A 141,546-nucleotide genomic window follows, 5' to 3' on the forward strand; every position below is an offset into this window, starting at 1 on the left:
CCCCTAACGTGAAACACATACAAACAATCCCGCACAAAGACTAGCATGCAGCAGGGTGTAAATAAACCCACCGAAATCAACTAAATGAACACAGGTGTGAAAAAACAGACAGACACAAACTAAAAGGAAAAATGGATCGGTGGCAGCTAGTAGGCCGGCGATGAGGACCGCCGAGCACCGCCTGAACAGGGAGAGGAGCCACCTTCGGTGGAAGTCGTGACAGTACCCCCACTGACGTGCGGCTCCCACAGCACGCCGACGCCGGCCTCGAGGACGACCTGGAAGACGAGGCGCAGGGCAATCCAGATGGAGGCGGTGAAACTCACTCAGCAGAGATGGGTCCAAGATGTCCTCCACCGGCACCCAGCATCTCTCCTCCGGACCGTACCACTCCCAATCCACGAGGTACTGCAGGCCCCTCACCCGACGCCTGGAATCCAGTATGGATCGCACTGTGTACGCCGGGGCCCCCTCGATGTCCAGGAGGGGCGGAGGGACCTCCTGCACCTCAGCTTCTTGAAGCGGACCAGCTACCACCGGCCTGAGGAGAGACACATGAAACGAGGGGTTAATACGGTAATAACGGGGGAGCTGTAACCTATAACACACCTTTATTCTCCCCAGGATTTTAAATGGCCCCACAAACTGCGGACCCAGCTTCCGGCAGGGCAGACGGAGGGGCAGGTTTCGGGTCGAGAGCCAGACCCGATCCCTGGCGTGAACACTGGGGCCTCACTGCGGTGGCGGTCAGCGCTCGTTTTCTGCCGGCCTTCGGCCCGTTTTAGGTGCCCCTGGACGGCCTCCCAGGTCTCCCTCGAGCGCTGCACCCAATCCTCCACCACAGGAGCCTCGGTCTGGCTCGGATGCCATGGTACCAGGACCGGCTGATACCCCAACACGCACTGAAAGGGCGAAATGTTCGTTGAGGAGTGGCGGAGCGAGTTCTGGGCCATCTCTGCCCATGGAACGTACCTCACCCACTCCCCTGGCCGGTCCTGGCAATACGACCGCAGAAACCTACCCACATCCTGGTTTACTCCCTCCACCTGCCCATTACCCTCGGGGTGAAAACCAGAGGTCAAGCTGACCGAGACCCCCAGACGCTCCATGAACGCCTTCCAAATTCAGGACGTGAACTGGGGACCCTGATCAGAAACTATGTCCTCAGGCACCCCGTAGTGCCGGAAGACGTGTGTAAACAGGGCCTCCGCAGTCTGTAGGGCCGTAGGGAGACCGGGCAAAGGGAGGAGACGACAGAACTTAGAAAACCGATCCACAATGACCAGGATTGTGGTGTTCCCCTGGGATGGAGGAAGATTGGTCAGGAAGTCTACCGATAGGTGTGACCAAGGCCGCTGTGGAACGGGGAGGGGTCGTAACTTCCCTCTGGGCAGGTGTCTAGGAGCCTTGCACTGAGCGCACACCGAACAGGAGGAGACATAAACCCTCACGTCCTTGGCTAAAGTGGGCCACCAGTACTTCCCCCTAAGGCTTCGCACCGTCCTATCGATACCCGGATGACCAGAGGAGGGTAACGTGTGCGCCCACCGAATCAATCTATCGCGGACACCAAGCGGGATGTACTTCCGTCCAGCAGGACACTGAGGCGGAGTAGGCTCCGATCGAAATGCCCGCTCGATGTCCGCGTCCGCCTCCCACACCACCGGCGCCACCAGACAAGAGGCCGGAAGTATTGGGGTGGGATCGATGGACCGCTCCTCTGTATCATACAGACGGGACAGTGTGTCTGCCTTAGCATTCTGGGAACCTGGTCTGTACGATATCGTAAATCTGAATCTGGTGAAAAACATGGCCCACCTTGCCTGGCGAGGGTTCAGTCTCCTCGCCGCCCGGATGTACTCCAGATTACGGTGGTCAGTCCAGATGAGGAAAGGGTGTTGAGCCCCCTCAAGCCAATGTCTCCACACATTCAGAGCCTTTACGACAGCCAGCAACTCCCGGTCCCCCACGTCATAGTTTCGCTCCGCCGGGCTGAGCTTCCTCGAAAAGAAAGCGCAGGGGCGGAGCTTCTGTGGCGTGCCCGAGCACTATGAGAGCACGGCTCCAATCCCAGCCTCGGACGTGTCCACCTCCACCATGAATGCCAAAAAGGGATCCGGGTGAGCCAACACGGGAGCCTCGGTAAACAGAGTCTTCAAGCGACCAAAAGCTCTGTCCGCCTCAGCCGACCACCGTAGACGCACCGGCCCCCCCTTCAGCAGTGAGGTAATGGGAGCCGCCACCTGCCCAAAACCCCGGATAAACATCCGGTAGTAATCTGCAAACCCTAAAAACCGCTGCACCTCGTTTACCGTGGTGGGAGTCGGCCAATTACGTACGGCTGCAATGCGGTCACACTCCATTACCACCCCTGATGTGGAAATGCGATACCCCAGGAAGGAGACGGACTGTTTGAAGAACACGCATTTCTCAGCCTTGACGTATAAGTCATGCTCCAACAGTCACCCAAGTACTCTGCACACCAGAGACACATGCGCGGTGCATGTATCAGAATATATCAGAATGTCATCGATATAAGCCACCATACCCTGCCCGTGCAGGTCCCTGAGAATCTCGTCTACAAAGGATTGGAAGAAGGCTGGAGCATTCTTCAACCCATACGGCATGACGAGGTACTCATAATGGCCGGATGTGGTAGTAAATGCTGTCTTCCACTCATCTCCCTCCCGGATACGCACCAAGTTATACGCGCTCCTGAGATCCAGTTTTGTGAAGAAGCGTGCTCCGTGAAATGACTCAGTCGCCGTAGCGATGAGGTAGCGGGTAACTGTACCCCACCGTAATCGAATTTAGACCTCTACAGTCAATGCACGGACGCAAACCTCCCTCCTTCTTCTTCACAAAAAAGAAACTCGAGGAGGCGGGTGACGTGGAGGGCCGGATGTACCCCTGCCTCAGAGATTCAGAGACATATGTTTCCATAGCCACTGTCTATTCCTGTGACAGGGGATACACGTGACTCCTGGGAAGTGCGGCGTTTACCTAGAGGTTTATCGCACAATCCCCTTGTCGATGAGGTGGTAATTGGATCGCCCTCTTTTTACAGAAGGCGATAGCCAAATCGTCATATTCGGGGGGAATGCGCATGGTGGAGATTTGGTCTGGACTCTCCACCGTCGTTGCACCGATGGAAACTCGAACACACCTACCTGAGCGCTCCTCTGACCACCCCTTTAGAGCCCTCTGTTGCCACGAAATAGTGGGGTTGTGAAAGGCCAACCAGGGAATCCCCAGCACCACCGGAAACGCAGGAAAATCAATGAGGAAGAAACTAATTCTCTCCTTATGACCCCCCTGTGTAACCATGTCCAGTGGAGCCGTGGCCTCCCTGACCCTAATGGTCGACTATCTAGGGAGTGCACCTGAAAGGGTTTGTCCATCTGAACCTGGGGAATCCCTAACCTATGCGCGAAACCGCGGTCCATAAAATTCTACTAGCGCCTTATGCTGAGAATGGGGGAAAACTCAGGGAAAGAAATTAACACATACATGTGGCCAACAGGGGGCTCTGGGTGAGCCTGGTGCTGACTCACCTGGGGTGTCCGAACAGTGCTCGGCCTGCCGTCTCGACTCCCAGACGAGCTCCTCCAGCACCGGTCGGCAGTGTGCCCTCTCCGACCACATCCAGTGCAGGAGGAGGCTCCTCCTCCGATCTCCCTCGCTGCAGCACCTCCTAACTCCATGGGGGTTGGAGCGGAGGTGCTGGGGGGTGGAGACTAGGGGTTGATGGGAGAGGTGGAGAAGAGAGATATAGCTTTTTTTCTCTGCATGCTAGCTCCCTGCGGACGTCCTCACGTAAACTGCACCTATAGTGGTCAATCAGGGCCCCGTCATTCCACCCCGAGCCGGCGGCCAAGGTCCTGAACCCCAGCGCGAAGTCTTGGGCGCTCCTCGTCTCTTGCCATAGATGGAACAGACGCTCAGATGGAACAGACGGTGAACTCTGGGTAGTTGTCCCTCGCCGAGTCTGGTCCATCCCAGACCGCGTTGGCCCACTCCAGAGCTTTGCCTGACAGGCAGGAGACGAGGGCGTTCACGCTCTCACCTCCTGAAGGAGCCGGGTGAACGGTTACCAGGTACTGGTGCGGGATTCTGTTACAATGCCTCCTAGTAGGAGGGGGGTGCAGGAATCAAGAGCAGGAGAGCAAGGAAGTTCCAGTGGCACAAAACGTTTAATATGGTAGTCCCAAACTCAAATACAACATGAGGGAAAAACACGCACCCCTAACGTGAAACAGATACAAACAATCCCGCACAAAGACTAGCATGCAGCGGGTGTAAATAAACCCACCGAAATCAACTAAATGAACACAGGTGTGAAAAAACAGACAGACACAAACGAAAAATGGATTGGTGGCAGCTAGTAGGCCGGCGACGACGACCGCCGAGCACCACCCGAACAGGGAGAGGAGCCACCTTCGGTGGAAGTCGTGACAGATGTCACAAACCTTGGGACTCAAGGGCAAAGTTGGGCATTTTGTCAGCCAGTGGACGACTGCAGTCTTTCACCACCTGTTTCACATCCTGTCTCTCATCCTGACACACACACACACACAAAGAAACATACATTTACACACAATTATATCACAATTCATGTTAATTTTGGGGCAAATAATACAAAATATCAAAAAAATTAAACAACTACAGTGCCTTGCAAAAGTATTCATCCCCCTTAGTGTTTTTCCTATTTTGTTGCATTACAACCTGTAATTTAAATTGATTTTTACTTGGATTTCATCTAATGGACATACACAAAATAGTCCAAATTGGTGAAGTGAAATGAACAAAAATTACTTCTTTCAAAAAAATCTACAAATGTTAAACGGAAAGGTGGTGCGTGCATATGTATTCACCCCCTTTGCTATGAAGCCCCTAAGTAAGATCTGGTGCAACCAATTACCTTCAGAAGTCACATAATTAGTTAAATAAAGTCCACCTGTGTGCAATCTAAGTGTCACATGATCTCAGTATATATACACCCCTGTTCCAAAAGGCCCCAGAGCCTGCAACACCACTAAGCAAGGGGCACACCAAGCAAGCAGCACCATGAAGACCAAGGAGCTCTCCAAACAGGTCAGGGACAAAGTTGTGGAGAAGTACATATCAGGGTTGGGTTATAAAAAAATATCTGAAACTTTGAACATCCCCGGAGCACCGTTGAATCCATTATTAAAAAATGGAAAGAATATGGCACCACAACAAACCTGCCAAGAGAGGGCCGCCCACCAAAACTCATGGACCAGGCTAGGAGGGCATTAATCAGAGAGGCAACAAAGAGATGAAAGATAACCCTAAAGGAGCTGCAAAGCTCCACAGCGGAGACTGGAGTATCTGTCCATTGCACCACTTTAAGCCGCACACTCCACAGAGCTGGGCTTTATGGAAGAGTGGCCAGAAAAAAAGCCATTGCTTAAAGAAAAAAATAAGCAAACACGTTTGGTGTTCGCCAAAAGGCATGTGGGAGACTCCCCAAACATATGGAAGAAGAAGAAGGTCAGATTAGACAAAAATGTAGCATTTTGGCCATCAAGGAAAACGCTATGTCTGGTGCAAACCCAACACCTCTTCACCCCGAGAACACCATCCCCACAGTGAAGCATGGCGGTGGCAGTATCATGCTATGGGTATTGTTTTCATTGGCAGCGACTGGGAAACTGGTCAGAATTGAAGGAATGATGGATGGCGCTAAATACAGGGAAATTCATGAGAGAAACCAGTTTCAGTCTTCCAGAGATTTGAGACTGGGATGGAGATTCACCTTCCAGCAGGACGATTAACCTAATTATACTGCTAAAGCAACGCCCGAGTGGTTTAAGGGGAAACATTTAAACATCTTGGAATGGCCTAGTCAAAGCCCAGACCTCAATCCAATTGAGAATCTGTGGAATGACTTAAAGATAGCTGTACATCAGCGTAACCCATCCAACTTGAAGGAGCTGTAGCAGTTTTGCCTTGAAGAATGGGCAAAAATCCCAGTGGCTAGATGTGTAAGCTTATAGAGACATACCCCGAGAGACTTGCAGCTGGAATTGCTGGGGGGGGTTGAACAGTTATGCATGCTCAAGTTTGCAGTTTTTTGTGTAATTTCTTGTCTGTTTCACAATAAAAACTATTTTGCAGCTTCAAAGTGGTAGGCATGTTGTGTAAATCAAATGATTCAAACCCCCCAAAAATCTATTTTAATTCCAGGTTGGAAGGCAACAAAATAGGAAACATGCCAAGGGGGGTGAATACTTTCGCAAGCCACTGTACCTGGGCCAATCTGTCTCTGAGCCATTTGCCCATGGCCTCTTTGAACTCAGGGGTCAGGTGTGTGTTGGTTGGTGTTAGAGCGGAAGGAGGCTGGTTCTTTATAGAGGTCACCTGATGCTGCAGCTACCAAAACAGAGAGATCACATACATTATGAAATAAAGTGTGTGTGTGTGTGTGTGTGTGTGTGTGTGTGTGTGTGTGTGTGTGTGTGTGTGTGTGTGTGTGTGTGTGTGTGTGTGTGTGTGTGTGAGACCGTGTCACTGACATTCTCCAGGGCCCTAACTCTTCCTCTAGTAAAGAGTAGGTGTTCTTGTAGATCAGCCACCTGCTTGCTGAACTCTGTAGCTTCCTGATCCAGGCGACGATCAAAGCTCACACTCTCAAAGTCCACACTGGAGACAATACAATACAAACCAATACAATACAATACAACTTTATTTTCCATTTTGGGAGAGGTTTGTCTTGTAGAATAGAATACAACATACCTTTAAGGAGTAGGATCTAGGGGCTAGGGGTTAGGGGCTAGGAGCTAGAGGCAAGGCACTGAGCTAGTTTCAGGACTGGCTCACACTCACCTGTCCACCCTCACTCTCATGTCGTCAATCTCGGTCTTCACACACCTCAGGTCCTTAGTCATTCTTAGTAACATCTATAGGGGAAGACAAACTCAATTCAATTGTCTTCATTCCTTCCTGAGAGGCAATTATTGACACCTAAATTAAAGAATATTGGACGAAACACAACGTTGGGCAGTGTTTTTAAACTTTGAAGGTATGTCAATTTAAAGGGTCTCACCTTGGAAATGTCCCGTTGCTGGTTTTCTTTCTGTTTCATAATTTCAATCTCTCTCTGCAAGACACACACATGCAACAAGTCAGATAACCAAATGAATATGTCAATCAGGGTTGAGGTCAATTCCATTTCTATTCTAGGTGGGTGTCAGTTGTTGATGTGTGCAAGGGTCCCTGGTTCGAGCCCGGGTTGGGGCGAAGAGAGGGACGGAACCTACACTGTTACATCTGCATTACCAATGTCATCAGCATTGATGTTTTGCTCATTGGTGAAGTTGGTGGCACTGACAGTGCTGCTGGCCTGATTGGATCGGGAAGAATCCTTATGTCCCCCAGTTCTCTTCTTATTGAAAACCCTGAGAGGGACACACACAGTTTTAACATTGTTCTAACACTACCGTTCAATACAAAAAAGATCACATGCAAGATGAACTCATATACATAATCACCTGACGGAGCTCTCCAGGTAGGAGATTCTGGAGATTCTCGTCATCGGAGGACTGGTTATAGTACCCTCCGGTTACTAGCCTGGCTGGGGGGGGGGCAAGAGAGATTTATTGATTGATTTCAAATTAGCCTACTTTTAAACAAATAGGCTGCGTTTTATTATTTTGTACAAAGCGTACAAAACAAGACACTTACCATAACCCTTTTAAATGTCAACTTCAATGGGCTATGTTCCAAGGATCCTGGATAGGGCTGACCCTTGATTGACAGCGGTCCTCCCGCTCATTCGTCTCCAAATGTCCATTGATTGTTCGAATAAGTAACCCCATGAGTTCATTTTATTTATTTATTACGTTTATTTAAAAGGGACCATGTACAATTAATACAAATCTCACAAGAAATTTGATGCATTGTAATTTGAACTATATTTAGCCTAGCTAAACAGCACATTAAGGCTTCATCTCACTGGGCCGGGCAGCCTTAATCTTTCCGGTTTATTGGAGTCTCATTATACACATTGTAAGCCTATAAACTACTGTAAGAGGGAACATGTGCCAGCCAGAGTGAAATAAATAAGCACAAAAGACACTGTATTTTTTTGTAGTCAATTATTATTTTTTTTTTTTTGTAATAATACTTTTGGGGAGGAGTAGGCCTAGGCTACAGGCAGAGCCTTCTATTGCAATAAACGGCTTTGGCTACGGACTGGGCTGAAATTAATAGATTTCTTCTCGACATCTCACTAAATCATGACAACCGTTAAAGAGCCAAAACCCAGTGTTTGTCACTACTGCCGCCGCGCTCCACTCTCAATCCCAGTCACCGCCCGCACTAGAAAAAGTTTTTTATGAAGTTTCATTCTTGAGAGAACCGGACCGCACCGGACTAGTCACCCCAGAGCGATGCACCGCGCAATTCACTGTTGTTTTTCTTGAAACCCGTTTGAGCAGCATACAGACAAGAAAACGTTTTTGTGAAAGAAAAAGCTGTCTGACAAACGTGCTGTGGTTACAGGTAAGTTATATTATTTTTGCATTGTGTTATTTAACAACGCTGGAGAATAATTAACGCATCTGATTTAATAACTGATAAACTTTAAATGCAAATCTTAGCCTAAATATTGGCTACTGAAATACTGCATTCCAATGTCACACTCACATAAATGTGTAACACAATGCGAATGACACTTCCAATATTCTGGAGTGAACTTTTCCTCTAGCGTACCCTACCTGTCATAACCAGGGCACATTGGTATACTGACTAGACTACTGCCTAATATATGGCAGTGTGTGTCAGGGGGATGAAGAAGACAACCAGGAGCCAGAAACGTCCTTCAGTTAAATCAACAGTCAACGACATGTCACATATTACCCTATTACCTTAAACTATATCACACAAGTAGTTTTGAATCATATTATCTTTCAGCAGGGTAGGGTAACCACTTTTAACTTTGTTTAACAAAGGTCTCTGTAGCAGTTCTAAACCACAAGACTTGTTGGTTGGGGGGGAAACTGTACTGGATTGAACTGGAGGCCAGTCTTATAAATTAGTCTGTCTCCTATAAAGTGCTCTTTTTCCTCTCACTTCCTTTTCTGATTATTTTGTCTCTTTCCCAACAGTCAAATCCCCTACACCAGTGTTTTTTAAATGTTGGGTCTGGTCCCACTGGAGGGCTACAACTGATTCCATTCAGGTCTGGATCCTGGCACAATAAGCATTGGAGTTGGTGACAGCAGAATCACTATTCCACCATTTTGTTAGTCAGTCCTTCACCCAGCATAAGCCATGTTCAGCCTGTCAGAGCTGGCCTCTCTGAGTGAGCGTCAGGGCAGCTCCAAGCTGCTGAAGCCCTGGTGGGAGGTCTTCATGGAGTACCTGGTGGTGCTGATGCTCATGGTATCTGTGTTGTCAGGCACCCTGTTGCTATCTCGAGACAGGGTGGTGTGTCTCCCCCTGGACCTCACTACCACCCCCACTAACCAGAACACCTCCTTCAGCAGTGGTGCCGTACCTCAACCCCACCCCCCTAACAGGCCCCCCACCAAAGCATCCCCCCTACCAGCCAACCCTTGGACCCCTGCTAGGGGCAGACGCACCCACCTGGACTACCAGCAGTATGTCTACATTAGCCAGGTGTGCTACCACGAGGCCCTGCCCTGGTACTCCCGCTTCTTCCCCTATGTGGCTCTACTCCAGTCCCTGGTGCTATTGGCCAGCAGTTGCTTCTGGTTCCACTTCCCCCTCACCTCCGCCCGCATAGAGCACTTCCTGACCATCCTGGCCAAGTGCTGTGAGTCTCCCTGGACCTCCCGCGTCCTGTCCCATGCCGCCCGCGAGGAGGAGGGAGGGGAGGAGACAGGCCCCCAGGATCTCCAAATGCCTCCTCCTACTCACCGGTCTTCACTCTCCGTATCCCGCAACCGCCAGATCAGCCTGGATTCGGGCACAGACAGCCCCCTGCTTGTGAGATCGGATAGCGCGTCCACTGCCGCCCCTCCCTCGCCCTGCCCCTCCACTCTCTCCCGGACCTCCTCCCTGTCCTCCATGTCTCTGTCCCGGGCCCATGTCCCAACTTCCAAATCCCCTGTGGTGCTGGATGGTTCACGGCGGGTTGCCAATTTGGACCGGAGTGACGGGGAGCAGGCCAGGGCACTGTTCGAGAGGGTGCGCCGCTTCCGCTCCCACTGTGAGAACTCTGAAGTCATCTACAAGGTCAGGGGTCATTTACTGAACGTGTCTGAACAATTTTTTGATGTATCTGTTTACCATACCACACCTTCACATTCACTATCCCTGTTTTCTGCTCTCTCCTGCTGTAGGTGTACTTGGCCCAAACGGTGTTCAAGCTGCTGCTGGTGGTGCTGATAGTGGCCTACACCACCCCTCTGATAAGCTCCATCTCGTTCACCCACACCTGCCTGCCCCAGGCCCATGCCCTGACTGGCTACAGTGCCTTTGAGTGTACCCATGCCCTGGCCTCTGTCCTCCACAAGTTGCTGCTGGCCTACGTCAGCCTGTTGGGGCTCTTTGGCCTGCTGAGCATCTACACCCTCAGCTGGATCCTCCACAGGTCTGGATAGCAGATTAGTGCCAACATTTTTACGAGTGTTATGACTAATTTGCATTTTATTTTCCCATCTATTTTAATTGGCTTTGCTCTGCAGCCAGTGGTATAAAGTACTTAATTAAAAATACTTTAAAGTACTACTTAAGTTGTTTACTTTACTTTACTATTTATATTGTTTACTAACTTTTACTTTTACTTCACCACATTCTTAAGGAAAATAATGTACTTTTTACTCCTGACACCCAAAAGTACTTGTTACATTTCGAATGCTTTGCATGACAGGAAAACAGTCCAATTCACGCAATTCTCAAAAGAACATCCCCGGTCATCCCTACTGCATCTGGTCTAGCGGACTCACTAAACACTAAATGCTTCAGTAGTAAATGAAGTCTGAGTGTTGGAGTGTGCCCCTGGCTATCCGTAAATAAAAAAAACTAGAAAATCATGTTGTCTGGTTTGGTTAATATAAAGACTGTGAAATTATTTATACTTTTACTTTTGATACTTAAGTATATTTTAAACCAAATACTTTTAGACTTTTACTCAAGTAGTATTTTGCTGGGTCTTTCACTTTTACTTGATTCATTTTCTAGTAAGTTATCTTTACTTTTACTCAAGTATGACAATTTGGTACTTTTTTCACCACTGTCTACAGCATATTACACTCTTAGTACCTTTGTTGTTAACTATACAGTGCTCTGTTTGTGGTTGTGCACCCCTCAGCTCCCTGCGTCAATACTCCTTTAACAAACTGAGGGAGCTGGGCTCCATGAGGGATGTCCCTGACTTATGTAATGACATGGCCTTCCTGTTACACATGGCTGACCAGTACGACCCCCTGCTGGCCCAGCGCCTTTCCGTCTTCCTGTCACCCGTCAGCGAGACACGCCTGCTGGAGGAGAGCCTGGAGAGGCGCTGGGGTGCGGAGAGGCTGCGCTCCATGACCACGGTCGACCCAGAGGGACGGCCCCTGCTGCAGCTGGTGGCCCTGCCGCGCCTGCCCCCCGCCCTCTTCACCCTCAGCCAGCTGGTGGTGCTCAAGCTGGAGCTCATCACAGATGCCAAGCTCCCCGCACAGGTGGCCAACATGACCTCACTCAGGTGAGCCATATAGCCAACAATGAAGCCACCAAATATTGAAATAATCTACATACAATATACACTTTATAGAAGTGTTTGGTTTGGTGTGTTCTAGACAAGGGGCTTCAACTGTTTTATATGTCACAACAGGGAGCTTCATTTGTACCACTGTACTGCAGCCATGCAGCCTGGTGCCCTGGTGGTTCTGCAGGAGCGTCTGGAGACCCTGCACCTCACCTTCACCCAGGCTGCAGAGATCCCTGGCTGGGTCTACTCTCTCCGCGGCCTGCAGGAGCTGCACCTTTCTGGACGGCTGGGCTGCGAGGGCGGGGTGGGCCGTGGCTGGGCCCTGGGAAGCCTCCGGCAGCTCCGTCACCTCCGGGTGCTGGTCCTGAGGGGCATGCTGCAGCGTGTGCCCGTGGAGCTGGGGGAGGTGGCAGGGAGCCTGGTGAGGCTGGAGATCCACAATGAGGGCTCCAGGCTGCTGGTGCTGACGGGCCTGCGGCGTGTGGCCGGCCTGACCGAGCTGCAGCTGCAGGACTGCCACCTGGAGCGCCTGCCCTCTGCCCTGCTGGCCCTCACCAGCCTGCGGACCCTGGACCTGCAGCACAACAGCCTGCGCACCCTGGAGGAGCTCCTAGGGCTGGTGCACCTCCGCCGCCTCTCCTGCCTCAGGCTGGCCCATAACCGTGTTCTGGCCCTACCGGCTAGTGTTAGTGTACTGCGTGCTCTGGAGCTCCTGGACCTGGGGTACAACCAGCTCCAGAGCCTTCCCCCGGCCCTCTTCAACCTCCACCACCTACGTCGCCTCCTACTGGCTGGAAACCTGCTGGACGAGCTGCCAGCAGAGGTAGGAGCGCTGACAGTTCTCACCGAGCTGGACCTGAGTGGGAACAGGCTGGAGAGCCTGCCTCCAGAGCTCTTCAGTCGCTGTTTGGAGCTGCGGAGCCTGAATGTATCCCACAACTCCCTGGGTTCCCTGCCTCCAGGGCTGAGCAACCTGAGCCAGCTGTCCCGCCTGGACCTGCGCAGCAACAGTCTGGAAGAGCTGCCCATGGAGCTGGGCTGCTGTTCAGGACTGCATGGAGAAGGTCTGCTGGTGGAGGACTGGCTGCTCCATGCACTGCCACGACATGTGAAGGAGTTCCTAACCCAGCCTGGCTCTCATACCTGCAAATCCTTAGAATCACACTCCCGTCCAGACTCAGATAGCTTCCCCTACTTCTCGGCTGCCCAGTGGAGTTTCTCCTGCGCTCTGGAATCACAGATATAGAACTGGAGATTAATATCGTCTAACCATTCATAGAATACATTCAACATCTTGTAGTGTTTGCATTGTTTCGGACAATTCATATATTTTTTACTGCTTATTTTATTTCTGACTACATTTTATTTTTTTAACACCTCTTTTTCTTCTTGACCACTCTTTTCTATGTTTATCACTTGTTGAGTTTGTGGGGTACATCACTGCAGCGCTGACACATTCACAATCTTCCTAGACAAAAAGTGATTTTACATGAAAGTTCATAGACTTTGCTGCAGTGAAATGTTTGATGCCTTATGTCCCTGTACAGTTTATATAACATCCATATACGTAACCCTGTGGAAAAACTGAGAAGTCTTTGCTTCCACTTTGAGAGTCCTCTATTCATTTCATTTCAAGGTAAAAACAGTATTTTGAAGGAGGCTGCGCTGGAAGAATGCATGTCCTGCTACACTGGATTAGACATTGACATGGAACGATCGTTATTATCCCCATGGCGGAGCTTAGAGTTCCCTCCACAGGCTTACTGAAACTCTGTGCTTTCTGGGACTTGTTTGTCTGAGGAGGACAATACCCTGAGCTCCAATGAGCTTATGAAGTTCAAAAGCCTAAACTGTACATGTGGAAAGACTGAAATTGGACAGACTGAAAGGACTTAAACAACCAATAAGATTAACATGAACATTTCTTCCTACTTGTTTTGCACGTATTTAATCTTCAAAAAACTCAAATTAATCATACTAGCATTGGGTGCAACCTTTTTTGAAACTAATACTGACGTGAAACTAATACAATAGTGTGCTTGTTCAGAACATTAGCACTTTATTGTGACTATAGAAATTATTAAAACTTGTTAAACTTTTTTGTATGGCTAATAATATTAATTACAGTACATGCCCTTATTGGTGGCTTTTGTGACTATGTTATTGTAACATCTACAACGTAATACAAAACACATTCCAATGAATCGTTGCAAAAACGTTTCCCCCTTCGGGATAATGACATTCTATTGAATAAATGAAGTGTTTGTGTTCTACTGTACACAAGACCATGGTCAATCTTAGTGACTGAAATAATTTAATCAACTATGAAAGTCCCGCCTACTTCCTGGATCATGTTCCATAATGTTTTTGAATGAGATTCAACATTATATCATACAATTCATAAAAACGCGATCATTTGTGATATATGTAAAATTATATTTGTTTTCGTGGCTAAATTTACTTCTGCCCAATACGTTGTTATATTACTAAATAGAAAACGCAATCTAAAATGTTGATGAAAGACAACAGGCGGACTAGGATTTGTAGACTTTGCCCTTTGTCAAAGTTTTATAAAATCGCGTTGTTTAGGAGTGCAAAGGCGAATCGAGCTATTGCACACGCGCACTTCACAGAGTAGGCGTTCCCTAACGGAAATATACAGATGCATGCTAGAACAGGCTAATAGGATCTCGCTAGCTCGTGCTTGGCTCTTGCCCACGATTTCCCATTGGAAACGACAGTCTGTGGTCTATCTTGGTTAGTTCTAACAAAAATCTTTGGCAGCAGTGCTTATCGTCACTAATGATTGACAGCTTGACTTGGCCAATCGTGATACGATTAGGAGTCGTTTCGTCAAATTGACACGTAAATCAACCAATGATATTGCTGTATTTAGTAGAGGCGGAAGTTCCGGCTTGTCGCATAAACTGAGGCCTCCTCTCCATGTGGTTTTGAGGAGCATTTTTGGAGGTTCAATTGTAACGTCACTGTAAGGTAAGACAATAGCTAATATTGCTTATTTGTGTCCTTTTGGGAATATTCTGGTTCTCGTAGTTGTATTAGAAATTACCAAATGCTTTTGATGGTTTTCGGATAAGCAAGATATTGGCAAATGCATTGTAAGCAGTGTTAGTTCTGAGCAAGGCATCTGGGAATAACGAAGGCTATTTTGCTAGCTAGGCTAGGACTAATGTTAGCTAACCAAAACCGGTCCAATTCGTGCAAAAACATTGGAGTTCGCCACGTGTGAATCTACATGTTGTGTAATTTGGACAGTAGTTGGTTTAGTTCGATAGCTCGCTACATTGATAGTTTTATTAGTTGACGTTAGCTACCAGAACTGCTTGTAATTTAGCTAACTAGGTTGGCCTGAGCTATGTGCGGCAAAGGCAGAGTCGATTCATGACATTGTTTGCGTTACTATACGGATGTAACGTTTGCATTACTATACGGATGTTACGTTACCAGAGATATCTCTGATTTTACTCGTAAACAAGCTACGGAACTAGCCAATCCCAACCGTTGTTGACGAAACCTCTTGTAGTTGCTTATCATTTATTATAAATTGCTAGCTAGCAACCATGGCCCCTGGTTTTGTTTGTAATACATAATTGAGTTGTTTATTTTGCTGTTGAACGTGGATAGTTTGCAACTAGTTAGCTACGTTTCCTGCAACTGTCAACGTCATGATTTAAACGTTATGATGGTTTGGTGTTACTGAATGTTAACTTAATAGAGGGCTCTGATGTAGACTAACGTTACCATAGATAGTGGCGATGTTGGTCTTTTAACTACCTAATCTCCTGATTGAATACATCTTTTTATAAAAAATATATTGTCCCTGAGACCATCTTTAGTCAAAAGCAAATGGTGACAGCTAGTGTGAATGACCAGCCATTATTTCCCCTCACCCCCCTGTAGACAGAATGGCTGAGAATGACGTTGACAATGAGCTGCTGGACTATGAAGAGGACGAGGAGCCTCAGGGAGCCCCAGAGACTGCTGCCCCAGCAGGCAAGAAGGAGGTGAAGGGCTCCTATGTCTCCATCCACAGCTCTGGCTTCAGAGACTTCCTGCTCAAACCAGAGCTGCTCCGCGCTATTGTCGACTGTGGCTTTGAGCATCCGTCTGAAGGTGAGTGCAATGGGTGGATGAGTGCTGGGAGTGGCATAAATGGAGGTCATGGATAGCTGAGTGGCATGTCTGTGGATACAATGGAGTGCATGTATAGGAGGACAGTGTATAGATGGCTGAGTGTCCATCGTCATTGGGTGTTGATGGACCACTTGTCAAAACAGTGCATGTGTTGTCCAAGGTGTGTTATGGTAAACAATGGCTTTTTTGTTCGGATAAAGACGGTGAACTGCATTCAGGTGTACTGACCAAATCTCTCATTGTTTTCCAGTTCAACATGAGTGCATCCCTCAGGCCATCTTGGGCATGGACATCCTGTGCCAGGCCAAGTCTGGTATGGGCAAAACGGCAGTGTTTGTTCTTGCCACACTACAGCAGATCGAGCCTGTGGATGGACAGGTCAGTATCTGCATTCTGCAAATGTCTCTGGAATGTCAAGTTTCAAATATTTGTTTTGCATAATCCACAGGTGATCTATTCGCATCAAATACAACTCTTTCCTCTAGGTGTCAGTTCTAGTAATGTGTCACACACGAGAGCTGGCCTTCCAGATCAGCAAAGAGTACGAGCGCTTCTCCAAGTACATGCCCACAGTCAAGGCAGCCGTGTTCTTCGGGGGCCTGTCTATCAAGAAGGATGAGGATGTGCTGAAGAAGAACTGCCCTCACATTGTGGTGGGAACCCCTGGCCGAATCCTGGCCCTCATCCGCAACAAGACCCTCAACCTAAAGAACGTCAAGCACTTTGTCCTGGATGAGTGTGACAAGATGCTGGAGCAGTTGGGTGAGTCCTGCTTATTATTCCTGTCCTTTTTGGAAATGCTCCTTTTTCATTCGACTTTTAATCCAACCCATTTTTGTTATTTACCCCCCTGAAATATGATTTCTATCAATTGCAATCTTGAATGTAATGTGTGAACAAGGGTTTCCCCCATGGAAATCTGCTATCACATATAGACTGAGTAAAGTGGATGTCTTGGCTGTTCTGGGGGGTAGTTTGAGACTTGGCTGTTTTATCCATGGTCCCATTTCTCTCATGTTTCAGACATGAGGCGTGACGTACAGGACATCTTCAGGCTAACACCACATGAGAAGCAGTGCATGATGTTCAGCGCCACCCTCAGCAAGGAGATTCGACCGGTCTGCCGCAAGTTCATGCAGGATGTGAGTACAGGGCCAGGAGGGGTAGCACTGCCACTTCATTCGGTTATGGACTCAAGTTGTTTGTAAAACAGCACATCTTTGCATTGACTTCATAGAAAGATTTTTGTGGTTCTGAAGTGACATGCTCTGTCTCCTGTAGCCCATGGAGGTGTTTGTAGATGATGAGACCAAGCTGACGCTGCACGGTCTGCAGCAGTACTACTGCAAGCTGAAGGACAGCGAGAAGAACCGCAAGCTCTTTGACCTGCTTGATGTGCTGGAGTTCAACCAGGTAAACCCACACACTAATGGTATAACTTTTATCCCTGTAAAAAGTAGTTGCATTTGTCTGTTTCCTTGTAAATCTGTTTGCTATATTTCTGTAATGTCTCTTGTGTACCTCTAGGTGGTGATCTTTGTCAAGTCAGTGCAGCGCTGTGTGGCGCTCTCTCAGCTACTGGTGGAACAAAACTTCCCTGCCATTGCCATCCACAGGGGCATGGCTCAGGAGGAGAGGTCAGTCTCTGTTGCTTACATGCACGCTTTTCTCTCACATCTCCAATGAAATGGAGCCCCAAATGCTGACTTTTTATGTAGCTGAAAGCCTCTTCAATTAACTCAACACATAGTTTCCTTCAAAGGACAGTCTCTACATCTAGCAGCTGTGTTATCCTCTCTGGCTGTCTATCCCCAGGCTGTCCCGGTACCAGCAGTTCAAGGACTTCCAAAGGCGGATCTTGGTGGCCACCAACCTGTTTGGCCGAGGGATGGATATCGAGCGGGTCAATATTGTCTTCAATTACGACATGCCTGAGGACTCGGACACCTACTTACACAGGGTGAGTCACATAACTGATGGAGCGTCAAACACCTGTCTTCTGGTTGTGAATGGTATTTCCAAATACCCATTTCAATGATTGCATCTGACTATTTCATCAACTTGTCATTGGCCTCTGTAGATCTCCCTCTAAAGGCTCATATTCTTTGAGTTGTCACTCCCATCTGACCCTCTTGCCCCTCAGGTGGCCCGTGCTGGGAGGTTTGGAACCAAGGGTCTGGCTGTGACCTTTGTGTCAGACGAGACCGATGCCAAGACTTTGAATGATGTGCAGGACCGCTTTGAGGTCAATGTGGCCGAGCTGCCAGAAGAGATCGACATCTCCACTTACAGTAAGTCTTTCTCCATCCTTATACATGCAGCCTCCCATGTAGGTTTCTCCATTCAAACTGACATAACTATTACTCAACTTGTAAGAATAAAAAGTTATCTTTGTCACTGTCTGCTGATAATTGTTCAATGTTAAAAGGGAATGAATGTAGTGAAGCGGGTCAAAAATTTACTTGGCGATCATAACAAACGTCAATGTGCCTGGGGTATGCCACATCTGTTAATCATTAGTACTCTAATGCTGGGCCTGAAAGGTCAGGGGGATATTGTCAGCTCATTGAAACCCCCAAGATAATTGCCTGGTATAATAACTCCCTGAGTAATGGTGGTGACTAAAGAGAATCAGACTGCCACGTAGGGCTGTCCTCCACACAAAATATCTTTGCCACCCGAAAGTCATCGACATTTTAAAGTGTTATTTAGATTTTTTCCATAGTGATTGTCTGATGCTTTAAGCCAGGGGTGTAAAACTCATTCCATGGAGGGTCTAGTGTCTGCTGGGTTTTGGTTTCTCCTTTCAATTAAGACCTACACAACCAGGTGTGGAGTTCCTTACTAAACAGTGACCTTGATTGATGAATTAAGTCCAAGGGAGGAGCAAAATCCCTTCGACACTCTTCCCTCTAGAATGAGTTTGACACGTGCTTTAAGTACATATTTTGATGAAATAAACAAATGACTCTGGAGCCAGAGAACCTGTACCTGACCATCCTTCTGGCCTTCACAGATTCTGCCGTTATGATCCTGAAGTTGCCAGTAATGCGTTACACCAGGGGTCGGCAACCTTTTTTCATGTGGAATGCCAATTTAGTCCATTTCTACCCATTTGTGTGCCAGTTAAGGGTTTCATATGCACTTTTTCATGGAACAGTGGTAATAAATTCTATCCAAATATAAGTCACTTCTATTGCCAACTATGTAAAAGATGCCAACAAATAGAAACATTGTAGGCTGCAGATTAATATTGCGATTAAAAAAAATAATATATATATACATATCACATACAGTTGAAATCGGAAGTTTACATACTTAGGTTGGAGTCAGTAACTTTTTTTTTCAACCACTCCACACTTTTCTTGTTAACTATAGTTTTGGCAAGTCGGTTAGGACATCTACTTTGTGCATGACACCAAGACATTTTTTCCAACAATTGTTTAGACAGATTATTTCACTTATAATTCACTGTATCAAAATTCCAGTGGGTCAGAAGTTTACATACACTAAGTTGACTGTGCCTTTTAAACCGCTTGGAAAATTCCAGAAAATGGTGTAAAGGCTTTAGAAGCTTCTGTTTTTTTTTTTGTAAACTTTTTTTAACTAGGCAAGTCAGTTAAGAACAAATTCTTATTTTCAATTACGGCCTAGGAACTGCCTTGTTCAGGGGCAGAATGACAGATTTTTACCTTGTCAGCTCGGGGATACGATCTTGCAACCTTTCGCTTACTAAGCCTAGTGGTTTGAGCATTGGACATCTGCTGCCCATCATTTTGGTCAAAACGGGGTGTACCTGTGGATGTATTTCAAGGCCTCCCCTCAAACTCAGTGCCTCTTTGCTTGACATCGTGGGAAAACCAAAAGAAATCGGCCGACCTCAGAAAGAAAGAAAAAAATAATAATAATAATAATTGTAGACCTCCAAGTCTGGTTCATCCTTGGGAGAAATTTACAAACGCCTGAAGGTACCATGTTCATCTGTACAAACAATAGTACGCAAGTATAAACACCACGGGACCACGTAGCCGTTATACTGCTCAGGAAGGAGACTCGTTCTGCCTCCTAGAGATGCATGTACTTTGGTGCGAAAAGTGCAAATCAATCCCAGAACAACAGCAAAGGACCTTGTGAAGATGCTGGAGGAAACGGGTACAAAAGTATCTATATCCACAGTAAAATGAGTCCTATATCGACATAACCTTAAAGGCCACTCGGCAAGGAAGAAGCCACTGCTCCAAAACCGCCATAAAAAAGCCAGACTGCCGTTTGCAACTGCACATGGGGACAAAGATCGTACTTTTTGGAGAAATGTCCTCTGGTCTGATGGAACAAAATAGAAATGTTTGCCCATAATGACCATCGTTATGTATGGAGGAAAAAGGGGGATGCTTGCAAGCCGAAGAACACCATCCCAACCGTGAAGCATAGGGGTGGCAGCATCATGTTGTGGGGGTGCTTTGCTGCAGGAGGGACTGGTGCACTTCACAAAATAGATGGCATCATGAGGGGAAATGATGTGGATATATTGAAGCAACATCTCAAGTCATCAGTCAGGAAGTTAAAGCTTGGTCGCGAATGGGTCTTCCAAATGGACAATGACCCCAAGCATACTTCCATAGTTGTGGCAAAATGGCTTAAGGACAACAAAGTCAAGCTATTGGAGTGGCCATCACAAAGCCCTGACCTCAATCCTATAGAAAATTTGTGGGCAGAACGGAAAAAGCTTTTGTGAGCAAGGAGGCCTACGAACCTGACTCAGTTACACCAGCTCTGTCAGGAATGGGCCAAAATTCACCCAACTTTATTGTGGGAAGCTTGTGGAAGGCTACCCTAAACATTTGACCTAAGTTATACAATTTAAAGGCAATGCTACCAAATACTAATTGAGTGCATGTGAACTTTTGACCCACTGAGAATGTGATGAAAGAAATAACTGCTGAAATAAATCATTCTCTCTACTATTATTCTGACATTTCAAATTCTTAAAATAAAGTGGTGATCCTAACTGACCTAGGACATGGAATGTTTACTAGGATTTAAATGTATTTGTCTAAGGTGTATGTATACTTCCGACTTCAATTGTAAATATCCTATAAATCACATTGGCTACGCATGGCCTGTCTACAACAAACTCAAAACATGATCAATTGGGTCCAGTCCGACCCGTGCGCTAGCGAACTTGCAATATTATATAAAATACCCTGTTTTGCTGCACCAGTGAGCTCTGAACAGAAACCACTGTAGGCTATTTGAGCAAGGGATAAGAAGAAATCAGGAAGGCCTATTTTTGACATTTACACTGGATCAGAGCATGACATTTTTCCCTTTCACTCAGTGGTTATCAAAAGAGACAGGCCAGGAAAGATTTTTTGAATACATTAACTATTGTCACTCAATGTATGTTAAGACTTTGTTTATTTGCTGTTTTTGAGGTGACAAGTTACTTTAAAGCTCCAACTCATTAATGGTGGTGCGTTAAGCCAATCAGAAATGCAGTCACATCCCCAAATGGGCACTTTTTAATAAAAAATAAAAAGTCTACATTTGCAAGCAGACCATGTAGCCTTAAGCCTAAATCTATACGTAGTCAGTTGAGCATCCTTACTCAACATTGACAGGAGCACTTTAAACAAAAGACAATTAGTAAATTGAATTAAATGCATCTAAAGTTTCTCAAGTGTAGCATAGGTTGTGCGCTCTGACAATGAACAATAAGACTAATAAATGCATTAACAGAAATTATGGTGAACACATTGTAGATTAGAAATTGTGAATCAATGGTAAAATGTACTACTGGTGACATAATGGGGAATTGATAGACACTAACAAAGGGCAATCGATTCTCACAATGAATTGGCGGGAGCACGTTCTGGAGAGGTGTTTTGTGCATCTTCGCTGCCATCCCTGTGGCATCCAGTGGATTAGTCCACTGATACATGCGCGACTCACAGGTTTGTTTCGTGCCATAAAGACACAAATGTGGGGTCAGCCATAAACTGGGTAGGTCTTAGTGAATGGAGACTCTGTACATGTTTAAACGTACGGTGAAAAGCTGGAATGCCCAGCTTATGGAGATGGTCTTCAGAACAGTGTCTCTTCTCGCCTTTCTCACCCACCACTTTTTCTTTCTAGTTGAGCAGTCCAGATGAGTCCTCCATCCCCGAAGAAATGTCCCCTAATCCTGAATCTGTCCTTGTTTGGATGAAAAACCTTCATCGCTGTTTTATTTTAAAGCTCTGTTCCTTGACTGTTCACCAAATGTTTTTTTATTTTAATGTGTCATTGGGGGTTGTCTGGTTTTAAATGTTTTTGTGGTTTGCTTTTGGTCAATGAAATTAAAACTTTTTATAAAATTCCAGTTTCTGGTCTAATTTTTGACAGGTTACTTACGTGCGTATTATGAAAGTCTTCAAGTGACTTATTTTTTTCCTAGTTAAGTGGAACCATCAATTCCCCATTCAGATTGCTTTATTCATTTCATGCAAGCTTACTAACGTTGGCCCAAATCTAAAACACAACATCAGGAAAGTGTATAAAGGACTTCTTTGAAATTACTCTACTGTGAGTCCCAAGCATGTGGTGGTTGCATGCTGGCTCACTGTCAAAGCTGGGAAATCTAGGCACAAATTCATTTGTACGGGCTTGTAAAAGGAGGGACCATCACAGCTTATTTGGAAGAACCATAGTGTCTGCTAGTGCATGACTGACCTCAGTGATCATGGCTCTATTAATGGGAGCGGGGCATCTGCGGCATCCTTCCATTGGGTAACCGCATATCTGCCTAATGATACAATTACTTATACAGGAATCAAACAGTTATAAGCGTTTGCTATCAAATAAAACCTATTAGTGCTAATTGGCCACATCTGTAGTTTGAACCATATGTTCCCAGATATCTTTAGTGAAACAGGGTTGTGACTAAAGGGAGTATAGCCGTCGATCATGCCTCGGGTTTCCATTACAGAAGTCATTGGACGAAGGCGTCTTCTGTAAGGGAGTTTTGGTTAGTGGCTTGACTGAACATTAACACGCATTGCTTGCGGTATGGTTTTGGAAAGGTCCTTGTGCTTCATATCAGTGATTTTATTTTCTAGAACACAGGTTTAATGTATACACCTTTTTTAATAGGGTTAGTGTTCCCACAAGACCATATCTTCATGTTAGTGTTTGTTTACGGGCAACTGACGGAGGTTAGCAACTGTGCGGATTATCTATCTAGCTTGCCCCGAACATGTGGAAGAGTAGCTTGTCAGAGACACCTGTCTAGATCTGTGAAAATGGTATAGAATCTTATTTGAATAATTTCTCGCTGATGAAAGATGAGGGCCTTATTTTTTTGAAAGCTGTATCACAAACAGACGTTTCTTAACGGTGAAACTCCACGTCGGGTTTGTAATTCACATGACCCAGTCGTGGGCGACGCTGAGAACTGTAGGGAGAAGGCCGACAGAGTTTGGGAGCTAGGAGTGCAGGCGTGACTTGTAGCGGTTTAAGATTTTTTTTTTTTAATAGCTAGCCCTTAACCTAAATCTCCTAACCTGCTACGAAATTCACTTCCGGTTGTCGCTGTACTATAGGCAGAACTGAAAGGGTGCACTTGTTCATTAGGTAATACATCAACATCCAGGGTGTTCGTGAAACACACTTTATTCCAAATGCAGCATGAACTCAATTAGCCTGTAAATCAAAGTTAGGACAAAACAACCAGATATGCTTTTATACAAATTTTCAATAAAGCAGTGTGTGCTGTGCCCACATCACAGAACCCAGACTTGCTCAGTGCTAGCTATACATGGACTGGTTAATTGGTTTTAAGTTATAACTCAAATGGATTGGTCTGTACACAGCAAACAAGGATGCATCTGTACATGGTTGCTCTATAGTGTCCAGTTATAAAACCAAAGACTTCTCAAATCACAATCTACATAGGTAAGAGTGATGGCAGTGTCAAACTAATCAGAACATCCATTTTTATTTTACAAAGTCAATCATGAAAGCCTGTCCCAACCTAGAAGTTGTACAAAAAGTTGAATCATAGAAAAATACAACACTCATGGACTACAATATTTGAATCCTCTAATACTTTTCATGGAGTCAGAGGGAAAAGCATGTGAATTACATCTTTTAGTCTGAGATATACCACTCAGATTCAATTCATGCACCTTAGCCTTGTTCATGACTATCAACCATTCCTAATGGGGAAGAATTTGGCATTTTAGTAATTCTAAAGAGGTCCATGTCTCACCAATACAGAATCTTAACCTCCAACTTCAGACAATTTATGCTAATCTCTTCGAGGTGCTATAACAGACTACTGACATGTCTATGCAAAGGAGGCCATTTGTAACCGCTGTAGTGATGACCCCTTTGTAGTGTCATGTCCGCTTCAGTCTCTAATGAGCATGATATCGTCGACATGTCAACCTTCAATGGCAGAGAGCGGATTTAGACGCCTCAAACATAAAGCAACATGAGTAAGAGTTTTGTGGAGTATTGTGGATCAGTTGCTAGATTACAGGCCAGATTGAGTCTAAAACGGTCCCGCCCGCTAGTTACAAATTACATGTTTACTTCATATGCAGGCATTTTTATTTTTAAACAAACCAGAGGGTGGCTGAGGTTCATTCTACCCCTCAGTCAGGATTGTAATTTGCTTCAGATCAGCAACACGACTTCTCAATGCCAGAATCCGAGGCTTGTTCCGCTGGCGCTAGGTTAAATGTTTCACTGTTTCAGGGCTGAGGAATAGAGGAGTAAGAAAATGGAGACAGGTCATTAGACGTTGGACCAATCACACACACAAAGCCTCAGCCAACAGGTTCTGCGCCAGTCTGTCTCTAACCATAATATCTCTCCTTGGGGAGTTGTCTTCGTCCACTATTGCTTAGGTAATGTGGCTGTTTGATTACAGTGAACATTTGTGTGACCAGGGGTCAAGTCCCAGACCTCATGGAACTCCCCTCTCTCTGCTGACAGATCTCAGCTGTTTTGTCTCAGGGCCCTCCGGTCATGCCGCTCCAAACGTAGCAGCATCGCTTCTCTCATTGGCAACCACTGTGTCATAGTCTCTGTCGTAACAATAAATATCATTACAAATACAAAATGTCCCTTCCAGAGCATTCTGTGGAGTTTCCATATTCTGTCCCGCAAATAGCAGGTATTGGAAATCTACTGGAGAAGTCACTGTTTCCATGCGAGTCTGATTCTCCTTCCACTCAAACCAGACCTGCTTGCCATTGACAGGCCTAATCTATGCTGGCAGTCATCATGAAATGTAACACCTTACTATCCCACGTCCACAAGTCAACTCGGTGTGTGTGCAGCAGCTGGGTTGGAGTCTGCATTGGGTGTGTCACACCGTTATTGTCCCCACAGTGCGGGTTCAGTCCCAGAGTACAGGAGTGCATGGGGAGTGACAAAATGGTGGCCGGACAAATCCATATTTGTCTATTTACACACTTTGGTGATTCCGGTTGATGAACCACAATGGACCGGGTGTCTACTCTAAGGCCAGCACTAGTCACTCATCTCTGTCCAGAATGCAGATCAATCTAATTCCTTCACCCTGGTCTCCCAAAACATTCTCCAGGAGGGTGGTGGGGGAACTTTGCATCTGGCTAGTGTCTACTCAAAGATACTCTTAGGACTACTACTCTATCAGGGGCTTGGCGGGGGGGGGGTAAAGTGATGGGGAGCGAGTGAGGGATTTGAGGGGGATGCTAGTCTGTGAACTTGTGTGTGTCTCCGTAGAGCCACTGCTGGGGCGGGAGGGCAACCTCGTTCAGATGACTACACTTATCACTGCACTTGCAGGACTGCACGAACATGACGGAGTGGTCGAAGCGCTCTCCCTCAGGGCAGGTAAAGGTCACGGAGGCGGTGCGTGTGCGGCGGGGCGAGCAGCAGCGGCCGTCCACACACACGCCGCAGTAGTTGGGCCGGTAGAGACGCGTGCTGCGGCAGCCAGCATAGGACAGACGCAGGGGCTCTGGGGCCTTGTGGGTACGGGAGCACTTCCTCCCTTTCTGTGGAGAAGAGAAAGAGTCTGGGTTAGTCACTGTACAATCCCAGTGAACCACAACTGCAGTTATGCTGGCACAGGGAGAGAAAATCTGAGGAAAGGTCAAAAACAACAAGACCAGGGCTAGAGAGGGGCATGGTATGGGTGGGTGGGCATCCAACACCAACATGAGGTGGCATAGTGTCACATTAACGCCCCAACAACTCTCAAAACACAGGGAGAACATATTAAGACAGGTGCCTGACAACCAGACTCATCAGTGAATCACTGCTCTGGTGAGATGTGGAGAGCGTTTTCAATGGTGTTACATGAAATGAGAGAAAGCGAGGGAATGGGAGAATAGAGAGCGCTTTGCATCATACACAAGGGCCTATTAACACAACACACAGAGACCTGGGCAGAGTAGGAGAGGCTGGTAGCATGGTGGATGTGGCTACATGTTAGCCCCCACAGAACTCAAGGATAAGAGTCTCCACATTCCACTGTCACAACTATTTGGTGCATTGTACTGGAGGTCTTTAGGTCTACTAATGATGCTTTTTCCATTCACAGTTCAGTTGAACTTGTTCCACAGCAACAGTACTGTGAATAGAGTGGGCTCAGACCCACACTGGGAGAGCTTGCCAGAAGGAGGGGCACTTAATACCATGATATTAATATGGATGTGGGCACACCCCTGTCCACACAGTCTCTTATGGTTTAGACTGGGATGCAGGCATTGACCTAAATACATGTACCTACAATGTATGAAGACAGGGGGACTATTAAATGGTTGCCACACCAAAATGGTGACCGCTACAATCCCTTCCTTAAAGGCGGGCTGAACTTCCTGAATTAGCCTCAGTTTCAATTCTTCTCATTAGGAAATGCGACTGAGAATGAGATGTGTCATGGAGGAGTGCTTTGATGTGGGTGTCTCGTGTGTGTGTGTGTGTGTGTAAGAATGTGGGAAGCGTTTGTACTTTCACTCTGCCAAAAACAGTACACAGTCACACACTCTTCTAGATCAAGGGTTCCCAACCTTTTTCCTCCAGGGCCCCTTTTTCACATAAAAAATAAAATAAAAAGTCAGGCCCCCCTTTATTTTTGACTTGATTGTTTATTGATTTAGCCTATATTAAATACACGACCAGCTTGATTTGGTTTAACATGAAGAACTTAGGAAAATGTTATTTCAAGCTAATTTCCTGCAATTCTCCATAGTTTAACAAGACTCGACATCTTTTTGATGATACCGGTAATCAGAAATAAATTCTAGACCCGTTTTCCCCTGTTATTCCGCTACCAAATGTGTTTTATGATATTTATGAACTCAATTGAATTATACATATTCTCTTTTAAACAAAGCGAATTGATCAATTGATAGCGACAGTCACACATTGTATAAGATTACTTCTCAAGCACAGTCAAATTTCTTTGAGTCCTCGACTTTAGAAGGTCGTAGCTCCGCTTCTGATTGTCATAGAGCCAAACCAAATATATTCCCATGTGCATCAGTCGAGTGTTCCTCTGGCATTTTACCACTTGTTTCTAGCCTAAAGTGTCACCGATGTATGCGTCATCTCAAATCAAGGAATAGGTTGGGAACCCCTGTTCTAGATAACGTGAAACAGTTTAACCAGGTCTTGTCTGGAAGTAGTCTAGACTAGCTAGCAAGCTAGCCAACTTCTTTCGCTGATTAGCTTCAGCTGGCCAGTGAACAACCGTGGCAAAGTTGGTTTGATAGCATATCTGTGTGGCTAGTTGGGGACTGTCAATAAATTACACAATGTAAATGGGACAATATTTTCATGTTGCACATCTTTCAGTTGTCTAATTAAATGCTTTCAATATATGTATATTAATTTATACAGCTTCTAATTAAATCGAATTTGGAGCTGTTGACATTTTAAAATATTGTCCCATGTACATTGTGTGATTTACTGGTCCTTAGCTAGCCCCGTAGTGGTATTGAATGTCAAACCAAATTTACCTTGGGGCATTACGATCAGGATGTATGCAGCTGGTTTCTGAATTGATGATTACTGTGGGCAGGATTGAAATAAACCCAACCAAAAAAACCTGTTGTGGTACCCTTCATTCTGTGACATACCATTTTTTCCTAATTATCTCACAAATCTCAGTTTGGGACGAGACTGACTTTATGATCCAAATTATCCTATTTACACTTTGTATTCAATTTTGACACTAGAGTAAATGTTTATGACTAATGTAGATGCCACATAGGCCGTTTACTACAAGATAAGTTGTTTATTGCCTCTTTATGGTTTCTAGACCCTCCTCACACACACACACACACACTACCTTGACGGGGATGGACATGGAGCTGCAGGGCCGGATGTTGCACAGACGCGTCTCCTTCACTAGCTTACACTGGGCGTTGTCATTGGTGACACGAGAGGACAGGGCCATCCCACAGCTGCGTGAGCATTGGGACCAGCTCGTGGTCTGGACCACACACTGCCCTCCAAACTGCCTCCATGCTGGACGGAAGGAGAGAGTGGGGGAGAGAGGACCAGAGGGAGAGGCAGAGAGAGATGTAAGCACACTAGCCTCATTCACAGAACAGGCAACACTGACGCATAGAGGAGGGTGATCACAGAGAAGGAAAAGCTGGACGACAGAGGTATATGCTGTGAGAGAGTGGTGTGTGTGCGCCTCTGGTGCACAAGTAGTCAGTGGAAAACATGGCACACTCAAACACTGACACACACACACATGCAGGGAGATGCAGGGGAAAGGCTAGGAGTGCACAGTGGGTCTGTTTGTGAGTCGGGGGATAAAACACAAACATGGCGTTTTACTGCGGGGAGGAAACAGACGGCGCTCTAGGGCGACATCACGGCGCCCTCTCTTACCCGCCAGGTGCTTGTGCCTGCGCAGCTTGTCCCACGTCTTCTCTACCTCCACCAGCTCGTTTCCCATGGTATCCTTGGGTTTGTAGTGGTACGGCTTGGGGTATGGTTTGTAGGGGTAGGCAGGGTAGGGCATGAAGGGGAAAGGCGGGTAGGCTGGAGGCAGTGGGTGCCCGTGTACTGGGGGTACAACGGATGAGCCCTTGTGGCAGTCGATACTGAGGCAGCACTGCCCAGGCACCTTGACCATGCGCGGGGCAGGGCAGGAGGGTGATGCCAGGGGCACGTGGCTGGGGCACAGGGGCACGCAGCCCACCGCCCCGTCAATGCACGTACACTGGTGCTTGCAGCCAGCCCGGAAATTCTCCCCGTTCTGGTAGATCCGTCCGTTGTATTCGCAGGAGCGACCCTCAAGCTTCGCTGTTAGGGGAGACAGATAAAAAAAGGAAAGACAATGATGTCTGTATGTAGAAGGCTCTGAGGTATCACTAGCCTATGGCCATGCCTTTGGTTGTATTGCTTAAAACACAATGAGTTCAAGTTGGGTGAGGTAATGAACAAAGTGGAGGAGAGGGACAACAGAGACAAAGGAATAGAGAGAGAGAATGGGCACATCAACAAGAAAGGTCCAGAACTAATTGTGTATTAGAAGTAGGAAGTGAAATGACAGTAGAGGAGGTAGACACTCTATCCCCAATTTAATGAAGGAGCCTCTATTCTTAGTCCAGAGAGGAATTTTGACTTGTTTACGATGTCGTTCCGCTTCAGTCCCTCTGCGGGACTTCCATACAACACCCCCAAATACCCTCCTTTATATAGAAACCACCCCCCCCCCTCACATATAAATACCCCTGTGTGTGTGTGTGTGTGTGTGTGCGCGTGCATGCGGCAACACACGGAGCTAGATAAATACATTCTGCCCCCTGCTCTCAGCAGTGTGGCTCAGGAAGGTGCTCGCTCTTCTAAACATGGCACCAGTTTCAAACCCCAGATCCATATCAAAGACAACCAACATTCCCTTTTCATTGAACCCATACAACCCCAGACTAAACCCAACCCTCATGAACCCTGATTGTATTGTGTACATACCCCTGCAGATGCCATGAGTGCGGCCCACGTCATTGCCATAGTTACACTCCAGCCCCTTGTGGTGGTCACAGGGGTGTGAGTCATGGCAGTCCTGGTTGAGCTGAGCAGCACACACCTTACAGCAGCCACAGCCGTCAGGTACAGAGCTGACCCCCGGGGGACAGGAGGGGGGGCCACCCGGGCACTCACACATCACAGGGCAGCCAGCACTCACCTACAGGTGGCAGGATGGAGGGAACGGTGCAATACAGAGACTTGAAAAAAGGATTTCAATGAGGGCAGTTCATAGCCTAAACAATAATAGAACGAGAAACTGTTTGTTTCAAGTGGAGTCAGGCTACAGAGCACAGAAGATCTTCAAAGTGTGTTTGGCTTAAATATTCACTAAATACCCAGTAGCACCAACCCCCTGGGACACTTTCCCACCCTCTGTTGCTGTCGCCTTTCTCTTGGCAGGGATGAAAGAGAAATTCAATGTGACCCCCTCCCTGAGTCCCAACACCACAGCCCCCCATAACCCTGATAAAAAGGCTTTGGGTCTGCCTGTCTACAGTTGGATAAGACTATCCAAAGTATTCCTCTCCTGCCATGCCATCCTGGGCCAGGGGGATTGAGCGGTGGGGTCTAAATTGTTTCCACACAGCGGGTTCCATCTATTTCCAGACCTGAATGTGTCACTTTTCATCTCAGTTTGGGAGCCCTAATTGGGTCCTTGTGTGCCACTGGGGTTTAAAGGGCAGTAGTGGTCCAATATTCCAATGATATTCAGGAACCCAGGTAAAACATGAGCACTTGAGTCAGGTAATCATCATCTGTCATGTCATGCATTAGAGTCTGATAACCACACCGTTCCTTTCTGTCTCTATCTTAGTGTATAGAAGACACTGTGGTCAACATCATTTTCATTACAGAGTACAGAACCCTACTTTTGTTTTATGGAAACAGATTTTAGTAGTGGGGTGGCACCATCTGGCCATAAATGTTCACTGTCAAGGTAAAACGACAGCATTTACTCAACTGTAACATCAAATTCACAGTGCCTTCACATTAACGCAATATTCAGAGACCCGAAGGTATTTCTTATAACGCTGAAGACAGAGGACCAGTACGATTGTAGGTGGTGCAGTCTGTTGACTACCCGCCACTGTGCTGACAGGAGACCGACCCGACACGTGAACTTCTATTTACAATGTTTACACAAGCTTGGCTGAAGCCAAAATAGTACAAAAACATTGCACACTTACCAAGGCAATAGTCGTCATTTGAAACAGAACAAGCAATATTAACGTCCTCATGTTGTCAAATGACAATTTAATGAAAAAAATAAAGAAAATAAAGAAATAACTTCTGCCACAGGAAGATAATTGTTGTTTTAGTCCACGAACAAAACTTCACAACGGGAACTGTCAAACAAGTCGCAGTAATTCCAAAGTTAATGTGTAGTGTTCTTCCTAGAATATCAACACCTGCACATTTTAATCGATTCATTTTTGCAGCTCGGTTATATATTGTCCCCGTACTTTTTGTTGCAGCTCCGCCTACCACAGTCGGTCTAGCCAATTAAGAGGCGGGCATGAGGCCAGAATATTCCAAAGGGGAGGAGGGGTTTGAGGCGTGGCCAACTATGAATGCGTTCATTCATAAAAAATCTGAATTACTACATTCCAAAGAGGACCTGGCTTTTGGTGTTTATTTATTTATGTTTGAATTAAAATAATATTATTGATGCTTTTAAGTTGTTTTCACACACATACCTCTGTCCAGCTGCTGTTTTGTGAAAGGCAAGATAAATATACTCAGCTGGCTAGTGTGTGCTACATTAATACTGGAACAGCCATAGAAAACAGTTAGGAATTTGGTCCCCTTCTTTATAAAAACACTTGACGAGGAGAGCGAGATGGATAAAGTATACATATAGATGGGCGTGTAGACGTTTCAATGGAATTATCTCTGATATACCAAAATATTGCACAAGTCTACGAAGGTGATGGTGGAAATGATAGCGATAATTCCCCTTTCAATCCATCACTCTCTCCTCCTTCCATATCCTGTCTGTCGTCAACATCCATCTTACCTTCCTCATAGATTCCCATGGTGCCCCTCTACGTGGCCTTCATTCGTCACTCTCTCTTTCTCTCACAGACATTTATTTAAGGAGGGAGTGTGCTAAAGGTCCAGTGGTGGTGAGTGCAGACCAAAGCAGAGTGGAACGGGGGTGAGAACAGTCGGGCTAATCCAGGGCTCGCTCCCATGGACACGAACACAGGAAGCTCTTGGTTTACCTGAGCTGGTACACACTTTGACCACATAGTGTGCCCTGTTACACACTGATACTGTGTTAGAGGTAGACACACATACCACAATCCACTGACACACTGTTAAACTGTACAGCATATCATGCAAACATACAGTACCAGTCAAAAGTTTGGACACACCTACTCATTCAAGGATTTTTCTTTATTTTTACTATTTTCTACATTGTAGAATAATAGTGAAGACATGAAAATTATTAAATAACACATATGGAATCATGTAGTAACCAAAAAAGTGTTACATTTTATATTTGAGATTCTTCAAAGTATCCACCCTTTGCCTTGATGACAGCTTTGCACACTATTGGTATTCTCTCAACCAGCTTCATGAGATGGTCACCTGGAATGCATTTCAATTAACAGGTGTGCCTTGTTAAAAGTTAATTCGTGGAATTTCTTTCCTTAATGCGTTTGAGCCAATCAGTTGTGTTGTGACAAGGTAGGGATGGTATACAGACCACGTCCATATTATGGCAAGAACAGCTCAAATAAGCAAAGAGAAACAACAGTCCATCATTACTTTAAGACATGAAGGTCAGTCAATCTGGAAAATGTCAAGAACTTTGAAAGTTTCTCCAAGGGCATTCACAAAAACCATCAAGAGCTATGATGAAACTGGCTCTCATGAGGACCGCTACAGGAAAGGAAGACCCAGAGTTGCCTCTGTTGTAACGGATAAGTTCATTAGAGTTAACTGCACCTCAAATTGCAGCCCAAATAAATGGTTCACAGAGTATAAGTAACAGACACATCTCAACATCAACTGTTCAGAGGAGACTGCGTGAATCAGGCCTTCATGATCAAATTGCTGCAAAGAAACCACTACTAAAGGACACCAATAATAAGAAGAGACTTGCTTGGGCCAAGAAACACAAGCAATGGACATTAGACCGGTGGAAATCTGTCCTTTGGTCTGATAAGTCCAAATTTGAGATTTTTGGTTCCAACCGCCGTGTGAGACGCAGATTAGGTGAACGGATGATCTCCGCATGTGTGGTTCCCACCGTGAAGCATGGAGGAGGACGTGTGATGGTTTGGGAGTGCTTTGCTGGTGACACTGTCAGTGATTTATTTAGAATTCAAGGCACACTTAACCAGCATGACTTCTACAGCATTCTGTAATGATATGCCATCCCATCTGGTTTGTGCTTAGTGGGACTATCATTTGTTTATCAACAGGACAATGACCCAAACACACCTCCAGGCTGTGTAAGGGCTATTTAACCAAGAAGGAGAGTGATGGAGTGCTGCACCAGATGACCTGGCCTCCACAATCACCCAACCTCAGCCTAATTGAGATGGTTTGGGAGCAGTTCTACCGCAGAGTGAAGGAAAAGCAGGCAACAAGTGCTCAGCATATGTGGGAACTCCTTCAAGACTGTTGGAAAAGCATTCCTCATAAAGCTGATTGAGAGAATGCCAAGAGTGTGCAAAGCTGTCATCAAGGCAAAGGGTGGCTACTTTGAAGAATATAAATATATTTTGATTTGTTTAACACTTTTTTGGTTACTACATGATTCCATATGTTATTTCATAGTTTTATGTCTTCACTATTATTCTACAATGGAGAAAATAGTAAAAATAAAGAAAAATCCATTAATGAGTAGGTGTGTACAAATTGTAACTGGTACTGTACACTGACACGAACTGTGACGACAAAGTGTGCCGCATTACACGCTGTTTTACTGAGTAAGACACGCAGACTGTACACACACATACACACACTCCTTTATCCTCTTCCCACTCAATCCATCTCTGTCTCTTCCTGACTGTGTAATGAGATGATGTAATTGGTCAAGGTAAGAAGATCTCTCCCAGCGAGCGAAAATGGAGGGGTAAGTAATAGATGGACACACTCACAGCCATGTTGTTGTTTTCATATTTCCTCAAAGCTTAGGCTACCATGACTCATCAAAGGACGTGTCCTTTCCACTGTAGTCTGAACTGGTCCCACCCAACGCATATATACACATATATAACACCAACCGAAAACACACACGCACAAACACTCAAAATTCTCTCACACACACACACACACACACACACACACACACTTCTATCTCTCTCTCTCTCACTCTAATGAGATGGATATTCACGCAGACATCGCAAGTATTCAATGACCTTTCTGCTGACCTTTGCATTCTATGTTGACAGCAAACGTCAACTGGTAATAGCTAAAGTGACACTGGTTTGTTTTCAGATCTTTGACTACTTCAGTGGAAATCCCTCCCTGTTTATGATCAAATGGAATTCACGGCAGTAAGCGGGAAGGTAAAGGGGGAGTGGAAGGAGCGGGAAAAAGGTGGGCGGTGGCAGCTGAGGAAGAGATCAAACATTATACTTTCATAAACAAGTCTGTGGAAATCAGTGGAGGCTGCTGAGGGAAGGACGGCTTATAATAATGTCTGGAACGGAGCGAATGGAATGGAAAGGGAAAGGGGGATACCTAGTCAGTTGTCCAACTGAATGTATTCAACTGAAATGTGTCTTCCGCATTTAACCCAACCCCTCTGAATCAGAGAGGTGACGGCATCAAACTACGTGTTTAAAGTATTTGATACCATTCAACTCATCCTCCCCAATTAAGGTGCCACAGACCTTCTGTGGTGGAAATAGAAAAAGAGAGGGAGAGACATGGAGAGACTGAGAACAGAGAGAGAGTGAAGAAGGGGGGATAGTTCTGTGAGATCACTGAAAAGAAAGACGAGGTCTGCCATTTCATGACTGGCAGTTCAGACCTAATTCCTCCATTACCAACTTTTATTCCAAAACAACAGAACAAGTTGGTTCCATGAGAAAGGTAAAAAAGAGATGGTCAGCTGGAGGGAATGCATGGGGTATGTAAGAGGGATAGATAGTGTGTTTAAACTACAAGAGGTTGATGGTACCTTAATTGACCATATTGTTGTCATGTGCTGCTACCATGCTGTGTTGTCATGTGTCGCTGCCTTGCTATGTTGTTGTCTTAGGTCTCTCTTTATGTAGTGTTGTCTATCTTGTTGTGATGTGTGTTTTGTCCTATATTTAAATTTTATATTTGCATTTTTAATCCCAGCCCCCACCCCGTAGGAGGCCTTTTGCCTTTTGGTAGGCCTTCATTGTAAATAAGATTTTTTTCTTAACTGACTTGCCTACCGTAATTTCCGGACTATTGAGCGCACCTGAATATAAGCCGCACCCACTGAATTACATTTTTATTTTGAACATAAATAAGCCGCACATGTCTATAAGCCGCAGGTGCCTACCGGTACATTGAAACAAATTAACTTTACACAGGCTTTAACGAAACATGGCTTGTAACAAAAATAAATAGGCTTTAACAAAAATAAATAGGCTTTAACGAAACACGGCTTGTAACAAAAAATAAAAATTTGCAGTAAGCTTTAGTTGTCTTTTTGCACTGAGTGAATTCATCGACTCATTAACCCGTTCGGCAATTTCATTGGTCTAATGAAAGCTTCATGCCGCCAAAAAACTGAGCACGTCACAGAATGTGTTTTTTGTCGAAAAAAATTTAGAAAGCGGGAAAAATCCATATATTAGCCACGTCATTGTTTAAGCCGCGAGGTTCAAAGCGTGGGAAAAAAGTTGCGGCTTATAGTCCGGAAATTACGGTAGTTAAATAAAGGTTAAATATATACAAAAAATAAAAACAATTGGGGAGGACCGGCTTGTGGTAATTGTTGGAGAGGAATTTGTGGAATGGTATCAAACACATAACCATATGCCATTCCATTTGCTCCATTCCAGCCATTATTATGAGCCGTCCTCCCCTCAGCAGCCTCCACTGGTTTACACATGCGAGGCGAAGGGGGGGAGGGATTAGAAGAGAAGGGGGACAGGTGTGGAGTGTTTGTTAAAGTCAGGAGGGAGCTCTTGCTTGGCACACCTGTTGAGGTGCATTCTGTTACACAAACACACACAGACATTTTTGTGCACTACAACTGTATGTATATGGCCTGTGATTGCTCAAATCACATCAGCATTGGGTGTGTGTCTCAATGCTGGCACATGGGAAGGGGCAGGGTGACTGGGAGCGAGAGAAAGAACACAGCCTGTTCCAAAACAAGTGAAGAGAGAGAGGTTATGGGAGAGGGAGGGAGAAAAGAGGAAAGAGAGAGAGAGAGGAATTTAAGTCCCACAGTTATTTTTAAACCTAGAACAGGAACTCTTCTGTTGACTTCCACACTGGTAGAAGAGTAGAGCAGCACGGAGGAGACGGAGAGGGCAGAAACACACACACACACACACACACGTGTGTAGGTCCACAAGGGACGTGTGCACGCCTCTACTGCTACACACTATCAGGTTTAGCTCCCTCCATGCATTTACATCCTTATGCAGGGACACTTTACTACACTACAGTATGTGTGCATGCACATATTCACACTCACTCTTAAACACATGCGCACATTAGCATTATACTGTACCTGTAAATACAGTTGTGGCCAAAAGTTTTGAGAATGACACAAATATTAATTTTCACAAAGTCTGCTGCCTCAGTTGGTATGATGGCAATTCGCATATACTCCAGAATGTTATGAAGAGTGATCAGATGAATTGCAATTAATTGCAAAGTCCCTCTTTGCCTTGCAAATGAACTGAATCCCCCCCCCCCCAACAAAAAAAATCCACTGCATTTCAGCCCTGCCACAAAAGGACCAGCTGACATGTCAGTGATTCTCTCGTTAACACAGGTGTGAGATCACCTGTGGAGGACAAGGCTGGAGATCACTCTGTCATGCTGATTGAGTTCGAATAACAGACTGGAAACTTCAAAAGGAGGGTGGTGCTTGGAATCATTGTTCTTCCTCTGTCAATCACGGTTACCTGCAAGGAAACACGTGCCGTCATCATTGCTTTCCCCAAAAAGGGCTTCATAGGCAAGGATATTGCTGCCAGTAAGATTGCACCTAAATCAACCATTTATCTTATCATCAAGAACTTCAAGGAGAGTGGTTCAATTGTTGTGAGGAAGGCTTCAGGGCGCCCAAGAAAGTCCAGCAAGCGCCAGGACCGTCTCCTAAAGTAGATTCAGCTGCAGGATCGGGGAACCACAAGTACAGAGCTTGCTCAGGAACGGCAGCATGCAGGTGTGAGTGCATCTGCACGCACAGTGAGGCGAAGACTTTTGGAGGATGGTCTGGTGTCAAGAAGGGCAGCAAAGAAGCCACTTCTCTCCAGGAAAAACATAAGGGACAGACTGATATTCTGCAAAAGGTACAGGGATTGGACTGCTGAGGACTGGGGTAAAGTCATTTTCTCTGATGAATCCCCTTTCCGATTGTTTGAGGCATCCGGAAAAAAGCTTGTCCGGAGAAGACAAGGTGAGCGCTACCATCAGTCCTGTGTCATGCCAACAGTAAAGCATCCTGAGACCATTCATGTGTGGGGTTGCTTCTCAGCCAAGGGAGTGGGCTCACTCACAATTTTGCCTAAAAACACAGCCATGAATAAAGAATGGTACCAACATATCCTCCGAGAGCAACTTCTCCCAACCATCCAGGGACAGTTTGGTGACGAACAACGCCTTTGATGGAGCACCTTGCCATAAGGCAAAAGTGATAACTAAGTGGCTCGGGGAACAAAACATCGATATTTTGGGATCATGGCCAGGAAACTCCCCAGACCTTAATCCCATTGAGAACTTGTGGTCAATCCTCAAGAGGCGGGTGGACAAACAAAACCCCACAAATTCTGACAAAGTCCAAGCATTGATTATGCAAGAATGGGCTGCCATCAGTCAGGATGTGGCCCAGAAGTTAATTGACAGCATGCCAGGGCGGATTGCAGTCTTGCAGTCTTGAAAAAGAACGGTCAACACTGCAAATATTGACTCTTTGCATCAACTTCATGTAATTGTCAATACAAGCCTTTGACACTTATGAAATGCTTGTAATTATACTTCAGTATTCCATAGTAACATCTGACAAAAATATCTAAAGACATTGAAGCAGCAAACTTTGGAAATTAATATTTGTGTCATTCTCAAAACTTTTGGCCACGACTGTATGCTTTCCTATATATCAACAGTCTGTGTACACTTTCACTCTTCACACGAAACATAGACCAAGTAGTCATTCATTTCAATCAAACAAAGCTCTTTTCAAATAGCTATGCATTTGAAATCAAACAATCTCCTAATTGACAATAATGTAAGATGTATAGAGGGAAAATAAAGAGCAGACAGAGGTCTAAATTAGAGAGCTTGCGTCTGGACACAGCGAGAAAGGCTCGGAGTCTGTATACAGCACAGATGACAGAGCAGAAACAGTGAAAATGAAGACTGAGAAAAAGCGGACTTGGACTTTGGTTTCTGTTTCACTTTAATTAAAATAAGTACAAGGCCATTTACTGTACTTGCCCTGTTGGGAACAATTTAATCTAACAACAGCCATTTTCCTGTGCCATGTACTATATGTGTCACCAGGCCATTATGAGTAAGGACTTTGGGGTTTGACGAGGACGAGGCTTGGACAAAACCCAGATAGCACCCTGTGAACAAAAGTATACACTTTCTCATTCATTATTCCTTTGTTTGGGGTGACATAAAATCTCAGCCTCATCAATGGTTGTACTGGGCCCACTGTCCTGTCTGTCCTGTGGAGTGAATGGCCAAGGAGGGAGAAGGAATGAGAGGAAACAAGCTAGACCAGTTAGCAGTCCAAAAAATAGGTTGCTGCTACATGTGACACGGGGCCTTATAACAGCTACGTCAATGGTTAGCATTAGCCTAGCGCTCGGGTCAGCTTGGTGATGAGTAAGGTCAGGGGTGGCACGCACTGTGGGCTCAAGGAACGTAACAAGGTCAAAGGGCATCGGTAACTGGGTCACCTGTGCCTGTTGATCAGTCGTAATGAAGCTTACTGACTCTGCCCAACCCCCTGCCACCCAGCCTTGGTCACACCCTCTCTTTTGGCCCACTACCCCCCCCACCTCACCTCACCTCTAAGATGTCACAGAAAGCACCCTTGTTCTCGACCTCGCCCCCTGTCTTCTGGGACCCCTCAAAAATCCCAGATATCCCTGCAATTTCCGGTGCAATGTTTGTTGGCGGCTAATGGGAGGGGCGGGTGGACAAAAAAAAAAAAAAAAAGAGCCTGACTCACAAACATTTTGTGCTGCGTTTGAGGGTAAACACATAAACGGCAGGCTGTGCGAGGCGGGCAGTGAGGAGGACTGAGACGCCGGTGTTCTGGCCCTGACACGCAGCTCCCACCACAGGCTGCACACAGAGCACAGCACTGTTCAGGCCCCAACCGACACCTCAAAAACAACATGGGCCTCCTCTCTGATTAGGGGAGGGGGCCCTCTGCGGGGGATATCTGGACACTGTCTATAGACGGACAAGGCAGGGCACACCATTACTGAAACGCTGAGGTTGGTTCACTTGTTGATGGTAATCCTGAGAAACAACAATGCCCTGGATCTTTCAAACTAAACATGCTAAATGTAATGCAATTGAAATGTGACAGGGCAGCATATCCTTAGAAACTATTCATGTGATTATTTGTAAAGGACGTACAGTATAATAGGCAAGAGCAACATACATTATACCTGGATAAGACTTGTTAAGGATGTGTAGGCGTAATGAGCCAAATGCAAATACATTATATAACCTTACATAAGCTAAGTGTCAGTCAGAATATGCCGAAGTAACAAGACAGAAAACCGCATACAGCATAAACACAAATGTGCCTCTTGAGTTGAGAGACCCCTTTCCTTTGCTGGACAATATCACTTCCTCCTGAAGGGCAGAGAGTGGAGGAGGGGTACAGGCAAGGGATGGAAGGGGGCGTGTGGGGAGGTGCATGGCGAGGGTGGCGGGGAGTTTTCGGGAAGCAGCAGGGGTACATGGAGGAGGGAGCAAGACTGATGGATAGGCGAGAGGAAGTGGGGGCATCTGTCTCTCCTGTGGTTAGCTGCTGGATGTGAATACCCCTCTCTGTGTCCAGCCATCCTCTCTCTGAACCCACTCTGCTGCTGTTTACTTCTGTTGGGGGAAATGGCCTCCTCTCTATCTCCAATCCCCAGACTTTGTAACCACTGGCACAGTCCACCATCTCCCTCTGTCTCTGGGGTGAAGGACGGGACATATCTGTCATTGGCTTGGTCCTCTCCTTTACAGTCCAGCCTCCTTCTTCTCCTCTTCCTCCTCTTCACCTTCTGCTTCTCTTTCACTCCTCCCTCTCCAGTCACAAGATTATCTCGCATTTTAAGAGGAGACACTGCTCTGCCCCATCTTGCCCTGCCTTTGATATGGGTCCTTAGGGGTGGGGAAAGCTGAGAAAAAGGCTGTCCGCCCTGCTGTCTGCTTTCAGCACTGACTATGAATGAGAGTGTATCTATGAGAGGTCCAGTTGGTGGTTCTAATACAGTGAGCCCATGTGCACTCATGAGTCTCTTGGGCTGTGTTTGTGTCTCTGAGTCTGTGTTTATGTGAACGTCCTTCTCTGACACTACGTCATTGTGAGTCAGTTGATGTGGGAGTGTGTTGATGTGGGTGCCTGACAGTAAATCTTGGAGGGTGTGTGTTCCTGAAACCTCACCGGCGTGTGTATTCGCAGGCAGCACCGCTCTGGATCTGCGGAATATGGAGCGGAGAAGTCGGTGGGGTGGTAGGCTGGCCGACAGCCCCGACGGTCCGATGCTGCGGAACAAAGGTGGGGGGCAAAGGGTGATAGAGGGTCTCATCTCTTCACCCGTCTTCTGGAGCATTACATCTGCTCCTCTCTCCTCCTCCCCCTCTTTGAGGTGCCTGCAGAAGTCATCAGATCTGTCCCCATGTTCAAACTGCCAGTGTCGGGAAGGCTGGGACATTCTACCTTGTTACAGGTGGAGGTAGATGGGAGACTGTGTTTAATGGTATTGGATGGGGTAAAACATTTCACTTGGTAAGATGATCACCTCTGGTTGATATGGTCTGGGAAGACCTCTTGTTAGACTTTTCCTAAATGTACTTAGTTTTTAAAAAATCCTGAAGTCACTTCACCAATGTCCGGATAGGTCATAAACATCTCGTTCATCAAGGTACCCTATAAGTAGACAGTGGATACAAATGTACAGAATTAACACAGAGCACAGGAGGTTGGTGGCACCTTAATTGGGGAGGACGGGCTTATGGTAATGGTTGGAGGGGAATCAGTGGAATGGTATCAAATACATCAAACACATGGTTTCCATTTGCTCCGTTCCAGCCATTATTATGAGCCGTCCTCCCCTCAGCAGCCTCCACTGACACAGAGTTATTCAGAGTTAAGTCATCAAAGCTATGGTATTGCACTACATCCAGAGAAAACAGTCCATGTCCAAGAAGTCACTGTGACATAATACAGCAGTGGTGAAACAGAGGAGGCTGGTGGGAGGAGCTATAGGAGGACAGGCTTGTTGTAATGGCTGGAATGGAATAAATGGGACGTATCAAACACATCAAACATATGGAAACCACAGGTATGACTCCGTTCCATTAATTCCATTCCATCCATTACAATGAGTCTGTCCTCCGATAGCTCCTCCCACCAGCCTCCACTGCTGTGAAAAGACAGAATAATAAACACAGAGAGGAAAGGACAGTCAAAGAGAAAACATTGAGTGCAATGCAATGAGTACAAAAGCTAATTCATGGTAAGAAGTACTACAGGTCTACAAAGAATACGTGAAAGCCACTCACAGGGTCAGGTGTATTCTCTCTGCCTTCTCAGTTCTCAACTTCAGGAATGAGCTGTCTTTGATTGAATATCCATTCATTGTTAATGCAGCAGTCTGGTCCTCCTGTGCATCTGTCCACATCATCATCATCATCAGCAGCAGCAATGCCTTGCCCCCATTTCTGAATCCATTGTCTGTCTGTCTGCTGTCTACTCTACTCTCTCCACTATCCTTATCAAGTCGCAGTCTCCTCTGCACCTCACACACCCACATCTCTCTACCTTTCATCCGGTGGCCATCTGACATGAAAGGTGGTCGAGACAGCCTCACTTCTCCCCATCAATTATGAATGAATAGCTCTCTGAAGAGAAAGGGCCAGCATGATACCCATATTGATAATTTCGCTTAGGTGAATTTATAGGTGCCTGAGCTCAATGCAGTGAACTTTGTAGGCAGATAGCCTATAGCGGTTTAGAGCGTTGGGGCAGTAACCGAAAGGTCGCTGGTTTGAATCCCCAAGCCGGCAAGGTGAAAAAAAAATCTACTGTTCTGTCCTTGAGAAAGACAGTTAACCCCCAACAACTGCTCTCAGGCACCGATGACGTAGACGTCGATTAAGGCAGCCGCCAGTACCTCTGTGATTCAGACGCTTTAAATGCGGAAGACACATTTCGTTTGAGTGCATTCACTTGTGCAAGTAACTAGGTATCCCCATTCCATCTGTTAAATCTTAAAGATTGAAAGCAGCTCCTTAGGGTAATTTTGTATGGGTATCCGCAATATTTTGTGATGTATGATTAATTGACAAAGGTAGACAATAATATTTCCTTCTGTGTCAGATTCCGTGTGGTGGGGTCTCCACGATTTGCAAATCCACCTCACCTCAATCTCGAGGTCTTCCCATTGTTTTTGCCAGATAACCTTTCATAGCCCTTCAAGTGCACTGGCGCCACTGTAGTTCTGAATTGTAACTCATGGCGGCGCTACTCGCCCAAATTTAAACATGAGACCCACAAATAATCTGCGCGTTCTCTTTTATCTGAACTGTAAACGGAAGTACTTCATACAGGACGATAGTGTACAGAACGGTAAGTGTTTTGTGTTATTTGTATGTGTCACAACAATGATATTCTGGGTGACATTGGCACGTAATGGCAGTAGTTTTGCTCCGGTTTGTGGATGTGGGCGTTTTATAATGGGAGGACACAGGCGCGTGGAAAGAGAGAAGGAAGACGCAGGCAAAGTCACACGGAGGTTATTCTAATAAAAAACTAAGCCCATTTCGTAAATACTCACACAGTGGTTGCGAAACACGACGCCGTTCTATTGGATGGTCAAGCCACTAGAAAAATAACTATCTAAAAACTCTTTGTGGTGGTTTATTGCCCCACCCCCCATCAGCAGTTGTCAGTGAAGTTAGCTAACGTTAGCTAGCTAGGAATCTGTATGAATCTAGTTCCCTGCTGTTCATGTTATGTATAGCCACTAAGCCAGCCATCTCTCACACACCTACATGTTACTGTATGGTGGTAAACATGAATGTCTTGTATAGGTGTCCTCCCCCTGATGTCACTGTCCAACCATAGTAGCGCTGCCTGAGTAGTGGCCCCGTTTTGTATTATGGTGCCATGAAATTACATTTTTTGATCAGTCTTCTGTTCTCTTCCCCCTATATGTCTCCTTTCAGATGGCTCACCGGCTGCTAGTCCGTAGAATTTGGACCCTCTCAGTAAAAGACCTTCGCTGTCTCCCGGCCTCCACCTCCTCCTTCTCTACCTCCCTGCGTTCCTCCACTACCCCTCTATCCCTCCTTTCCCCCAAACGCACTCTGCCCCGCTCCCTGCAACACACTTCCCGCAGAGAGGTCTCCTTCAATGTGCAGGACCATGAGGACTTCACAGAGAGAGTCATCAACAGTGAGCTGCCTGTACTTATTGACTTCCATGCCCAGTGAGTAGCTAATAGATTAATTAATTAATTAAAATGCTTCATGGACCCCCAGAGGGGATATTAGGCGCCACTTACAGCATTTACAAACTACCCTCTAATGAGAAGGCAAAGCCCCTAAGAGACAATACATGGAGAAGTATCTATGTCTGCCTGTTGGAATTAGACTACTGAGATGACAGCAGGAAACAATTTTTATAGCAGGAAGCAAATGATGGTTTACAACCATGCTTGTAAACCTGACCATAGCTTTTTCAATAATGCACCCAACAGGTGAATGTATTTATCAGTTATATTGAGTTGGCATAACATGCTCAACAGCTTTCCTATTGTAAGACTAAAGCATAACAGTGAAAGTTGTGACTGAGTGCATATCATGTGTGATAACAACACCTTACCCATACTGTATGTGTCTGGCTGCATGGCTTGACATCTGATGGTGTTTCCATTGGAGGTAGATCATTTGAGGTTACACAACAATGCCAGGACAGCCACATTGGGTTCATGCTCTTCTAAAACATGTCAAACTCATTCCACGTAGGGCAGAGTGCCTGTGGGTTTTTGCTCCTCCCTTGGGCTTGATGAGTGAAGGTCACTGTTTAGTAAGGAAACCAAACCCCAGCAGACACTAGGCCCTCCATGGAATGAGTTTGACACCCCTGCTCTAGAAAATTACACACACAGCCTGAATGAATATACATACATGCATGCATACACAGTGGCTTGCGAAAATATTCACCCCCTTGGCATTTTTCCTATTTTGTTGCCTTACAACCTGCAATTAATTTTTTTTGTGGGGGGGGTTGTTGTATCATTTGATTTACACATGCATATCACTTTGAAGATGCAAAACAAGCAAGAAATAATACAAAAAAACAGCGTGCATAACTATTCACCCCCCCAATGTCAATACTTTGTAGAGCCACCTTTTGCGGCAATTCCAGCTGCAAGTCTCTTGGGGTATGTCTCTATAAGCTTGGCACATCTAGCCACTGGGATTTTTGCACATTCTTCAAGGCAAAACTGCTCCGGCTCCTTCAAGTTGGATGGGTTCCGCTGGTGTACAGCTATCTTTAAGTCATACCACAGATTCTCAATTGTATTGAGGTCTGTCTGGGCTTTGACTAGGCCATTCCAAGACATTTAAATGTTTCCCCTTAAACCACTCGAGTGATGCTTTAGCAGTATGCTTAGGGTCATTGTCCTGCTGGAAGGTGAACCTCTGTCCCAGTCTCAAATCTCTGGAAGACTGAAACAGGTTTCCATCAAGAATTTCCCTGTATTTAGCGCCATCCATCGTTCCTTCAATTCTGACCAGTTTCCCAGTTCCTGCCGATGGAAAAACATCCCCACAGCATGGTGCTGCCAGCACGCTTCACTGTGAGGATGGTGTGATGAGGTGTTGGATTTGCACCAGACATAGCATTTTCCTTGATGGCCAAAAAGCTCAATTTTAGTCTCATCAAACCAGATTACCTTCTTCCATATGTTTGGGGAGTTTCCCACGTGCCTTTTGGCGAATACCAAACGTGTTTACTTATTTTTTTCTTAAGCAATGTATTTTTTCTGGCCACTCTTCCGTAAAGCCCAGCTCTGTGGAGTGTATGGCTTAAAGTGGTCATATGGACAGATACTCCAATCTCCACTGTGGTGCTTTGCAGCTCCTTCAGGGTTATCTTTAGTCTCTTTGTTGCCTCTCTTATGGCCTCCTTGCCTGGTCCGTGAGTTTTGGTGGGCGGCCCTCTCTTGGCAGGTTTGTTGTGGTGCCATATTCTTTCAATTTTTTTATAATGTATTTAATGGTACTTTCTGGGATGTTCAAAGTTTCAGATTTTTTTTTTTATAACCCAACCCTGATATGTACTTCTCCACAACTTTGTCTCTGACCTGTTTGGAGAGCTCCTTGGTCTTCATTGTGCCCCTTGCTTAGTGGTGTTGCATACTCTGGGGCCTTTCAGAACAGGTGAGATCATGTGACACTTAGATTGCACACAGGTGGACTTTATTTAACTAATTATGTGACTTCTGAAGGTAATTGGTTGCATCAGATCTTATTTAGTTCCTTCATAGCAAAGGGGGTGAATACATATGCACGCACCACTTTTCCGTTTTTCTTTTTTAGATTTTTTTTTAAACAAGTAATTTTGTGTATGTCCATTACATGAAATCCAAATAAAAATCCATTTAAATTACAGGTTGTAATGGAACAAAATAGGAAAAATGCCAAGGGGGGTGAATACTTTTGCAAGGCACTGTATATACAGTAAACATGATACACATGACCTTGATATGCGTAGTGGTCAGTGTTGCCCTGGTTTATGTTTTTGCCAACTTGTTGACATTGTCTTGCTAGCCAACAATTTAATGTTATTATCAGGTTCTATTCTGTACTCACAGATATATATATATATATATATTTATTTATTTTGTGGAGACTTTTGATTGAAATTTCACGAATACATTCAGTATTATTAGTTTTAACCATAAATCCCATGTTTGTTCTATGAAGGTGGTGTGGTCCCTGCAAGATACTGGGGCCAAGATTAGAGAAAGCTGTCGCCAAACAGAAAGGCAAAGTTGCCATGGCAAAGGTCGACATAGACGATCACACAGACTTGGCCATTGAATATGGGGTAAGTGGAAGCTGTTGACATTATTGATTGATATTGCAAATGTTAGTTAGAAAATGTGACCTTCTTTCCTCCCTTCCTTGAAGTAACTCCTGATCTAAAATGGTGGGATTTGTGAAAGCAGGGATTCCACTGCATAGCTTACAGCAACCCAGTCATATCAGATCAGGGATTACTAGAAGGAAGGAAGGATGAATTTTGATCTGGAACAGTGCCTTTGACTGATGTCATTGTGGTTACTGACCTCTACTTCTCTCTACAGGTATCGGCGGTCCCCACGGTAATCGCCATGCGAGGAGGCGACGTCATTGACCAGTTTGTGGGAATCAAAGATGATGAGGCTCTGGACTCGTTTGTCAGCAAGCTTGTTGGACAATGAACATGTCAATCCCATCCCTGTGATCCAACCCCTTATGACCCCATTGTTGTCTGAGCCTGGCCTGGTCCTCAGCGCTTCATGGCCATGTTGAACCTGTTTAAAACAACTAACAACCCACCCACCACCTGACCACAACCCCACTTGACCACAACCCCACCTGACAAACAGGCAGATGCTCACACCCATCCCTAACCTCTCTGCTTTGTATTATTCTGTCTGTCTATTGTCTAGTGATGGGTGTGTGCTTGTGTGAACTTCAATTCCCCTCTTTACTCATATAATGTTCCCATCTTGCAGAGATTTCCTCCCTCCATCAACCTGTAATATAATGGCCCCACCCTGTGGAAACTGGTAGAGCAGCCTGAGCCAGTGTGTACCAGTTTACTACAATAGATTGTTTTGGGTGGGCAACTACACTGCTGTACTTTACTGCATTGTACGGTTACAAGTCGTTTAGTATTAAGTGGGGAAGGACGTTAACAGGAAATGTTATATTGGTGAATGAGCTGTGATGTCGCTCTCCTTGCAGTTCCTGCTTAGTCCACTCGAGTGCGGCCTTCCCCAAGTATTGTAGACTGCACTGTCATTTTACACCATTATGCCTAATGTGAGTGGAATGTGTCTGTATGGCTGTATCTGTGTATGAGTTTCTCAGTCTGTACCGGTCTGTCTCTTGGTTTTGACTGAGGAATTTGAGATAATCGCAAAACACAAATGTGGTTATATGGGTTCGATTTAGATTTTATTTCAATAAACTATGTAATATGACCAAGAGAATAAATAAAATATATTAAAGGTTTTCTATATTTGGAGTGTGAATTGGTTTGTGGTCTACTATTACATGCGGTAAAGGACTAAGAATCATGAGGAAGTGGTTTCATAGTAATGTTGGAGGACTTTAGACCTATATATGACTTTAGCTGTAAAATAATATTCTTTATAACTTTATTTTATTTCGGGGGTATGCCAACTCTGAAGTTTACATCTAATCAGTTGTAATATTTCAGCCATGTGATTCCCATGTTAACTATGTGGGCAGTCTAGTTAGGGGAGTGGTGATGGAATGTTGACTAAGGATGATGGTGTGATGTTTGTTTGCCTGGGAGGCAGGGATGTTTTCTGTCACAGATTAATTGACATGTTTCTTTCTAGTAGAATGGGTGTGATGATCTCACCATTACTGACAAACTTCTGTATGGCCCTAATGAACTGGAATTGTCTTCTGTCTATTAAGCTACCTTGCCACATTATTTTACTTGTCATTTAATTATTTATTTTTATTTAACTAGGCAAGTCAGTTAAGAACAAATTCTTATTTACAATGACGGCCTATTTATCCCCCATTCAGTTTCTCCTCTTTTCTATTTCATGTCTCTCCATCCTCCTGTATTTTCAGTTTTATCCTTTACTTCAGTTTCGATTTAATCAGTCTGTCTCTGTTTCGCTCTGTTTCTCTCTCTCTTTACTTGTTTCACCCCCCTCTCATCAGTGTAACGGTGTGGAAGGCTGAAGCATGCCCCACACCAGCCTCCACTTAACTCCTCTAAATTATCCCTCTCTTTACCTTCCACCACCAAACTGTCTAGGTAGACACCTGGGCTCTGACTCCCCGTCTCCAGTTGTCATTCCGTCTCACATGACAACACACAGGGTCATTCCCACACTGCGTGCCTCACAATCATAGCGTGTTATTACAGAATCACCGTTGACATCGTCATGGCACAGGCTTCCAAGCTACTTATTTGCTACCCTTAAACAGAGTACATTTTACAGGTTCCGTCTGTAGTTTTAATAACCTTGGATTAGATCATTGTTACACAAATAACGGCCCCCAAGAAATTGACTGAGTGTTGAGCTGTTCAGTAGCCAGTTATAAAGAATATAAACATCCAGGGATTTTCTAAGAGGAATTCCATAGGTATTACATAAACAGGTGTGAGTAAGCAGGTACGGTTGGAGTAGCTAATGGTCTCGATCTATAATCCAGACTGCTGTTGTACTCAATGAAAGACATTTCTGTTTGGACTCTATCACATAGTTGAAATGGCTGGAATAGTAGTTCAGCAGTCCCTTTGTTAATGATCTATTTTGAACAAGTCCTCCCTCTCCCTTCATGTTTTCTCTTTTCCCCCTCCCTTTCTTTCTCTGTTCAGTGTCTTGACCACAGTGCTGATGATAGGTATAGACTTATGAAGGCGTACTTGTTGATTCCCCTTCTTTAAAGGACCAGTGCAGTCAAAATTATTTCCTGATAGTGGCTGGTTGAAAATACAATCTACATAGGTCCTTCTAATCAGCAGGTTTGCAATAGGTGGGAGTTTTTGACATGGTCATGCAGTAAATTAGTTAATAGACTAATAACAAAGAGTTACAAAGAGAGTTCTAATGAAAATCTATTACAGTAAGGTACTTAATTGTTACCCTGAAATTATTTGCTATTGATATAAAACCTCTGCATTGGGCCTTAAACTACTCTTTGTCTGACTTATGCTGTGTTTGTAACCAAGTGGGAATTGAGAATTTACCACATATGTCTGGGAAAAATCCACTTTAACGCCCCTTCAACTGGTAATCACTAGTGGGAAACTCGTCTATCATCCTGAGCTCCCACTTCTCCCACATGCTGACCTCTGACATCAACTACTAAAGAAATTACCTCGTTAACAGCATTTTCGGCAGATAAATGCAATAACAAAACATTATTTATAAGAAGCAATCTATTAATAGGGTTTTTGAACACAATTTCTTTACAAGCATTATAGCTGTACTTTTAATTTTTGGTTTATGCAGCTTGTTGGTCATTAGCCAATCAGCGTTTCTCAACAAGTTCAAAGCACATGAATGCATCCAACTTCTATTTACGACTTCACAACTGGTACATTCCCACCTCCCACTTGTTTATGAATGTGACATTAGTCATAGGAATGAGGTGAAGAGATGACGGAATGCTGGAAAGGTTCATGAGTAGTGTAACCCTACACCTCTTCCGCCAAAAACAATAGACCACACCTCCATCCTCGCTCCCGCTGTCTCTCTCTCTCTCTCAACCACTCTGTTACCATATAAGGCAAAAAAGACTGGGGAAGCCAGTGACTGTTGAACAAATGGGCTAAGAAGGGAGAGTTGCAGAATTCCTCTGCCATCTCTCTCTGCTTTTCTCATACTCTAAAACTTGTAATGTTTGTTGTGTGATAATTTGGCTGGCCCTGTCTGTGCCACATAGTCAAAATGCCTTTGGAATGTGTGTGATGCTGTAACAACAGCCATACCTGGCACAGACCAAGACTATTCTGTGATTATAGTAAATACTTAGCTCTATTTATATTTCAAACACATATCACCCTCCAGCTTGTTGAATGTCCATTCTGTTCCAGACAAATGTAAATTTACGATACACAAAGCAGACACCATTTCTCTTTATCGCTCCCATTTTTTCCTCATCATGTGCATTTATTTTACATTTAACCTTTATTTAACTAGGCAAGTCAGTTAAGAACAAATTCTTATTTACAATAATGGCCTAGGAACAGTGGGTTAACTGCCTTATTCAGGGGCAGAATGACAGATTTTTACCTTGTCAGCTCGGGGATTCGATCTAGCAACTTTTCGGTTACTGGCCCAATGCTCTAACCACTAGGCTACCTGCTGCCTCAATGAGCAATGTATACTTTTTATACATACAGTATACATGATCTGAATTTATATTTTGGCTATGAGAGTTGATTACTGCTGAGTGGGAAAGAGAATATGAAAGAAAAGGAGCCCCCCCCCCTTTTCCCTTTTCTCTACATTCCAGAGTTTTGTGAGTCAACATGGGTCTGTCTTATCACCCCTTCCTGTGTACTGATTACTGGGGGAGGGAAGAAGCGAGGGATGCTGAAAAGGACAAAAGAAGGAATAAATTGCCATGTGTTCTACTACTATAATTTCATGACAGCATATTTGGCATGCTGGAGCTGTTTTTAATTACTTTGCGGTTGTGTTTGGACATTGGCCCTCAGGGATGCTCTATGCCATTTAAGGACACACAAAAATACTTTCACACAGCCATACTCTGTCATGTCAAGACAAGCTGGCTAAATTTAAGTGAGTTGCGTAAATAGTCTTGACAGGGGGTTTGACATGATTGGTGAATGGTGTAAAACAACAGCAAGGTGCTGGATGCTGACAATCAAAACAATGTGTTTCTACAGATAGCCGTTAGGCTCATATTCAAATGTGTTGTATGCTTAATATGTGTCACACCATGTTTAGATATGGTTTTTATCTGGAATGAACAGGATACAGCACTCCAATCACTTACAAATCTGACACACATGCAAGCTGGCCCATACACATTACTCTCACATATGAATACACACACATGAATTCACAGAAGCTATTGGTGTGTAAAAGAGCTCAATGAACTCATACCAGCCTATTCACATAGTGCGAGTCAATAGATCCCTTTCTTTCAGAGCAGATGATGTGACTTTACACACCCAGAATTACAGACCCACCCGGTTGCTATTACAACTGCAGGTGAAAGAGAGAGAGACTGTCATAGCAAGGGAGAAGGGATGGAGTGAGGTCAGGAGTGTGTCTCCATATTTGGTTATCTACTCGCTATAGGCTGCTTTTCTTCTGTTTTAATCCCTCGTTGCTGCCGTCTGGGCCCAAATCAGTTTGTTGTGTCCTGTCACTCCTGTTGTGACTATGATTGAGCAGAGTATGATGTAGAACTAAGGTTAGGTCTGGATGGGCGGCTGCACATATATTTCCCAAATCCCTTCCTTTCTGCTCCCTCAGCATCTGGTACTGCTCAGAGGGGACCCTTGACCCCCGGGCTAAATTTCTTGTATTTCCCAACCAGCCCTGACTGAGCGATGTATTGATTTTTCCAACAACATGGCATGTTCGTCAGGGTCGTCATGTGCTATATGTGATGCACAGTTGCAAAATATGCAGGAACAAACACAGACACATTCCACACAGAACAGTATTTTTTATTTTTATTTATTTTATTTCACCTTTATTTAACCAGGTAGGCAAGTTAAGAACAAGTTCTCATTTACAATTGCGACCTGACCAAGATAAAGCAAAGCAGTTCGACAACATACAACAACACAGAGTTACACATGGAGTAAAACAAACATACAGTCAATAATACAGTAGAAAAATAAGTCTATACACAATGTGAGCAAATGAGGTGAGATAAGGGAGGTAAAGGCAAAAAAGGCCATGGTGGCAAAGTACATACAATATAGCAAGTAAAACACTGGAATGGTAGATTTGTAGTAGAAGAAAGTGCAAAGTAGAAATAAATAATGGGGTGCAAAGGAGCAAAATAAATAAATACAGTAGGGGAAGAGGTAGTTGTTTGGGCTAAATTATAGATGGGCTATGTACAGGTGCAGTGATCTGTGATATAACGTGTTATAACGTGTATAACGTGGAACAAGTCAAACAAGAATCATGTTTTTGTGCTTTAAAAAAATGTCATTAGGGGGTAGATCAGCTTTAATATTGCAGATAGATTTTGGCTTCTATCAATGTAATTGTCTGCATCATTTCCAATCCCCTATATAAAGAAACGTCCTCTCACTGTCAACTGTGTTTATTTTCAGCAAATTTAACATGTGTAAATATTTGAATGAACATAACAAGATTCAACAACTGAGACATAAACTGAACAAGTTCCACATACATGTGACTAACAGAAATTGAATAATGTGTCCCTGAACAAAGGGGGGGTCAAAATTAACAAAATGAACAAAGTAACAGTCAGTATCTGGTGTGGCCACCAACTGTATTAAGTACTGCAGTGCATCTCCTCCTCATGGACTGCACCATATTTGTCAGTTCTTGCTGTGAAATGTTACCCCACTCTTCCACCAAGGCACCTGCAAGTTCCCGGACATTTCTGGGGGAATGGCCCTAGCCCTCACCCTCCGATCCAACAGGTCCCAAACGTGCTCAATGGGATTGAGATCCAGGCTCTTTGTTGGCCATGGCAGAGCACTGACATTCCTTGCAGGAAATCACGCACAGAACGAGCAGTATGGCTGGTGACATTGTCATGCTGGAGGGTCATGTCAGGATGAGCCTGCAGGAAGGATACCACGAGGGAGGATGATGTCTTCCCTGTAATGCACAGCGTTGAGATTGCCTGCAATGACAACAAGCTCAGTCCGATGATGCTGTGACACACCGGCCCGACCATGACGGACCCTCCATCTCCAAATTGATCCCGCTCCAGAGTACAGGCCTCGGTGTAACACTCATTCCTTCGACAAAATACGCGAATCCGACCATCACCCCTGCTCAGACAAAACCGCGACTCATCAGTGAAGAGCACTTTTTGCCAGTCCTGTCTGGTCCAGCGACGGTGGGTTTGTGCCCATAGGCGACGTTGTTGCCGGTAATGTCTGGTGAGGACCTGCCTTACAACAGGCCTACAAGCCCTCAGTCCAGCCTCTCTCAGCCTATTGCGGACAGTCTGAGCACTGATGGAGCACTGATGTCCATCCTGTCTCCCTGTCGCGCTGTCTTAGGCGTCTCGCAGTACGGACATTGCAATTTATTGCCCTGGCCATGTCTGCAGTCCTCATGCCGCCTTGCAGCATGCCTAAGGCACGTTCACGGAGATGAGCAGGGACTCTGGGCATCTTTCTTTTGGTGTTTTTCAGAGTCAGTAGGCCTCTTTAGTGTCCTAAGTTTTCATAACTGTGACCTTAATTGCCTAACGTCTGTAAACTGTTAGTGTCTTAACGACCGTTCCACAGGTGCATGTTCATTAATTGTTTATGGTTCATTGAACAAGCATGGGAAACAGTGTTTACAACCCTTTACAATGAAGATCTGTGAAGTTATTTGGATTTTTCCGAATTATCTTTGAAAGACAGGGTCCTGAAAAAGGGACGTTTCTTTTCTTGCTGAGTTTATATTATTTTAAATATATATATTTTCAAATATATTTTCCTTCTTTATTATTTTCCCCTGAACACAGACATATTCCACACCTGCTGACACATTGAACAGTATAATGTTGAACATATTTCTCTGCTTGTTAACAGACATTTTACCTTTATTGGCTCATACTTTTAGTTAGTTATAGGCTATATCTAGGGTCCTGAGTTTTTGCTGATCATATCGTGTGGTCTGGAAAAACTCCTTTCCCTAATAATCATTATGTCATCCTATGGTTATGATAAAGCTGTTTACCCTGACTGCCTCTGTTAAGTGCACATGAGATATAGGTTGTGTATGTCAATATGTTGATGTCACCTGTGTCGTGGATGTTTTTGCCAATGTTGGTTGTGTTAACCCTTGTTTATCCAATGAGGTCACAACATCATCTGTTTCACATTCAGGTCCTTTGGAACGCATACAGAGCCGGCGTCACCCCTTGGAGAGAGTGAAGATGAGAACGAGTGAGGTCAGGAGTGCAAAGTATTAAATTACCTCATTCTTCCTCTTTCATCTTTATTCTATCCCTTTTCTCCTTGTTCCACCAAACTAATTTTCACCTGGGCATTTCTTCAATGTACTTCCTTTGCCACATTTCCTTTTTCCTTTGCAAAGGGTATTGTCTCCCTGCTGTTAGTGGCCTGTATACTGGTCCATTGCCTTTGTTCCGTCAGACTGTCTCACCTTCTCCAGATCTCAGGGGAACACAATGGAATGAGCAGGTAGACGTGGTACTGAACCACTCGCTATGTACTTACGCTCTCTACCCTCTTAGCATCCATCAGCTCATATCATCCCTTCTTTCTTTTTCATCCTTTCATAGTCTCATTCTTCACTTCTGCTTCTGCTACTCTACCCCCAATTCCATCCCTTCCCCCATCACTTAACCATGAAGTTGAAATTGTTGTCTTATGTTTTCCAGTATTGTTATTTTAAGGTTCCTTTCCAGGCAAACTTGTCCAGAGGTCTTGATGTGCCTAGGCTGTGCAGCCTTGGTACACACACACACACCCACACACACATACATACACACACACCCACACACACATATACATACACACACACAGCAGTGCTCTACTTGGGAGTGAATCTGGTTCTCTCCACTTTTTCAACCTGCTGTCCATAGTACATCTCTTGGCTTCCAGTGGGGGCTAAGCTTGCCCTTCTCACTACAGCCATAGTTTTAGCAATCTCAACTACTGTATCTAGACTACTCTCAGTAAGCAAAATTACTATGAAATAAGTATTTCCCAGACGTTGACATCACATGAATTTCAGGTGCTGAATGGAAGGTTAGAAGACATATATTCCAGATGTAAAAAATAAGCATTTTCCGGACGTTGAAATCAGGTGCATCTTAGGTGTTGAATGAAAGTAAAAAATGTGACATTTCCAGTACATGTTTTCCAAAATTTTAAAATACTTATTTTTCGATCATTGATTCCATGGCCAGATTTCAACTGCTATAGATTCTCAATTAAGTAAGAAATAAAACACATTCATTTTTCACACCTCTAAATGAGAAAGAGGAGCAAAGTGAAGATTGCAACTAAATATTTGTTTTATTGCTCCCATCTATCACATGCACTTATGTTAGCATTTTCAAAAGCTTTAAAACTGACACCATGACATGCTGACTACACCGCTCACGTCACGTGCGCAAGCGTTGCAAAAATAAATGTACACATACATGTTATTCAATCATTGCACCCACACTGCTCACGGAGCGTCTGTGTAGCCAGGTGCTAAAATAGAAATTGGTTCTATTTGTGAAGCTCAATGCGCTGCAATTCCGGCCTCTCCCATCTCCACATTCGTTTTTAGGAGCATATACCCACGTGGGTGATTGAAAGATTGGACAGCGGACCTCAGTTAATCAGTTGTAGTAATGCACTGGAAATTTGTTTGCCAACTGTAATATAAAGTCCAAAGAAGAACAAATAAGCCTGAAGGAAGGAGGAGAGATCATGAGAAACTTATTTGGTTTACCGTTTTATCTGTGGATGAATTGTCGGAGTAGTGGATCTTGTGCATTTCAGGTAAAATAACAACCCAACGTTTATATCCCAGGACAAATTAGGTAACAACAGCAAGCTAGCTAAATTGCCATAAATGTGTAGCAAAATGCTTATGCTTCTAGATCCGACAGCGCAGCAGTATCTAACAGGTCATATCTAACAATTCCACAACAAAACGTAATGCTTTTTGACCTGTCCCCAAATTAATATAATTGGCTCAGAGTTTGTTTTGATATTTAAACCTGCAAATCCTGATCACTTCAGGTATTAGTGAACAAAATCAACATGCACGCAGTTTATTTAAAGCTGCCATACAGAGTAAATCAACAGACCAATTCAACTACAATAATATTCGGTGTAATGGTTACATAATTTTTTTCTAGCTATGACTGTGATATGTTGTTGTTTATCTACCTTAGCTGAATGCACTGACTTTAAGTCACTCTGGATAAGAGCGTCTGCTAAATGACTAAAATGTAAACGTAACAACACACGTGCAAAGCATGCTGGGTAGTATTGTAATGAGCTCCGCCCCCAAACAAGTACAAACATGGTCGTGTGGACCAGATCCAAATCTGAACGAATCACAGACGTCTAGGTTATGTTTCACAGGTTTGAACATCACAGTACTGTATGGAAGTTTAGTACAGTAGAACACAGAAGAATACAGTACAGTACAATACAGTACTGTATGGTACAGGAGAGTAGAGTTTTATTCAGTAGAGTACAGTAGAGTTGAATTCATTAGAGTAGAGTACAGTACAGTATAGTTTAATTCAGTAGAGTACAGTACAGTACAGTAGAGTTTAATTTAGTACAGTATAGTACAGTAGCATTAACTACAGTACAGTATAGTTTAATTCAGTAGAGTACAATACTATACAGTAGAGTTTAATTCAGTAGAGTAGAGTACAGTGCAGTAGAGTACAGTATAGTTTAATTCAGCAGAGTACAGTACAGTTTCGTTCAGTAGAGTAGAGTACATTAGAGTAAAGAAGGGTAAAATACAGTAGACTATACTTTACTTGTCTTTACTGTATTGTGTACTGTAATATACCTTACACTGCTGTGATTTACTGTGATGTAATGTGCTGATCAAACTTGTGAAACATAGATGCCGATGATTGGTTCAGATTCGGTCTGGTATGGGACGGACCAAATCTGAACCAATTATAGACGTCTATGTTTAGGCTAAATCAATGCTGGACCGGACAAAATCTGAACATCTATGTTTGGCCCAAATCATGGCCTGTTCGGACCAGACCAAATCTTAACCAATTATACACTTCTATGTTTGGTCCAAGTATAGGCCGGTCCGGACCATGAACCAAATATACACTGAGTGTATATGACACAGACTGATCAGGTGAATCCAGGTGAAAGCTATGATCCCTTATTGATGTCACTTGTTAAATCCACTTCAATCAGTGTAGATGAAGGGGAGGAGACAGGTTAAAGAATACTTTTTAAGCCTTGAGACAATTCAGACATGGATTGTGTATGTGTGCCATTCAGAGGGTGAATGGGTAAGACAAAATATTTAAGTGCCTTTGAACGGTGTATGGTAGTAGGTGCCAGGTGCACCGGTTTGTGTCAAGTACTGCAATGCTGCTGTTTTTTTTTTTACACTCAACAGTTTCCTGTATTTATCAAGAATGGTCCACCACCCAAAGGATGTCCAGCCAACTTGATACAACTGTGGGAAGCATTGGAGTCAACATGGGCCAGCATCCCTGTGGAACCATTTTGACACCTTGTAGAGTCCATGCCCCAATGAATTGAGGCTGTTCTGAGGGCAAAAGGGGGTGCAACTAAATATTCGGAAGGTGTTCCTAATGTTTTATAAACTTGGTGTAGACGTCTATGATTGGTTCAGATAGACTTGATACACAGGGAAGTGTCTATTGTCAAAAATCAACGTCCGCATACGTTGAAATCAAGGCCATTCTGGACCGCACCAAAAAAATACCTAAAAAAGACCGTAGGTCCGGACAGGACCGAAAAAGACGTCCAGAAGACGGCCCCTGACAGTAAATTCTTAGTGGGCTTTTGCACCTCAACAGGAAAGCACCTGTGTTTGTTGAATCTACCTTCCTTCTTTCAGTTGTTATTGTTTTTGTCAGTTTTTCTGGAAGATATTTGATCATTCAGCAACACACTATTGACAGCTTTCTATGATATCAGCATTGTACATTGTTTTTGTTTGACAATAGACACTTCCCTGTGGACCAGGTCTACCTGTCAATAAACTGAAACATATCAAATCACACAATAAGTGCTTTGCACAGGTCAAGTTTCTGTCACGTGGAATGCTATTGACCAATTTAATGCAATTTACCTTCTTTTTTCTTAGGGTGGAAAAATAATCTGAATTGTTGTTTATCTATTTGGTGTGTATTTTCATATGCACATACACCTACATTTATTATGCCTCGGTGTGGTTTTAGTTTCAGTATGTTTCTCCAGACAATAGTGTTTCTGTGTCCCTAAATATCACTATTATTAGTGTGGTGATGGTAATACTATCACTAACTGAAAATGTGTTCTCAGTTAACTTACCTGTCAAAATAAAGGTAAATCGATAAAGAGTAAAACAGTTGGCTACAGTTGTAGCCCAGTTTGTGTAGTAGTAGATTCCTTGACATGAACCTTGGTCGGTTCTCTCTAAACAGTGTCTGTGAGCTTCAAAGCAGACAGTCTAGCCCCAGTCAAATGACACAAGGGGATAACTTGGATGATGTAGCCCATGCTGAATGGACTGGTACTTATATGGTCATACAAATCCTTACAGTGCACATACCTCCTTCATTAAACACCACCTTATCTGTGCCCCCCTTCTCATCCCCTCAACTATTTCATGTTCATGATTTTTTTGCCCAGTGGGACTAGTTTCTCCACAGTGAAACGCCCCTTCAATAACATTATTCGCCCAGACGGTAAGGATTATTATAACATTGGCTGGGAGAAGCTGGAAGGGCGGAGACATAACATGTAGGCCCCTCCTCCTCTGGACCGCACCCCGACTGACTACGCAAAGAGCGAATTTAACTAGCTAGTGGAAGAGAGAAGGAACAAGAAAGAGAAAAAAAGAAAGAGTGAGGGAGAGCAAGAGAGGGAAGAAGAGAACACTATAGTTTGATCAGAGTTCTTCGCGAGGCTGCTGTCGACTGAAAAGGAGTTTGTTTCGCGGCGACACGGAGACAGACTCAGCCACCGGTTGTAGCTAGCCAACCCCAAAAGCCTCTGCATCTCAACAGCAGGTAATAGTCCAGCTAGCTAGATTTCTCTTCTACCTACATTCTCATTTCCTTCAGCCTTGGCTCTTCACATGCTTGTGTCTAGCGGTGAGCAAGTGTACCTAACCAGGAAGGACGAGAACTGCAACTTCATCACCTCACAGTGTGGGACCTCATAACCCAGATGTATTGTTAACTTTTGAACATCCAACTGTATCAACTTTTGTCTACATAGTTGATACAATTTAAGGTGGAAAGTAGTTTCATTTTACCAGGCACGGTGTCAAAGCAAGATTATATAAGCGACTAAAGAAGCAATTGCAAGAAAATGTTGAAAGTAATGTAAGCTAACTTGCTAACTACAGGAAGTGATTCGCATGAATGAGATGTAGAAAGGGAGGGAATGAAAAGTAACGCCAAATAATGGAACACATGAACTATAAACACGGTCCTGTTAGAACCCTTTTGAAGTGTCTATTTCATCGTGGATTAACATGTTGTATAGTTTAGGTCTCGCTGTGTGATCAGCCGCGGGGCAAGCAAACAAGTTTGTAGGCTAACGTACCCCGGGAGTGTTGTTGCGCACCATTACGTCACTCTTTAATTGATTCGCTGTGTACGTCCACGCTTCCTGTTCGATTGATGCTTTAGGTCTACGTCATTGAATTTGTTTGCATTTCTCATGCATTTCATCCTACACTCCAATGAACTCATTATGCGTGAAATGGCAACGTAGCCAGTCGTGTGAAGTTAATGTATTACCTAATTTTCTGAGAGTTAGGATAATTTCTTTCTTGGCTAATGTCATTGAACTAGATTCACATTACTCGGTAGGACTAGTGACCCCTCTTACACGACCAGACATTATATATGCAATGACCCCAGTCTATTTAAGTGCTTTGTCAGTAATTTGGGTTTGGTTAGAGTCAGTGTTTTGTGTTGAGAAATTATAGATTGCTGCAGTACTTTGATTCCGATTATTTCGACCTCAGGGACTTTGCCTGGCTACCCAAACTCGTTGCTCCTGCCAAACGCTACGCCACGCCCATTGACATTAGTTTCTTCTCCACAGTGAGTCTGTATCGGAGTACCTCCCCAACGCAGAGGCTAGCATTCTAGAAATCAGAGTCCCCAACAAGGGGGTTTTCACTTTTGTACGTTAACAATGTGACTCCATCTTAACTTTTACATTTTTACATTTAAGTAATTTAGCAGGCGCTCTTATCCAGAGCGACTTACAGTAGTGAATGCATACATTTCATAAACTTTTTCCGTACTGGTCCCCCGTGGGAATCGAACCCACAATCCTGGAGTTGCAAACACCATGCTCTACCAACTGAGCCACACGGGACTGTGGCTCCTCCACATTTATCGGATTGGTTGAACATTACAGGAGAGAACCTCCCCCTAAGTTTTTTTTCTTCTCATCAAGACCAGTATGTAGGGGATCTAGTTTCAGGAGTTTCTTTTACACCTACTAGTTAGGTTACTAGAACACAAACCCATTCTAACCATTCTGATTGGTTCCAGAAACCAATGGTTTGGACCAGAACCAGAACACATGTTGGTAAAGCAGCATTTTGGAAGTGTCATTGGCTTTCATACTGATTTGTTTGAGATGATCCAATCACTGGAAAAGCAAGTTGGTTTTTCCACCACAAACGACTTCAATGTTGGCAGTCTCAAGCTGAAGTGTAGCAAATATAGAGTACAGGAAGATTTGAGTCGTCAGGCAATCTGGGACTCACAAATTACGCATGGTCCTCCAGTCAGCTTGGGCAATTCTCCTGATATAGGAACATGGCTCAGTCTACGCCTGTGCAAATGTCTGTTCCCACTGCACTGAGTGAATGTCTGCCCTATAGATATAGCCACATTTGAATATCATGCCCATTAATTCAAACATGTTATTTCAAGTGAAACACAGGCTTATGTCTTTGAACAGGGTTTCTGTCTTTTGAAGGCCACAATATGCAAAGTCAAGTTCATGACTTTCTGGCATACAGCCTTGGTCTCTCTCTGTTGGTGTCTTTCTATTTCAATAGCGCAGGGTGTTGGTTCCTGTCAGAATAACATAATTTCCTGTTTTTGCTTTCACTGCACTGAACTGTGAATCAAACCCCTGGCAACATCTGAAACTAATCCTCTGGATTTCAACATTGCTCATTGGAAAGGCACTCACCATTATTATTAGATTGAGTTATAATGACCTGGTAGATATAAACTGATTAATCTAACTGTCGTGATCCTCTTACATTTTACTGACTGTTTCAATGATGTCCCTACTAGAATGTGTCCAGTTCATGAACAGTGGGTTGATCAATATGTAGTCTAGCCTAAAAGTGTGCTTAAAATCATACAGGACAAATGAAAATGCCTGTTCCTGTATTGAAGGCCAGCTATGATGCAGACATCCTGGCTAAGGTAGATTACTGTTAGGCACCAACTTGCGTTTGTTTCAATTTGAAACATTTGGGTCAAGGTTACCGTGGCACAAAAGTTTCCCACAGTTATCCAAGGTTCAGTGGTAGCTGTGATTCTTGAGTTGACGCTATCAGTCAGTCCCAAGATGTTTCTGTCAGGTGATGTTCTCTAAACTAACTGTAGATTTACAGGACTATAGTTGCCCTTTCAGTGATGAGGGGCAGTAACATGGGCAAATGCTTGCTGATAATCCAGACAATGGAATAAAAAAAAGAGCCCTACATTTTTGACCAGACCATACCATCACAATTAGGTCATTTCCCCAAGTAAGCAATCCTCATTTTAGGCCCTATAATCCAGCTAGCTACAGCAGATCAGATGTATTTGATCAGATGAAAGGTCATCTGGACAGGACTGCAGTTTATGCTTAATTGATATTTATGATCCTTGTCATATAATGTACAGTACATCTCCAGTCAGAGGCAAGTAGAAGGCAAAGATCAATCTCCACATGAGAGTCGATATCATTTGAGTAATGCCACAGATCCGCATATAAACATGGGTCACATTCTCTTCTTAAAGCTGGAATCCTTAATGGTGACACTGTCATATCAGTTTGGGATATTACAACAAAGTTACTGTAAACAAGTGTTTCTTCATCAGACGTTATTGAACGTGTGATACAACAGAATAGGTACTGCAAATATTTTTTTTAACACTGCTCGACGCACCTCACCTCTGTTACATTCACAAAACGATAACGATGGTGCTGGGGCGGACAGTGTCGCTGTTTCCCCTGATACGGATTCCATCTTTAAACTAGGGCTGGGAATTGCCAGGGACCTCACAATATTTTCATGATACTTGGGTGCCAATATGATATACAATTGTGAGAAACACAATACATATGTATTAAGATTTGGTCTGTGATTTAATTTGTATTTATTTATTGGGTTTTGACGTTCCAAACATATTGCTCACCATACGTGTGCTGCCGAGATACAAGCGAGCGCATGAGAAATACATCATGGAAGAGTCCTATAAACAAATTGGCTCCCTATTTAATAAGATGGAGAACAAGCTATGAAGGGAAAATACTGGAGTTGTCAAGTTCATTTTTCCCATCACTGCTTTTTAATAACAAGTTTGATATCATGGATTCTTAGTAATGCAGACATCAAACACAGGATATTACGTGCGTGCATACATCTGTGCTCTGATTCATGTTTGAGTCATGTTTTACTGTGGCTGGCTTGCCAGTCAATCTCTTTCAAACTTATTTTATTGCCATTATTCTCGCTATCAACGTCTATCTATTTATATGTAATAAACTCATTCCTTAGTTCAGTCTGGCTTGAACAATATGATTTGAATTGGGTCAATCGGATTGGTCGACTTGGCAGGGACACCCAATGTATCAGCTAAAAAGGCCTAGTGCAAATCCCACTACTAGGTGTATTCTACTGTTTGCTTGCTTGTTTCTTTCCTTCCTGCTACTCCATTCTGTCAATTTCTCCCTACTCTCCATACCTCCTATTTTTCCCATCTTCCCCCTCACAGTGCACACCTGCAGCGTTCCACTGAATGCAACAATAGCAGGAAATTACTAATCTATGGCTGGGGTTCCAAACAAACAAGGCTTGTTCTCACTTCTCTGGACTTAACTGTGGAAACACTGATTGCTGCTTGGTTTATGATGCATGCTAGGCCTATGCTGGGTGGGGGGTAGTTGTCCTTTTTAATTTATAGTGAACAAAAATAAAGCAACATGGAACAATTTCCAAGATTTTACTGAGTTACAGTTCATAAGGAAATCAGTCAACTGAAATAAATAAATTAGGCCCTAATCTATGGATTTCATATGACTGGGAAGACTGATATGCATCGGTTGGTCACAGATGCCTTAAAAAAAAAAAGGTAGGGGGGTGGATCAGAGAACCAGTCAATATCTGGTGTGACCACAATTTGCCTCATGCAGCGTGACATCTCCTTCGCATAGGATTGATCAGGCTGTTGATTGTGGAATGTCGTCCCGCTCCTCTTCAATGGCTGTGTGACGTTGTTGGCTATTGGTGGAACTGGAACACGCTGTCGTACACATCGATCCAGAGCATCCCAAACATGCTCAATGGGTGCCATGTCTGAGTATGCAGGCCATGGAAAAACTGGGCCTTCAGCTTCCGGAAATTGTGTACAGATCCTTGCGACATGGGGCCGTGCATTATCATGCTGAAACGTTAGATGACGGCGGCAGATGAGTGTCACAACAATGGGCCTCAGGATCTCGTCACGGTGTGTCTGTGCATTCAGATTTAATCAATAAGATGCAATTGTGTTCGTTGTCCATAGCTTATGCCTGCCTGCTTATACCATAACCCCACCACCACCATGGGGTGCTCTGTTCAGTGTTGACATCAGCAAGCCGCTCACCCACACTACGCCATACATGGTCTGCGGTTGGGATGCCAGTTGGACGTACTGCAAAAAATCTCTAAAACGGCGTTGGAGGCAGTTTATGGTAGAGAAATGAACATTCAATTTTCTGGCAACATTTCTGGTGGACATTCCTGCAGTCAGCATGCCAATTGCACACTCCCTCAACTTGAGACATCTGTGGCATTGTGTCGTGTGACAATTGAACTTTATAGTGTCTTTTTGTTGTCCCCAACACAAGTTGCTCCTGTGTAATGATCACGCTGTTTAACTAGCTTCTTGATATGCCACACGTCAGGTGGATTATCTTGCCCGAAGGAGAAATGCTCACGAGTGATGAAGCTTTTTGTGCGTATGGAACATTTCTGCAAACTTTTATTTCAGCTGAAACAGAAGACCAAAACTAATATATTGTGGTTATATTTTTATTCTATGTAACTAATGGAGAGAAGCAGATTACTAGATGGGTAGAGGTATTTTACACCATGTGGGTGGTGAAAAGCTACCTTGCATGTCAGAAAATAGACCTTGTTCCGTGTTGGGTGTGATCTGCACACCTGATGTGTTTGGTTTTGTAGGTGTGTATACATGCATGTATCAGACTGGCTATTGCCCAACGCAGTCAACTTGAGCACTCGAACACAGTTTCACACTGAACTTTGAAACGCTCTCTGCACAGGGACATCCCTCTGACTGCCACTCCATATTTTATTTCTCCGTCAACCCAAATGCAGGTCAGGTTCCATATACCCCGCTAGTTTGAATACAGCACATGTTCAACTGGCCGTGAGTGCTTTGTGTTTGACTGGTGAATAGCCTCCATAAACGTTGGACACTATTTGTTGTCTTCATGTAGCCTAGACTATAGTGATTGAAAGGGAGTGCTCTTATACTGTAGATAAGACTTCTAGTCAGAGATAAGGAGAGATGAGAGTTAGACTACACCATCCCCTCCCTTTTGTCTGTTAAGGGGGAAAATTGAGATGAGAAGACCTGTTCACGGTCAGGTGAAAGATGTCTTTCTAAACCCTACTCAGGACATAAAACATGTTTTATTTAAGTGACCGAGGAAGCAGGCATGTATGACTCCCTCCAGCATTCTTTCACAACAGTTAAAAGACTTATGTAACCATTATCTAATATCCAATGCGCTTTCGCTTGTTCAGCAAGCGGGTGCAAATTTAAATAGCCAGCCGTGTCCAATATGGTTGTCAAAATGACAACAGAAATATAAGCCATTTCATCAGCCCTTTGACCCCAAATCATTATGTTTTTAGGTGTTTGTCAGACTGACACCTACTGGCTGTCAACCAGTACAGTTAATAGAATAATTCTAAAGGAAATGTCTGTTATTAGATCTAAACTGGACAGTTCAAATCAGTTATTCACTTTATGGTGCTGCTAGACTAACAGGTTGCTTAGAGTTCCAGTTTTTATGTGCATCTCTAGTGAGGAATGTGGAAAAATAGTGGATAAGGGTTTGTCATGCAGTGTGGTTAGTTTCCAGGACTTAATTTACTGCACAGTCTGCAAAGGGCCGAGAACTTCTCGTTTCAACGGTGTCCCCTGGCGCACTCTGCAAGAATTCACACAACAAAGTTCCACAAATGGCAAAATATTTTTCCCTCTTTGTCATTTCCTTTTCCCTCTCTCTCCTCGGCTCCCCCTCCCTCCCCTCTTTTAGGCAGAGAGACGATGTCTGAGTCCATAATGAACTTAGACACTCCACCTCTCCTGCCTTCTGGCCTCGTCTGGCGGTCACACTCTCTCCCTCAGGGCGTCAGACAGTGGAGAGGACTAGGAAAGCCAGAGGTAAGGTCAGAGGGCAAGGGATGGAGGGATAGGCCGTTGAAGCTTAACATGCACACAAGACTGACCAAGCTAGACTTGACCCAACAAGAGACCATCTGATGAACTAGAGTAGGGACAGACAGGACAGGGTAGGAGGTATTAACAGTTCTATTAATATTCCAGTCAATGGAGCCATACACCATGGCCAGTTGGCCACGGCTGTTTAACCGCTTTGTGGCTGGTGGGATACAAGGCTTATTGTACATGGTCAGGCTTTAAATGTTGCCTTTGGTCGCCGACTGACAAGATGGAGGGTCAAGACCTTGGCTTTTCCAGCTACTCAGCATAACTCTGGGTGAGGAGGAGCAAGGGAAGGCACTGAGCTGGAATGGAATGAGAGTAGAGCAGGGAAGGAGGGGAGGGATGGCTCTGAAGAGCAAGCAGCCCTTGGTGTCCCTTTTTTAACGAGATGGCCAGGTGTTGACAAGGACACTCGTTACTTCTTCCCTTTGTGCCTACATTCTTGTCTCTGTGACGTCGGTTCTAAAACCACCCTCTTGTTATTCGGCCCGGGGTGGGGGGGGTCCGCTTCTATAGTAGACCACTTCACTGACTAAGCACCACTCTTCCTAGATGTCAGCGGTCGTTGTCTTAGCCTTCAAGGACATGTTGGCTAGTCATTGATCGTCATAGGTCTGATAACATTTAGGGACTGTTGGAGGGATTAGTTTCCTTGTATTCCACGTGTCGCCTTCATTAATGTGTAACTCTGCATGAGTAACTACCAGAACGGCTAATCTCAATGTAGCCAACCTTCAATAGATGAGTCTGTTTGTACAGCTGAACAGTATTTAACGTGACGAGACATGGGGAGGCCTTGCAGCTGCGCAGTACTGGGCTTCAGGCTTAGTGGCGTCCCAGGTTGAGTGAAGACGTGGCCAGACAAAGCTGTGGACTTTGGTGGCCAGACAAAGCTGTGGACTTTGGTGGCCAGACAGAAAGCTGGTGACTTTGGTGGCCAGACAGAAAGCTGGTGACTTTGGTGGCCAGACAGAAAGCTGTGGACTTTGGTGGCCAGACAGAAAGCTGTGGACTTTGGTGGCCAGACAGAAAGCTGTGGACTTTGGTGGCCAGACAGAAAGCTGTGGACTTTGGTGGCCAGACAGAAAGCTGTGGACTTTGGTGGCCAGACAGAAAGCTGTGGACTTTGGTGGCCAGACAGAAAGCTGTGGACTTTGGTGGCCAGACAGAAAGCTGTGGACTTTGGTGGGGACTCTGAGTCATAATAAAAGACGTGGGTCTACCCAGTGTTCTCTTAATGCCATGTACAGGCTAGGCAGTGTCTATCAATGGCAACGGCTACACCATCACACTTTAGGTTCGCCTTCACCTTTCAATGTAGAGCACCTTCCATAGAATTGCTATGAAAAGAATAGATGTGGTTATAAATGTAGCCCTGTGCTGCTCTCAGGAGATGGATGGAGGAGATGCGTCACTGACTAATCTGTGTCAAGACGACGTGTATAGGACACAGCACAGGCCTCTCTGCTCCCTCCCTCCCTCCCCAGGGCCGTCCAAAACGGCTGCATGCTCTCCTTTTTCAAGTCTCATTTTATCATTGTTCTCGGTTCACTATCAGTGGGTCATATTCCTATCCTGCTGGCTTATCCATGTCTTGCTGGAAGACCATGCAAGCTAAACTCTCTGGCTCCCATCCTGCATCCACTCAACAGATTGCCTGTGTATGTTTGAGCTGCTTGTTTGAGTTTGTTTTCATGTAGGCTACACGTTTTCTTTTTCATGCTGCACGCCCACACGTTAGCCTAGCTGACACTGCTTGTTTTTGCCAAGCAGGAAAACAATACAGTTAACTATTGCAGTCAGGCATTAGCCGTGTTAGGCCTGCAAGGAACTGACTAGACTGCCCCTTGGTGTGGTTGCTGGTTGTTTGCCTAACGTTGCAGATGGTCAGGCCCTGCCACAGTCAAGGGACTGTCTGAAGGCCACTGGCTTCACCACTGCACACAGTCTAACTGTTCTACTGTACAGCCTGAGGGTGCATTACCAGGGATAGGTGATGTATTTTGAGTGTTTAAGGGCTCGAACACACCAATAGCGTTTGCCTGCTGAGAGTACTTTGCCAAAAAAGATCTTGCATGTAGAATCGCGTGAATGTAATCAGTCAGACATCAACAGCATGCTGAACGATCGGTAGACAAACGGGAGATCCATCTTCGTTGCGACGTGTGCGACCCATAAACCCCCCTCCCGGGCTCGACTGATGCGGTGATGGGGAATAGAGGCAGAAGGACTGGAAGGAAAGACCAGGAGAGACTGATGGTGGTAAGAGGAAAGAAATGTGCAGCATTCCTTTGCTCTCTCTGATAAAGGGTCAGTATGGGAGGAATGTGACCCTGGAAGACTGGATAAACAGAGGGGGAGAGGGAGACTGGAGCTGACCGAGAGGGGTCCGGGGGGACTAATTTGTGGGGTACCTCACTCTAAAGCAGGAAACTGGGAAGTAAGGGTTGAGGAACAGAGTTGGGAAAGGGGAGGGTGTAGTGATGGAAGTCAGCTGTAGAGCTCTGAGGAGGGAGAGGAATGGTGCGACATTCCTGGTTGCCTGACTTAGATCAGGGTTAATGTGCCATTTAGTGTTTCTCATAACCCTTTCTGTCAGCAATGCCCATATCCAATGCAGTACAGGCTTTCTCGATACATTCTCAAACATCTACTTGCCCTAGCCTTTGTGTGCAGTAGACTGCATTGCCCCCGGTGTAGGTTAACATGCCTATAAAATAACTTTTTCCCGTTCTACAGCAGGTAAACCTCACATTCAATGATGTGCTATTTCGTAAGAATAGCTTTATGATTGCAGGCACTCTAGAACTTCCCACCTGTAACCCCCCTCCCCCAAAAGTATCACAAATTGCAAACAGAAACTCTGCCAACAAACAAAGCTCTTAAGTATGGTTAAGTGGAAAAATATCCTGAACTTGGAACCTTTGAGCGTTTGCTGTTTCGCAACATTGACTATGTAAACATAACGGAGCCAGTTGTTGTAAAATGTCGACCTTTATTTCTACCCTAGGGAGTAAAGGAACGTTTTAGGCTAACGGCCCTGGCGGTGGTGGGAAAGCGCAACGCTCCCGTTGTTGGAATGTTCAGATAATGGCCTTCCCTCTTCTCCGTACCTCTGTGTTTAGCTAAACGTTATGAAACACCCTCCTCTCACCCCACTGGATTCTGCTAATACTTGTCTAGTCTCTTCATGCGGGTTATACCATGGAACTGACTTTAATGACTTAGATAATGTTCATGAGCTGTGAGCCGGTCCTGTTTGGGCCTGCAAGCGATATCTCTCACCTCTGGCATTGTGGTTGTTTTACACAAGCTTTGTAAACAAGATTCAAGACTGAACATTGTGTTTAGGCCTTTAACCCCATTTTGTTTTGGGGGGGGGGGGTAATATTTAGACTTACAGTCCCTTGAATGCTCCAACTTTTTGTTTTTGAATATGGGCGGTTCCTCAGGCCTCATGATGTACAACAGTCTATTAACCTCCCACTCTGACGTGCTCCTCGTCCCTAGAAACCCAACGTTGCGAATCGCAAATTGTTTTGAAGATTTTCCTCCAAGCATGTAATCAACGAAGTCTTTCCCAAAACCACGTATTCAGATGAGATGGTCAGCACATGTTGCACATTACCACAAATAAGTTTCACAGCACTAAGTTACATTTTGTTAGAGGCCTTCTTGGCTGGAGAGGGAGTGCGCCCCGTAATTTGATTAGCATCCATAGTGGTTGCCAGAAACGTGGGGCCTCGTTGAGATTAGTTTGTTTCATGTTGGCACAGTTGGTAGAGCATGGTGTTTGCAATGCCAGGGTTGTGGGTTCGATTCCCACGGGGGACCAGTACGGAGAAAAAAAATGTATAAAATGTATGCATTCACTACTGTAAATCGCTCTGGATAAGAGCGTCTGCTAAATGACTAAAATGTAAAATGTAAATGTAATGTTGACCTGACCTAACCTCAGCACCTTGGCATTTCTCAGACATTAAATCAAGAAAAACGGCCAGGGACCAGACCTTTCTGACAGACATCAACTCACAACCCAACAAACTTTCTGGGCAGTGGCTATCTTTAGCTCAGAACAGTCACATGGGTATTGCGGATAGAGATTAACGCGATGATGAAATGACAGTTCATGCCCACATTGTTTTAGGGATAGATGATGCAAGATAATGCTTTGTAGTTTCAGGGAAGTCTTTGTTTACTTGGCTCAGAATATGTCAGGACTGTTGCTCATTTACATCAGGTTTGTTTGTTGGTTGAGGTCTAACTAAATTGAATTGGTACTACAACTAAATGCTCGATTTCCTAGCCCTAACCAACTTCCGGGTCCCTCTTTCCACAGCAACCATGGCGACGGACGCAGACAAGTTCCTGTACGTGGACCGCAACATGGTCAACAACCCTCTGGCCCAGGCAGACTGGGCCACCAAGAAGCTGGTGTGGGTGCCGTCGGAGCGGCTGGGCTTCGAGGCGGGATCTGTGAAGGAGGAGCGAGGTGAAGAGTGCCTGGTGGAGCTGGCAGACTCTGGCAAGAAGGTGAAAGTCAACAAGGACGACATCCAGAAGATGAACCCGCCCAAGTTCAGCAAGGTGGAAGACATGGCTGAGCTCACCTGCCTGAACGAGGCCTCGGTGCTGCACAACCTCAAGGAGAGATATTACTCTGGCCTCATCTACGTGAGTATTATACACCAGGCACACTGAACTGAAGGACACATTCCCAGCCTGTAGAACCTGAAGGAGAAAGTCTGATACTACAGCACACTGAAGGACCTCACCTCATTGTATGATACAAGTGTCAATTATTACTCTGTGTTCATGTGAACACTTCTGACTCACCCATGCCCCCTCATACAAGCGCTGATAATATTTGACTTAAAAAAAAATATTTTTTTTAGATGTTATCCAAGGTCTTGCTTAATGCTGGTTATGAAAACACTGTTTGGTCATATCACAACTTGGCCTGGTTCCAAACCAGGTGGTCCTCCTTCCTAGCCTCATTATCCCCATTAAGCCCATTGTGTCAGATGACCATTGTGTGCAGGTTGCCACCCCAAACCAAACATACGAGTATGTTCTGTCCTCCCTTTCTGGCTCCCCTCTCTTACTCTCTCCTTGTGTGTTTGGAGTACTGCTGTAAACAGGAATCTGCAGGGAACAATACTCTCCTGGGGGGTGGAAGAGGGACACAATGAGGGGGCGGAAAGTAAAGCTGTTCAGAGTTGAGTTCCAGGCGGAGCTGGAAATGAAATGGATATGGAATGTAAATCGTGCTCTAATTATTGTTCCCCCATAATGCCATTTATCCCTCTGTCCACGACTGGGAGTGATTTGCGGTCTGCGACATTGGGCTTTGACCCGGTCAAGTCAACACACCCTGGCCCTCTTGGGGTTTGGGTATTGCCGTGTTGCGCGCCACTGGACCGGCTACCCTTCTGAAACCCCCCTCTTGGGACAGGCAGAGACAACTACCAGACCAGAAGCAAGGGCACGGAGCAATGGGGAGGGGAGGACAGGAATGTAGCTGAGAGGGAAGGAAACAGAAATATGGAGGGTGGATTAACATAAATGAAGTGGGGAGGAGAGATGCTCCAGATGCCCATACCAAGATGAAGGTTTAGAGGGGTATATGGAAAGGGACAGAGGGGCTGGGGTGAAATCACCTCGGATGATGTCACTGTTTTGTAGAAGCTCTTGGTCATTGTGAAACATGACTGATCTAGCCCAGCCTCTGGCTGTAGTCAGGGAGGGAGATTGGGAAATGAAGTATGGAGCTGGTGTTGATGAGAGACTTGGAGAGGGTTAGATTCAGAAGATAGTGTTCACTATGATTTCCCCATTCACATCTGTCCAGTCTTGTTTTCGGCTGTAGACCATCAGTGATATAATATGCAGTCAGTTTAAACTTATTACATTGGCAGGTCAGAGTGATTCTACTGCAATCTCTCACTAAGATCGACAGTGGAATTGTAATTGAAATGACACCTCTAGACTAGCCAAAATCCAATGTAAGAAGACCAGTTAAGTCCGACTGTATAATCCCTAGTGTTCTTGGTTCAGGCTGTGGATAGAAGAGAGCATGTATGTTCAGTAGCTATTATTAATAAGTGTTTCTCTTTGTATCACAGACATACTCCGGGCTCTTCTGTGTGGTCATAAACCCCTATAAGAATCTGCCCATCTACTCAGAAGAGATTGTGGATATGTACAAGGGCAAGAAGAGGCATGAAATGCCCCCCCATATATACGCCATCACTGACACGGCCTACAGGAGCATGATGCAGGGTAAGCGAAGGTCCTTGTTTTACCACATCGTAGTAAGTAACCTAGCAGATTTACTCATTAGTCTCATCTGAAATACAAGGGTTATTGGTAGTATTTTAACATCCATGTTTAAGATAATTTGTCTAAGATATGAATCGGTTTAGACTCCTCCAGGCATACTTGACTCTGAAAGTCTGCATTTAAGTAGTGAAGCATTAGCTTTGATTTCTGAGGGCTCCTGCCTTCCATAACCAAGGAAAGGCCATTAGTCAGTCTGTAAGGGGATGTAGGCTACATACAGTACATTCTCAGTACTCTTTCCCAGACGCATTATCTTGATGTACTGTTTGGCATTGTCAGACTGTCCATTCACTCCCTCTTGTCTTGTTAGTCCATTGTTGGCCCCCATTGAGGTAAAGGGAATCATTGAACTAGAAGAGAGGGAGTTACCGTGCAGTATTTGCATGGGGATGGTTAATTGGCTTGTTGGTTAAAAGGCATCATGCCTTTCCGTTCACAGGAAGCTGGATATTGATTTCCTGTGTGACCAATGCACTTCCTGTTTCAGAGACAAAAATGTGGTGCATGTGCTCCTGAGATAACAAATACACACTGAAGAATTCACATTTTATATAAAGCCAGCTGGCAACAACATACTTCAGTTGTTCTGACAATGGAACTGAAGTTCCTCTGCACAACAAGCACCCATGATGGGCTACAAATAGTAGCAGAAACTATTGTCACTATTGAATTCAACTGTCCCCTCATGTTATTCAATCCAAACTTAAACCATGTAATATGTACCTTTAAAAAAAAATCTTGTCCCCACCTCTTTTCACAGACCGTGAAGACCAGTCCATTCTTTGCACGTGAGTCTTGAGCACAAAACCCTATGAACAGCAAATCTTGGTCTCTCAACATGACCTTGAAATATCAGTGTTGTGTGATATTGCTGACAACTGATTGACTACCTTACTTTTTTGCTTTTGTCCTCCTCTCCTCTTCCTCCTTTTCTCTTCCACAGAGGAGAGTCTGGTGCTGGGAAGACAGAGAACACCAAGAAGGTCATTCAGTATCTGGCCCATGTGGCCTCTTCCCACAAGACCAAGAAAGACCAGGTCAGTCATCTACTCTACTATTCTCTGTCATAATTCCCTTTGATCTTCACCCTCTCCTCTCTGCTTCTCCCTCTACTCTCTTTCTTATTCCTTTTTTTCTTTCTCTTCACCATGCTCTCGAACTCTCCCTCTCTCTGAAGTGGGCCTGGTTTCCTATGGTCCTTTATCAGCTCGGAACCAGGCTTTTCCGAGTCCTCAATGCTCAACTACTTGTACTGTGATTGTATGTGCGTTTGAGAAATAGTGGTGCCAGTGGTACTTAACTTTACATCACTGTCAAGCCATCACCATATTGTTCCAGGTCTTGGATAGGTGCTGCTTCTACATCTGTCACACTGCTCTATGGTGCCATAGAGGACCTCTAAATAAGGGTTGGCCAGTCTTGGTTCTTTAAGACTGACTGTAGCACAGCACTGCAGGATGTAGATTAAACTCTCTTGTTAGCTGGTTCATAGTGTGATATCTAAACCACAGTAGACTGACTATATTCCTTTTGTTGACATTTCTCCTCCAGCGGCTGAGCTGAATCAGTGACTCTATAAAGCCATGAGAGAATAGTAACCCTGCAGTGCTGTAGTTGGCCAGCCCTGTGATAGATGTAGCTGTGACTACAGGGTTCAAGAGGCCCAGTCCTTTCTGAAAGCAGACCAGTATCTGTATCTATCATTCCTTTGAGGTTGTGTGTTTCTCTTTTCCCATCAACAGACCAGCTCGTTCCTGTCACATGTGAGTTACCCCCCCCACCCCCTTCCTTCCTCTCCCATCACACATCTCTGGATCTCCTCCTCCACACCCTTCCTCCCTCTCCCTGGCTCTTGCGCTCTCTCCCTCCTCCCCCGTGCTGCTGGAGCGTGCTCTGTGGTGGGCTAGTGGGTCACTTGGAAGTGTAGGTCACATGACCAGTGTCAGTCCAGAGGAAGGAATGTTCTTTATTAAAGGGGAAATTGCCATTTGAATTCAGCCAGACAAAACTGAGAGCACATCCCTTTTTGTATTGTTGATTTGATCTTCTTTAAATACTATGTTTAAAGATATTTCATGAGTAAACAGCTCTGCAGTTTGACAAGTCTGGCTGAATTTTGCATAACGCTGTTGATCCTTTGTTTTCCCCCTGGTGGTTGCAGAAGTGTGCTTGATGTGTTTACGACTCCATGTCTGCTTGCTGTGTGTGTGTGTGTTCCAGTGTGTCTGTCCAGAGTTCTGGTCAAAGTTCTCTCACAGTTCCCCCTCCATTTCTCACTCTTTGTCCACACCATTTTAAAGATCTCTGGACAACCTCACTGAGTTGCTGTGTGCGTTGTGATGCCAGTGGACTAATTGTATACGTGTGTGTTCGTTCACTGGGGATGCTTCATACCAGTCATCATATCCATTATTCCCTACTCCTTACTACCGTTTAAAGCCTCATAGTGGTGTAATGTATAGGATTAGTTAGGGATTGGTTTTAAACTAACATTGTCCTTGAAGATTAAGGAAAAAGGTTCAGTGAGCTCAGATTGATAACATTGACAAAGCCACTATAGCAGCTACATTTTTAACATTTGAGTCATTTTAGCAGACATTCTTATACAGGAAGAGTTACAGGAGCAATTAGTGTTAGTGCCTTGCTCAAGGGCACATTGACAGATGTTACACCTAGTCGGCTCGGGGATTCGAACCAGCAACCTTTCGGTTACTGGCCAACCTCTTAACTGCTAGGCTATGTAAGAATATTAGTGTGGGTCTGTATTTTTATTGGGTGGATTGAAGTGATTTCCACCTAATATGCGCCAAGCTCCTCACATGTTGACACAACCTTCAAGAGTCTGCTACAGCTGAGGCTATCAGTAGGCTTTCCTGTCCATGTATAGATCCTTTTTCAAATTGAACTTCACTGTAGTATTACTAGTGGCATTTTAGCTGGTGTCATGTGCATGGATTTACCTGTACAACAGTCTGAAGTAGAGCTCAGTGTGAACTATGTGCAGATTTCTGGCTGTAGGGGGTTGTGTATACTTAATGTCAGTTGTGAACCTTGACAGTCAGTTCTCTGCATGGGGTCTGGGGGTTACTCTGGGTGAAGGGTTACTGATGAGGGCCACGGTCGTCCATTGGGTGTCAAGGTGTGGGCACTGACACTGCGCTGTGTGTGGGGTATTGTGTACTTGTGTATGTGTTCCCGTGTGTGGTGATATTCAATGGTCTGCATGCAGTTTTCTTTATTTTCTCCATAAGTAAGGTAATGCAGTTGTGTGAATTCTTACGACTTATGATTAAATGATGGGCGTGAAAAGGGAACATCCAAACACAAATCAAATGTTTAAACAATTGAAATCCTCACAATGAAGTGAAACTAGAGTAAATTAAAAGCAGATGACTGTAGTTCTCACAATGCATGACTATGAATCATCCATTGGAATCACCAAAGGTATTCAGTTTGATCCCACTGCTGAGAAATGGCATGTCCTGTTAGTGTCACTATAGAATTTGCACTAATCTAGATGCGTCCTTATAAGGAGGTGGTGGTTTAAAGAATCCAATGGGATAAAGTCATTGGTTGATGGAGAGGTTCTGTTTGTCCTCTAGGGTGAGCTGGAGAAGCAGCTGCTGCAAGCTAACCCCATCCTGGAGGCCTTTGGAAACGGCAAGACTGTGAAGAACGACAACTCCTCACGATTTGTAAGACCTTTTTTTTAAATCTCTTAGTGATGCTTGTTGTTTTTTTTCAGTTGGACAAGAATTTCCTGCTTCCTTAGTCATTCACTATGTTCTCTCTCTCTCTCCCAGGGAAAATTCATCAGGATTAACTTCGACGTCAACGGATACATCGTGGGGGCCAACATTGAAACCTGTATCCTTCATACTATGTTAACCACAATGAAATTCACTCCCTTATTTGAAATATACAATAGTTTGGGGTCCCGAGTGGCGCAGTGGTCTAAGGCACCGCATCTCAGTCCTAGAGGCGTCACATCAGACACCCTGGTTCGAATCCAGGCTGTATCATAACCGGCCGTGATTGGAAGGCGCACAATTGGCCCAGCGTCATCCAGGTTAGGTTCTGGCCGGGGTAGGCCGTAGTTGTAAACAAGAATTTGTTATTAACTGACTATGCATAGTTAAATAAACTTTCAATAAAAATTCTCTAGGCTGTAGATATAAGTGTAGTTTAACTCCAGACACCTCTCGGTTAGTCTTTTACAGTAAACTAGACAAGTCACACACACTTGCCCCGGCCAGCAGAAGCTCACAATCCAGTCTGATTGAGTGGCTCCTTAACGGTCTGACCACCAGACCTGCTGGAGAAGTCCCGTGCCATCCGCCAGGCCAAAGACGAGAGGACCTTCCATGTCTTCTATTACATGCTCACTGGTGCTGGAGACAAACTGCGCTGTAAGCCTCCTTCCTTATCACCTTTATCAAGTACAGCTAACTGTTCATATCAGATGTAATAACTCTGTGCTCCCCTCAGCCGAGCTGTGTCTGGAGGGCTACAACAACTACCGCTTCCTGGTCAATGGAAACGTGACCATCCCTGGCCAGCAGGATAAGGACCTGTTCACTGAGACCCTGGAGGCCTTCAGGATCATGGGCATTCCAGAGGACGAACAGATTGGTGAGTGGGAGGACGGGACACTACCCTCTCACTGGTTTATTTTGGGGCGGCATGACTCTAACCTCTGGTCTCCTCATGCAGGTCTGCTGAAGGTGGTGTCTTCCGTGCTCCAGCTGGGCAACATGAGCTTTAAGAAGGAGCGTCATTCAGACCAGGCCTCCATGCCTGACGACACGGGTACAGCAAACCTTTATTTGGGCTGGTTTGATCCTAAAAAGGAGATCCTAGTATCTATCAATTACACTCTACTGACTAGCAGATTATACACCTATTGTCCACCAGAATGATCTAATCAAATACGTTTATTTGTCACGTGCGCTGAATACAACAGGTGTAGACCTTACAGTGAAATGCTTAGTTACAGGCTCTAACCAATAGTGCAGGTATTAGGTGAACAATGGGTATTTAAAGAAATAAAAACAACAGTAAAAAGACAGGGAAAAATAACAGTAGCGAGGCTATAAAAGTAGGGAGGCTACATTCAGGCACCGGTTAGTCGGGCTGATTGAGGTAGTATGTAGATATGGTTAAAGTGACTATGCATATATGATGAACAGAGAGTAGCAGTAGCATAAAAGAGGGTGTGGCGGGACATAATGCGGATAGCCCAACCAACCACTGCTCCCCACACATTGGCTAACTGGGATAATTGAGGTAGTATGTATAGTTAAAGTAACTGCATATATGATAAACAGAGTAGCAGCAGCGTAAAAAGAGGGGTTGGGGGGGGCACACAATGCAAATAGTCCAGGTAGCTGTTTGATTACCTGTTCGGGAGTCTTATGGCTTGGGGGTAAAAACTGATGAAGCCTTTTTGTCCTAGACTTGGCTCTCCGGTACCGCTTGCCATGCGGTAGTAGAGAGAAGTCTATGACTGGGGTGGCTGGGGTCTTTGACAATTTTTAGGGCCTTCCTCTGACACTGCCTGGTGTAGAGGTCCTGGATGGCAGGCAGTTTAGCCCCAGTGATGTACTGGGCTGTACGCACTACCCTCTGTAGTGCCTTGCGGTTGGAGGCCAAGCAATTGCCGTACCAGGAAGTGATGCAACCAGTCAGGATGCTCTCAACGTTGCAGCTGTAGAACCTTTTGAGGATCTCAGGACCCATGCCAAATCTTTTTAGTTTCCTGAGGGGAATAGGCTTTGTCGTGCCCTCTTCACGACTGTCTTGGTGTGTTTGGACCATTCTAGTTTCTGGACACCAAGGAACTTGTAGCTCTCAACCTGCTTCACTACAGCCATGTCGATGAGAATGGGGGCGTGCTCGGTCCTCCTTTTCCTGTAGTCCACAATCATCTCCTTGGTCTTGGTTAGGTTGTTAATCTGGCACCACCTGGCCAGGTCTCTGACCTCCCTATAGGCTGTCTTGTCGGTGATCAGGCCTACCACTTGTTGTGTCGTCTGCAAACTTAATGATAGTGTTGGAGTCGTGCCTGGCCAGGCAGTCATGGGTGAACAGGGAGTACAGGAGGGGACTGAGCACGCACCCCTGGGGGGCTCCAGTGTTGAGGATCAGTGTGGCAGATGTGTTGCTACCTACCCTCACCACCTGGGAGCGACCCGTCAGGAAGTCCAGGATCCAGTTGCAGAGGGAGGTGTTTAGTCCCAGGATCCTTAGCTAAGTGATGAACTTTGAGGGTACTATGGTGTTGAATGCTGAGCTGTAGTCAATGAATAGCTTTCTCACATAGGTGTTCCTTTTGTCCAGGTGGGAAAGGGCAGGCTGGAGTTCAGTAGAGATCGTATCATCTGTGGATCTGTTTGGGTGGTATGCAAATTGGAGTGGGTCTAGGGTTTCTGGGTTAATGGTGTTGTGAGCCATTACCAGCCTTTCAAAGCACTTCATGGCTACGGACGTGAGTGCTACGGGTCTGTAGTCATTTAGGCAGGTTGCCTTTGTGTTCTTGGCCACAGGGACTATGGTGGTCTGCTTGAAACATGTTGGTATTACAGACTCAATCAGGGACATGTTGAAAGTGTCAGTGAAGACACCTGCCAGTTGGTCAGCACATGCCCGGAGCACACGTCCTGGTAATCCGTCTGGCCCCGCAGCTTTGTGACTGTTGACCTGTTTAAAGGTCTTACTCACGTCAGCTACGGAGAGCATGATCAGTCGTCCGGAACAGCTGATGCTCTCATGCATGCCTCAGTGTTGCTTGCCTCGAAGCGAGCTTAGAAGTGATTTATTTTTGGTTTCAAAGTCTAGTTCCATGCACTGCTGTAGGCATCAAACTGTTATTCCCTGGGGGGATCCCTCCCTCTCAACCCTATGTCTCGTCTCTCTGTCCCCCGTCCCTCCCTGTCACAGCTGCTCAGAAGGTGTGCCACCTGATGGGCATGAGCGTGACAGACTTCACCCGTGCCATCCTGTCCCCTCGTATCAAGGTGGGCAGGGACTACGTGCAGAAGGCCCAGACCCAGGAACAGGCTGAGTTTGCTGTGGAGGCTCTGGCCAAGGCCACCTACGAGAGGATGTTCCGCTGGCTGGTGATGAGGATCAACAAGGCCCTGGACAAGACCAAGAGACAGGGAGCCTCCTTCATCGGCATCCTGGACATCGCTGGCTTTGAGATCTTTGAGGTAAACTGGAGTGGGGGAAAGACCAAAGCGATTACAATGTCTTGAGTAAGACCCAGAGGGTATATTTGTTTAAAGCGATTTCCTCTTCTCTCGCTATCTCCACTTATCTAGAAAGACATAATGGGGGTGGATGCCTACAGGGAATCTGTTTTCACCTGTCTAGTTCTTTCACATCACTGCAGATTAGGAAAAGGGGACAAATAGACACTTGAGCCTCTTAGTTTTTGTGCATGATGGTGAATGCACTTTCTGACAATTTCTTTCTCCTCTAGCTGAACTCATTTGAGCAGCTGTGCATCAACTACACCAACGAGAAGCTGCAGCAGCTGTTCAACCACACCATGTTCATCCTGGAGCAGGAGGAGTACCAGAGGGAGGGCATCGAGTGGAGCTTCATCGACTTCGGCCTGGACCTGCAGCCCTGCATCGACCTCATTGAGAAGCCTGTGAGTCTGACCCTTTGTATCGCCCTACCTTTAATCATGTACTGTATACTCCCTTTCTCACCTCACCCTTCCCTGTATGTAACTCTGTTAACTTCTCACTTCCTACAGTCTCATCCCTTTCTCCCAATCCTCTCCCATATCTCTCTCCACCTGCCACCTCCCTTTCTCTCTCCTCCTCCCTCATCTCTTTCAGTTCAGTCCCATGCTATGCTGCACCTCCAGTCTCCCTGGTTTCTCTGTAAGCCTTGTTCTCTGCTCTCCCTCAGGCTAGCCCCCCTGGTATCCTTGCCCTTTTGGATGAGGAGTGCTGGTTCCCCAAAGCCACTGACAAGAGCTTTGTGGAGAAGGTCCTGCAGGAGCAGGGCACCCACTCCAAGTTCCACAAGCCCAAGAAACTGAAAGATGAGGCTGACTTCTGCATCATTCACTATGCCGGGAAGGTAAACGGACCAGTAATGAAGATGAAGTTTAGACTCTGCTTAAACGGTGTGCCCTTGGACATCATGTCCCAGGCAAACCTTGTGTAATACTATTGTCTATATGGCGTGCCGTCTCCTCAGGTGGACTACAAGGCTGACGAGTGGCTGATGAAGAACATGGACCCTCTGAACGACAACGTGGCCACGCTGCTCAACCAGTCCACTGACAAGTTTGTGTCTGAACTGTGGAAGGACGGTAAGTGGAGCCAATGATATGGATTTAGCAACCAGTAAGAAGAACAGACTTAAGTGGATTAACCTTCATGCTGGGAATTGCTGCTATGTTTTCAGTGATGGGTCTCTTCCTGTCTTATATCTACTTTTCTCTCGTCTCGTATCCAATGTCTGGTGTCTGGACCTTTGTTCTTACCCGTTCACTCTCTGTTTTGGTTTCTATCCATCTGCTCCTCTGTATGGCCCGTTTTCGTCTGTTATTCTCCCTCTTTCTGGGTCTCAGAGCTACAGAGGTCTCAGAGAGCTTATTTTTATCAGCGTTTTCCTTTTCTCCACTCAGATTCAGGTGACAGTTTTTTTTCTTTTTCATAATTTCAGTCTCCTTTATTTACTCAAATTCTGCTCATCCTTCTGTTCACACAAATATGAACCTTTCTCTCATCTCAGCATCAACTGCCTATGTTTTTATCCTGTGCTCATACCCTGTTTTCCCTGTGGCTCAATGTTGATTTATCAGATCTATTTTTACAAGGGGTTGTAATGACCGTCCCCCCCAGCTCTGTGCAGTGAGATCTACCACTTGTTGCTCTTTCATTGGACTCTCCTCTCCTTCTCTCCCTCTGTGTAATAGTGTGGTTTGGGACCCCTGGTGTTGCTCATGGGTACTGCAGCAATGGGTATATACTGCATGGGTTTGGTTCTGTCGTCACCAATAAAAACATGCCCACAAATGCACAGTTTGTCACAAACATTGATTTCCACATAGTATGTCGGTTCACAGTACACATTTGACCTATTAAAATGGTCGCATAGTGTAAGCAGTTACATGTACTACACACACACACACACTCACCCACTGCATCGAGTTGCGTCTCATTCTAGTGTGATTCCCTCCTCCCCCCACGCTTCACTGGCATTTTGTGACTTCCCCAAATACCCCTTCCTACTGTATTTATCCTCTCTGCAGTCACCCAGTGTTGTCACTGGTTTTGAACCCGTCAGTCATCTCTCTCGCCGCCCCCATGGAGAGATGGGATTCCCCCATCGCCATTAAACTCTGCTTCATGTGTTTTATGTTGTGGTTTGTTTTCACTGTGTGGAGTTTGCCTGGTTAGATATCCTCAAATGTGAAAGCCTCTTATCTCATGTCACCCCTTCTCCTCCTCTTTTTCTTCTCTCCGTCTTCCCCCTCTCAGTGGATCGTATTGTGGGCCTGGATAAGGTTGCAGGGATGTCTGAGATGCCCGGTGCCTTTAAGACCCGTAAGGGCATGTTCCGCACGGTGGGCCAGCTTTACAAGGAGCAGCTGTCCAAGCTCATGGCCACTCTGAGGAACACCAACCCCAACTTCGTCCGCTGCATCATCCCCAACCACGAGAAGAAGGTACCAGTACATCAGCTCCGCCAGTGAAAACATCCTAACAATAGTTTCTCTCAAGATGCCGTCGAACACAGTACGCAACAGAGGCACCCATAGCGTATGCTAGTGGTGTTATCTTGGCAGCTTTTTTTATTTACACATCTAAGCATGTTCCCTTTCTTCCCTCCCCTACAGGCTGGTAAGCTCGACCCCCACCTGGTTCTGGACCAGCTGAGGTGTAATGGTGTTCTGGAGGGGATCCGTATCTGCAGACAGGGCTTCCCCAACCGTATCGTCTTCCAGGAGTTCAGACAGAGGTACTGTACTCACTCCCATTGTGGCTGTATACAAATGTCTATTTTCACCAGTTCCCCAACTTAACCTCTTATTGTTGTTGCATCATGCTGTGTATGTTGCTTTTAGTGAGTTGAGTCCAACTGATGATCCCATGCATATACCTTTTGTCTCTCTCTATAAGGTATGAGATCCTCACTCCCAACTCCATCCCCAAGGGCTTCATGGATGGCAAACAGGCCTGTGTGCTCATGGTAAGAGAGAAGGGCATTATTATCTTGTTCTAGAACCTTGTCACTCATTGAGAAGAGATGAATATTGTCAGTTTAGCTGATTGTATACCTCACCCTCCTTCTGGCAGATCAAAAGCCTGGAGCTGGATCCCAACCTGTTCAGGATTGGTCAGAGTAAGGTGTTCTTCAGGGCTGGAGTGCTGGCTCACCTGGAGGAGGAGAGAGATATGAAGATCACTGACGTCATCATCAGCTTCCAGGCCTGGTGCAGAGGCTACGTGGCCCGCAAGTAAGGAGACCCCCTGACTCCAACTGTCTATCATATGGCTGCAGTGGAAACATTCTGATTAATGTCTTATAACTGTATTTAGAAGATACCAAAGTGTTTCTCGCTCTCTCTCTGCTTGCTCTGCAGGGCCTTTGCCAGGAGACAGCAGCAGCTGACCGCCATGAAGGTGATCCAGAGGAACTGTTCAGCCTACCTCAAACTCAGAAACTGGCAGTGGTGGAGACTCTTCACCAAGGTACACATTATACTTATGCTAATGTTGTTCCTATACAATGCTAGTCGACTCAGCCAAACCCCCGGGGAATACTGGCGTGCAACTGCCTTTGTCCTCTGAACTGTCCCTCTCCCCCAGGTCAAGCCCCTGCTGCAGGTGAGCAGGCAGGAGGAGGAGATGCAGGCCAAGGACGATGAGCTGAGCAAGGTGAAGGAGAGGCAGGAGTATGCTGAGATACAGCTGCAGGAGATGGAGGTCAAACAGCACCAGGTAAGATGGAGGCCCTCCATCACTGAAACAGCCCGGAAGTGACATGTTGATGGTTTTATAATGAAACAATAATTGCTCAAGCTAACTTAAATGCATTCATGAACCCGTAACACCATATTGTCTCTCTCCCCCAGTTGAGTGCTGAGAAGCAGGCCCTGCAGGAGCAGCTGCAGGCTGAGACGGAGCTGTGTGCCGAGGCTGAGGAGATGAGAGCCCGTCTGGCCGCTAAGAAGCAGGAGCTGGAGGAGATCCTTCATGACCTGGAGGCCAGAGTGGAGGAGGAGGAGGAGAGAGCCACACATCTGCAGACAGAGAAGAAGAAGATGCAGCAGAACATCACAGTGAGGACACACAAACCAACACACACTTTGTGTGCAGCATGGCAAGTACACACTGTACTAACTCTTTCCCCTCCTGTGTGTGTGTAGGACCTGGAGCAGCAGTTGGATGAGGAGGAGGCTGCCAGGCAGAGGCTGCAGCTGGAGAAGGTGACCACAGACTCCAAGCTGAAGAAGATCGAGGAGGACGTCATGGTTCTTGAAGACCAGAACAACAAGCTCATGAAGGTCCGTATACAACCAATGGGCAGACGGGTGTATGGATGGATAGAATTGTGTTGTGAACTCCTGGTTGTGTGGTGGGTGTCCCACAGGAGAAAAAGCTAATGGAGGAGCGTATCGCTGAGTTCACCTCTAACCTGACTGAGGAGGAGGAGAAGTCCAAGAGCCTTCAGAAACTCAAGAACAAACACGAGGCCATGATCACTGACCTAGAGGGTAGGTGGAGCACACACACCATGTTGACCAAGTTGCTCTTATTTCCTCCGTAACACTTTGTCCTTCTCTATTAGACCGCCTGCGCAGGGAGGAGAAGGGCCGTCAGGAGCTGGAGAAGAACAGGCGTAAGCTGGAGGGAGACTCTACTGATCTCCTTGACCAGATAGCTGAGCTGCAGGCCCAGATCGCTGAGCTCCGCGCCCAGCTGGCTAAGAAGGAGGAGGAGCTGCAGGCAGCCCTGGCCAGGTGGGATCTCTACAAGATCTCTGCAATCACATGCATGCATGCATACATACATAGTGGCTTTAGTGTGATCACTCTGTACATTGTATTTTCATGGCATAATGAAAGTAATAACACCCATTTTCCCTCTCCTCCCCTCAGGATTGAGGAGGAAGCAGCCCAGAAGAACTTGGCCCAAAAGAAGATCCGGGAGATGGAAGCCCAGCTGTCTGAGCTGCAGGAGGACCTGGAGCTAGAGAGGACCGCACGCACCAAGGCTGAGAAGAACCGCAGGGACCTGGGAGAGGAGCTGGAGGCCCTCAAGACTGAGCTGGAGGACACACTGGACTCCACCGCTGCCCAGCAAGAGCTCAGGTACTGACACCCGGAGGAGATCAGTTATGTAGTCGGCTACTGTTTCAATGAAACTGCTTTATTGTGAAATAAGATGACACATAGTGGATGCTTTTTAGATTCCTTCACGTTGACCTTCCAGAAAAATTATTTCATGAGTTGATAACAATTCTCATACACTCCCAAATTCCTTTATTTTCCATTATTTAGCTTAGCGCACAATCTCACAATTTCCAATTCCCTCTTTCCTTCGTTTCTCTACTTCTGTCAGGACAAAGCGTGAGACTGAGGTGAACCAGCTAAAGAAGGTTCTAGAGGATGAAGCTAAGGTCCACGAGCAGCAGGTGGTGGAGATGAGACTGAAACATAGCCAGGCCTTTGACGAGCTCAACGAGCAACTGGAGCAGGCCAAGAGAGTGAGATTATTATTATTATCATATGTATATGAATTCCTGTGTATTACAGTATCTGTACATGCGCTGACCCCTGGTGTTCTGTCCCTCCTCCCCTAACAGAACAAGGTGTCGGTGGACAAGACTAAGCAGGCCCTGGAGAGTGAGCGTAACGAGCTGGCCATTGAGCTGCAGACCCTGATGCAGGGGAAGGGAGACTCTGAGCACCGCAGGAAGAAGGCTGAGAGCCAGGTCCAAGAGCTACAGGTCAAACATGGAGAGAGCGAGCGCCAGAGGATTGAGCTGGCAGAGAAAGTGGCCAAGATGCAGGTACAGTACCATTAATCTCCTTTCAGGTACGATTTGGAGCATGTGGCCTGTAACCTAGCTGTAAGGCCCATGTTGATGACCATTTTGGTTCTTGTGTTCTTCCCCAGGCTGAGTTGGAGACTGTCAATGGCTTGCTCAGTGAGGTGGAAGGTAAGTCCATCAAAGCGTCCAAGGACTGCTCTGCTGTGGAGTCTCAGCTGCAGGATGTGCAGGTACAGTACTCCATAAACTACAACAGATCTAAGTATTCAATATTGCACTAGTTTTGTCATGGTTATCTGTAAAAGCTCAGTCATTAAGCTGCCATAACTGTGCCGGTCTTTCTCTTCTACCTACAGGAGCTTCTCCAGGAGGAGACTCGTCAGAAGCTGTCCATGGGTACTCGTCTGCGTCAGCTGGAGGATGAACAGAACACTCTGAGAGAACAGCTGGAGGAGGAGGAGGAGGGCAAGAGGAACGTGGAGAAGCAGCTGCTCACCGTGCAGGCTCAGGTACACACACTTACAGCAACATACACCTTAAAATTTGATTGATGTAAATGTACTATTAGAATGTTTTTGTTCAACACATCACTAGAACCATAAACCACACCACAAATGTTTGAGTGACAAGCGGTGTCCCCCTATAGCTGGCAGAGATTAAGAAGAAGTCTGAGCAGGAGGCGGGCTGTCTGGAGAACGCGGAGGAGGGGAAGAAGAGGCTGCAGAGGGACCTGGAGGGGCTCAGCCAGCGGATGGAGGAGAAGTGCAGTGCCTTTGAGAAACTGGACAAGACCAAGACTCGTCTGCAGCAGGAGCTGGACGACATGGTGGTGGACCAAGACCACCTCAGACAGATCGTAACCAACCTGGAGAAGAAGCAGAAGAAGTTCGACCAGGTTAGTAGTAACACTAGCTAGGTTCCCATCCAATTGGTGACAGATTTTCATGCGAATGTTCAAAAATCTGCATTAAAAACAATGTATGCATTTTACTAGCAGAGATGTTTCCATCAAATTGACTTGTTGTGAATCAAAGGCTGTACGTGATGACGTAGTGCACATAATGACTTTTGTGGGTAAATTCCCATGTACCGAGGGGGGAAAAACGGTTAAATGGGTTTCCATGGCATTTTCAACTCTAGTGGTTTTGTCTTAATTTTTTGGGGGCGTTCTATAACGAATGATCCCGCTCTGGCCTTGATGTGTGCTTTAACCTACAGCTTGCAGATAGTGGCGGTAAGCTACCTGCAAAAGGTTATTATGGACAGAGTTAAGATTTTAATTTGTTAAACGGCAGCCAAGCATCGACCATGTCACCAGAATAATAGTAAGACCCTCAATATTTACTGGAAAGGAGCATCAAGCTCATTACTATGCACTTCCACCACCCTGTGAAATTCATCCCAACTTATTTCATCTAACCTAGTAAACTGTATGCTTTCCTTGGTCGTAGTGGGAGGACCACACGTCATCGCGTTACTCCAGGTTTACTTCGATATGATGGTTACTATATCAATATTTGTGCATAAAGGCGTTTCACCATTTCTCGTGTAATTCATTTTAGACACAAAAAGATCACATCTTATCTAGTATATTTTGAGTTGACAGATTTGCTGTTTCCATCAGGCCTGTTGTCACTTTTTACCAGACATGTACTTTACTCGCATGAAGGTTCTAGGAAACCTGGTTACTGTCCACAATTCACTCAATCTGGGGGGGGGTAAACTACTTGGAAGGGTTGATTCTGAAGATCCATAACTATTAGGGGAAACCTGGGTCTTGATGTATAGTATGACATTCCTCCATTTTACTTCTAGATGCTGGCTGAGGAGAAGACCATCTCATGCCGCTATGCTGAGGAGAGGGACAAGGCTGAGGCTGAGGCCAGGGAAAAGGAGACCCGGGCCCTGGCTCTGACCCGCCAGCTGGAATCCCTCATTGACATGAAGGACGAGACGGACCGTGCCAACAAGCTGCTCCGCGCTGAGATGGAGGACCTGGTCTCCTCCAAGGACGACGTCGGCAAGAGTGTAAGACAGCCTAGTGTCACTTTTGTTTGGGGGGGGGGTTGAATTGTTCTTGGTAGAAATCAATTCAAATCCTCTGTTTAAATACTGGTCCCAAAGTCCTATTTCTCATCACAATCTCCACTATTCTCCTTCAGGTGCACGAGCTGGAGAAGTCCAAGCGTGGCATGGAGCAGCAGCTGGAGGAGATGAGAACTCAACTGGAGGAGCTTGAGGACGAGCTGCAGGCCACGGAGGACGCCAAGCTGCGTCTGGAGGTCAACATGCAGGCCATGAAGGCCCAATACGAGAGAGACCTGGCAGGACGAGATGAGATGGGCGAGGAGAAGAAGAGACAGCTGGTCAAACAGGTACACTAGTAGCTACAGGTTTGACTTTGTAGGTAGTGGTTCCTTACTGTGTTATGTCCATTGCATGATGGGATGCAGTCCAGTGATTGAAAGCTTGAATCTCTCTGGTCCTCAGGTGCGGGAGATGGAGTTGGAGTTGGAGGATGAGAGGAAGCAGCGCTCTGTTGCCGTGGCAGCCCGTAAGAAGCTGGAGCTGGACCTGAAGGAGCTGGAGGCAGCCATCGACATGGCCAACAAGAACCGTGATGAGGCCCTCAAACAGCTTAAGAAGCTCCAGGTAACAAGCAATTACATCATCCCCAGCTTCTGACTAGTATGTTTTTATACCATGACCACGTTCTATTCTAATCAAGATGCATGCAGATGGTGAATAGTTTATTAGAAATATGCTGTGAACCTCTCCACCAGGCCCAGATGAAGGAGCTGCTGAGGGAGCTGGAGGACACTCGTATGTCCAGAGACGAGATCATGGCCCAGGCCAAGGAGAACGAGAAGAAGCTCAAGAGCATGGAGGCTGACATGATCCAGATGACAGAGGTCAGTCTGCGCTGCTGCTGCCCCTCACCTAAGCATCTCACACTAGTCTCGTTTTATTTTCACCTTACACCTCGCCCTCCCAAACAATACAAAACCTACTTCTGTAGCTCTTTATACATTTTACTGTGAAACTGTATTTGCACTTAAACTTTTGCACAAATCTTGCACTGAAATCATGATTAATGTGGAAAGTTAGTTATGAGAGCTTCTCAAGTTAGGTTTTGGCCCACGCACACGCTTTGGTTCTCACACACACTCTGACACCCCCCCCCAGGAGCTGGCTTCTGCAGAGCGTGTAAAGAGACAGGCCCAGCAAGAGAGAGACGAGCTGCAGGATGAGATCAACAACCAGGCCGCCAAGAAGTAAGAGCAGTTTTCATATTCTCTCATAACCTACTGTTTTATCTCTGCTTCTAATGACCCAAATGTCTATCTCTTGCTCTTCTCTCCCCCTCCTTTCTTTCCCACCTTTCCTCTTCCCCTCAGTGCTCTGATTGCGGAGGAGAAAAGGAGACTGGAGGCTCGTATCGCACAACTGGAGGAGGAGCTGGAGGAGGAGCAGTGTAACACTGAGCTGGTCAACGATAGGCTGAAGAGAGCTCTGCTGCAGGTAAGACAGCCAAGGCGGCAATTGACTTTCATGCCCCATGTGTACAGACTGGGATAGTGTACTTCTAATGATAAGGTGGGTCAGGCAGTTTAACATCCTGTCCCTGTCAGACTGACCAGATGACTGTGGAGCTGACGGCAGAGCGCAGTACCTCCCAGCGCCTGGAGGGGGCCCGCTCCCAGCTGGAGCGCCAGAACAAGGAGCTGAAGCTGAAGCTGCAGGAGCTGGAGGGAACCGTCAAGTCCAAGTACAAGGCCACTATTGCCGCCCTGGAGGCCAAGATCGCCCAGCTGGAGGAGCAAGTGGACATCGAGACCAGGTGAGTGGGTCTGAGCCTTACCTTAGACCACCTGCATCCTCATTCAGATAACCCGCATCTCCTGTGCTCTCCATAATGCTTAAAATTACTGAAATTGCAGCATGGGTGAGATGGTGACAATCCCACAAGCCATGGAGAAGTTAAGTAGAAGTTTCAGCCTGTCCATGTGACCCAAATGTATGTTTCCACAGAGAGAGGCAGCAGGCGTCCAAGCTGGTGCGCCGCACAGAGAAGAAGCTAAAGGAGGTCGTCCTCGCGGTGGACGACGAGAGACGCAACACAGAGCAGTACAAAGACCAGGTCAGGGCTCAAACAAGTTTCAACACAAGCCCAACAGCTTTACACCAGTAAACTTAGAATCACACAGTGTGAAATACTATGTGAATGATTTAATGGAGTCCATTTATATAACGCTTTCACACTAGATCTCATTGTACTTTACATTGTCTTGGAACTCACCCTATCCACCACCTACATGTGTCCTCCACCTTGGTACTTGATGTGTGTGTGTGTGTACGCAGTCGGACAAGCTGAATTCTCGTATGAAGCAGCTGAAGAGGCAGCTTGAGGAGTCTGAGGAGGAGGCCCAGAGAGCCAACGCCAACCGCAGGAAACTGCAAAGGGAGCTGGAGGACGCCACAGAGTCAGCCGACGCCATGAACCGCGAGGTCAGCACCCTCAAGAGCAAGCTCAGGTACGTACACCTCCATCACCCAACCCGGACTAAATGCTGATGCACCGACTCGGTGGTAAATGACACTGTCTGGTACTAGCACCCTACACAGCATACTTGCATTTACAATGTATGTTTCAAACACATTCCCTCTGCTACATTACTGATCATATATCCTCAGAGGGCCTCCATTTAAAAAATAAATAAATAAAAATTAAAATATACATGGAATGTGCTGTTCCCCTGTCACGATCTCTCTGCCCTAATCACTGATCTCTACCATCTCTGTTCCAGGCGTGGGGACCTCCCCTTCACCATGCGCCGCATTGTCAGCCGCGCAGGCATTGAGAGCGACGAGGAGAGTGAGCCCAAGAGCGAGACCCCCGAGCCCAAGCCTGAATGAACAGCCACAGTGTTCCCTGCTGTCCATAGGATGGAACTGCAACAGTCATACACAACACACAAACCCACACATACCACATAAAGTACACTTACAGAGGGACACAAACATCATGATACTGTATGATTTAGAGGCAGTAAATATACTTCACAGCCAGACCTCAGTCCCTCTTTAATAGGAGACTTGACAATCTATGTAAACTTGTATTCCATATAAGCCAATACAACAGTACTTCAGACAATCGCCATACTGACATAACTCATACAAACTTGTGGGCCGAATTTATTTTCTCCTGCTTCATTCTCTGGGAACAAAATTAATGATATTTTTGTAAGGAAACATTCCATTAGAAATAGTCCTGTTTTGGGGATCTTTTTCTAACTGAAGCAAGACCGAACGAAAGAAATATAAATGAAGAAGGATTACTCGAAGGGGACCAAAGTAATATCGCAATCTATAGATTTGTATTTTATGCTATAGTTTTTATAATGGTTAAGTATGAAAGTACTACATGCCTATTATGGCTCTTGCTCGCTCTCACCTCAGTTTATAATGGAGGTTTATGTGCTCAATTGTACTGTATTAATTTAGCTGCGGATAGTACTTAAAACATGAATATGCTTTTGGGCTTAAGAAAACGACACATCTAGACACACACAAAGCACACACAGAATTGGAGAATTTGATTTGTGCTGAATAGTCTTAATTTTTGCACTGAGATTTAGGACTCTGGACTAGAAATGATAGTTCACTGCATTTGTGCATTAAATGAAGACATTGATAGACAGCAGATGCACCTCAAACAAGAAGAGACAAATTCAGAGTAACTGCAGGCTCCTATGTATTCATGCCAACACACACTAAAGCCTTACAGTCAAATTCTACTGTTCAAGGTTGTTTTTTCCTGGATCCACGTATTGATTTTTATTATATGCATTTCTTTACTACGATATGCGCTTGGCGACGGTTACGGGGTGGTGTAGTTTATTACTCACGACACGCTGTATTCTCAGAGCACTGCTTGGCGGGGTATAGGGGTTGTTGAACAGAATAAAGCATGTTGGGATGAGTGGGACGTTGTTAAATTTTGCAGCGCCGTAGTCTAACACATCACATGATATCCTGATGGCATCTTTACTTTCTCTGACAGGAAGATTGGGAAGATGATTCCCTGTTGAAATGCCTGGCCAGGTGTTAATCCCATGTATTTAAGGGATGGGGTGAGGTAGATGAGTGAAGGTGCTTTAGGTCTGGGTGAATTGACCCTTGCAGGCTGTGCTCAGGGTTGCCTTCTTTGCTCACACTGCTGGGAAGTGAGAGGAATTTGTTATTATTAATGATGGATAACAGACAAAGGATCACTCTCTTTCTCTCGCACTTGGAAGCAAAAAAGAGGAAAAAAATCTCAATTTTGTACTGTTCATTTTCTCTCCAACTCTGAAAAATGAAATCTTGAGTTGTGAATTGTTGGTATTATTGCAATAAAGATGGCTTTCTAAACTGCAACCATTGACTCCTGAGAATTAATGTACATATTAAAGGGGCAATCAGCAGTTACTACATAAATAAAATTGTACTTTGCTACATTTATTTTACCTATTGATTCTTAAAGAATACAAGTTACACATTCCTTATGAGCTTAGTTCAAAGTAAATTTAAACAAATGGCCTCGAAACATGGTTAAAACTAAATGTTATCATGGATGGTCAGCCCTTGCATCCATAGCTTTGTCTGAATTTGAATGGTTACATTCCTCTAGCCCCATCCCTCATCTGTTTACTGAAACGGGCTGGGATTTCGCGTTAATGTTTCTACTGCTGATTGCCGCTTTAAACTGGCAATACACTAGACTATCTGATCTAATATTGTCCTGTAGTCTTTATTTTTTAGCAACGTGATCTCAGACATGACCACAAGAGGACAGTCTTGACTCTGGGGGGGGGGAGAAGAAAAAAAATCCCAGTTGCAATGGTTCCCCAGGACAAACGGCATAATAATGAAGCAAGTCTAAACCGGTTTAAACAGAATATTGCACAAGGATGGACATATTTGGGTGAGAACTGAATGTCGTTTGTATATTGTATTAATACAACGGCCTATTGTAAGCTACAATATTTCAGCGAATGGCCCTTGCTTGTTAATCATTGTTTAATCAAATAATTACGGATGCCTGTTTCTGTTGATTACATCTTTTGTCCATTTTCCAGTTCAATGCTTTGCCCTATGCATTTATAAATCTGAGTTTCTATTCTCATTGTGCACGTTTTGTAACTAGTCTTCGGGTTGTGTTCTCATTCTAATTAATTGAAATAGTATTAGACGTACGATTTTCGGTATAAATGTTTTGTTGGACTGGGAAACGCTTCTGACAACTACCCTGTTCATGATTGTTAGGGTTTTGTATTAGAGCTTACTATTCGTTGATTCTGGTACTTTCAAATTGGAAATTCAGAGCTCATGTTTCCAAGTCAGAATTGTCAGTTTCCTAGTTCCGACTAGCACGAGAACGAGGCATAAATGCCTAAATTCCTGCGTGGGAATCCTGAGATGCATATAGTTCCAAAGAAGATCACTGTAGGCCTCTGTTTAACATGATTGAAAATTATCTAGTGTGAGACCTGTAATAACAGTTGCTCATATTTGTAACTACCTTGAATGTTAGTCGACATGTACATTACAGGTTGACATGGGAGTGCAAATTCATTCCTGTCCGTCTATCCTGTACTGTCCTGATTCTGCAACAGTTCTATAACCCCGAATCATAATCGTTCCTGTCCAGTCCCGTGCTAAATTTTGGCTGAATGAGTGTGCACCTAGTCATTTAGCGATGTCTGTGTTACATTAACAATAGACATTCATTGTATTAATCTGTTTCAATGTATATAATGTGTGCTGAGTCATTTGACTCTCTCACAAAATCAGTCACATATGCCGATTGAGATGTCTGTCTGTACCCATTTAAAGTTATGTATTGAAATGACAACGTATTCCATAAAAAATGTATATCAAGATTTAAGGGTCTGGAGTCTGGACACATTATTAAAAATAGTCCTGGACTAAAAAAACACTTTCAAACTTAATTTGGCCACCTGTTCCTCCTCAAAAAGTATTGAGAGCATGAGGATTCAGGGCCCCCCTCCACAAATACACACATGTTCACACCACACACAGACATATACACACACACAGTGTGATCAGGGTGTATGTAATGCTAATGTGCTGGGTGGTGATCTTTGATTAGTTAATAAGTAACTGTGTGTCTTAAATGGGAACCATAGTGTGTGTCAGGTGATTCCTAGTTGGGTCTGTGCTGTGGTGAGTGCCCCAACCCCTCAGTGGATCAGTCAGAGGCATTGCAGCTCTCCAGTATCTGCTGTAAGGGACACACTGTATCAACATTGCAAAACACCCGTGCTTTAAGTTACAGCCTGTAACATTCTATATCAGTTTTGAAAGGTTATTCTGTCTGTGTTATGTAATGGATTGTGCAGCTGAAATGTCCATTCTTGAAATCTTCACTTGTAATCTCTTGTGCAGGAGCGTTTGGAAAAGTTGAATGGACAGTGGCAGAGTAAGGACTGAGAAAGTGATTCAAAAAGAGGAAAAGACAAAAGAGGATTTTGATCATACAAGGACAACATTATTGGATTGGAATTTCTTCTCAACTTTCAAAATAACAATGGAACTGTCTCTGGTGAGTGGGATTTGTTATACATCATTTAGTATTTGACCCATAGTGAAAGTCTGAAGGACAATAATTCTAGAGTAACTTCACTGACTGTTGTACATGTACTGTGAATAGCTGAGTATGTTTTATTGATGTGGTTTCATTGGTCTAAGGGCTTGGATTATAATATTTAATATCTCAGTTAAGATTTCACATGCATTTTATGTCAGGCTGTGATTTTGGATCAGGGTCACCCAGGACTACTTTCTCAATACAGCTCCTATGTTAATCACATTACCATCCTGTGACATAGTTGATTGACCCAGTTGTCCCTCCTCTAACCTGATGGAAGTTTCAGGCCACTTTCATACTATGCACTTTCTCAGGCTGTTCTAGAATAGTCAATGTTTTCAAGTTCTCTATTGTCTTCTGCCCTGAAGTAGGTCAAACTCCGGGGTGCCACCTTAAATCTTCATAGACATGCCAAACAAGTGAGCAAGGCTTTGCCAAGCCTCCCCTGTGCCAACACTGCCATTGGTCAGCAAGCACTGTTGGTGGGCTGTTGCCATAGCACCCTCATTAAGGGAGGGACATGTTGAGAAAGTGTGGGTTTCAAGTCCCAGTGAAGGAGTACAGGTTGTCAATGTTACATCACAGTACAGGAACTACCTAGTAATTTACCAGAGCTGAGGACATTGAAATGTACTAGAATTCATGCCCAGTGATAAGGAAATAAAAGCACTTTTACACTAGTTCTAGAGCAGCACATACCCTAAGAACATACGCTCTAGAATGTAAACCGTGATAAGTTGTTTTATGGAAGCTAGAACATACAAAAGCATGCGCTCATACACACACACTGACATTTCCATTGTATGACGCATGGCATTTTGCAGAGATGTGCATTAGCTGGAAGCAGAAAGATGAGGGGTAGAGTAGGAGAAGCAGCATTGAGAGGTTGTGTGTGAGAGAGAGTGGAAACATACGCCAGTGGATTAAGCTGCTTTGTGAAGGGAAACTGAGGAAAGCTTATAGAGAAGTGAAGAGAAGGATGGAGGCTTTTGCCCTGACAACCCACCACAGTTCATAACAGCTTAGCCAGAGAGGGGAAGAAAACAGGGACAAATGCAGGAAAAACAGGATCAGCCACTGAAAAGTAGCCCGGGGAAGGTAGGGATGTGGGCTGTAGGAGGGATGTGTGTGTTGTTTTGTATATTCTGTGTGTGTGGCATCTTATTTTTTGTCTGTAATGACAGAATGTGAAGATTGGAGTGACTGGGTATGGTGTATATGATGCATTTTCTGCAGCCATCCAGTTCTTTGTTAATTTTTGTGTTGGCAGATTGTTTAGAGAACTAAGCATGCCAATTATGATAATGCATTATAACACATACCTGATGTAGGGTGACACTTGCAGGGAGGGGAATAGTGTCTGTGTTCATGGGTTGATGCATCTTAGTTTTTCAATGGAGAGTCCTCTGCCCTGTTGCCTGTTCTCTTCGTGGTCCCATGTTAATTTACACACAATTTTTCAATCATTGCTTTGTGTTTTAATACTCATATTCTTGAGTCTGAATGTTTGTTTTTACTACTTGTGTGGGTATTTATGTAATGTCAATTACTGTAGCAAGTGTATGTGCATTTGTCCTATTTCCCAGGACCCACTCTGCCTGGTGCTTTCCATCGTAAACAATCATAAGTCCCATCATGCTTTGGGCTCTCACTGAAGAGCACTCTACCATGACTGGTATGTGATCGGTGTTATCACTCTCCCTTCCTCCCCTCTCTGCTTGTCTCTCCCTTCAGGCTCACCCGGCTCTCAAAGCCTTTATGTGTGGCTCTCTCAGTGGAACATGCTCCACCCTGCTCTTCCAGCCTCTGGACCTGGTCAAGACCCGCCTGCAGACCCTTCACAGCAACATGCAGCCTGGGTGAGTAGCCTTCAGCTGGCTCAGTCAATACCTCTACAGCGTAGTCCACACACTTCCACATAGTAATCAGGTGAGGTTACGTTTGTAGTAAGTTTTCTGGCTCTAGATTACAGTCTTGTCCTAGACCATGAGACCCACTAGCATTGCATTACTCTATTGACTTGCCTCATTAACTAAGCAATATTGTAGATCTGAACATTGAGAGTCCAAAGAGTCATAAAACTCACGCTGGTTCCACATGGCCTGCATGCTAGTACCAACTCAATGTCACGTCAGCTATTTTGAAATGAAGCGTAGTTGCAAGACACTTAAAAATAACTTTTGGGTTGTTTCATAGGACAGTGTGTTAATACGGCTTTCTATCTCTCTTATGCTCTTTCAGTTCAGCAAGAGTGGGGATGGTGACTGTGTTCTTAAGTGTTGTACGGACAGAGAAGCTCATAGGACTTTGGAAGGGGGTCTCACCAGTAAGTTGGCCTCTCTTTATGATCAGTAATATAAATAGAAACACATCAATTGTGTTGAATCTGTGTGTTGAGTATATGACTCTGACAGCATGTCTGCTCTGCTTCCTCCTCCAGTCGTTTGTGCGGACTATCCCCGGCGTAGGGATCTACTTCAGCACCTACTACTCTCTGAAGCAGCACTACTTCTTGGAGCAGGGCCCCGGGGCCATGGCGTCTGTGCTGCTGGGAGCTGGGGCCAGGACTGTGGCAGGGGTCTGCATGCTACCTGTCACTGTCATTAAGACTCGCTTTGAGGTATGTTCAGGTAGAGAGACGGAGGGGAGGGGCAGGAAGGAAAAGATAAATACTTTTCTATATACTGTATGATTACAGTGACTACATGAGTACTGTTTAATGTGTGGGTGTTTACTGTAGTGCCTGTTGTTGTTGTTTCAGAGTGGCAGGTATAACTACGTGAGCGTGGCAGGGGCTTTGCGCAGTGTGTGTCAAACAGAAGGACCCAGAGCTCTGTTCTCAGGGCTGACCGCCACCCTCCTCAGAGATGCTCCCTTCTCAGGCCTCTATGTCATGTTCTACAGCCAGGGCAAGAACACTCTGCCACAGGGTCTGTATCAGGACACCGGACACACACCACACTAATGCTCAACACTAGTATTTGTTTCACTAGTGTGCGATCACTTTGAAGTGTCAGTATGGAGATGCCGATGACATAAACATAGAGCAGTAGTATTGGTTACACTAGAAGCCACATTTGATAACTTTGACGTATCTGTCTCAATGTGAACTGTTTGGTGTGGAGTGGAATTTATAGTGTCTCTCTGTTTCTTCCTCCCAGAGATAAGCACGTCTCCCTACGCACCCCTGGCTAACTTCAGCTGTGGGATTCTGGCCGGGGTCCTGGCTTCCCTGGTCACCCAGCCAGCTGACGTGGTCAAAACCCACGTCCAAGTCAGCCCACATCTGTACAAGAGGACTGCAGACGCTGTGCGATACATTTACAATGTAACTATCTCTCTGGGTGTTTTATTGAATACAGCGTTGTTACTATGCTTAGGGTAATAGCACTGTTATAATATACTGACGTTGTTCTTATATGGGTCAGGCTAAACTGTTGTCTGTATGTGTTTATATACTGACCTCTAGCCTGCACACAGTGTCACACTATGTAATAAAACATCAGGGTTGATTTATAGTAGTTGACATGTGCCATTCTTTCTCGCCGTCTCTCAGGAGCACGGGTTTCCTGGGTTCTTCCGGGGTGGGGTGCCACGTTCTCTGAGGAGAACGATGATTGCTGCCATGGCATGGACGGTGTATGAACAGATGATGGCCCGCATGGGGCTCAAGTCCTGAGGAGGGATGACAAAAAAGAGGGATGACAAGAAGAAGGGATGACAAGTCCTGAAGAGAGAGAATGAAATGAGGAACGTGTGTGGACCGAGGAAGAAAGTGAAAGTCAAGTCACAGAGGACAAACCATTAGTGAGGAGTGCCCTGGAAGGCACTGCTGTGTTTGTGTCTTAAGACTGCCTAGTTGTGAGAGTTTGCCAATGGACTTATTCACTGACATACAGTATTCTGCTATAACATTATTAACACATTGCAAAGATATGATGCCTCAAGGACTGGTATCCATACTTTGACAGAAAGATGGGGACTAGTAGTGTCTGTATATTTGAATGGATTGCAATAGTTTTGCATTGCACAATATTGTCTGTCTTCATTGTATGTGAGGCTACACCAAACAAGACTTTAATTTATTTATTCTACTGGGCTACTTTCAAAATTCTATATTGCACTATAAGTCCTAAAATATTTTTGGTCCCTAACTAGCCACTGGACTCCCAGCCACACTGACTGTTTAAGCTGCTCCAGGCTTTAGATATATATCCCACTGTAGAATGTACAATGTTAGGTACCTGTTCTCCCTAGACTTTAGCACAACTTGTATCTGCTTGTCTTTAAATTGAAGGTAAAGAACACTAATTGCTTAACATACTGATCCTTAGCTGGAAATGCACTTTAACCACTTCCGTAATCTAAAACCCTGGAGTGTCTCATGCCGCAGTGAGTCTACCTGCCTTCCCTTTGTGCCAAGCTATTGCCACTGTTCTAAGATATTATTCTGGTAGAGATGTTGTAACATATAATAAGCTTTGCTTGCTGTCCATTTGAGCTCTACAGTTGATTTGCCTTAGAAGGGTATTATAATTGTTCATGTTTTCATATTTGATATAATTTATTACTGTTTATCGTAATGGTGAATAATTATGCTGGTGTGTTGAAGAGAACATTTTAAAAAAATGTTGAAAGAAAATGTATAAAATGATATAAGAATACAACATGAGTCTGCTAATATTCATTATATAAGGCATTTGCTTTGTGTCTGTCATGCATCCCTTCACACCTCTTTTTCTCCCTTTTCTCTTCCCTTTCTCTCTCTCCACACTCTGTGAAACAACAAAGTGACATGACATTAGTGCCTTGGGGAACCTTCCCACCACTGCAACCCATGCGTCCTCAGAAGGAAATGAAATGACACATGACATACTGAATCCTGGCTGAGGCGTGGTTAGGGGGTCACTGTGAGAGAGACAGGCTGACACGCAGGCAGCTCAGCTTAGTCCAGATACATGTTCCAGCAATGCCCAACTTCTATGGCACATAAATCACATGACAGTTGGTCTCAGAGGTTAATAACTACACCTACAACCCAACAATGCCCTCGTTATTCAGAGGTAATATGAAAAGCCCACATTGTACTTGAGAGCAGTGGATGTTTCTAGCACGTGTCATTCTCAGTTCCAACATTAGTACAGCAATACCGGAGGTAGCTTTTATTTTCATTTCACCTTATACACAGCCATTATACCTACCAACAGTAATAGCAGTGCATGATGATAATATGCTTATCACAGAGCTGTCAGACATAAGACTGGGAGAAGGGGGCAGGGTTGTGACACCAAAGGGATAGTTAATGATAAGGAGAGTGAAAGGCAAGAGTCAAGCAAAAAAAGGCAGGCTATACTGATCTAAACCAGTTTTCTTCTTGGCTATGTCTGTATTTGATTCTTTTTTCATCTAGAAACCTTGTACATTAAAACCATGTTATTAGCTAAAAATGCCATATTTCGTATGTTATTAACTAAGTATGCCATATTTCGTTTGTTATTAGCTAAGTATGAGTCATATTTAATTGTTTGTGCATTACATGTCTGACTCATGATGTAAAACAAACACTGTTAACCTATTGGAAACTTTGTGGTTATTTTTTTAGCTTAATGACATGACACCCAGATCCAACCCAATCAGCTGTTCTCATTGGAAACCTTATATCAAGGACTGCAGTGATAGCCTGTGTCACAGTGGCCTTTGCTTTCCAAATTAGATAGGGAACACTGACATATGAAGTGAGTTTGACACAGATTAGGAGTTTATTGAGGTCATAGATGACGTATGTGTGTAAACTTGCTGTGGAGAATACATAGGTGGTTGCTACTTAAAGTCCCCAGGACATTCACAGTATTAGGCAAGACTGCCTTTTCTTGTGCACCAGACGCATGGAATAATCTAAAATCCATGCTTCATCTAGATATGTTAGTTCCACTGAATGAATTTAAAATATTGATGGGAGACTCTGTTACAGAGGAGTGTAAATGCTTTTTTTTAGGCTGGATCATGTTGTATTGTATTGTTGTATGTTTTAATTATGTAATGTACTGATTGTTGCTGCCTTCTTGGCCAGGTTTCCATTGAAAAAGAGACTATGGGTCTCAGTGGGCTTTTCCTGGTTAAATAAAGGTTAAATAAAAAAATAAAAAAGATGCAACGCAAATATATTAAGATTCAGCCACTGAAAGGACTTTGAGAACATCCCAGGCTACATATTAACTTAATTATCATTTTTTTAAGTGGCCTATTCAATAAGTCATAAAAGTTTGTTATTTTTTATTCACTCAGTCACATAACCCCACTTCCCGCAATAACATGTCATACCCTCCACCTGTAATTACCCCATGACCTTGACATTGGTCAAAACATTGCAATGATCTTTTCCAGCACCCAACCCAAGAGGTCCTAGCCATCTTGTCTAGCACCCATTCTATCTTTGTATTTGAGGCAAGTTGGCATTTTTGCAATTTATCTTCTCTTATGAATTTTTTTAAATGTTAAAACATATTGCAAAATCACTATGTACATATTGTGATACCTTCACCTGGAACTCCGTATCTCTAGCAAATAAAGTTGCAACACAGGCCACTCTAACCGAGAAGTCAACGTCTCCCCATTGTCTTAATATGGTCTTTCCATCGCATTGTCTTAATATGGGCTCCTCGTCCGACCTCCAGTTACCGGTTTCACCCAACCCATACGCTGCTACTCTGTGCTGCTAGTGCGCTGGAGTATTTGCGCCATCTAGTGAATGAAATATCCAATTAGACAGTTATGTTTCCAGTCAGCGAAACAACCAATCATGTGCTTTGAAACTTGAGCGTATATTTGTCGTAATTTCCTTTTGCCTTCCTCTTTGACGCCGTGTGGTACATATTTTGCGTTGTCTTGTGGTGCGTTTTAAGTTAAATTTCACGCTTTTTTTAAAATGTCAAACGTCACTTTAATAGACGAAGTAATCAGTGACCATGTGCAGAATGTCTCACATTAGTCTATCTAGATGTTTGAATTTGAAGGCTTTATATGACTTGAAAGCTAACACTAACATGTCGAGTTGACACGTGCCTGACATGCTGTTTAGTGCACTGTGTCCTGCCAAGTACACTAGCCAGGTCATTTAATTCTAGGCAATGGGCCCCTGGTGCATAAGCACAATGCGTAGATGGCCCTATCAACTACAATGTCTGGGACTGGAATAATTGTTGAGTACTTTTTTAAAATGTATATATCTAGTAGAAAGAGGAGGAAGGGAAGCGCTACTAAGGTACACAATAGTAAATGTTGGTAGACAGAAGGTGCTCTTTGGTAAAAGGGGTGAGTTGGTCATCAAAAAGAAAGGAGGACCAAGGCACTCTTCATATAATAGATTAAAATGCCTTTATTAGTATGGCATGTTCAATAGAAGCAATGTTTTTAAAAATCCGATGCGTTTCGGCTGCATGGCCTTCGTCAGGGAGTACAAAGAAATAATACAATGTTCTCTTTTTAACAGCTTTTCCAATTAGCCCTAATTTGAAGAGGGAGTGGTTACAAGATTGATTGGACACACCTAGTAAGCAATACTATACACACTTTAAAGTGAAATGCTGTAGCTATGTTATCATAAAAATACAACTCCAAGCTCGAAGTATCAGAATACTTCGAAAGGTAGTTCTAACCTTAAATATGGCTGGGAGAAGTGTCAAGAATAAGAAGGCAATATATTCCATAGTACACTAGAACACAGCAAAACATGAACAACAAAAGTCTAAACATAGCTGAGGGCAATTGAGCAAAAAGTCCACTAGAGACAGCAAATGGACCCATCACAACCCTACAGGAAGGGTGAGAAATCCATATCTTCATTTAAACCCGGGTATTTAGTGGCCTGTAGTTTGCAAATCCAAAAACTTTCCCTTTGGTTTAACTGTTTAAGAGGGTCCCCTTTTCTAATAGAGGCCGGGATATGATCAATACCCATAGCTTGCTCAAGCATTTCATTAACTGCAAAACCACTCATGTCATCTATAGATTGGAATGTCCACAGTGCAAGGTGTTCTACATTGGACGGACAAAGAGACGCCTTCAAGACCGCCTAGCGGAACACAAGTACGCCATACGGGTAGGCAATGACGACTACCCCATGGCAAGGCACTACACGTCCTTACACCATGGCAAACCTGCCTCCCTACAAGCTATGGGTATTGATCATATCACGGCCTCTAGTAGAAAGGCCTCTAGTGTGTTAAGTTTTCATAACTGTGACCTTAATTGCCTAACGTCTGTAAACTTAGTGTCTTAATGACTGTTCCACAGGTGCATGTTCATTCATTGTTTATGGTTCATTGAACAGTCTTTAAACCCTTTACAATGAAGATCTGTGAAGTTATTTGGATTTTTATGAATTATCTTTGAAAGACAAGGTCCTGAAAAAGGATGTTTCTTTTTTTGATGCGTTTATGATAAACAGAGTAGTGTAAGAGGGGTTGGTGGGTGGCGGGACACAATGCAGATAGTCCGGGTAGCCAATGTGCGGGGGCACCGGTTAGTCGGGCTAATTGAGGTAGTATGTTTTTCTTTCAAAAAAAACCTCTGAAATCTTCATCCCTAACTACAACATTTTCAGACAAGATAGAATGGCCAAAGGGGGCGGTGTTGCAATCTACTGCAGAGATAGCCTGCAGAGTTCTGTCCTACTATCCAGGTCTGTACCTAAATTATTTGAACTTCTAGTTTTAAAAATCCATCTCTCTAAAAACAAGTATCTCATCGTTGCCGCCTGCTATAGACCACCCTCTGCCCCCAGCTGTGCTCTGGACACCATATGTGAACTGATTGCCCCCCCATCTATCTTCAGAGCTCGTGCTGCTAGGTGACCTAAACTGGAACATGCTTAACACCCCAGCCATCCTACAATCTAAGCTTGATGCCCTCAATCTCTCACAAATTATCAATGAACCTACCAGGTACCACCCCAAAGCCGTAAACACGGGCACCCTCATAGATATCATCCTAACCAACTTGCCCTCTAAATACACCTCTGCTGTTTTCAACCAAGATCTCAGCGGTCACTGCCTCATTGCCTGCATCCGTAATGGGTCAGCGGTCAAACGACCTCCACTCATCACTGTCAAACGCTCCCTGTAACATTTCAGCGAGCAAGCCTTTCTAATCGACCTGGCCCGGGTATCCTGGAAGGATATTGACTTCATCCCGTCAGTAGAGGATGCCTGGTTATTTAAAAAAAAATGCCTTCCTCACCATCTTAAATAAGTATGCCCCATTCAAGAAATTTAGAACCAGGAACAGATATAGCCCTTGGTTCTCTCCAGACCTTACTGCCCTTAACCAACACAAAAACATCCTGTGGCATTCTCCATTAGCATCGAAAAGCCCCCGTGATATGCAACTTTTCAGGGAAGTTAGAAACCAATATACACAGGCAGTAAGAAAAGCCAAGGCTAGCTTTTTCAAGCAGAAATTTGCTTCCTGCAACACAAACTCAAAAAAGTTCTGGGACACTGTAAAGTCCATGGAGAATAAGAGCACCTTCTCCCAGCTACCCACTGCACTGAGGATAGGAAACTCTGTCACCTCCGATAAATCCACTATAATTGAGAATTTCAATAAGCATTTTTCTACGGCTGGCCATGCTTTCCACCTGGCTACCCCTACCGCGGTCAACAGCACTGCACCCCCCACAGCTACTCGCCCAAGCCTTCCCCATTTCTCCTTCTCCCAAATCCAGTCAGCTGATGTTCTGAAAGAGCTGCAAAATCTGGACCCCTACAAATCAGCCGGGCTAGACAATCTGGACCCTTTCTTTCTAAAATTATCTGCCGAAATTGTTGCAACCCCTATTACTAGCCTGTTCAACCTCTCTTTCGTGTCGTCTGAGATTCCAAAAGATTGGAAAGCAGCTGCTGTCATCCCCCTCTTCAAAGGAGGGGACACTCTTGACCCAAACTGCTACAGACCTATATCTATCCTACCCTGCCTTTCTAAGGTCTTCGAAAGCCAAGTCAACAAACAGATTACCGATCATTTCGAATCCCACCGCACCTTCTCCGCTATACAATCTGGTTTCAGAGCTGGTCATGGGTGCACCTCAGCCATGCTTAAGGTCCTAAACGATATCGTAACCGCCATCGATAAGAAACAATACTGTGCTGCCGTATTCATTGACCTGGCCAAGGCTTTCGACTCTGTCAATCAACACATCGGCAGACTCAATAGCCTTGGTTTCTCAAATGATTGCCTCGCCTGGTTCACCAACTACTTCTCTGACAGAGTTCAATGTGTCAAATCGGATGGCCTGTTGTCCAGGCCTCTGGTAGACTCTATGACGGTGCCACAGGGTTCAATTCTTGGGCCAACTCTTTTCTCTGTATACATCAATGATGTCGCTCTTGCTGTTGGTGAGTCTCTGATCCACCTCTACGCAGACGACACCATTCTGTATACTTCTGGCCCTTCTTTGGACACTGTGTTAACAACCCTCCAGACGATCTTCAATGCCATACAACTCTCCTTCCGTGGCCTCCAACTGCTCTTAAATACAAGTTAAACTACATGCTCTTCAACCTATCGCTGCCCGCACCTGCCCGCGCATCCAGCATCACTACTCTGGACGGTTCTTACTTAGAATATGCGGACAACTACAAATACCTAGGTGTCTGGTTAGACTGTAAGCTCTCCTTCCAGATTCACATCAAACATCTCCAGTCCAAAGTTAAATCTAGAATTGGCTTCCTATTTCGCAACAAAGCATCCTTTACTCATGCTGCCAAACATACTCTCGTAAAACTGACCATCCTACCGATCCTCGACTTCGGCGATGTCATTTACAAAATAGCCTCCAATACCCTACTCAATAAACTGGATGCAGTCTATCACAGTGCCATCCGTTTTGTCACCAAAGCCCCATATACTACCCACCACTGTGACCTGTACGCTCTCATTGGCTGGCCCTCGCTTCATACTCGTCGCTAAACCCACTGTCTCCAGGTCATCTACAAGACCCTGCTAGGTCAAGTCCCCCCTTATCTCAGCTCACTGGTCACCATAGCAGCACCCACCTGTAGCACGCGCTCCAGCTGGTATATCTCTCTGGTCACCCCCAAAGCCAATTCCTCCTTTGGCCGTCTCTCCTTCCAGTTCTCTGCTGCCAATGACTGGAACGAACTACAAAAATCTCTGAAACTGGAAACACTTATCTCCCTCACTAGCTTTAAGCACCAGCTGTCAGAGCAGCTCACAGATCACTGCACCTGTACATAGCCCATCTATAATTTAGCCCAAACAACTACCCCTTCCCCTACTGTATTTATTTATTTATTTTGCTCCTTTGCACCCCATTATTTCTACTTTGCACTTTCTTCCACTACAAATCTACCATTCCAGTGTTTTACTTGCTATATTGTATTTACTTTGCCAACATGGCCTTTTTTGCCTTTACCTCCCTTATCTCACCTCATTTGCTCACATTGTATATAGACTTATTTTTCTACTGTATTATTGACTGTTTGTTTGTTTTACTCCATGTGTAACTTTGTGTTGTTGTATGTGTCAAACTGCTTTGCTTTATCTTGGCCAGGTCGCAATTGTAAATGAGAACTTGTTCTCAACTTGCCTACCTGGTTAAATAAAGGTAAAATAAATAAATAAAATGTACATGTAGGTATGGTTAAAGTTACTATGCATATATGATAAACAGAGTAGCAGCAGTGTAAAAGAGGGGTTGGGCGGGGGGTTGCAAATAGTCCGGGTAGCCATTTGATTACCGTAATTTCCGGACTATAAGCCGCAACTTTTTTCCCAGCTTTGAACCTCGCGGCTTAAACAATGACGCGGCTAATATATGGATTTTTCCCGTTTTCAAATAAAAAAAACACATGTGCTCAGTTTTTTGGCGGCATGAAGCTTTCATTAGACCAATGAAATTGCCGAACGGGTTAAGGTCAAACAACTTTTTTGTTTACTGTTTAGATTAAATCAAGCGCTCTCAAGCTTCCCATCATTCTGATTACGGTAGTCATTTTGTCACCCTCATCATGGCAAAGACACGGAGAAATGCATATGATGCAGCTTTCAAGTTGAAGGCGATTGATCTGGCTGTTGGAAAAGGAAATAGAGCTGCTGCACGGGAGCTTGGTCTTAATGAGTCGATGATAAGACGTTGGAAACAGCAGCGTGAGGAATTGACTCAGTGCAAAAAGACAACTAAAGCTTACTGCTAATTTAAATGTTTTTGTTACAAGCCGTGTTTCGTTAAAGCCTATTTATTTTTGTTACAAGCCGTGTTTCGTTAAAGCCTGTGTGAAGTTCATTTGTTTCAATGTACCGGTAGGCACCTGCGGCTTATAGACATGTGCGGCTTATTTATGTTCAAAATAATAATTAAAAACAATTCAGTGGGTGCGGCTTATATTCAGGTGCGCTTAATAGTCCGGAAATTACGGTACCTGTTCAGAAGTCTTATGGCTTGGGGGAAAAAGCTGTAGAAGCCTTTTGGTCCTAGACTTGGCGCTCCGGTACCGCTTGCCATGCAAGCAGTACCGGAGCGAGGGAACAGAGGGAACAGTCTGACTGGGGTGGGTGTGGTCTTTGACAATTTTTAGGGCCTTCCTCTGACACCACCTGGTATAGAGGTCCTGGATGGCAGGAAGCTTGACCCCAGTGATGTACCTGGCCGTACACACTACCCTCTGTAGTGCCTTGTGGTCGGAGGCCGAGCAGTTGCCGTACCAGGCAGTGACGCAACCAGTCAGGATGCTCTCGATGTAACATCGGTAGGACTACCGCACAATGATTTTCGTTTGATAGTTACCTGAGCCACATCAATTCTGCATGCTGTCTAGTGCCACTTGCCTTTAGATTCCAAGGGCAGTGATGGGTGTTACACATGCTGTCTGCAGATTGGTCGCTAATAACCTTTCATATACATTTTTGTAGAGAGCTGTGCTGAAGTTTGCCTCGGCCGCTGGTGCCACCACCTTCCACGGTCGTTTCACCCCCGGAACCTTCACCAATCAGATCCAGGCTGCCTTCAGGGAGCCCCGCCTCCTAATCGTAACGGACCCTCGTGCTGACCACCAGCCCCTGACTGAAGCCTCTTACGTCAACATCCCCACCATTGCCCTTGTGCAACACCTTAAATTCTCTGGAGTATTGGTGTCAAATGTTGTACACGTTTTTCCCCAACTTCTCTTTTCAAACCTTTGGAGAAGTCCTCCAGTAGAGTCTGCAGTGTGCCACACCTTTTCTTTTACTGACAAATGTACATGTTTCCCTTTTTTTTCCCAAGCTTTGTTTTCCACTCAAACCACCATGTCTTCTCACCAGCATCAAAGGCAGATGTTTTAAGCTCTTTTGGTTGGCAAAGGGAGCACTCTGTACATGCACTCTTCAGGTTCTCACAGCACAAAGACAAGCTGCAGCTGATCACTTTGTGATATTGTAGTTTTTCCACCATGAACTGGAGGTTGGTGTGGGTTTTGCAGAGACGTGTCCCTATCATGGACTGTTGGCTTGACAACCCAAAAAGGAAGTATTTTGCAGAATGCATAGGACATTTTAATCTCTGAATATTCCCTCTTAAAATTCTGATTAAGGTTCTGAATTGTGCCATTCAAGAAGCGCTTCTGCTGGTTTTTCTTGTTCCTTGTGTGTCCTCTTTCCATGTTGCTCTTCTGTTCACGTTCATAGAATCTAGTGATTTTCTCTTCTGTGGCTGTTCTAATTCTGTTACATTGCGTTTTTCCTGGAGTATTGAAGACTTGTTGGCCTTTTTTCATTTGCCCTCATTGCTTTCACTGAAAATCCAAATTCTCTGTTTGCAGCTTTTACTAGGCCATACTTTTTCAGGATGTTGCCTCTAAGCATTTTTGAAGCCACTTGTTTGTCCTTGGCACTGTGCAAGTTTTGATACTTTTGCTTTAACTCTGCAATAATGGCATTTTGAAACAAAATCCTCAAGTTATTCCGAGTTCCCTTCATTTGCGGTTTTGTCTTTGGAATCTTGTCTCTCCATTTTATTCATCAGTTGATCATACCTTTTTTTTGTATTTCTCAGCTTTCAGTAAAGCTTTATCAAGTTTGACATTTGTCATGCAAAGATCTCCATGTTTTTGAGCGACCTCTTCCAACCTTTTTCCTTCCAGCAAGTATTCAACTTCTCATTCCTGTTGCAGACATTGAGGAAGGGGTATCGGGGTGTGCATCAGGGGCAGGTAAGTTAGGGGCATGTATTTTGCCCTCTGGCTGCAAGTCATCTGGCAACTAAGGTGGTGTGTTGCCTGATAGGTAGGTCTCCATTGCAACTGTTGTCTTTAACATCAGCTATTCTGTTGGTTGCATTTCCATTGCCTTCTCTTGCTTCGTTGTTCTCGCTTTTGTAAGCTCAGATTTCCCTTTTTTCTTTCAGCATCTCTCCCTGTCTCTTTGCAGATGTTCCTGGTATTGTATAGGATCATTTTTTATTTTGTTTCTATGTCTGTGACCTCTGCTGTTTTATGTGGCATCTTCTAAAAACAAAGAAATATTGTTTTCAACTTTTGCACACCTTTGAGCATTTCCTAGATTAAATGAATTTGAAATATGATTAAATAAGCCTAAAGTAAAAAATAACTGTTTTTTTGTCATTTCCAAAATGTTCTGTCATTTCCACCAGTTACAGTGCCTTGCAAAAGTATTCATCCCCCTAGGTGTTTCTCCTATATGGTTGCATTACAACCTGTAATTTAAATTGATTTAAAAAGTGGTGCGTGCATATGTATTCACCCCTTTGCTATGAAGCCCCTAAATAAGATCTGGTGCAACCAATTACCTTCAAAAGTCACATAATTAGATTGCACACAGCTGGACTATATTTAAGTGTCACATGATCTCACCTGTTCTGAAAGGCCCCAGAGTCTGCAACACCACTAAGCAAGGGGCACTACCACACAAGCGGCACCATGAAGACCAAGGAGCTCTCCAAACAGCTCAGGGACAAAGTTGTGATGTACAGATCAGGGTTGAGTTATAAAAAAAAATATCAAACTTTGAACATCCCACAGAGCACTGTTAAATCTGTTATTAAAAAATGGAAAGAATATGGCACCACAACAAACCTGCCAAGAGAGGGGCGCCCACCAAAACTCACGGACCAGGCAAGGAGGGCATTAATCAGAGGCAACAAAGAGACCTAAGATAACACGGAAGGCGCTGCAAAGCTCCACAGCGGAGATTGGAGTATCTGCCCATAGGACCACTTTAAGCTGTACACTCCACAGAACTTGGATTTACAGAAGAGTGGCCAGAAAAAAGACATTGCTTAAGAAAAAAATAAGTAAACACGTATGGTGTTCGCCAAATAGCACGTGGGAAACTCCCCAAACATATGGAAGAGGGTACTCTGGTCAGATGAGACTAAAATTGAGCTTTTTGGCAATCAAGGAAACGTTATGTCTGGCGCAAACCCAACACCTCTCATCACCCTGAGAATATCATCCCCACAGTGAAGCATGGTGGTGGTAGCATCATGCTGTGGGGATGTTTTTCATCTGCAGAGACTGAGAAACTGGTCAGAATTGGAGCAATGATGGATGGCGCTAAATACAGGGAAGTTCTTGAGGGAAACCTGTTTCAGTCTTCCAGAGATTTGAGACTGGGATGGAGGTTCACCTTCCAGCAGAACAATGACCCTAAGCATACTGCTAAAGCAACGCTCGAGTGGTTTTAAGGTGAAACATTTAAATGTCTTGGAATGGCCTTGTCAAAGCCCAGACCTCAATCCAATTGAGAGTCTGTGGAATGACTTAAAGATAGCTGTACACCAGCGGAACCCATCCAACTTGAAGGAGCCGAAGCAGTTTTGCCTTGAAGAATGGGCAAAAATCCCAGTGGCTAGATGTGCCAAACTTATTGAGACATACCCCAAGAGACTTGCAGCTGTAATTGCTGCAAAAGGTGGCTCTACAAAGTATTGACTCTGGGGGGGTGAATAGCTATGCATGCTCAAGTTTTTTTGTGTGTGTGTCTTATTTCTTGTTTGTTTCACAAGAAAAAATATTTTGCATCTTCAAAGTGGTAGGCATGTTGTGTAAATCAAATGATACAACACCCCCCCCCAAAAAAAAGAAACTTTAATTGCAGGTTGTAAGGCAACAAAATAGGGAAAATGCCAAGGGGGTGAATACTTTTGCAAGCCACTGTAAGTTTGTGATGGAAATTACTGGGATGGAAATGACACTTCTACCGTTTTTGGAGAAAAACGAGACTGCTTAGCATGCTTTGGCTAGTATTACAGCAGGCATAGTTTACACTAAACACAAAATACATTTAAAAAATCTAAATTCTACCACAAATGAAAGAAATTATAGCCTGTTTGGAAATGACTGATAATAAAAAAAATATTCTCTACACCAGCAATATTTACCTAGATTTTTCCTCAACTTCTGGACATGACACGTGGAACAACTGTCCACTGCAGCCATAAGATTCAGTGTCAATACGTTTCCATGGTAACTGAATTAACATTCTCTTGACAACTTTTTTTATGAGGAAGTTTGCCCTCAGTGGTGGAAATGACACCACTACCAAAGGATATGTGTATTTTGTGCAGTGGTGGAAAAAGTACCCAATTGTTATACTTTAGTAAAAGTTTTAAAAAATGACTCAAAGTAAAATGACTCGAGTATAAGTAAAAAAAAGTACAACTCCAACGCTAAGACATCATTTAAAAACTAAGCATGTGTGTTAAGTGTGTCTGCCAGATCAGAGGCAGTACTACGGCATAACCAGGGATGTTCTCTTGATAAATGTGTGAATTGGACCATTTTCATGTCCTGCTAAGCATTCGAAATGTAACGAGTACTTCTGGGTGTCAGGGAAACTGTATGGAGTAAAAAGTACATTGTTTTCTTTAGTAATGTAGTGAAGTAAAATTAAAAGTTGTCAAAAATATAAATAGTAAAGTACAGACACCCCAAAAATTACTTAAGTAGTACTTGAAAGTATTTTTATTAAGTACTTTATACCACTGATTTTGTGTAAATATAAAGGGCATACTCACAATAAATATTGATATAGATTTTATTTAATTGACTCTTTCTCTACTAGATAACATTATATAATTAAGCAATAAGCCATGGGGAGGTGTTGTATATGGCCAATATACCACGGCTAAGGGCCGTGTGTCTTACGCACTCGATGCCTGTGTCCACGCATCGTGGAGTGCCTGGACACAGCCCTTAGCACTTAGCAGTGGTATATTGGCCATATACCACAAACCCCCGATGTACCTTATTGCTATTATGAACTGATTACCAACATAATTAGAGCAGTAAAAATTAATGTTTTGTCATGCCTGTCTGATATACCACTGCTGTCAGTGTAACCGATGTGAAATGACTAGTTAGTTAGCGGTGGTGCGCGCTAATAGCGTTTCAATCAGTGACGTCACTCGCTCTGAGACTTGAAGTAGGGTTTTCCCTTGCGGTTCAAGGGCCGCTGCTTTTGTGGCGCGATGGGAAACGATGCTTCGTGGGTGTCAGTTGTTGATGTGTGTAAGGGTCCCTGGTTCGAGCCCAGGTTGGGGCGAAGAGAGGGACGGAACCTACACTGTTACATCAGCCAATCAGCATTCAAGGCTTGACTCACCCAGTTTATAATGTGTAGTTATTCATGTTTTCTCATAGAAAAACATAGTAGAAGCTCAAATGTATGGGTCAGGGACAAGGCAGAACAGTGAAATGTAGGTATAAAATGCATCTGAAAAGTAGCTAAAATACTTGATAGAGATGTCTTTAAAAAATATGGGGTGATTGTAGTGTGAACTTAACATATAAAGAATAAAAACATGTATTAATAAAATCCCCCAATCATATTGGGAGAAGTGGTTTCAACCACTGAGAAATCTGCTATTCCTCATCTGCTGTGATGATGAATGGATGTGAGACTTTATGTCCATTTATAAGACAAGCGTGTGTAATCGTGTTAGTAGTATAAAACCTTACTGTTTTTTGGCATACTCGCCGTGCGTCTATAATTCACTTTCTACAACTCCAGCTCTAAACACAGTGATAAACCAGTATGCTAGGGAGGGGAAAAGACTGGTGGGGACGTTGCTTGGTGACAAGAGCTCACATGCTTGTCAACAGCTATCTGTTACACTAGCTAGCTGGGTTAGCATATATTTCTTGATTAGAAAAACATTTATCTTGTCTGATTATCTGAGCGCTGTTACTGTGCTTTCGTGACAACTAACTCCACTGGCCATGGTAAGTGTTTGCTTTACTGAATGCAGCTACGCTAACGTAACGTTCGCTAACACAAACGTACTGTTTTTATTTTATTTTATTTCACCTTTATTTAACCAGGTAGGCCAGTTGAGAACAAGTTCTCATTTCCAACTGCGACCTGGCCAAGATAAAGCAAAGCAGTGCGACACAAACAACAACACTGAGTTACACATGGAATAAACACACATGCAGTCAATAACACAATAGAAAAGTCTATATACAGTGTGTGCAAATGAGGTAAGGCAATAAATAGGCCATAGTGGCGAAATAATTACAATTTAGCAATAACAGTATGGAGATGAGGTAGTTGGATGGGTCATTTACAGATGGGCTATGTACAGGTGCAGTGATCTGTGAGCTGCTCTGACAGCTGGTGCTTAAATTTAGAGAGGGAGATATGAGTCTCCAGCTTCAGTGATTTTTGCAATTCCTTACAGTCATTGGCAGCAGAGAACTGGAAGGAAAGGCTGCCAATGTAGGAATTGGCTTTGGGGGTGACCAGTGAAATATACCTGCTGGAGCGTGTGCTACGGGTTGGTGCTGCTATGGTGACCAGTGAGCTCAGATAAGGCGGGGCTTTACCTAGCGAAGACTTATAGATGACCTGGAGCCAGTGGGTTTGGCGACGAATATGTAGCGAGGGCCAGCCAACGAGAACATACAGGTCGCAGTGGTGGGTAGTATATGGGGCTTTGGTGACAAAATGGATGGCACTGTTTTAGACTGCATCCAATTTGCTGAGTAGAGTGTTGGAGGTTATTTTGTAAATGACATCGCCGAAGTCAAGGATCGGTAGGATAGTCAGTTTTACGAGGGTATGTTTGGCAGCATGAGTGAAGGATGCTTTGTTGCCAAATAGGAAGCCGATTCTAGATTTAATTTTGGATTGGAGATACTTAATGTGAGTCTTGAAGAAGAGTTTACAATCTAACCAGACATCTAGGTATTTCCACATATTCTAAGTAAGAACCGTCCAGAGTAGTGATGCTGGATGCGCGGGCAGGTGCAGGCAGCGATCGGTTGAAGAGCATGCATTTAGTTTTACTTGCATTTAAGAGCAGTTGGAGGCCACGGAAGGAGAGTTGTATGGCATTGAAGCTCATCTGGAGGTTTGTTAACACAGTGTCCAAAGAAGGGACAGAAGTATACAGAATGGTGTCGTCTGCATAGAGGTGGATCAGAGAATCACCAGCAGCAAGAGCGACATCATTGATGTATAGAGAGAAAAGAGTCGGCCCGAGAATTGAACCCTGTGGCACCCCCATAGAGACTGCCACAGGTCCGGACAACAGGCCCTCCGATTTGACACACTGAACTCTGTTTGAGAAGTAGTTGGTGAACCAGGCGAGGCAGTCATTTGAGAAACCAAGGCTGTTGAGTCTGCCGATAAGAATGTGGTGATTGACAGAGTCGAAAGCCTTGGCCAGGTCGATGAATACAGCTGCACAGTATTGTCTCTTATCGATGGCGGTTATGATATTGTTTAGGACCTTGAGTGTGGCAGAGGTACACCCATGACCAGCTTGGAAACCAGATTGCATAGCGGAGAAGGTACGGTGAGATTCGAAATGGTCGGTGATCTGTTTGTTAACTTCACTTTCGAAGACCTTAGAAAGGCAGGGTAGGATAGATATAGGTCTGTAACAGTTTGGGTCTAGAGTGTCTCCCCCTTTGAAGAGGGGGATGACTGTGGCAGCTTTCCAATCTTTGGGGATCTCAGACGATACGAAAGAGAGGTTGAACAGGCTAGTAATAGGGGTTGCAGCAATTGTGGTGAATAATTTTAGAAAGAGAGGGTCCAGATTGTCTAGCCTGGCTGATTTGTAGGGGTCCAGATTTGATCTAGATTTGGGTGAAGGAGAAATTGGGGAGGCTTGGGCAAGTTGCTGTGGGGGGTGCAGGGCTGTTGACCGGGGTAGAGGTAGCCAGGTGGAAAGCATGGCCAGCTGTAGAAAAATGCTTACTGAAATTCTCAATTATCGTGGATTTATCGGTGGTGACAGTGTTTCCTAGCCTCAGTGCAGTGGGCAGCTGGGAGGAGGTGCTCTTATTCTCCATGGACATTAGTGTCCCAGAACTTTTTGGAGTTTGTGCTTCAGGATGCAAATTTCTGTTTGATAAAGCTAATCTTTGCTTTCCTAACTGCCTGTGTATATTGGTTCCTAACTTCCCTGAAAAGTTGCATATCGTGGGGGCTATTCGATGCTAATGTAGAACACCACAGGATGTTTTTGTGCTGGTCAAGGGCAGTCAGGTCTGAGGTGAACCAAGGGCTTTATCTGTTCCTGGTTCCAATTTTTTGAATGGGGCATGCTTATTTAAGATGGTGAGGAAAGCACTTTTAAAGAACAACCAGGCATCCTCTACTGACAGAATGAGGTCAATATCCTTCCAGGATACCCGGGCCAGGTCGATTAGAAAGGCCTGCTCGCTGAAGTGTTTTAGGGAACGTTTGACAGTGATGAGGGGTGGTCGTTTGACCGCGGACCCATTACGGACGCAGGCAATAAGGCAGTGATCGCTGAGATCCTGGTTGACGACAGCAGATGTGTATTTGGAGGGCAGGTTGGTTAGGATGATATCTATGAGGGTGCCCGTGTTTACGGATTTGGGGTTGTACCTGGTAGGTTAATTGATAATTTGTGTGAGATTGAGGGCATCTACCTTAGATTGTAGGATAGCCGGAGTGTTAAGCATGTCCCAGTTAGCTAGCTAGCTATTGAACCTTTGCTTAGTAGTCTATGCAATTTAGCATTAATGTTAGGTTAGCTACCACACAAAGAAGTCTGTAAACATTGCCTTGCTGGATGATTATTGGATATATATTGTTTTGCAGAAATCTAACTTTACCTAGCACGCCAGCCTGGTCTCATAGACTAGACCGTAACATATCTAACAGTACACTTAAATCCGGAATACTGAAATTAGAATGTTATGTTTGGTATGGTTACAAGACAGATGGTTACTTAGGTTGTATGGTTACATAGTGTATGTTTAGCAAATTCGTAACATATCATACGAAATGGGCGATGGACATCCACAAATTATTACATTTCATACGAAACATAACAGATCATTCTAAATGGAGTGTCTCGGATTTACATAGAGAATAATACGAAATGCTTTGAGACCAGGTTGCAGCCCAGCCACAGGTTTGAGACAAGTAACTAGTTGGATGGGCCCTTAGTAATTATGACTGGCTCAGTTGTGGACAGCACCAGCTGTGGAGTTCTCTATAATTATAATTTTCATATTCATTCTCTCAGATTCTGTCCAGAGTAAAGCCAGCAGCTGTTGGTGGGGAGATCCCAGTAAATAAGAAGATAAAAGAAAAAAAGTCACCGCTTGTGGAGGACTTCCTAATTCAAAGAGACTATCTGGGGGCCATTACATTGTTGGAGGTAAATGCCACTCTGGCTGCATGCCTCCTGAAGTGTGACATATAGGTTTATAGAGCTGTTATATCTTTGAACAATGCAGTGCTTACATTACTGTCTGCGAAATAAGATGCTCATCCTATCAATATGGTTGAATTTACTCAGTTTCAGCGCAATGTTGGCGAGCGAGGGGAGGATGCAGACCTGTGGTTGGCCTACTGTGCTTTCCACCTTGGTGACTACAAGAGAGCCATGGAGGTTTCAAAACCTTTATTGAATTCAGTAACATTGGTTTGGATGTGTGAAAGTATTTTCCTGTTTTTGATTGTGTGAGACATGAACTAATACCTATGTGTCTATTCCTTCCTCAGGGATACAAGGCCCTGACAGACAAACCAGACTGCCGCCCGGATGTGTGGGTCTACCTGGCCTGTACTCTCTTCTTCCTGGGGCTTTACAAAGAAGCAGAGGAGGCTTCACGCAAGGGTACCTCATTCACCTTGTTCCCCATTCTCACATTTTGTTGCTTTATTACAAAAGGTGATATGGAAAATTAAAGACCTTTTCTCCCTGACCTTACGTGCTTCCTCTACCTCTTTCAGCCCCTAAATGCCAGCTGCAGAATCGACTACTGTTCCACTTGGCTCACAAGGTCAGCTTTCGCCCTTATCGCTAACTCATTCATTCAGTGCTATGGTACCAAACAACTTATATAACAGAATGTGTTCTATTATACCGTTATTTCTGGTCTATTTTCTTTTTTTCAGTTCAATGATGAGAAGCAGCTGATGGGTTTCCACCAGGAGTTGGAGGATGTGACAGAGGACCAGCTCTGCCTGGCCTCCATCCACTACATGCGCTCCCACTACCAGGAGGCCATCGACATCTACAAACGCATCCTGCTGCAGAACACGTGACAGGCAACAGAATGCACCACAGAGAGACAGAGACACCGGGCAACACTCCAAATGTAATCCTGACACATGTGGGAGTAGTGGCACAGACAATGAGATGAGGAGAGGGGGAGTTAGAGAGTGAGTGGAGGGAGAGAGAGTGATAGTTTCCCTGTGTTGAGACAGAGAGAAGATAATGGAAACTGGAGAGGAGGGATAGTGACTGCTTGTGCAGGTGAGAGGGTGGGAAAGAGAGATTCATTGTACCTACTGTGAGTCGGCGGAGCTCATGCTGTGTTCATACTGTGTCTGCTGCAGAGACTTCCTGGCCCTGAATGTGTATGTGGCTCTGTGCTACTACAAGCTGGACTACTACGATGTGTCCCAGGAGGTGCTGGCTGTTTACCTGCAGAGCGTCCCAGACTCCACCATCGCTCTCAACCTCAAGGCCTGCAACCACTTCAGGCTCTACAACGGAAAAGCAGCAGAGGTAACGCAACTTGACAAGAGAGTCCTGAACAAATCATTCTCAAAATTAAGCCTTGTTTGTCTGAATGTTGCTTTGTTAATGTTTGTAAGGCTTCAGTCAGTGACTCACCAATGTACAACATTGTAGTATTAAACAACTAAAATCACATTTTCCTTCTCTCAGACTGAGCTGAAAAGCCTGATAGATATCTCCTCCAGCTCCTTTGAGTTTGCCAAGGAGTTAATCCGACACAACCTGGTGAGAGTCATGATTTATCAGCCTAGGGAACATAGCAGTTTTGCACCTCACGTGTGTAACAGCATGCAAGCAAATTACCCTTTTGATTCTTTCTCTGGTGTTCAGGTGGTGTTTCGTGATGGGGAGGGGGCCTTGCAAGTGCTGCCTGCACTGATTGATGTCATTACTGAGGCTCGTCTCAATCTGGTCATCTACTACCTCAGACAAGGTGGGCTGCCACTTTTACTACTGACTAGCCAATCTAATGATAACTGATTGATAACTAAGTGTGTTTTTTTACTGTTAATATATGGATAGTAATTGTATTTTTCTATCTCTCTCAGATGATGTCCAGGAGTCCTACCAGCTCATCAAAGACTTAGAACCCACCACACCACAGGTTCATTCCTCTATTTCCATTCACCATTTCCAGATTTCTCTCCCTCCCTTTTAATTTTTTCAACCCACCTATCATTCGTCTCCTGCCTCTCAGCTATTTTAGGGTCCAGTAATCTCACCCTCTCTTCCCTGCTCTCCCTTTTCCTCTTCCTCCTTCTACAAGGATAGTGTAGTTTGCGGTGAGCTCTATGTTTGCAGGGTAGTCATTTGTGGTAGGCGTTTGTGTATTAACCTCCCCCTTTCTCTCTCTTTCTTTCTCAGGTTCAGGGCAGTGTTAGTCTTAATGTACATCAGCGTACAGTAAGTGTGTGTGTGCAGCCAGCTCTCTCTCGCCATCTCCCCCTCTTTCCCTATCCTCCTCCTCTCTTTGCCAGGGTTAGTGCAGCCCTAGCCATAAACTCAATGGATTGTGGTGTATGGTAAGTGCATATGTGCTGTAACCTCTCCCTGCCTTTTTTTCAGGAGTACATCTTGAAGGGGGTTGTGAATGCTGCACTCGGACAGGAGATGGGGTTGGTGAGTACCAGAGATACATTTAGATACTACACTGAACAAAAATATAAGCACAACATGTAAAGTGTTGTTCCCTTGTTTCATGAGCTTTCTGTGCACAAATTTGTTTACATCTTAGTGAGCATTTCTCCTTTGCCAATAATCCATCTACCTGACAGGTGTGGCATATCAAGAAGATGATTCATTTAAACAGCATGATCAATGACACAGGTGCACCTTGTGCTGGGGACAATAAAAGGCCACTTTAAAATGTGCAGTTTTGTCACACAATACAATGTCATACATGTCTCAAGTTTTGAGGGAGCGGGCAATTGGCATACTGACTGCAGAAATGTCCACGAGTTGTTGCCAGAGAATTGAATGTTGATTTCTCTATCATAAACCGCCGCCAACATCGTTTTAGAGAATTTGGCAGTACGTCCAACTGGCCTCACAACTGCAGACCACGTGTATGGCATCATGTGGGTGAATGGTTTGCTGATGTCAACGTTGTGAACAGAGTGCCCCATGGTGGAGGTGGGGTTATGGTAAGGGCATGCATAAGCTACGGACGACGAACACAATTGCATTTTATCAATGGTAATTTGAATGCACAGAGATAACGTGACGAGATCCTGAGGCCCATTGTCGTACCATTCATCGGCCTCCATCACCTCATGTTTCAGCATGATAATGCACAGCCCCATGTCGTAAGTATCTGTGCACAATCCCTGGAAGCGGAAAATGTCCCAGTTCTTCCATGGCCTGCATAGTCACCAGACATGTCACCCATTGAGTATGTTTGGGTTGCTCTGAATTGATGTGTAGGACAGCGTGTTCCAGTTCCCACCAATATCCAGCAACTTCGCATAGCCATTGAAGATGAGTGAGATAACATTCCACAGGCCACAATCAACAGCCTGATCAACTCTATGCGAACAAGATGTGTTGTGCTGCATGAGGCAAATAGTGGTCACACTAGATCATGACTGGTTTTCTGATCCATGCCCCAACCTTTTTTTAAAGGTACCTGTGACCAACAAATGCATATCTGTATTGCCAGTCATGTGAATTCCATAGATTAGGACCTAATGAATTTATTTAAATTGACTAATTTCCTTATTTGAACTGTAACTCAGTAAAATCTTTGAAATTGTTGGGTTTGATATTTTTCTTCAGTGTAAATGTAACGGTCGTCGTACGTAACGGACCAAGGCGCAGCGGGTTGACTTTATTTGAACACATACTAAACAAAACAAGAAAATGATCAAACGAACAGTATTGCAGGCTACACACACAGCTATGCAACAACAACTTCCCACAAAGGGACAGGTGAAAACAGGCTACCTAAGTATGACTCTCAATCAGCAACAACGATGTACAGCTGTTCCTGATTGAGGGCCATACCAGGCCAACACAAAGAAATACACAACATAGATAGATCCTAGAATACGAAACAATAGAACATAACCCACAACCCCGGAATACTCTAACCAAACACCCCTCTACATAAACACATATACTAACAAACCCCGAACCACATAAGACAAATACCCCCTGCCACCTCCTGACCAAACTACAATAACAAATAACCCCTTTACTGGTCACAACGTGACAGTAAATATATAACTATAGATTAATGTACAGTGTGTGTATATATATATATATAGTTCTGCGTTGATACCCACCTGATTTTGTTTGTGTGACATTATCATGTAATTTTTCCATTACAGAAAGATCATCTGAAGATTGCTCAGCAGTTTTTCTAGCTGGTTGGTGGCTCAGCTAGCGAATCTGGTGAGTGCTCCTCCAGATATTTAAAATACTGACTAGAATGACATTTTTGTACTGCACTAATTCAATGGTAAATACGTTTTTACACTGGTGCCTTCTTTAACAATTCCTTTCCCTGTGTCTTAGACACCATCCCTGGCAGACAGTGCATGGCTTCTTGTTTCTTTCTGCTCAGGCAGTTTGAGGATGTGCTCGTCTACCTCAACTCTGTCAAGGTAAGCACAGCATAATACCCTGACAGATATTTGTGTCCACATAGAATATTGATGTTCTATAATTATCATTCTTCAATGGATTCTAAATACTCTGAACTCTCATTGCTCACAGAGTTACTTCTACAACTATGATGCCTTCAACTTCAACTATGCACAGGCCAAAGCTGCTGTTGGCAACTACAGGGAGGCAGAGGAGGTAAAACCTTGACATGTCCTTTTGGGATTATTTGATGTCATTTTATTAACGTTTTCACTGATACGAATCTATGTCTTTTATTGTATGTTAAAAGTGTGTGCTTTCTCTTTGTCTCCCAGATCTTCCTGTTGATTCAGAATGACAAGAACAAGAGTGACTATGTGTACCTGAGCTGGCTGACACGCTGCTGTATGTTCTCCTTCTCATTAAACGATGTAAACATTTGCTGGTATAACACTGTGTGGTTGTTCTATTGTTGTCAATGAACACTGTTGTCCTATTTTAGACATCAAGAACCAGAAGGCCCGTCTGGCCTGGGAGCTCTATATGAAGATGTAGACCTCAGCAGAGTCCTTCAGCCTCCTGCCGCTCATTGCCAACGATTGCTACAAGGTGACTCTCCTTTATTAATTCCAAAATCACTCAACTTCCTAAACGTTTAATTTCCCCATCACGACAGAAGTTATTTCATTCTGAGAGCGCTTGCACCAGTGGTGGAAAAAGTACCCAATTGTCATACTTGAGTAAAAGTAAAGATACCTTAATAGAAAATGACTCCAGTAAAAGTGAAAGTCACCAGGTAAAATACTACTTGAGTAAATGTCTAAAAGTATTTGGTTTGAAATATACTCAAGTATCAAAAGTAAATTGAATTGCAAAAAAAATACTTACGTATCAAAATTACAAGTATAAAGAATTTCAAATTCCTAATATTAAGCAAAGGAGACGGACACTTTTTCTAGTTTTTTTTTAATTTACAGACACTCCAACACTCAGACATTGATTCCGCCAGATCAGAGGCAGTAGGCATGACCAGGGATGTTCTCTTGATAAGTATATGAATTAAAAATGTAACGAGTACTTTTGGGTGTCAGAGAAAATGTATGGAGTAAAAAGTACATAATTTTCTTTAGGAATGTAGTTTAGTAAAAGTAGTTTAAAATACCCCAAAAAACGACTTAAGTAGTAATTTTACTTAAGTAATTTACACCACTGATTTGCACCATGTGTAACTCTTCTCTCTCTCATCTACAGATGGGCCAGTTCTACTACTCAGCAAAGGCATTTGATGTCTTGGAGAGATTGGACCCCAACCCTGAGTACTGGGAGGGCAAAAGGGGAGCCTGTGTGGGTATCTTTCAGCTAATTTTGGCCAGCAGAGAACCCAGGTAGGTACCATGTCTACCATAGCAATCTATTGGATTGATATAGGATCATGAATGTCACCACTTTGTATAGCATTAAAATAATATGTCCTCAGCTCAGTGACCTACACATTTTTTACATGATGGGCTGTATTTTTCATTGCTGAAGTCTACCAATGTGAGTGTTTATGTTACCATAATGTGCTCAATTGTGTGTATTTTACAGGGAGGCTTTGAGGGAAGTGCTGCCCTTGCTGACAAACACTGGGAATCCTCAGGTGGAATACATCATCAGGATTCTGAAGAAATGGGCCAAGGACAACAGGGTTTCTCTGTGATGTTATCATTCCGTACTTAAGAATGCATAGCCTATATGAAGAAAAGGGTCCTTTGGTCAAATGCAAAAATTCACCAAAAGTGCCAGTTTGTTCATTATACATTCATCTCTTTCCTGTTTGTTATTTTGTTAGTACATTGTATTGGTGTCGTTTTTTTGCACATTTATTCTGTACATATTTGCCTATGTGAATAAATATTTAAATCTTATACCACATCTGTGCTTTTACTATCTCTGGCCTTGACATAACGTTTTAGAGCACATAAAGACCAGTGCTTATCATGCATACAGAAATATAAAACAGGAGAATTTGTTGGTTTCAATGCATATTTTCTAATGAAGGGCAGTCCTATGTTGTTAGTGCGTTCAGTCCAGGTAAAAGTGTTCAAGGAACCTCGTCAAAACATCCCGCGTGCCAGAGTCCGGGAACAATCGATTCTCCATATTCGCGCTAGTATGCAAAGTGGGCGGTTCTTGAGGGGCGTTCTCGCTCTATGATTGGTCAAAGACTGCTCCCTGACTGTTCTGTTTCCGCTTTCTTTTCGTACGCACGCCCAGTTACTACTCTCACTGAATAATGATAATAATGGTCAAGATGGCTACTTCAGATGCCTCCTTGCGGTAGCTACCGAACAATTTCATGGAAACAACTAAAACTACTATTCCTCGTGATTTAAAGGCCCCGGAGCTAACCTGGGAAGTGCAGAAGATACCACTGTGTGGTTTAAGGCATTTTATTACCTGACATAGTTTACCATCTAGCTAGCTAACGTTAGTTGTCGAACATTCCACATTTTAGATAGCAAGCTACAGTAACGTTAGTTCAGTGAAGTCTCGTCCTCCCTTGTGTGTTCGTACCGAGGGGGTCTGTGACGGTCAGCATCAAATGGCCGAACCGAGAAAAGTACCGTTTGTCACAATCTCTTCCTTTAACAGCAATGCACCGCCTTCGGATTCAAAGAAACGCCGCCGGGAAGATGAGGCCGAAATCAGTTTGGAGGAAGATGGAGGGGGTGGAAGTGCAGCAACCAGGCCAGGAGGTGGTACTGGTGCTAGTCCATTCGGTATCGTGAAAGCCGGTGACGGGGATTCAGCGGAAACAAAACGTGTAACAGTGCGCTTGAACCTCTCCTTGCCCGAACCCAGCGAACGGGGATCTGCTGAATTCAACTACAGTGAACTTGTTCAATCTACTCAGGTAAAGACGTGAAATCAGTCAAGGCTACAAGTGATAACACAACAGGCTGGGCCGGTGAACGCGTAGGCAGCTTGAAGTGTAAGCTCTCGAGGCTATGGTGCTGTTGTCAACAAGAGCGATGTTGGCCAACTGTAGCTACAGTATTCTTAGATATGATGTAAGCATGCCAACTTCATGTAGGATATAATATTCGTCTCATTTTGATATGAATGTTTATATTACCGTTATATAAATCATATAATATGGTAATGACACATCTAGTTCCCATCTTGCTGGAGGTAAAACTTTTAAGATTACATTTTAAGCTACTAAGAATCCACTGTTGAACCCATTTTACCTACTCTTATTTCCTGACATGCCTGATTGTCTCTTGAAGGTGAAGAAGCCTCCTGCTCCAGGACGTCCTAAAGACCTGACGCCAGCCCTGGACCCCAACGACCCCATTGCAGACAACGATAAGGAGAGAAGAGAAGTAGAGGCGCTCGCCAAGAAATTTGAGAGCAAATATGTAGGTCCCTTTACTTTGTGGGGGAAACAAATAGGTCTACACATAGATCAAATAGATTGAATTAGTTTCATTTTCATATTTTCACCTAGTCAACTGTAGTTTTTTGTTTCCTCTAGTCACAGGCCAATACAGGGAAAAAGAAGCGGAAGGACAGAGTGCAGGATCTCATCGACATTGGTTTTGGCTACGATGAGACTGACCCATTCATTGATAACTCTGAGGCTGTAAGTACTGCAAGGCTCTAAGTCTGCTCATATACTGCAGAATCTTTCCTTTGTGAACAGACTTAAGACTCATGTAAACAAGCATCAACATATGCTTTAACATATTTGCACTTTACCCCTAGTTTCAGTGTTTTTACATTTGTTATCCCAATTTTCTTTTTGCTGTCTCTTTCACATGTTTTTCTTACCACCATTGTGCTTTTGTCTTCCTTTTTCATTAACACATTGCATTCTCTCCCATACTTGCTTATTAGTTTCTCTGCTGTTTGTAACCTGTTATGCCATGGCATTGTTGAATAGTATTTCCTGATTGGCTTGAAGGGCATTCTAGAGTGTGCATTATTTCCCTATAATGCACAGCATATCAGCACGGTAGAATTCAATAGCTACAGTTCATTCTTACATGTTCTATGTTTGAGCTGCATTTGAAAGCAAAAGTTGAGTTGAGAACTGTATTGGCATTGTTGAATTAGATTTTTATAATAGCAAGCTGTTTGTTTGGTTACCAAGGCAACAACTGTAGCTACTATATCAAGTAAACTTGCTACCTACTTCAGTGGGTGCTGACCAAATTTCTAACTGTAAATTTGTTCAATTATAGCCATGGTATAAAAGGGAAAATCAACTCTGAAAATAATGCAACTCCATGGAAGGTTAGTTCCACTCCACTAGCGTGTAGTCGAACACACCTTCCATGTTGTTTATTATTTTCCAGAGAATACATAGCCCCTTGTTGATTATCCCTTAGCTACTTTCTTCCCCTCAGTATGATGAGCTGGTGCCAGCCTCCCTCAACACTAAGCTGGGAGGGTTCTACATCAACACTGGCACCCTGCAGTTCAGAGCAGCTTCCGAGTCAGAGGGAGAGGACTTCAAGGTGGGTTACACACACACACACACACACACACCTTTTCAATATATGAACAAATGTTATTCAGTGTTAAACGCTATTTCTATATCATGTGACAAGCTCAGTTTTTGTTTCTCCTGTCTGTAGAAGTTGAAAGATGGTGAGGAGCGTGTGATAAAGAAGCGAATGAAAAAGCAAGATGGCAGTAACATGGATGAGAAAAAGCCCAGGAAGATCAGGATGCCAAAGCAAGGGTGAGCAATGTTCTACATCTGTTGTCCCACTTCTGAAGTTAACTGATGTATAAGCTCATATGATGTATGAACTTATTGCCCGACTTTGACTTGAGCCGTGTGCTTCATAGTTATGCTATATGTCTATGGCTTGTAACAAGCTCCATGTAGCAACTCAACGGTCCTATGTTATCTTCCAGAGCGTCTGGCCTGAATGTCCACCGGCCAGAGAAGAAGAAAAGGAAGAAGTTAATGAAGGACTCTCTGAATCTGGCCGCCATGCTCCGCCGCTTCACACGGGAGAAGGAGGAGAACCGCAAGAAGAACCCCGGCCTGCCCCGTGGCCAGCACAATGCCAACAGTGCCCTGCTCAACGCACACCCTAAACCCAACGACATCAGCATGGCCGACCTGGCCAACGACCCTGCCATGATGTCACTGCTGGGCTCAGCCAATAACAACGACATGCTGCAGGACATGATGGGCGACCTAGACTTTGGGCTGCTGGACTCTCCTCAGCCCTCCAGCCCTGCGCAGGGGGAGAACGGTGCTCTGGGTAGGGTCCAGGGCAGGGTCCAGGGGGCACAAGGAGGTCTCCTGCCCCCTCCTCCTCTGCCTAATGGACTGCCTGCCCCTCTCAGTAAGCGCATTGAGGACCTCCGAGTGGTAAGTGACTGACATCTTCAATCAAATCCAGTTACAGATATATTTCATATTTAGAGATATTTTAGGTCTTCAGTCAGTTTCTTTATTTGATTTGTAGGGTCTAAAAGCCCTCGCTGCTCGTTGAAAACGTTCAAGCACATTACATGGAATGGATAGATTTTTTTTCCTTTAAAAACGAAAAGTGATTGTCACCGTTCTGATATTTCCTTCCATAAAGAGACCTGAGTAACACATGCATTCTCTCAGGGGCACAAGTAGGAGTGAGAAGTAGAGGTTGCTGTGGCAACGAGAGCAGTGATGTTCTTTGAGGGAGATGAGGGGAAAACACGTGCCAACTCTCTCTGACAGAACGGTGAGGGTGAAGGGAAAGGGCAAGAGGGGAATATCAGGAAGAGGAGAGAAAGGTAGAGGAGTGGAGGCAGGGAGGAGAGGAGGCCAAGAGCGAGCGAGAGGTACTGTAATGAAGGAGGTCAAAAAGAAAAGCTTAGACGACAAGGTGAGGCTTAGAGGAGTGAAAGGGCAGGTGATTGATTGATTTGCATTACATTTCAGTGTCCATTTGAGCATACTATGTTTTGTTTTAGAGAATCTCTGAAATTGAATTATTCTCCAACAAACAGGCTTCTCATCAGTTTGATCAAGAGGGCAGGAAAAAGTTCTTCACGCTGGACATGAACAACATCCTACTGGAGTGAGTCTCTGCTCTGAGCTCTTTACAACAGTACAAACCGTCTTTCCTCCCCTGACCATCTCTCTGCATGTGTTAGTCTGTGTTTATCTCAATGTCTAACCCTCTTCCTCTGCGTGTTGGTCAGTATTGAGTTGCAGGTCCAGGAGCAGCCTGCAGCAGTGCGCTCTTCAGTCTACTCCCATCTCGAGGCCTTTGTGCCCTGCAACAAGGAGGCTCTGCTCAAACGCCTAAAGAAACTCAGCCTCAATATCCAGGTATGTGTATGCACTAAAATGTTTGACATTTTATGTGTATGTTTGTGTGTGCACATAATATGCCTGTTCTTGTCTTCTATCTAATTGTAGATTGTTTGTTAACGGAGTGTGTGGCGTGAGTGCCATCTGGTGTGCGTGATTGTAAACTTTTCCATCTTCTGTCATCCAGGATGACCGTCTGCGTGCCCCGCTACTGAAGCTGAAGCTGGCTGTGTGCAGCGTGATGCCAGAGCAGATCGCCAGATACAACATGGACTGCATCGCCAAAGTGGCCAAGTAAGGCCTTCTCTGTCTCCTTTCTTCTCCTGCATTCTGTTCGCCTCTTATTTCCTCTCATACCTCCCCTTTTGTCCCTTGCTGTCTATTTTTCTACTCCTCGTCAATATTCTCTCTGGGTTGTGTATTTACAGGCAGCATTCAGAAGGGGGGGAAAAGAACGGGTCAGAAGAGGAGGATGAGGAGAAGCCTGGGAAGAGAGTGATGGGACCTCGCAAGAAGTTTGTCTGGGATGAGAAGCTCAGGTGAACTCTCATTTGTGAATGTAACGTCTTACAATTATGTTATATAGGTGTTTTGGTTTAGTGTAGTGATGGGACATTCGACTCCTTTTACTGACTCCGATCTTTTCGACTCGTTCAGTCAAATGAATGAATCTTTCGACTCATTTTGTTCATTTCAGTCAGTAATGCCCAAAGCATGCAGGACCCCGGAACGATAACTAAAAACTAGAAATAGTCATAATTCTACAAGCCTCTCGTTCATAGGTCGTTCACCATAAGGGGCTTATTGGAGATGTAATTTGTGACAGACTTGTAAAATGGTGCTTTAGATGATGTGTATTTGTTGATTGCTAGGTATACAAATCCGATTATTTCTTGGTACATTTGAAACAAAGTCTAGTTGTGACCGCAACCGGACTAATGATTTATTTTTATTTCACCTTTATTTAACCAGGTAGGCCAGTTGAGAACAAGTTCTCATTTACAACTGCAACCTGGCCAAGATGAAGCAAAGCAGTTCGACACATACAACAACACAGAGTTACACATGGAATAAACACACATGCAGTCAATAACACAATAGAAAAAGTCTATATACAGTGTGTGCAAATGAGGTAGGATAAGGGAGGTAAGGCAATAAATAGGCCATAGTGGCGAAATAATTACAATACAGCAATTAAACACTGGAGTGATAGATGTGCAGAAGATGAGTGTGCAAGTAGAGATACTGGGGTGCAAAGGAGCAAAATAAATAACAGTAAAGGGATGAGGTAGTTGGATGGGCTAATTACAGATGGGCTATGTGCAGGTGCAGTAATCTGTGAGCTGCTCTGACAGCTGGTGCTTAAAGCTAGTGAGGGAGATATGAGTCTCCAGCTTCAGTGATTTTTGCAGTTCGTTCCAGTCATTGGCAGCAGAGAACTGGAAGGAAAGGCAGCCAAAGTAGGAATTGGCTTTGGGGGTGACCAGTGAAATATACCTGCTGGAGCCCGTGCTACGGGTGGGTGCTGCTATGGTGACCAGTGAGCTGAGATAAGGCGGTGCTTTACCTAGCAAAGACTTATAGATGACCTGGAGCCAGTGGGTTTGGCGACGAATATGTAGCGAGGGCCAGCAAATGAGAGCATACAGGTCGCAGTGGTGGGTAGTATATGGGGCTTTGGTGACAAAACGGATGGCACTGTGATAGACTGCATCCAATTTGCTGAGTAGAGTATTGGAGGCTATTTTGTAAATGCAAACGCATTGTGAACGACTCTTGGCGGAATGCATTGCTTGAGTGGTGTGAGGGTGAATAGCACAATATCGTTCGCTGTTCACGACGATTTGAGTTTGTTGAGCAGAAGCTGTGTATCTTTTGGTTCTACAAAGTTGTCCATCATAGCATTCATTCTTGCACCATGCAATCATTTATTAGTTCTAAACATGTTTTTTTTTCTTTTCTATGCTGCCTGCAGCATGATCTATTTTACCTGCGCTCATATGACGAACAGTTGTTGGTCGGAACACATCTCCGGAGTCACAGAAGGAGTGCGTATTAATCCTGCTGTTGAACTAAATGCAGCCAGCAAGTCAAATGAACGACTAAAATGAACGAGTCACTCAGAAAAGCTAATCATGACTCTCGAGTCAGTAAGAAGAGTTGTCCAAAAAGAACGAATCATTCGCGAACAGTGGAGCTGAAATTGTAATGCATAGTTGGTGGAACGTGTGTTGGTCTGTAGGATGTTGCTGTGTAACCTGGTGAGGGTGAAGCTGGGCTGCTATGAGCTGGAGGGCCAGAGCTCCCAGTCTCCAGAGGACTATCTCAAGGCCTTCATGGAGACTGAGGTGAAACCACTGTGGCCCAAGGGCTGGATGCAGGGCAGGTCAGTGTATGCGTTTGCATAAAAGTATACAATTTGACCATTTAACCTAGTTTGCATTTCACCACACCACATGGGTGGCAGGTAGCCTAGTGGTTAGAGCTTTGGGCCAGTAACCAAAAGGTTGCTGGATCAAATTCATGAGCTGACAAGGTAAAAATCTGTCGTTCTACCCCTGAACAAGACTTTTAACCCACTGTTCCCTGGTAGGCCGTCATTATAAATAAGAATTTGACTGCCTTGCCTAGTTAAATAAAGGTTAAAAAAATCCCTCCACGTTCCTCTCCTCCTCAGGATGCTATTCAAAGAGAGCCTCGTGGTTCATTGTCACCTCACTGGCAATCCGTGAGTCATTACTTTGATATACTCTGCTTATTTTAAAAATCACTATATTTAAGTGAAGGTTAACACTGGTGTTCTTAATTATGCACTCTTTTTCCTTTTGATTTCACTGTTATCCAGAGCCAAGAAAAAGATGATTCCTAGTCCCAAGTCTAAACCCAAGGTTAGTGTTTTGCAGTCTGATGCACTGCTTGCATGCTTGTCATTTCAATACCATTGTTGTTTGAATAGTTTTAGATCACACTAATTGTTTGCTCTTTCTATCTCCTATGTTGTTTGGTGATCCAGGAGGGTAGTTGGGTCCAGAGATCCACCCCCTCAGTTGGTGCGACCCCCTCCCCTGCAGCCCCAGTGGCCTGCCGGCCCTCCCAGTCCCCCGCTGAGACCATCTGTCTGCTGGACTCCCTGGATGAAGAGCTGACCGCCCCCGCCCAGGACTCCATCTCCCAGGCCCTGGCCCTCCTCAGCAATGCAGCCAAGGGCCTGGTCCAAGGGGACAGTCCCCCCTCCCCTGATAGGCCCAAGACTGCCCCGTCCTCCCTCCACGCCTCACCTCTCCTCCAGAAGCACAAGAAGAGCACCATCAACACACCCAGCTCCAACACACCTCTCTACATCTCTACCTCCTCCTCCCCCTCCTCTCTCTCTCGGCCTCCCACGGTCTCCCCTTCTCTGTCCTCAGCGAGGGTCGAGGGGTTGGGGTCGATGAAGGGTGGAGGTGCCCTGGCTCAGGCTCACAGACAATCAGTGCAGAGCACTCAGAGGCTTACTGGGACGGGACTGAGTAAAGCCAACGCTCCCGGCTCTCACTCCCAGCCTAAGCTGCGGCCGCCCCCCAATCAGAAGGGCTTTGGCAGCAATAATACTAAAGCCAACAGCAGTGACACCCCCCTCTCCTCCCCTTCTTCCTCCTTCTCTCTCTCAGGAGCCCAAGCTCAGCAGCAGTCCAACTTCATCACCCCCATGCAGGCCACTCTCACCAAGTCCTCCCACAGCAGCACCTCGCCCATCATCAAACTCACCCCTCGCCTCCCCAACCCCTTAACGCACACCACCTCACCCTCCACCAATCCCAGGCCTCAGGCAGCTTCCAGTATGCACCAGTACTCCTCCAAAAGCCCAGCAGGGTTCCGCCCACCTTTCTCAGGTGCTCCGGGAGGGCCAGCCAAACTTGTCCAAGGCAGCTACACCCCTCCAGGAGGGCAAAAGACCCCCTCTCAGATCATCAGCAGCAGCGCCAACACCAGCCTTACCAACACCTCATCCATCAGCAAGCATTCGGGATCCAGTCCCTCCCCTACCACAGCCTCGGCCAATCAGCGACAAAGGCCGGCAGGTGGAACCATTCAGGGGGCTAAGCCTATTAAATCTGTCTCCACACAGTCTGTCTCTTCTCAGTTGCCACAGGTAAGTGAGAAATAAGAGATGGTAGCTGGGTGGGACAAGGTCAACAAATGTTCAAAATGAATTTATCGTCTACTGTGGTTTGTGTTGTCTGTGTATTTATGTATTTTATCTCTGTTTGTATATGTTGTCTGTTGGTCTGGTCTATATTTCTAATAAAAAATTGGGTGGTTCGAGCCCTGAATGCTGAAAGCCGTGGTGTATCAGACCATATACCACGAGCATGACAAAACATTTATTTTTACTGCTCAAATTACGTTGGTAACCAATTTATAATAGCAATAAAGGCACCTCGGGGGTTATGGTATATTGCCAATATACCACGGCTAAGGGCTGTATCCAGGCACTCCGCCTGGATACTCCACCTGGCCTTATTGCTTAATTATATGCCTTTGTTCTCCAGGTGTCCTCAGCCAGCAGCAGTCTTCTTGGCTCTGCTCCGTCTCTCCCACTGGGCTTTGGGATGTTGGGGGGGCTGGTTCCTGTGTCCCTGCCCTTCCAGTTTCCTTCACTCTTAAACCTGCCCCCGTTAGGGGGCACAGCTGGCTCCAGCACCGGGGCCAGTGGCTCCTCAGCCAGCAACAGCTCAGCATTCTCCCTGACCCAGAGTGAGTGACACAGCCAGTCCACAGAAACATGAAAAAAACTCTTTCGGAAAGTATTCAGACCCCTTCACTTTTTCCACATTTTGTTACAGTACAGCCTTAATCTACACACAATACCCCATAATGAAAACAGGTTTTTAGAAATGTTTGCAAATGTATTAAAAATAAAAAAAAATAACTTAAGTATTCAGACCCTTTGCTATAAGACTCGAAATTGAGCTCAGGTGCATCCTGTTTGCATTGATCATCCTTGAGATATTTCTGCAACTTGATTGGAGTCCACCTGTGGTAAATTCAATTGATTGGACATGATTTGGAAAGGCACCAACCTGTCTATATAAGGTCCCACAGTTGACAGTGCATGTCAGAGCCAAAACCAAGCCATGAGGTCAAAGGAATTGTCCATAGATTGTTTTGAGGCACAGATCAGGGGAAGGCTACCAAAAAATGTCTGCAGCATTGAAGGTCCCCAAGAACACAGTGTCCTCCATCATTCTTAAATGTAAGAAGTTTGGAACCACCAAGACTCTTCCTAGAGCTGGCCTCCCAGCCAAACTGAGCAATCAGGGGAGAAGGGCCTTGGTCAGGGAGTTGACCCAAGAACCCGATGGTCACTCTGACAGAGCTCCAGAGTTGCTTTGTGGAGATGGGAGAACCTTCCAGAAGGACAACCATCTCTGCAGCACTCCACCAATCAGGCATTTATGGTAGAGTGCCCAGACGGAAGCCACTCCTCAGTAAAATGCACGACAGCCCACTTGGAGTATGCCAAAAGGCACCTAAAGTACACTTTGGCCTGAATGTCAAGTGTCACATCTGGAGAAAACCTGGCACCACTCATCACCTGGCCAATACCATCCCTATGGGGAATCATGGTCGTGGCATCATGCTGTGGGGATGTTTTCCAGTGGCAGGGACTGGGAGACTAGTCAGGATCAAGGGAAAGATGAATGGAGCAAAGTACAGAGAGATCCTTAATGAAAACCTACTCCAGAGCGCTCAGGACCTCCGACTGTAGCGTCATACCCAAGAAGACTCGAAGCTGTAATTGCTGGCAAAGGTGCTTCAACAAAATACTGAGTAACAGGTCTGAATACTTATTTAAATCTGAAGTTTCAGTTTTTTTTGCAAACATTTCTAAAAACCCGTTTTTGCTTTATAAGTTATTGTGTGTAGATTGATGGGGGGTGGTGATTTTAATCAATTTTAGAATAAGGCTGTAATGTAGCAAAAGTTGAATGTAGAACAGCTGATCGAGATGGGGTTGCTTTAGTCTAGTCTGTGTGTATGTTGATGTCTGGGTATAGTTTGTTTTTGTATTTTATGTTGTTGGACCATTGTGTTAAATCCCCATGCTGTGTCTGGAAGCCTGCAATGTTTTTCTCCATTGTTTGACATTCTCCCATATTGTTTCTTTGGTTTATTCCTCATTTCTCCACTTATCCCTCTGTGCCTCTTCTTTAAAATGTTATTATTCCATTAATCTCCTGTGCTCTTACATCCATTTACTATTTGTCCTGGCTCATCTCTTTTCCTTTCAACATGTTTCTTCTGTCTTGCGTCCCATTCTTGTTTCGTCTACACTGCCTTTCCTATCTCACCATGCCCTTGACCGACACTCTCCTGTGTCTCCTCCTCCCTCCCATGTCCTCCTGTCTCTCCTCAGATCTGTTAAAGAGTCTCCAGTCAGGGTCTCAGGTTGCTCTGCCTCCTCACTTACAGCTCGCTTTCTCAGGTAAAATCTGCCCTTCCCTGTGACCCCGCTCTCTCCTCTCAGCCCGCTGTCACTTCGTCTTTTTTTTTCTTCTTGGGGACATCTTCCCTGTCTGTCCCTCCGTAGTCTCTGTGCATGCCTGTCGCTTTCGTCATGTCGGTGGTTGGCATTTGTGTTGTTTAAATATTTGTTTTTGTTTCTTATCAATATTTCAAGAACTCTACTCTTCCTGTCCAGATGTCAATCAAACCCAAGGAGGGGATGTGAAGAGGAAGTCTCTTTGACCACACCTGTTTGGAACACTGAGGACATCCACTATGATATGACAGCTATCAGGACAAATCAGGAACTAGGACGACTTTGAATGAATGACTAACAGAAACTGCCCAAACACAGGATGGGGCTGAAATGGGGAATTGGACCCTCTCGATAATCTTCCGGCTGTTACTTATTTTTTAAACAGCAATTTGATAATTGTTTAAATATTGTAAATTGTAAGGCTTAATGACAAGTTTGTTTTTGTCAATGTTTACAGAACAGACCTTTATCACTGTGGTCAGGGAGGGAGAATGAATGAGAGGTCTACTTGTTGGTGTGTGTGTGAATGCACTTCTTTAGCGTCAGTGTGCAACCCTCCCTCTCTGATACCTGGGTTAGTGTGTCTATTTGGTGCTTCTTTTTCAATGTATTATCTAGACCTGTAAGAATGATACTAAATGCGAACGTTGTTGAATTTGTTTAGGGACCGGAGCTGTATTTTTTTGCTGTACATAACTCCACCAAACTCAATAAAACAAGCCATGATCTATGCAGGATTATAACAAAATGGTATATTGGTGACTTTCTATGGTCATCAGCATGGGTAATTCTGTTCCCTCATGTCGTGCCTTCACTCGCTTTCATGAAGCGCTACACTCCATAACTTATAAAAGTGGAAAACAAGCCAATAGCATCCACATAGTGAAAAGTTAGTCTCAATGTTAGCTCTTAAAATCCACAAATGGTCAGCATTGCAAAGACACACTTTACCATGCTTCCTGGAGTCTGATTAATCAAATGTTTATTTGACGGGTAACAAACTAACCGGAGACTATCTGACGGTTGCTTATCCAAAGCAGCCCAAAAGGTCAAATTAATCAACACAAGGCTGCACAACTTTCTGTGCCTCCACTAGACTGAGGTTGAAACAGCAGAGGTTCTTTAGGGTTCTGGGTCCAGACAAGGCCAACACACCCAAGGCACAACACACAGGTCAATGGGCGGTGCTTATAATTTCAACTTTGATTTAGCTGACATCAAATGCCATATCTCATACTCAGAAAATTACTCATGACTTAATCCAGGAGCTACAATCCTGACAGTATAACCCTTAAATAATCAAGCAGGACCAGTAAGGTACTCCAATACAATCCCAAAAGCCTTTTTAACGCCACATCAAAATGCTATTGCCCCATACAGCACACAAGCTGACATTCATTTAAACCAAAAAAGAAAAACAGGAAAAACAAGATTAAACAAAATAGGTGATCGCTTCTACAGCTGTAAAGAGTCTGGCAGAAGGTTTGATGGCTGTCCCAATCCCTGTTGGTTTTTCTTTCTAAAGGTCCTCCAGTCTATTTGACCAGAGGCCTGGTTTTGTCATCATCGCCACACTGGTGGGCTTTATACTTTTTCACCTCTGCCATGTATTTTGTCCAGGCATCCCCCTTGCCCTCCATCTGGAAAACAGAATAAGCAGAATAAATAATTAGACAATGGTTTAGAAGACACAAGTGGTATTTCATGAAGACAATGTCATGACAAAACTAGCAGGAAAAAAAATATTTCTTGAACCTCAGGGTCCACTTTCTGTTTCTTCGCAACCATGCCAGTCTTAAGGGCCAATTTAGAGCCACCTCTGCGCTTCCCCACCTGGGTTAGGGGATAGAAGACTGAAACCGTTATACGAGCCCTTGCGGGTGGACTGCCAATGATGGAGACTACACAAGACGAGAGAACAAAGAAAAGGCCTATGTTATCACCGGAAACATTCCTGAAGTCGAGTAGCTAATGAATGCTTTCCAATGTCTAGGACCTGATGTGGATCTCAGGTTACTTGTTGGTGACATTGCAGTGCACCTCTTCACGTGTGAATGTATCCCTCTATGGTGATGTAACTATACACTAACGTGAACTGTGTGTGGTGGATAAAAAAAACAAATGTTTATAATTTGTTAATTGAGACATTGCCATTGGCTACAATCTCTAGCTAACAACAGCCAAACCCCTTACAAAGCTGGTCACACTTGGAGTCTTCTTTTCCTGTGTCGACTGTCCTTCTTCAGCAGTACTTTTATCACCGCATCCTTGGTCCATTTCTTTTTTCATTTTTTCTTTCTCCATTTTTTTCTTGAACATCTCCATAAAGCTTCCATCATTAGCAAATGAATTGGCCGCCGCTGCTTTGCTGACTCCCGGTGCAGGACTGGCTGGCGACCCCGGGCTGTTACTGCTCGAATCGCTGCTGTTTTGATGTCTTCTGTTGTATCCACGCTTCGGATCCATGTTAGCTTTTCTTTTGACGTAGAAGGGCTCCGTTCCTTTAGGCCTTTCTGCAACTAGTGGTGTGCTCTCTGGTCGTTTTGTGTCAACACAAACTAAAGCCGGCTAGCTACTTAACAAAAAAATGCTATCGGTGACAGTGACTCCACCCGAACCCCAAACTAAGCAACAAACTTCGAGGCAAAGTAGCTAGCATACGAAGCCGTCTAATTAAACACGTGGAAATCCATAAATTAATCGGAGCGACACTTGTCCGTCTCCCAGCGAGCTAGCACAGGTCCTCACTGCGAAAAAACTCAGGCGTGTTGTTGGTGGCTAGCTAACGTTAGCGTTGTATCTAGCTAGTTATTCGAAAAATGTCAACTAGCTAATGACCAAACAATTGTGTCATGAGTAGCTAAACTATTACAAAACACAAATCAACCACATTAGATATATATAATAATATTTTTTTTTCAAACGACTCTCAAAGTGAAGTATATTACTGATATATTGGCTACATTTGTCCAGATGTGGTTTTCTTTCAGTTGTTATCGGCCATGTTGAATTTCGGCTTATCATTTACGTCAGCACGTCAATATTCTATGGTATTATGGCGGTCCGCAAACATTCGTTAGAGGTGCATGCCGCCACCTACTGTGTGGACTGTGTCAGTTTACTGTTCTGGTGTGTGAATTCATTACACTTCGTGAAATAAAAAGGGGGGGAAAAAATGCCCTACGAACTAACCCTTCACCCATTAAAACCTCACTACTATTCCACTACTTGACCCTATCTTTTTATTTAACCTTTATTTTATCAGGGAGTCATACTCAGGCCTCCCGAGTGGTGCAGCGGTCTAAGACACTGCATCTCAGTGCTTGCGGCGTCAATACAGACACCCTGGTTCATATCCAGGCTGTCTCACAACCGGCTGTGATTGGGAGTCCCTTAGGGCGGCGCACAATTGGCCCAACTTTGTCCGGGTTTGGCTGGTGTAGGTTATCATTGTAAATAACAATTTGTTCTTAACTGACTTGCCTAGTTAAATAAAGGTTTGAATACTGGGACCAAGGTCTCTTTTACAGATGAGCAGCCCTGAATTACAGAAACTACAGACATCAAAATATTAACACAAAATACAAACAGAAAAAAAGACATGGCCATAAAAAACAAAAAACATCAGTAATAAGGTCCTCAGTCAGCTTTCTGAATTGCCTAGCGCAGTGGTTCCCAAACTTTTTATAGACCCATACCCCTTCAAACATTCAACCTCCAGCAGCGTACCTCCTATAGCACAAGGGTCAGCGCATTCTCAAATGTTTTTTGTTGTTGTTGCCATCATTGTAAGCCTGCCACACTGACGCTATACGATACATTTATTAAACATAAGAATGAGTGTGAGTTTTTGTCACAACCCGGCTCGTGGGAAGTGACAAAGAGCTCTTATAGGACCAGGGCACAAATAATAATAATCAATCATTTTGCTCTTTATTTAACCATCTTACATATAAAACCTTATTTGTTAATTGAAAATTTTGAAAATTGTGAATAACTCACCACAGGTTAATGAGAAGGGTATGCTTGAAAGGATGCACATAACTCTGCAATGTTGGGTTGTATTGGAGAGAGTCTCAGTCTTAAATCATTTTCCACACACAGTCTGTGCCTGTATTTAGTTTAGTTTTCATGCTAGTGAGGGCCGAGAATCCACTCTCACATAGGTATGTGGTTGCAAAGGGCATCAGTGTCTTAACAGCGCAATTTGCCAAGGCAGGATACTCTGAGCGCAGCCCAATCCAGAAATCTGGCAGTGGCTTCTGATTAAATTACATTTTCACAGAACCGCTTGTTGCAATTTTGATGAGGCTCTCTTGTTCAGATATCGATAAGTGGACTGGAGGCAGGGCATGAAAGGGATAACGAATCCAGTTGTTTGTGTCATCCGTTTTGGGAAAGTACCTGCGTAATTGCGCACCCAACTCACTCAGGTGCTTCGCTATATCACATTTGACATTCAAATCAAATCAAAGTTTATTTGTCACGTGCGCCGAGGCTCTAACTAATAGTGCGAAAAAAGGCGTGTGTGTGTGTGTGTGTGTGTAAGTAAAGAAATAAAACAACAGTAAAAAGACATTTGAAAATAAGAGTAGCAAGGCTATATACGGACACCGGTTAGTCAGGCTTATTGGGGTAGTATGTACATGGTGGTTAAAGTGACTATGCATATATGATGAACAGAGAGTAGCAGTAGCGTAAAAAGAGGAGATGGCGGGTGGAGGGACACAATGCAGATAGCCCGGTTAGCCAATGTGCGGGAGCACTGGTTGGTCGGGCCAATTGAGGTAGTATGCACATGAATGAATAGTTAAAGTGACTATGCATATAAGATAAACAGAGAGTAGCATCAGCGTAAAAGAGGGATTGGGGGGGAGCACACAATGCAAATAGTCCGGGTAACCATTTGGTTATCTGTTCAGGAGTCTTATGGGTTAGGGGTAAAAACTGTTGAGAAGCCTTTTTGTCCTAGACTTGGCACTCCGGTACCGCTTGCCATGCGGTAGTAGAGAGAACAGTCAATGACTGGGGTGGCTGGGGTCTTTGACAATTTTTAGGGCCCTCCTCTGACACCGCCTGGTGTAGAGGTCCTCGATGGCAGGCAGCCTTGCCCCAGTGATGTACTGGGCCGTACACACTACACTCTGAAGTGCCTTGCGGTCGGAGGCCGAGCAATTGCCGTACCAGGCAGTGATGCAACCGGTCAGGATGCTCTCGATGTTGCAGCTGTAGAACCTTTTGAGGATCTCAGGACCCATGACAAATCTTTTTAGTTTCCTGAGGAGGAAAAGGCTTTGTCGTGCCCTCTTCACGACTGTCTTGGTGTGTTTGGACCATTGTAGTTTGTTGTTGATGTGGACACCAAGGAACTTGAAGCTCTCAACCTGCTCCACTACAGCCCCGTCGATGAGAATGGGGGCGTGCTCGGTGCTCCTTTTCCTGTAGTCCACAATCATCTCCTTAGTCTTGTCTGTAAGACATTGTCTGTAAGCTTGAGTTAATTTGCACACAAAAAATCATACAATGATGGAAAGACCTGTGTGTTGTCCTTGTTAATGCAGACAGAGAATAGCTCCAACTTCTTAATCATAGCCTCAACTTTGTCCCGCATATTGAATATAGTTGCTGTAATCCTAGATTCAGATCATTCAGGCGAGAAAAAACATCACCCAGATAGTCCAGTCGTGTGAGAAACTTGTCATCATGCAGGCGGTTAGACAAGTGAAAATGATGGTCAGTAAAGAAAATTTAAGCTCGTCTCTCAATTTAAAAAAAACGTGTCGATACTTTGCCCCTTGATAAACAGTGCACTTGTGTATGTTGTAAAAGCGTTACATGGTCGCTGCCCATATCATTGCATAGTGCAGAAAATACACGAGAGTTCAGGGTGATTGCTTTAACAAAGTTAACCCTTTTCACTGTAGTGTCCAAAACGTCTTTCAAGCTGTCAGGCATTCTCTTGGCAGCAAGAGCCTCTCGGTGGATGCTGCAGTGTACCCAAGTGGCATCGGGAGCAACTGCTTGCACACGCATTACCACTCCACTGTCTCCCTGTCATGGCTTTTGCACCATCAGTACAGATACCAACACATCTTGACCACCTAAGTACATTTGATGTCACAAAGTTGTCCAGTACTTAAAAAATATCCTCTCCTGTTGTCCTAGTTTCCAGAAGAGGATGTCTTCCTTAATTGACCCCCCATAAACGTAACGGACATATACCAGGAGCTGTTCCAGGCCCGCCACGTCTGTTGACTCATCCAGCTGTAACGCATAGAATTCAGTAGCTTGTATGCGAAGCAGTAATTGTTTCAAAACATCTCCTGCCATGTCACTGATGCGCTGTGAAGGTGTTGTTTGATGAAGGCATTGTCTGTATAGTTTTTTTTGCCTTTTCCCACAGTATTGTCCCAGCCATATCCACGGCAGCAGGAAGAATGAAGTACTCCACAATAGTATGGGGCTTGCCTGTCCTAGCCACTTGGTAGCTTACCATATAAGATGCTTTAGCCCCTTCTTATTAATGGTATCTGTTGCTTTTATACATGTCTCACTACTCAAAAGTCATCTTAATTCTCCCTCAAAAAACTCCTGTCGCTTATTTTTCAAATTGGCATGTTTTGTTTCTAAATGTCTGCGCAAGAGTGAAGGTTTCATCGAGTTGTGAGATAATACTTTTTCACATATAACACACTGTGGCTGAGGAAAGGCACAACTCCCAATATAAGTGAACCCCAGATCAATGTAGTTCTCATCATATTTGCTCCTCTTCGATGGTCCAACGTCCCCGTCTGTTGTTCGGTGCTTTCCTGGGTAAGGGGGCAGTAGCTCTTCGGCTGCATCAGATTCACAACAGTCAGTGTCCATGCTAGCTGGGCTAACAACAAATGTAGAATTACTGATGCTAGAATTGGATGTGCTCGTGGAAGAAGAACAACTTGTTTCGTTGACAGGTGCAGTACTGCTGGTAGTAGCAGTACTACCAGTAGAGTTGATATGTGTCTATGGACTTTTTTTTTTTTTTACCATTTATCAATTTTCGAGCAAATGGAATGAGCAGCAGCTACATTTGGCGACATACGGACCGTTAGTGGAATTCCCGCGAGAGAGTAACGGTTAATGTGATTGGATGTTAATTATTTGACTAGGCTACCTGTACTTGACATTGTGTTATTATTTCGCTGAACACTAGATGATTTAATTGTATTTTTGGCAGAGACGAGGCTATTCAGGCAAGAAAAAAATCTCACCCAAATGTATTGCCACGTTGGAAAATATAAACGGACTGTTTGAAAATGTGAAGAAAAAAATAATAATAATGTGTGAATACCTACTCTAGAGAAACCAAAACATCCAATCTAAGAACATTTTGACGATTTCTTTGTGTAACAGTACAAGAAAACTAAAAGCTGATTTAACTAACTCAGTAGAGACCAAAGGAATTTCCAGAGTGAATGTCTGAACGCAAAATCAAATAGGCTTCCCCAAAAGAATATGGCCGCTGTGGTAGAACGTTTATTTTGATTGGCGATTTTATGCATTTATCAAAATCACATCAGGTAGCCTGATTTCAGAGGTGTCATGTAAACAAGATTATTTACAGGGAAATTGTTATTCTTGCTCAGCATGTAGGCTAAACACTTAAATCAAACTATTATATTAATCTGACTTGACACCAGCCACACACACTACATGATAAAGGCAACAACAAAAAAACTGACACCGCTAGAACTTTTCCTGGTTGCTAAAACTGTAATAGTTAACATCATTTCAGTTTGTGACAAAACAAGAATCATTGTACCATCTAAACCGCGGTTAAATATATTTTCAATAACCCAAAATATTGTATATTCAACTTGTTTGAAGCTGGTGAACAAAACTGAAAGTGAAAGACAAAAACTAAACTGAAGAATTTATTTGATTTATTTCACCTTTATTTAACCAGGTAGGCCAGTTGAGAAAAAGTTCTCATTTACAACTGCGACCTAGCCAAGATAAAGCAAAGCAGTGCGACAAACAACAGAGTTACACATGGAATAAACAAACGTACAGTCAATAACACAAAATAAAATAAAAATAGAAAAATCTATGTACAGTGTGTGCAAATGTAGAAGAGTAGGGAGGTAGGCAATAAATAGGCCCTAGAGGCGAAAATAATTACAATTTAGCATTAATACTGGAGTGATAGGTGTGCAGATGATGATGTGCAAGTAGAGATACTGGGGTGCAAAAGGGCAAGAGGGTAAGTATGGGAAGCATAGAAACAGTGCACATATAACAGATCCACCACTTCTTAGACTGGCTTTGAATGAGAATGACAGATCTATAACTTACATTTCTATGTGAATTTGGTTGGATCACCAAATAAATGACATATTGAAGCTTTATCGGGGGTGCTGCAGCACTCTCAACACCCCTACTTCCCGCGGCTATGAGGAAGTCTCAAGGTTGTGCTCGCCTGAGTTAGAATACGTCATAAACTGTAGACCATACTATTTGATAATGGCGCCAGAGGAGATGGCTGCCGTTTTACGGTCCCCTAACCAATTGTGCTATTGTGTATATTTTTTCGCATTATTTGTAACTTATTTTGTACATAATGTTTCTGCCACCGTCTCTTATGACCGAAAAGAGCTTCTAGATTTCAGGACAGCAATAACTCACCCTGTACTGGAAGAATATTGTTTCTTTAACGAGTTGCACGCGAAGGATTTTCTCCAGACACCCGACAAGGCCCTCATCCCCGTCATTCGCAGGAGAAAGAGACAGAGATATCGGGGACATAGGTCTGGGTGCCTTGGACAAAAGGAACACCTATGTGAGAATGCTGGTCATTGACTACAGCTCAGCGTTCAACACCATTGTGCCCGCCAAGTGGTGAGGGAAGACAACAACACATCCGCCACGCTGACCCTCATCATGG

The 141,546-nt window shown here is 44.5% G+C and overlaps 8 protein-coding genes and 1 pseudogene across 16 annotated transcripts; 7 read left to right on the plus strand and 2 right to left on the minus strand.

Annotated features, from left to right (window-relative positions):
• The first annotated feature begins 8,201 nt into the window (after nt 1-8,201).
• LOC106601312 (volume-regulated anion channel subunit LRRC8D-like) lies at nt 8,202-13,932 on the plus strand. Its single transcript, XM_045716128.1, has 5 exons — nt 8,202-8,526; nt 9,132-10,224; nt 10,332-10,582; nt 11,303-11,680; nt 11,810-13,932. The coding sequence occupies exons 2-5, from the start codon at nt 9,298-9,300 to the stop codon at nt 12,930-12,932; spliced, it is 2,679 nt and encodes an 892-aa protein (XP_045572084.1). The 5' UTR covers nt 8,202-8,526; nt 9,132-9,297; the 3' UTR covers nt 12,933-13,932.
• A 715-nt stretch (nt 13,933-14,647) lies between these two features.
• Nucleotides 14,648-22,197, plus strand: LOC100194522 (DEAD (Asp-Glu-Ala-Asp) box polypeptide 39b). Its single transcript, NM_001139608.1, is given in 10 exon segments — nt 14,648-14,680; nt 15,608-15,820; nt 16,092-16,219; nt 16,327-16,603; nt 16,865-16,983; nt 17,123-17,254; nt 17,369-17,478; nt 17,657-17,801; nt 17,985-18,132; nt 21,977-22,197. Coding segments are annotated over 9 exon segments (1,284 nt in total). The 5' UTR covers nt 14,648-14,680; nt 15,608-15,612; the 3' UTR covers nt 21,994-22,197.
• Nucleotides 22,198-23,475: 1,278 nt separating this feature from the next.
• LOC106601311 (CCN family member 1) lies at nt 23,476-31,301 on the minus strand. Its single transcript, XM_045716155.1, has 5 exons — nt 31,054-31,301; nt 29,810-30,023; nt 28,724-29,140; nt 28,170-28,348; nt 23,476-25,869 (listed from the first exon to the last, which is right to left on the minus strand). Exons 1-5 carry the CDS (start codon nt 31,102-31,104, stop codon nt 25,564-25,566), a joined length of 1,167 nt encoding a protein of 388 aa, XP_045572111.1. The 5' UTR covers nt 31,105-31,301; the 3' UTR covers nt 23,476-25,563.
• An 11,439-nt stretch (nt 31,302-42,740) lies between these two features.
• LOC106601338 (thioredoxin, mitochondrial) lies at nt 42,741-47,524 on the plus strand. Of its 2 annotated transcripts, none has more exons than XM_014193471.2 (4): nt 42,741-42,857; nt 43,457-43,719; nt 46,226-46,349; nt 46,609-47,524. In XM_014193471.2, the coding sequence occupies exons 2-4, from the start codon at nt 43,457-43,459 to the stop codon at nt 46,723-46,725; spliced, it is 504 nt and encodes a 167-aa protein (XP_014048946.1). In that variant the 5' UTR covers nt 42,741-42,857; the 3' UTR covers nt 46,726-47,524. The 2 variants fall into 2 exon arrangements, with proteins under 2 accessions (XP_014048946.1, XP_014048945.1); XM_014193470.2 differs by lacking the exon at nt 42,741-42,857 and adding an exon at nt 42,906-43,023.
• Nucleotides 47,525-58,670: 11,146 nt separating this feature from the next.
• Nucleotides 58,671-91,444, plus strand: LOC106601336 (myosin-9). Of its 2 annotated transcripts, XM_014193467.2 has the most exons (41): nt 58,671-58,951; nt 69,996-70,330; nt 71,782-71,938; nt 72,759-72,786; nt 72,942-73,035; nt 73,741-73,761; nt 75,601-75,693; nt 75,802-75,865; nt 76,309-76,407; nt 76,487-76,630; nt 76,712-76,807; nt 78,938-79,209; nt 79,482-79,655; nt 79,922-80,095; nt 80,216-80,330; nt 81,505-81,692; nt 81,864-81,985; nt 82,147-82,216; nt 82,324-82,484; nt 82,611-82,719; nt 82,837-82,968; nt 83,103-83,309; nt 83,397-83,534; nt 83,621-83,744; nt 83,819-83,990; nt 84,129-84,341; nt 84,592-84,736; nt 84,836-85,042; nt 85,150-85,254; nt 85,381-85,533; nt 85,671-85,919; nt 86,840-87,052; nt 87,187-87,399; nt 87,515-87,676; nt 87,808-87,936; nt 88,211-88,299; nt 88,423-88,546; nt 88,657-88,865; nt 89,057-89,165; nt 89,387-89,559; nt 89,833-91,444. In XM_014193467.2, exons 2-41 carry the CDS (start codon nt 70,001-70,003, stop codon nt 89,939-89,941), a joined length of 5,886 nt encoding a protein of 1,961 aa, XP_014048942.2. In that variant the 5' UTR covers nt 58,671-58,951; nt 69,996-70,000; the 3' UTR covers nt 89,942-91,444. The 2 variants fall into 2 exon arrangements, with proteins under 2 accessions (XP_014048942.2, XP_014048943.2); XM_014193468.2 differs by lacking the exon at nt 73,741-73,761.
• A 434-nt stretch (nt 91,445-91,878) lies between these two features.
• LOC106601335 (mitochondrial glycine transporter B) lies at nt 91,879-98,341 on the plus strand. 2 transcript variants are annotated; one of them, XM_014193464.2, is made up of 8 exons: nt 91,879-91,991; nt 93,476-93,632; nt 95,412-95,536; nt 95,919-96,003; nt 96,118-96,297; nt 96,439-96,607; nt 96,839-97,005; nt 97,234-98,341. In XM_014193464.2, the coding sequence occupies exons 2-8, from the start codon at nt 93,495-93,497 to the stop codon at nt 97,354-97,356; spliced, it is 987 nt and encodes a 328-aa protein (XP_014048939.1). In that variant the 5' UTR covers nt 91,879-91,991; nt 93,476-93,494; the 3' UTR covers nt 97,357-98,341. The 2 variants fall into 2 exon arrangements, with proteins under 2 accessions (XP_014048939.1, XP_014048941.1); XM_014193466.2 differs by lacking the exon at nt 91,879-91,991 and adding an exon at nt 92,048-93,313.
• Nucleotides 98,342-111,598: 13,257 nt separating this feature from the next.
• LOC106601333 (intraflagellar transport protein 56-like) lies at nt 111,599-121,598 on the plus strand (annotated as a pseudogene).
• Nucleotides 121,599-122,043: 445 nt separating this feature from the next.
• LOC106601331 (ubinuclein-2) lies at nt 122,044-133,374 on the plus strand. Of its 6 annotated transcripts, none has more exons than XM_014193456.2 (17): nt 122,044-122,689; nt 123,066-123,197; nt 123,314-123,421; nt 124,170-124,298; nt 124,419-124,525; nt 124,705-125,170; nt 125,791-125,861; nt 125,986-126,115; nt 126,285-126,391; nt 126,526-126,636; nt 128,340-128,483; nt 128,775-128,825; nt 128,943-128,985; nt 129,111-130,229; nt 130,630-130,834; nt 132,498-132,566; nt 132,762-133,374. In XM_014193456.2, the coding sequence occupies exons 1-17, from the start codon at nt 122,378-122,380 to the stop codon at nt 132,827-132,829; spliced, it is 3,372 nt and encodes a 1,123-aa protein (XP_014048931.2). In that variant the 5' UTR covers nt 122,044-122,377; the 3' UTR covers nt 132,830-133,374. The 6 variants fall into 6 exon arrangements, with proteins under 6 accessions (XP_014048931.2, XP_014048934.2, XP_014048932.2 ...); XM_014193459.2 differs by having other exon boundaries at nt 132,783-133,374; XM_014193457.2 differs by having other exon boundaries at nt 122,045-122,689; nt 124,188-124,298.
• A 214-nt stretch (nt 133,375-133,588) lies between these two features.
• On the minus strand, nt 133,589-135,644 carry LOC106601332 (telomerase RNA component interacting RNase). Its single transcript, XM_014193463.2, has 3 exons — nt 134,817-135,644; nt 134,379-134,456; nt 133,589-134,263 (listed from the first exon to the last, which is right to left on the minus strand). Exons 1-3 carry the CDS (start codon nt 135,087-135,089, stop codon nt 134,159-134,161), a joined length of 456 nt encoding a protein of 151 aa, XP_014048938.1. The 5' UTR covers nt 135,090-135,644; the 3' UTR covers nt 133,589-134,158.
• Between the last annotated feature and the right edge of the window lie 5,902 nt (nt 135,645-141,546).

The sequence above is a fragment of the Salmo salar genome, chromosome ssa03, assembly GCF_905237065.1.
Source record: "Salmo salar chromosome ssa03, Ssal_v3.1, whole genome shotgun sequence".
Lineage (NCBI taxonomy): Eukaryota > Metazoa > Chordata > Actinopteri > Salmoniformes > Salmonidae > Salmo > Salmo salar.

Bases quoted from the DNA above. Each gene is read 5' to 3' on its own strand.
- LOC106601336 (XM_014193467.2), top strand. From the start codon at position 70,001: ATGGCGACGGACGCAGACAAGTTCCTGTACGTGGACCGCAACATGGTC. The intron at 83,310-83,396 runs GTGAGGACACAC...GTGTGTGTGTAG, and splicing joins AGATGCAGCAGAACATCACA to GACCTGGAGCAGCAGTTGGA. The intron at 85,255-85,380 runs GTACAGTACTCC...TTCTACCTACAG, and splicing joins CTCAGCTGCAGGATGTGCAG to GAGCTTCTCCAGGAGGAGAC.
- LOC106601311 (XM_045716155.1), bottom strand. From the start codon at position 31,104: ATGAGGACGTTAATATTGCTTGTTCTGTTTCAAATGACGACTATTGCC. The intron at 30,024-31,053 runs GTAAGTGTGCAA...TGCCACCTGTAG, and splicing joins AAATGACGACTATTGCCTTG to GTGAGTGCTGGCTGCCCTGT. The intron at 29,141-29,809 runs GTATGTACACAA...CTCCCCTAACAG, and splicing joins CACTCATGGCATCTGCAGGG to CGAAGCTTGAGGGTCGCTCC.
- LOC106601335 (XM_014193464.2), top strand. From the start codon at position 93,495: ATGGACAGTGGCAGAGTAAGGACTGAGAAAGTGATTCAAAAAGAGGAA. The intron at 95,537-95,918 runs GTGAGTAGCCTT...ATGCTCTTTCAG, and splicing joins CACAGCAACATGCAGCCTGG to TTCAGCAAGAGTGGGGATGG. The intron at 96,004-96,117 runs GTAAGTTGGCCT...TTCCTCCTCCAG, and splicing joins TTTGGAAGGGGGTCTCACCA to TCGTTTGTGCGGACTATCCC.
- LOC106601332 (XM_014193463.2), bottom strand. From the start codon at position 135,089: ATGGATCCGAAGCGTGGATACAACAGAAGACATCAAAACAGCAGCGAT. The intron at 134,457-134,816 runs GTAAGGGGTTTG...CCCCTAACCCAG, and splicing joins CTCCAAGTGTGACCAGCTTT to GTGGGGAAGCGCAGAGGTGG. The intron at 134,264-134,378 runs GTTCAAGAAATA...TCTGTTTTCCAG, and splicing joins AACAGAAAGTGGACCCTGAG to ATGGAGGGCAAGGGGGATGC.
- LOC106601331 (XM_014193456.2), top strand. From the start codon at position 122,378: ATGGCCGAACCGAGAAAAGTACCGTTTGTCACAATCTCTTCCTTTAAC. The intron at 125,862-125,985 runs GTGAGTCTCTGC...CGTGTTGGTCAG, and splicing joins ATGAACAACATCCTACTGGA to TATTGAGTTGCAGGTCCAGG. The intron at 126,392-126,525 runs GTAAGGCCTTCT...GTGTATTTACAG, and splicing joins TGCATCGCCAAAGTGGCCAA to GCAGCATTCAGAAGGGGGGG.
- LOC106601338 (XM_014193470.2), top strand. From the start codon at position 42,949: ATGTGGGCGTTTTATAATGGGAGGACACAGGCGCGTGGAAAGAGAGAA. The intron at 43,024-43,456 runs GTTATTCTAATA...GTCTCCTTTCAG, and splicing joins GCAGGCAAAGTCACACGGAG to ATGGCTCACCGGCTGCTAGT. The intron at 43,720-46,225 runs GTGAGTAGCTAA...TGTTCTATGAAG, and splicing joins CTTATTGACTTCCATGCCCA to GTGGTGTGGTCCCTGCAAGA.
- LOC106601312 (XM_045716128.1), top strand. From the start codon at position 9,298: ATGTTCAGCCTGTCAGAGCTGGCCTCTCTGAGTGAGCGTCAGGGCAGC. The intron at 10,225-10,331 runs GTCAGGGGTCAT...CTCCTGCTGTAG, and splicing joins ACTCTGAAGTCATCTACAAG to GTGTACTTGGCCCAAACGGT. The intron at 10,583-11,302 runs GTCTGGATAGCA...TGCACCCCTCAG, and splicing joins CTCAGCTGGATCCTCCACAG to CTCCCTGCGTCAATACTCCT.